General features: G+C 39.0%; 5 protein-coding genes and 1 long non-coding RNA gene across 11 annotated transcripts; 3 read left to right on the forward strand and 3 right to left on the reverse strand.

The window, feature by feature from the left end:
* The first annotated feature begins 37,079 nt into the window (after positions 1 to 37,079).
* Positions 37,080 to 43,422, forward strand: LOC107372940 (uncharacterized). Its single transcript, XM_015941135.3, has 6 exons — positions 37,080 to 38,175; positions 38,328 to 38,408; positions 38,923 to 39,228; positions 39,625 to 39,739; positions 39,825 to 39,876; positions 40,997 to 43,422. The coding sequence occupies exons 2-6, from the start codon at positions 38,333 to 38,335 to the stop codon at positions 41,072 to 41,074; spliced, it is 627 nt and encodes a 208-aa protein (XP_015796621.1). The 5' UTR covers positions 37,080 to 38,175; positions 38,328 to 38,332; the 3' UTR covers positions 41,075 to 43,422.
* A 76-nt stretch (positions 43,423 to 43,498) lies between these two features.
* On the reverse strand, positions 43,499 to 90,922 carry LOC107372939 (poliovirus receptor homolog). Of its 4 annotated transcripts, none has more exons than XM_054746852.2 (8): positions 90,785 to 90,922; positions 67,806 to 68,151; positions 67,416 to 67,718; positions 64,068 to 64,161; positions 50,110 to 50,261; positions 48,149 to 48,254; positions 47,957 to 48,060; positions 43,499 to 47,773 (listed from the first exon to the last, which is right to left on the reverse strand). In XM_054746852.2, exons 1-7 carry the CDS (start codon positions 90,791 to 90,793, stop codon positions 47,982 to 47,984), a joined length of 1,089 nt encoding a protein of 362 aa, XP_054602827.1. In that variant the 5' UTR covers positions 90,794 to 90,922; the 3' UTR covers positions 43,499 to 47,773; positions 47,957 to 47,981. The 4 variants fall into 4 exon arrangements, 3 of the variants coding, with proteins under 3 accessions (XP_054602827.1, XP_054602826.1, XP_054602824.1); XM_054746851.2 differs by having other exon boundaries at positions 48,149 to 48,248; positions 67,806 to 68,156; XM_054746849.2 differs by having other exon boundaries at positions 67,806 to 68,156.
* Positions 90,923 to 91,070: 148 nt separating this feature from the next.
* LOC129164943 (uncharacterized) lies at positions 91,071 to 94,255 on the forward strand. Its single transcript, XR_008564413.2, has 5 exons — positions 91,071 to 91,206; positions 91,390 to 91,483; positions 91,605 to 93,052; positions 93,569 to 93,716; positions 93,843 to 94,255. It is a non-coding gene; the product is annotated as an uncharacterized lncRNA (long non-coding RNA).
* Positions 94,256 to 104,783: 10,528 nt separating this feature from the next.
* Positions 104,784 to 107,174, forward strand: LOC107389434 (uncharacterized). The gene is made up of 3 exons (XM_070544355.1): positions 104,784 to 104,791; positions 105,305 to 106,434; positions 106,535 to 107,174. Exons 1-2 carry the CDS (start codon positions 104,784 to 104,786, stop codon positions 106,104 to 106,106), a joined length of 810 nt encoding a protein of 269 aa, XP_070400456.1. The 3' UTR covers positions 106,107 to 106,434; positions 106,535 to 107,174.
* A 5,568-nt stretch (positions 107,175 to 112,742) lies between these two features.
* LOC107389872 (uncharacterized) lies at positions 112,743 to 130,352 on the reverse strand. 2 transcript variants are annotated; one of them, XR_011516196.1, is made up of 5 exons: positions 129,892 to 130,352; positions 129,488 to 129,802; positions 129,293 to 129,395; positions 114,090 to 120,833; positions 112,743 to 113,970 (listed from the first exon to the last, which is right to left on the reverse strand). XR_011516196.1 is itself a non-coding variant. In XM_015966286.3 (5 exons), exons 1-5 carry the CDS (start codon positions 130,061 to 130,063, stop codon positions 113,958 to 113,960), a joined length of 690 nt encoding a protein of 229 aa, XP_015821772.1. In that variant the 5' UTR covers positions 130,064 to 130,347; the 3' UTR covers positions 112,743 to 113,957. The 2 variants fall into 2 exon arrangements, 1 of the variants encoding a protein (XP_015821772.1); XM_015966286.3 differs by having other exon boundaries at positions 114,090 to 114,176; positions 129,892 to 130,347.
* A 6,311-nt stretch (positions 130,353 to 136,663) lies between these two features.
* On the reverse strand, positions 136,664 to 140,764 carry LOC107389870 (uncharacterized). 2 transcript variants are annotated; one of them, XM_015966285.3, is made up of 5 exons: positions 139,502 to 140,764; positions 139,098 to 139,412; positions 138,903 to 139,005; positions 137,881 to 137,944; positions 136,664 to 136,954 (listed from the first exon to the last, which is right to left on the reverse strand). In XM_015966285.3, exons 1-5 carry the CDS (start codon positions 139,671 to 139,673, stop codon positions 136,823 to 136,825), a joined length of 786 nt encoding a protein of 261 aa, XP_015821771.3. In that variant the 5' UTR covers positions 139,674 to 140,764; the 3' UTR covers positions 136,664 to 136,822. The 2 variants fall into 2 exon arrangements, with proteins under 2 accessions (XP_015821771.3, XP_015821770.3); XM_015966284.3 differs by having other exon boundaries at positions 137,881 to 137,947; positions 139,502 to 140,759.
* Between the last annotated feature and the right edge of the window lie 3,415 nt (positions 140,765 to 144,179).

Consider the following 144,179-nt stretch of genomic DNA (forward strand, 5'->3'; position numbering starts at 1 on the left):
ATTTTAATGAACATTTAAACGTTTTAATGAACATTTAAACGTTTAATGAGCATTTTAACGTTTTTAAAAATGAAGATTTTAACATTTTCATAAAGTTTTTAATGTTTTAATGAACATTTTAACGTTTTAATGAAGATTTTAATGTTTTAATGATGATTTTAACGTTTTTAAAAACGAACAATTAAACATTTTAATGAAGATTTAAACGTTTTATTGATGATTTTAATGTTTTTAAAAACGAACATTTAAACATTTTAATGAAGAATTATATTCAACAAGCATATCAGACATATATATCTTGTTTCTACATGATATCAGAAGGAGACTGCTTGTTTGTTTATGATGTCAGAAAGATACTGCTTGTTTCTTTATGATGTCAGAGGCAGACTGCTTGTTTCTTTATGATGTCAGTAGGAGACTGCTTGTTTCTACATTATATCAGGATGAGACTGCTTGTTTAAAAAAATGAACCTTTTAACTTTTTAATGACCCTTTAAACGTTTTTAAAAATGAACATTTAAATGTTGTAATGAAAAATTTAACGTTTTAATGAACATTCAAGCATTTTAATGAACATTTTAACGTTATTAAACATGAACATTTAAACATTTTAATGAACATTTAAATGTTTTAACGAGCATTTTAACGTTTTAAAAAATGAAGATTTTAACATTTTAATAAAGATTTTAATGTTTTAATGAACATTTTAACGTTTTAATGAAGATTTTAACGTTTTAATGATGATTTTAACGTTTTTAAAAATGAACATTTAAACATTTTAATGAAGATTTAAACGTTTTAATGATGATTTTAATGTTTTTAAAAACGAACATTTAAACGTTTTAATGAAGATTTATATTCATCAAGCATATCAGACATATATATCTTGTTTCTACATGATATCAGAAGGAGACTGCTTATTTCTTTATGATGTCAAAAAGATACTGCTTGTTTCTTTATGATGTCAGAGGCAGACTGCTTGTTTCTTTAGGATGTCAGAGGCAGACTGCTTGTTTCTTTATGATGTCAGAAGGAGACTGCTTGTTTCTTTATGAAGTCAGAAAGATACTGCCTGTTTCTACATGATATCTGAAAAATACTGCTTGTTTCTACATGATGTCAGAAGGAGACTGCTTGTTTCTTTATGATGTCAGAAGGAGACTGCTTGTTTCTTTATGATGTAAGAAAGGAGACTGCTTGTTTCTTTATGATGTCATAAGGAGACTGCTTGTTTCTTTATGATGTCAGAAAAAGACTGCTTGTTTCTACATGATATCAGAATGAGACTGCTTGTTTCAAAAAATGAACATTTTAACTTTTTAATGACCCTTTAAACGTTTTTAAAAATGAACATTTAACGTTGTAATGAAAAATTTAACGTTTTAATGAACATTTAAGCATTTTAATGAACATTTTAACGTTTTTAAAAATGAACATTTAAACATTTTAATAAAGATTTTAACGTTTCAATGAACATTTTAACATTGTAATGAACATTTTAATGTTTTAATGAACATTTTAATGTTTAAAAAAAATAAGCATTTAACCGTTTTAATGAAGAATTTAACGTTTTAATGATCATTTAAACATTTTAATGATGATTTTAACGTTTTAATGAACATTTTAATGTTTTAATGAACATTTAAACGTTTTAATGAACATTTTAACGTTTTTAAAGATGAAGATTTTAACGTTTTTATGAAGATTTGAACGTTTTAATGAACATTTAAACATTTTAATGAACATTTAAACGTTTTAATGAAAATTTAAACGTTTAATGAGCATTTTAACGTTTTTAAAAATGAAGATTTTAACATTTTCATAAAGACTTTAATGTTTTAATGAACATTTTAACGTTTTAATGAAGATTTTAATGTTTTAATGATGATTTTAACGTTTTTAAAAACGAACAATTAAACGTTTTAATGAAGATTTAAACGTTTTATTGATGATTTTAATGTTTTTAAAAACGAACATTTAAACATTTTAATGAAGAATTATATTCAACAAGCATATCAGACATATATATCTTGTTTCTACATGATATCAGAAGGAGACTGCTTGTTTGTTTATGATGTCAGAAAGATACTGCTTGTTTCTTTATGATGTCAGAGGCAGACTGCTTGTTTCTTTATGATGTCAGAAGGAGACTGCTTGTTTCTACATGATATCAGAATGAGACTGCTTGTTTCAAAAATGAACCTTTTAACTTTTTAATGACCCTTTAAACGTTTTTAAAAATGAACATTTAAATGTTGTAATGAAAAATTTAACGTTTTAATGAACATTTAAGCATTTCAATGAACATTTTAACGTTTTTAAAAATGAACATTTAAACATTTTAATGAACATTTTAACATTTTCATGAACATTTAAATGTTTTAATGAACATTTTAACATTTTTAAAAATGAAGATTTTAACGTTTTAATGAAGATTTTAATGTTTTAATGAACATTTTAATGTTTTAATGAACATTTCAACGTTTTAATGAACATTTCAACGTTTAATGAACCTTTAAATGTTTTAATGAACATTTTAACGTTTTTAAAATGAACATTTTAATGTTTTAATGAACATTTTAACGTTTTAATGAATAATTTAATGTTTTAATGAAGATTTTAACGTTGTAATGAACATTTTAACATTTTAATGAAGATTTTAACATTTCAATGAACATTTTGATGTTTTAAAAATGTAGATTTTAACGTTTTAATGAAGAATTTAACATTTTAATGAACATTTTAACGTTTTAATGAAAATTTTAACATTTTAATGAACCTTTCAACGTTTTTAAAAATGAACATTTAAACGTTTTAATGAAGATTTTAACGCTTTAATGGACATTTAAACGTTTTCATGAACATTTTAACGTTTTAAAAAAATCAAAATTAAACGTTTTAATGAAGATTTAAACGTTTTAATGAAGATTTTAATGTTTTAATGAACATTTCAACGTTTTAATGAACATTTCAACGTTTAATGAACCTTTAAACGTTTTAATGAACATTTTAACGTTTTTAAAATGAACATTTTAATGTTTTAATGAACATTTTAACGTTTTAATGAATAATTTAACGTTTTAATGAAGATTTTAACATTGTAATGAACATTTTAACGTTTTAATGAAGATTTTAACGTTTCAATGAACATTTTGACGTTTTAAAAATGTAGATTTTAACGTTTTAATGAAGAATTTAACGTTTTAATGAACATTTTGACGTTTTAAAAATGTAGATTTTAATGTTTTAATGAAGAATTTAACGTTTTAATGAACATTTTAATGTTTTAATGAAAATTTTAACATTTTAATGAACCTTTTAACGTTTTTAAAAATGAACATTTAAACGTTTTAATGAAGAATTTAACGTTTTAATAGACATTTAAACGTTTTCATGAACATTTTAACAATTAAAAAAATGAAAATTAAACGTTTTAATGAAGATTTAAACGTTTTAATGATGATTTTAATGTTTTTAAAAATGAAAATGTAAACGTTTTAATGAAGATTTTTATTCAACAAGCATATATATATTCTGATATATATCAGACATACATATCTTGTTTCTACATGATATCAGAAGGAGACTGCTTGTTTCTTTATGATGTCAGAAGGAGACTGCTTGTTTCTTTATGATGTCAGAAGGAGACTGCTTGTTTCTACATGATATCTGAAAGATACTGCTTGTTTCTACATGATATCAGAAGGAGACTGCTTGTTTCTTTATGATGTCAGAAGGAGACTGCTTGTTTCTACGTGATATCTGAAAGATACTGCTTGTTTCTACATGATATCAGAAGGAGACTGCTTGTTTCTTTATGATGTCAGAAGGAGACTGCTTGTTTCTACATGATATCTGAAAGATACTGCTTGTTTCTACATGATATCAGAAGGAGACTGCTTGTTTCTTTATGATGTCAGAAGGAGACTGCTTGTTTCTTTATGATGTCAGAAGGAGACTGCTTGTTTCTTTATGATGTCATAAGGAGACTGCTTGTTTCTTTATGATGTCAGAAAGAGACAGCTTGTTTCTACATATCAGAATGAGACTGCTTGTTTCAAAAAATGAACATTTTAACTTTTTAATGACCCTTTAAACGTTTTTAAAAATGAACATTTAACGTTGTAATGAAAAATTTAACGTTTTAATGAACATTTAAGCATTTTAATGAACATTTTGACGTTTTTAAAAATGAACATTTAAACATTTTAATAAAGATTTTAACGTTTCAATGAACATTTTAACATTGTAATGAACATTTTAATGTTTTAATGAACATTTTAACGTTTAAAAAAATGAACATTTAACCGTTTTAATGAAGAATTTAACGTTTTAATGAACACTTAAACATTTTAATGATAATGTTAACGTTTTAATGAACATTTTAATGTTTTAATGAACATTTAAACGTTTTAATGAACATTTTAAAGTTTTTAAAAATGAAGATTTTAACGTTTTTATGAAGATTTTAACGTTTTAATGAACATTTAAACATTTTGAGCATTTTAACATTTTTAAAAATGAAGATTTTAACATTTTAATAAAGATTTTAATTTTTTAATGAACATTTTAACGTTTTAATGAAGATTTAAACGTTTTAACGATGTTTTTAATGTTTTTAAAAATGAACATTTAAACGTTTTAATGAAGATTTATATTCAACAAGCACATCAGACATATATATCTTGTTTCTACATGATATCAGAAGGAGACTGCTTGTTTCTTTATGATGTCAGAAAGATACTGCTTGTTTCTTTATTATGTCAGAGGCAGACTGCTTGTTTCTTTATGATGTCAGAAGGAGACTGCTTGTTTCTACATGATATCAGAATGACACTGCTTGTTTCAAAAAATGAACATTTTAACTTTTTGATGACCCTTTAAACGTTTTTAAAAATGAACATTTAAACGTTGTAATGAAACATTTAATGTTTTAATGAACATTTAAGCATTTTAATGAACATTTTAACGTTTTTAAAAATGAACATTTAAACATTTTAATGAACATTTTAACGTTTTCATGAACAATTAAATGTTTTAATGAACATTTAACATTTAAAAAAATGAAGATTTTAACGTTTTAATGAAGATTTTAATGTTTTAATGAACATTTTAACGTTTTTAAAAATGAACATTTTAATGTTTTAATGAACATTTTAACGTTTAAATTAATAATTTAACGTTTTAATGAAGATTTTAACGTTTTAATGAACATTTTAACGTTTTAATGAACATTTTGACGTTTTAAAAATGTAGATTTTAACGTTTTAATGAAGATTTTAACGTTTTAATGAACATTTTGACGTTTTAAAAATGTAGATTTTAACGTTTTAATGAAGAATTTAACGTTGTAATGAACATTTTAACGTTTTAATGAAAATTCTAACGTTTTAATGAAGATTTTAACATTTTAATGAACCTTTTAACATTTTTAAAAATGAACATTTAAACGTTTTAATGAAGAATTTAACGTTTTAATGGACATTTAAACGTTTTCATGAACATTTTAACGTTTTTAAAAAATGAAAATTAAACGTTTTAATGAAGATTTAAACGTTTTAATGAAGATTTTTATTCAACAAGCATATATATATATTCTGATATATATCAGACATATATATCTTGTTTCTACATGATATCAGAAGGAGACTGCTTGTTTCTTTATGATATCAGAAGGAAACTGCTTGTTTCTTTATGATGTCAGAAGGAGACTGCTTGTTTCTTTATGATGTCAGAAGGAGACTGCTTGTTTCTTTATGATGTCAGAAGGAGACTGCTTGTTTCTTTATGATATCAGAAAGAGACTGCTTGTTTCTACATGATATCAGAAGGAAACTGCTTGTTTCTACATGATGTCAGAAGGAGACTGCTTGTTTCAAAAAATGAACATTTTAATTTTTTAATGACCCTTTAAACATTTTTAAAAATGAACATTTAAACATTGTAATGAAAAATTTAACGTTTTTATGAACATTTTAACGTTTTAATGAACATTTAAACATTTTAATGAACATTTAAACGTTTTAATGAACATTTAAACGTTTTAATGAGCATTTTAACGTTTTTAAAAAACAAGATTTTAACATTTTAATAAAGATTTTAATGTTTTAAAGAACATTTTAACGTTTTAATGAAGATTTAAATGTTTTAATGATGATTTTAACGTTTTTAAAAACGAACATTCAAACGTTTTAATGAAGATTTAAACGTTTTAATGATGATTTTAATGTTTTTAAAAACGAACATTTAAAAGTTTTAATGAAGATTTATATTCAACAAGCATATCAGACATATATATCTTGTTTCTACATGATATCAGAAGGAGACTGCTTGTTTCTTTATGATGTCAGAAAGATACTGCTTGTTTCTTTATGATGTTAGAGGCAGACTGCTTGTTTCTTTATGATGTCAGTAGGAGACTGCTTGTTTCTACATTATATCAGGATGAGACTGCTTGTTTAAAAAAATGAACCTTTTAACTTTTTAATGACCCTTTAAACGTTTTTAAAAATGAACATTTAAATGTTGTAATGAAAAATTTAACGTTTTAATGAACATTTAAGCATTTTAATGAACATTTTAACGTTATTAAACATGAACATTTAAACATTTTAATGAACATTTAAATGTTTTAACGAGCATTTTAACGTTTTAAAAAATGAAGATTTTAACATTTTAATAAAGATTTTAATGTTTTAATGAACATTTTAACGTTTTAATGAAGATTTTAACGTTTTAATGATGATCTTAACGTTTTTAAAAATGAACATTTAAACATTTTAATGAAGATTTAAACGTTTTAATGATGATTTTAATGTTTTTAAAAACGAACATTTAAACGTTTTAATGAAGATTTATATTCATCAAGCATATCAGACATATATATCTTGTTTCTACATGATATCAGAAGGAGACTGCTTATTTCTTTATGATGTCAAAAAGATACTGCTTGTTTCTTTATGATGTCAGAGGCAGACTGCTTGTTTCTTTAGGATGTCAGAGGCAGACTGCTTGTTTCTTTATGAAGTCAGAAAGATACTGCCTGTTTCTACATGATATCTGAAAAATACTGCTTGTTTCTACATGATGTCAGAAGGAGACTGCTTGTTTCTTTATGATGTCAGAAGGAGACTGCTTGTTTCTTTATGATGTAAGAAAGGAGACTGCTTGTTTCTTTATGATGTCAGAAGGAGACTGCTTGTTTCTTTTTGATGCCAGAAAGAGACTGCTTGTTTCTACATGATATCAGAATGAGACTGCTTGTTTCAAAAAATGAACATTTTAACTTTTTAATGACCCTTTAAACGTTTTTAAAAATGAACATTTAACGTTGTAATGAAAAATTTAACGTTTTAATGAACATTTAATCATTTTAATGAACATTTTAACGTTTTTAAAAATGAACATTTAAACATTTTAATAAAGATTTTAACGTTTCAATGAACATTTTAACATTGTAATGAACATTTTAATGTTTTAATGAACATTTTAATGTTTAAAAAAATGAGCATTTAACCGTTTTAATGAAGAATTTAACGTTTTAATGATCATTTAAACATTTTAATGATGATTTTAACGTTTTAATGAACATTTTAATGTTTTAATGAACATTTAAACGTTTTAATGAACATTTTAACGTTTTTAAAGATGAAGATTTGAACGTTTTAATGAACATTTAAACATTTTAATGAACATTTAAACGTTTTAATGAACATTTAAACGTTTAATGAGCATTTTAACATTTTTAAAAATGAAGATTTTAACATTTTAATAAAGATTTTAATGTTTTAATGAACATTTTAACGTTTTAATGAAGATTTTAATGTTTTAATGATGATTTTAACGTTTTTAAAAACGAACAATTAAACGTTTTAATGAAGATTTAAACGTTTTATTGATGATTTTAATTTTTTTAAAAACGAACATTTAAACATTTTAATGAAGAATTATATTCAACAAGCATATCAGACATATAAATCTTGTTTCTACATGATATCAGAAGGAGACTGCTTGTTTGTTTTCTGATGTCAGAAAGATACTGCTTGTTTCTTTATGATGTCAGAGGCAGACTGCTTGTTTCTTTATGATGTCAGAAGGAGACTGCTTGTTTCTACATGATATCAGAATGAGACTGCTTGTTTCAAAAAATGAACATTTTAACTTTTTAATGACCCTTTAAACGTTTTTAAAAATGAACATTTAAATGTTGTAATGAAAAATTTAACGTTTTAATGAACATTTAAGCATTTCAATGAACATTTTAACGTTTTTAAAAATGAACATTTAAACATTTTAATGAACATTTTAACATTTTCATGAACATTTAAATGTTTTAATGAACATTTTAACATTTTTAAAAATGAAGATTTTAACGTTTTAATGAAGATTTTAATGTTTTAATGAACATTTAAACGTTTTAATGAACATTTTAATGTTTTAATGAACATTTCAACATTTTAATGAACATTTCAACGTTTAATGAACCTTTAAATGTTTTAATGAACATTTTAACGTTTTTAAAATGAACATTTTAATGTTTTAATGAACATTTTAACGTTTTAATGAATAATTTAACGTTTTAATGAAGATTTTAACGTTGTAATGAACATTTTAACGTTTTAATGAAGATTTTAACGTTTCAATGAACATTTTGACGTTTTAAAAATGTAGATTTTAACGTTTTAATGAAGAATTTAACATTTTAATGAACATTTTAACGTTTTAATGAAAATTTTAACATTTTAATGAACCTTTCAACATTTTTAAAAATGAACATTTAAACGTTTTAATGAAGATTTTAACGCTTTAATGGACATTTAAACGTTTTCATGAACATTTTAACGTTTTAAAAAAATCAAAATTAAACGTTTTAATGAAGATTTAAACGTTTTAATGAAGATTTTAATGTTTTAATGAACATTTAAACGTTTTAATGAACATTTAAACGTTTTAATGAACATTTTAATGTTTTAATGAACATTTAAACGTTTTAATGAAAATTTCAACGTTTAATGAACCTTTAAACGTTTTAATAAACATTTTAACGTTTTTAAAAACGAACATTTTAATGTTTTAATGAACATTTTAACGTTTTAATTAATAATTTAACGTTTTAATGAAGATTTTAACGTTTTAATGAACATTTTAACGTTTTAATGAAGATTTTAATGTTTTAATGAACATTTTGACGTTTTAATGAACCTTTTAACGTTTTTAAAAATGAACATTTAAACGTTTTAATGAAGAATTTAACGTTTTAATGGACATTTAAACGTTTTCATGAACATTTTAACAATTTAAAAAAATGAAAATTAAACGTTTTAATGAAGATTTAAACGTTTTAATGATGATTTTAATGTTTTTAAAAATGAAAATGTAAACGTTTTAATGAAGATTTTTATTCAACAAGCATATATATATTCTGATATATATCAGACATACATATCTTGTTTCTACATGATATCAGAAGGAGACTGCTTGTTTCTTTATGATGTCAGAAGGAGACTGCTTGTTTCTTTATGATGTCAGAAGGAGACTGCTTGTTTCTTTATGATGTCAGAAGGAGACTGCTTGTTTCTACATGATATCTGAAAGATACTGCTTGTTTCTACATGATATCAGAAGGAGACTGCTTGTTTCTTTATGATGTCAGAAGGAGACTGCTTGTTTCTACGTGATATCTGAAAGATACTGCTTGTTTCTACATGATATCAGAAGGAGACTGCTTGTTTCTTTATGATGTCAGAAGGAGACTGCTTGTTTCTACATGATATCTGAAAGATACTGCTTGTTTCTACATGATATCAGAAGGAGACTGCTTGTTTCTTTATGATGTCAGAAGGAGACTGCTTGTTTCTTTATGATGTCAGAAGGAGACTGCTTGTTTCTTTATGATGTCATAAGGAGACTGCTTGTTTTTTTATGATGTCAGAAAGAGACAGCTTGTTTCTACATATCAGAATGAGACTGCTTGTTTCAAAAAATGAACATTTTAACTTTTTAATGACCCTTTAAACGTTTTTAAAAATGAACATTTAACGTTGTAATGAAAAATTTAACGTTTTAATGAACATTTAAGCATTTTAATGAACATTTTAACGTTTTTAAAAATGAACATTTAAACATTTTAATAAAGATTTTAACGTTTCAATGAACATTTTAACATTGTAATGAACATTTTAATGTTTTAATGAACATTTTAACGTTTAAAAAAATGAACATTTAACCGTTTTAATGAAGAATTTAACGTTTTAATGAACACTTAAACATTTTAATGATAATGTTAACGTTTTAATGAACATTTTAATGTTTTAATGAACATTTAAACGTTTTAATGAACATTTTAACGTTTTTAAAGAGCAAGTCATCCCCTACGAGAAACTTACTTCACTCCCACTTCATGTTTGAAAAATGCAACAAATGCTGTTGCTTGGCAGACCGAGAGGGCGGAGCCGCTAACAAATACACACACACAGAGGCTCACAGTGGCATTATGACATCATAATATACCAGATGACATCATAGCATACCTCTTAGCCAATAGCGGTGGCAGATTTAAATTCAAATACAGTGCAGAATTTTTCCCTGACGACGGCGCAACACTGACAGTTTTAGGCAGAATATTTGAATTTTAACCAAGATGCACTGAACTGCCAAATTATTGACTACACATGTCTGCAGCATGATTAGACACTCCTTTATATAGTTTATCAGCAAAAAAAAAGTGATTTGGGGGTGACTTGCTCTTTAAAAATGAAGATTTTAACGTTTTTATGAAGATTTTAACGTTTTAATGAACATTTAAACATTTTAATGAGCATTTTAACATTTTTAAAATGAAGATTTTAACATTTTAATAAAGATTTTAATTTTCTAATGAACATTTTAACGTTTTAATGAAGATTTAAACGTTTTAACGATGTTTTTAATGTTTTTAAAAATGAACATTTAAACGTTTTAATGAAGATTTATATTCAACAAGCACATCAGACATATATATCTTGTTTCTACATGATATCAGAAGGAGACTGCTTGTTTCTTTATGATGTCAGAAAGATACTGCTTGTTTCTTTATTATGTCAGAAGGAGACTGCTTGTTTCTACATGATATCAGAATGACACTGCTTGTTTCAAAAAATGAACATTTTAACTTTTTGATGACCCTTTAAACGTTTTTAAAAATGAACATTTAAACGTTGTAATGAAACATTTAATGTTTTAATGAACATTTAAGCATTTTAATGAACATTTTAACGTTTTTAAAAATGAACATTTAAACATTTTAATGAACATTTTAACGTTTTCATGAACAATTAAATGTTTTAATGAACATTTAACATTTAAAAAAATGAAGATTTTAATGTTTTAATGAAGATTTTAATGTTTTAATGAACATTTTAACGTTTTTATAAATGAACATTTTAATGTTTAATGAACATTTTAACGTTTAAATTAATAATTTAACGTTTTAATGAAGATTTTAACGTTTTAATGAACATTTTAACGTTTTAATGAACATTTTGACGTTTTAAAAATGTAGATTTTAACGTTTTAATGAAGATTTTAACGTTTTAATGAACATTTTGACGTTTTAAAAATGTAGATTTTAACGTTTTAATGAAGAATTTAACGTTTTAATGAACATTTTAACGTTTTAATGAAAATTTTAACGTTTTAATGAAGATTTTAACATTTTAATGAACCTTTTAACGTTTTTAAAAATGAACATTTAAACGTTTTAATGAAGAATTTAACGTTTTAATGGACATTTAAACGTTTTCATGAACATTTTAACGTTTTTAAAAAATGAAAATTAAACGTTTTAATGAAGATTTAAGCGTTTTAATGAAGATTTTTATTCAACAAGCATATATATATTCTGATATATATCAGACATATATATCTTGTTTCTACATGATATCAGAAGGAGACTGCTTGTTTCTTTATGATATCAGAAGGAAACTGCTTGTTTCTTTATGATGTCAGAAGGAGACTGCTTGTTTCTTTATGATGTCAGAAGGAGACTGCTTGTTTCTTTATGATATCAGAAAGAGACTGCTTGTTTCTACATGATATCAGAAGGAAACTGCTTGTTTCTACATGATGTCAGAAGGAGACTGCTTCTTTCAAAAAATGAACATTTTTAGTTTTTTAATGACCCTTTAAACATTTTTAAAAATGAACATTTAAACGTTGTAATGAAAAATTTAACATTTTTATGAACATTTTAACGTTTTAATGAACATTTAAACGTTTTAATGAACATTTAAACGTTTTAATGAGCATTTTAACGTTTTTAAAAAACAAGATTTTAACATTTTAATAAAGATTTTAATGTTTTAATGAACATTTTAACGTTTTAATGAAGATTTAAATGTTTTAATGATGATTTTAACGTTTTTAAAAACGAACATTCAAACGTTTTAATGAAGATTTAAACGTTTTAATGATGATTTTAATGTTTTTAAAAACGAACATTTAAAAGTTTTAATGAAGATTTATATTCAACAAGCATATCAGACATATATATCTTGTTTCTACATGATATCAGAAGGAGACTGCTTGTTTCTTTATGATGTCAGAAAGATACTGCTTGTTTCTTTATGATGTTAGAGGCAGACTGCTTGTTTCTTTATGATGTCAGAGGCAGACTGCTTGTTTCTTCATGATGTCAGTATAGGAGACTGCTTGTTTCTACATTATATCAGGATGAGACTGCTTGTTTAAAAAAATGAACCTTTTAACTTTTTAATGACCCTTTAAACGTTTTTAAAAATGAACATATAAATGTTGTAATGAAAAATTTAACGTTTTAATGAACATTTAAGCATTTTAATGAACATTTTAACGTTATTAAACATGAACATTTAAACATTTTAATGAACATTTAAATGTTTTAACGAGCATTTTAACGTTTTAAAAAATGAAGATTTTAACATTTTAATAAAGATTTTAATGTTTTAATGAACATTTTAACGTTTTAATGAAGATTTTAACGTTTTAATGATGATCTTAACGTTTTTAAAAATGAACATTTAAACATTTTAATGAAGATTTAAACGTTTTAATGATGATTTTAATGTTTTTAAAAACGAACATTTAAACGTTTTAATGAAGATTTATATTCATCAAGCATATCAGACATATATATCTTGTTTCTACATGATATCAGAAGGAGACTGCTTATTTCTTTATGATGTCAAAAAGATACTGCTTGTTTCATTATGATGTCAGAGGCAGACTGCTTGTTTCTTTAGGATGTCAGAGGCAGACTGCTTGTTTCTTTATGATGTCAGAAGGAGACTGCCTTTTTCTTTATGATGTCAGAAAGATACTGCCTGTTTCTACATGATATCTGAAAAATACTGCTTGTTTCTACATGATGTCAGAAGGAGACTGCTTGTTTCTTTATGATGTCAGAAGGAGACTGCTTGTTTCTTTATGATGTAAGAAAGGAGACTGCTTGTTTCTTTATGATGTCAGAAGGAGACTGCTTGTTTCTTTATGATGTCAGAAAGAGACTGCTTGTTTCTACATGATATCAGAATGAGACTGCTTGTTTCAAAAAATGAACATTTTAACTTTTTAATGACCCTTTAAACGTTTTTAAAAATGAACATTTAACGTTGTAATGAAAAATTTAACGTTTTAATGAACATTTAAGCATTTTAATGAACATTTTAACGTTTTTAAAAATGAACATTTAAACATTTTAATAAAGATTTTAACGTTTCAATGAACATTTTAACACTGTAATGAACATTTTAATGTTTTAATGAACATTTTAATGTTTAAAAAAATAAGCATTTAACTGTTTTAATGAAGAATTTAACGTTTTAATGATCATTTAAACATTTTAATGATGATTTTAACGTTTTAATGAACATTTTAATGTTTTAATAAACATTTAAACGTTTTAATGAACATTTTAATGTTTTTAAAGATGAAGATTTTAACGTTTTTATGAAGATTTGAACGTTTTAATGAACATTTAAACATTTTAATGAACATTTAAACGTTTTAATGAACATTTAAACGTTTAATGAGCATTTTAACGTTTTTAAAAATGAAGATTTTAACATTTTAATAAAGATTTTTAATGTTTTAATGAACATTTTAACGTTTTAATGAAGATTTTAATGTTTAATGATGATTTTAACGTTTTTAAAAACGAACAATTAAACGTCTTAATGAAGATTTAAACGTTTTAATGATGATTTTAATGTTTTTAAAAACAAACATTTAAACATTTTAATGAAGAATTATATTCAACAAGCATATCAGACATATATATCTTGTTTCTACATGATATCAGAAGGAGACTGCTTGTTTGTTTATGATGTCAGAAAGATACTGCTTGTTTCTTTATGATGTCAGAGGCAGACTGCTTGTTTCTTTATGATGTCAGAAGGAGACTGCTTGTTTCTACATGATATCAGAATGAGACTGCTTGTTTCAAAAAATGAACATTTTAACTTTTAATGACCCTTTAAACGTTTTTAAAAATGAACATTTAAACGTTGTAATGAAAAATTTAACGTTTTAATGAACATTTAAGCATTTCAATGAACATTTTAACGTTTTTAAAAATGAACATTTAAACATTTTAATGAACATTTTAACATTTTCATGAACATTTAAATGTTTTAATGAACATTTTAACATTTTTAAAAATGAAGATTTTAACGTTTTAATGAAGATTTTAATGTTTTAATGAACATTTAAACGTTTTAATGAACATTTTAATGTTTTAATGAACATTTCAACGTTTTAATGAACATTTCAATGTTTAATGAACCTTTAAACGTTTTAATGAACATTTTAATGTTTTAATGAACATTTTAACGTTTTAATGAATAATTTAACGTTTTAATGAAGATTTTAACGTTGTAATGAACATTTTAACGTTTTAATGAAGATTTTAACGTTTCAATGAACATTTTGACGTTTTAAAAATGTAGATTTTAACGTTTTAATGAAGAATTTAACATTTTAATGAACATTTTAACGTTTTAATGAAAATTTTAACATTTTAATTAACCTTTCACTGTTTTTAAAAATGAACATTTAAACGTTTTAATGAAGATTTTAACGTTTTAATGGACATTTAAACGTTTTCATGAACATTTTAACGTTTTTAAAAAATCAAAATTAAACGTTTTAATGAAGATTTAAACGTTTTAATGATGATTTTAATGTTTTTAAAAATGAAAATTTAAACGTTTTAATGAAGATTTTTATTCAACAATCATATATATATTCTGATATATATCAGACATATATATCTTGTTTCTACATGATATCAGAAGGAAACTGCTTGTTTCTACATGATGTCAGAAGGAGACTGCTTGTTTCAAAAAATGAACATTTTAACTTTTTAATGACCCTTTAAACGTTTTTAAAAATGAACATTTAAAAGTTGTAATGAAAAATTTAACGTTTTATGAAGATTTTAACGTTTTAATGAACATTTAAACATTTTAATGAACATTTAAACGTTTTAATGAACATTTAAACGTTTTAATGAGCATTTTAACGTTTTAATGAAGATTTTAACATTTTAATGATGATTTTAACGTTTTTAAAAACAAACATTTAAACGTTTTAATGAAGATTTATATTCAACAAGCATATCAGACATATATATCTTGTTTCTACATGATATCAGAAGGAGACTGCTTGTTTCTTTATGATGTCAGAAAGATACTGCTTGTTTCTTTATGATGTCAGAGGCAGACTGCTTGTTTCTTTATGATGTCAGAGGCAGACTGCTTGTTTCTTTATGATGTCAGAAGGAGACTGCTTGTTTCTACATGATATCAGAATGAGACTGCTTGTTTCAAAAAATGAACATTTTAACTTTTTAATGACCCTTTAAACGTTTTTAAAAATGAACATTTAAACGTAATGAAAAATTTTACGTTTTAATGAACATTTAAGCATTTTACTGAACATTTTAACGTTTTTAAAAATGAACATTTAAACATTTTAATGAACATTTAAATGTTTTAATGAGCATTTTAAAGTTTTAAAAAATGAAGATTTTAACATTTTAATAAAGATTTTAATGTTTTATGAACATTTTTTTTTAATATTTTATTTCATTCACAATGTATAAAATAAACACAAACAAATACAACATACATTAACATATTGAAAAAAAAACATTTGAATGAAAAGGAGCAGATAGAAGAAAAAATCTTATGATTTCTGCCCCTTTTTACGAAATAAAATTATCCGCCAAACAAACACAGAGTAACCTCAGTCACTTTCTAATATTTTCACGTCTAATCTTTGACATTATAATTCTCCTTTTCATAATTACTAAATACATTAGATTTTATACATTTTTTAAATATTGCAAGTGTAGTTGATTCTTTAAATTCCTTGTTAATGGCATTCCACAATCTTACACCATTTACACAAATGTTACATTCCTTCACTTTGGTTCTGAATCTAGGTTTCTCAAAGACATCAGTTCCTTTTAACATGTACCCACTTACTCTCTTATGAAACATTTTCTGAATATTAGTTGGTAGATTACTCGTATTCGCTCTGTACATTATTTGCAATATTTTCCACTCTACCAAGTCAGGAAATTTCAGTATTTTGTATCTAATGAATAATTGATTAGTGTGAGCTCTATAGTTACTGTTATTAATGATTCTCAATGCTCTTTTTTGCAAAATGAACAATGGTTGTGTAAAAGTTTTGCAAGTGGCTCCCCAAATTTCTAAACAATAAAATAAATATGGTTCAATCAGTGAGTGATACAATGTTAACAACCCCGACAAATTTAGTAGAAACTTGACTCTTTATAATACACCCATGGCTTTGGCGATTTTCCCCTTTATATAACCTACATGTGATTTCCACGTGAGACTCTCATCGAACATGACTCCAAGAAATTTGGTTTCTTTTACCCTTTGAATTTCCATTCCATCTATCATTAAAGATACATCACAGCTTCTTTTGTTATTAAACAGTATATAGTTTGTTTTGTTCAGGTTCAGTGACAGTCTATTTATATCAAACCATTTTTTAACTTTAATCAATTCACTGTTTATCACTTGAGTTACTTCATGTATCTTTAATCCTGAATAAAACAATGTAGTATCATCCGCAAATAAAACTGTGCCAAGTAATTTCGACACATTTACCAGGTCATTAATAAACAATATGAACAGTTTAGGTCCGAGGACTGACCCTTGTGGCACACCATAATAAATATCTTTTAATTCAGATTTAGCATTATTTATTTGAACAAACTGTTTTCTATTGCGTAAATAACTATTAACCCATTGATGCGCCACCCCTCTTATTCCATAGCGTTGTAATTTAAGAAGTAACCTTGAATGATCAATGACATCAAATGCCTTTTTTAAGTCAATAAAAACACTAATGAAATGGTTTTTATTGTCAATTGCTGATGAAATTTTATCTACTAAATCCATAACTGCCATTGCTGTTGAATGTTTGGTCCTAAAGCCATACTGTTCATGATTTAAAATTGAATTTTCATCAATGAATTTGTCCAACCTTAATGCAAACACTTTTTCTAATATTTTGGAAAACTGTGGAAGCAGTGACACTGGCCTGTAATTAGTGAAACTCTGTTTATCACCACTCTTAAATAATGGAACCACCTTGGCAATTTTCATTAAATCAGGGAAGACTCCTGTAGATAGTGACAGATTACAGATGTAAGTGAATGGTTCAATAACAGATTCAATTATAGCTTTTACAGTCACCATGTCCAGATCATCACAATCAGTTGATCTTTTGCTTCCCCAGTTTTTTACAATTTTTCTTATTTCTTGTTGATCTACTTTGTCAAGGAGAATACTATTGACATTTCTAGGTATTTTAACATTTTAATGAAGATTTTAATGTTTTAATGTTGATTTTAACGTTTTTAAAAACAAGCAGTCTCCTTCTGACATCATAAAGAAAAAAGCAGTCTCCTTCTGATATCATGTAGAAACAAGCAGTCTCCTTCTGATATCATGTAGAAACAAGCAGTCTCCTTCTGACATCATAAAGAAAAAAGCAGTCTCCTTCTGACATCATGTAGAAACAAGCAGTCTCCTTCTGATATCATGTAGAAACAAGCAGTCTCCTTCTGACATCATAAAGAAACAAGCAGTCTCCTTCTGACATCATAAAGAAACAAGCAGTCTCCTTCTGATATCATGTAGAAACAAGATATATATGTCTGATATATATCAGAATATATATATGCTTCTTGAATAAAAATCTTCATTAAAACGTGTTACGACTGGTGATGGTATGGGTGAAGGACGTCGTAACATAGAAGGCGCGGGGTCAGGATTTTAAAAGCAAACCGTTTTATAACAAATAAATGACAAAACTCATGCACAGTTACTAGGCCAGTTAAATACAAGAACTAAAGGTGACCTCCTAAATAGGGAAAAACAAGGACTGGAGAGAACACGCAAGCTGGAGCTCAGCTCCACTAATATACTAAACCAATAAGTCAAAAGTAAACTCACCAATTCTGCTATTCCCCCTTTTTGGGTTAAAATAGCAAGCAAACTGATTTAGTCCAAACCAACTAAAGGCGAGCACAGGGCTGTTAAGGTAATGGAAACAAAACAGTAATAATTACTAAATCAAAGTGCTTTTGAGCCAACACACCAAAAGCAATACTTATGCTCCACTGAGCACACACAACCAACAGGTTAACTTAAACTCTACAAAGGCTCCACTGAGCAAACACAGGAAGAAGGTTCAAACTAACCTAACTAACCTATTTCCTACCTCTATTGAGCACACTCTCCAAAAGTTCCACAGAACTCAGAGTAAAACCAAACTCAATGAAATTACATAGGTTCAAACTAAGTGTGTCTAGATTTCATCCACTCTCTAGGTATTCCCCACTCTTTCTGCCCCCTGGTTCTTCTGGCCGCGCCCTTTTAAAAACTCAGAAGCTGATTAGGGATTGAGCGCAGGTGGAAGGCGGGAAGGAGGAGCAGGAGCGGAGGAGGGGCTGCCCCTCTCTGCAGGGAAGTGGAGCAGGAACAGGAGCAGGTAGAAACTGGTGATCATAACACCCCCTCCCTTAAAAGAGAAAAAAAACAACAACATTTCAAACGAAGCATTTTAGCTATTTAATTTTTTTTTTTTTCCAGCCAATTACTTTCCATGGTCTGTATGTCTTAAGTCCCATCATTGGAGGTCTATCAAAGGATCACCACGTTGTCCAGGACATTCCCGCTAACTTCCTAAGGAAATACTGGCTAACTCAACCCTAGTCTTCATGCGGGTCAAAGGTGGGCAAATTGAGCACAAAACCAGCGGGAGATGAGGTGGCCCATGTCTGAAGCCCGCCTCACAGCCTCACGGAGTACCCCCGAGATGACCCGAGGGCCAACACTAACCTCCTTCCCGCAACACTATTAAAACAATAAACGGGACACATCCTTAAGAGGATGTATCCATACGTCCTACAAGGGAATTCCATAAACATTGTACAAATGGTGATTAAAACAAGGGACATACAAACCACTGTAGGCGAATATACTTAGCATCCTCTGGATAGGCCATCAGCTACAACATTCTCAGTCCCCTTCTTATGGCGGATCTCTATCAAAAACTCCTGCAGGATCAATGCCCATCTCATAAGGCGCTGGTTATGGTTATACATCCTGCTGAGAAAAACCAAAGGATTATGATCCGTGAACACAATAGTGGGGGTGGAACTGGAACCAACATAAACGTGAAAATGCTGCAAAGCTAGCAGAAGGGCCAGAGTATCTTTTTCTATTGTGGAGTATTTTAACTGATGCTGGTTAAACTTCTTAGAGAAGTAGCACACAGGGTGGTTGACACCCTCCCCATCCTCCTGCAGTAATACTGCACCAGCACCCACTGAGCTAGCATCCACCTCAAGTTTGAACGGCTTGTTCAAATCAGGAGCCGCAAGCACTGGAGCATGACACATCAAGCATTTAGCGGCCTCACCCCCAAATTCCACTACCTCCGCTCCGCTCCGACACGGACGCCGGAGCAAAATCGGTCCCGTTCTAGTCAATCAGAGCAATTCCACTACTGCGGCCGTGCTCCGGCAGTGCGGCGCCGTGCGGCGCCCTCTGTTCCGACGTCCGGCAAAAATAGAATCGATCCTATTTTTGCCGGACGCCGGAGCACCTCCGCAGTAAATGGACAGAAATCACAACGGCCCAACAGGAAAAGGAGCAAGCACATCTTCCGTTTTTCACAATAAATCGCTAAACAAAAGGCGTTTTTTGTTTCATATGCACAGGTTTAACAACTTTTAACAACTATCAATGGCGGCTGAAGTTTAAATGCACAAAAATAAGCCATAAATACAGTAGCCACTATCAAAGTAGTCACACTTTGTTGATCCAAACACTGCTGATCTCTCAACACAATGATGGTCAGATTAAACAGCTCATTTCCGATGCTTCTCCCGCACAACGGGTGTTTGGATCTAACTTCCGCGTTTATTGCTCGGACTGTATCGCAAGATCTCGAAAATCCCGCGCATGCTTGTTTGCCCCCCTCAGGTCTCCGCACCGGAGCGGAGCCGTTGTAGAGCGGGTACAGTAAAAATTGAGTTCGGAAGCGAGCGGCTGCGGAAGGCGGGGGCGGACCGGAGCGGAGCGGAGCGGAGGTAGTGGAATTTGGGGGTCAAAGGCAGCTTGACACTCTGCAGTCCACACAAACTTCTTTTTTGGACTGATCAATTCAGTAAGAGGGTGTACGACAGTTGAAAAATTCCTGCAAAACCCACGGTAGTAACCAACCATGCCTAAAAATCTGCGAAGGTCCCTTCGAGTCTTAGGAGTGTGGAACTCTAGCATGGCCTGCACTTTGTCTTTAAGGACTCTCACCTGTCCTTGCCCAACTTCCTTTCCTAGGTAATTTACTGTAGCTTTCACAAATTCACATTTGGCTAAGTTCAGCGTCAGGTTAGCTTCGGCTAATCTGTTAAACAACAAATGCAGAGTTCTTAGATGATCTGGCCAGTTGGAAGTGTATACTATTATGTCATCTAAGTAAGCACTGCAATGCGTGAGATCAGCTACAACCTGGTTGATAAGGCGCTGGAACGTAGCAGGTGCATTTCTCATACCAAAAGGAAGGACGGTATATTGCAAAAATGCATCTGGGGTAACAAAGGCAGAAAGTTCTGAGGCATGATCTGTTAGAGGGACTTGCCAATATCCTTTTAGAAGGTCTAATCGGGTCACATATTTGGAAGATCCCACACTGTCTACACAATCATCTACCCTAGGAAGTGGGTATGAATCAGGAATGGTTACTGAGTTTAATTTACGATAATCTGTTATAAACCGAGGAGTCCCATCAGGTTTCGTTTCCACAAGACAAGGGGAGCTCCACGGACTCTTGCTGGGTTTAGCAAAGCCATGTTTGAGGAGGTAGGTTGTTTCCTCTTTCATCATCTGTCGTTTTTGTGGGCTAGTACGATAAGGGTGCTGTTTGAGGGGTTTAGCACAGGACACTTCTACTTCATGAGCAGTTAACGTAGTTTGTGTTGGTACATCAGAAAACAAACATTTGTTATCACTGATCAACTGTAGTAGATCTTCCTTCATGTCTGAAGGCAAGTGGCTTAGTTGTGTAGGCAATGCTTGAAGAGCCTCAGAATTGTTTAGCCTTGGACTGGAGTATTGTGGAAATACACCTCCCAGCTCATCCTTTTCTTCAACAGAGCCAGCGGCAGGTGTCACAACAGCTACACTTATGTCTTTCGTTGACCTTTCAGGTCTTGAATGGTACAACTTTATCATATTCACATGGCACTTACGAGTTTTTCGTCTACGAGTTGGGGTTTTTAACACATAATCAGTGTCACTCAACTTCTGGATTATTTCAAAAGGTCCCTCAAACTTGGAAGTTAAAGAGGAACCTAACAAGGGTAACAAGACTAGCACTGATACATACTTGCTGGCTATGACTCCTGCTTGGGAGGAGGAGGAGAGAAATCGCTCTTTTAAGGCCTTCAAAGGTCCTCTTGGAGTATGTCCAAACACGAGTTGAGCTGGACTAAACCCTAAAGAGTCCTGCACTGCCTCTCGGGCAGCAAAGAGAACAAATGGAAGTCCTTCTTCCCACGTTCTATCTGTGGACAAACAATACTTAGTTAGCATGGACTTTAAAGTTTGATGCCACCTCTCTAAAGCACCTTGACTTTCCGGGTGGTAGGCTGATGAGGTGACGTGCGTAATGCCTAGAGTTTTGGCCACCTGATTAAACACTCGTGACTGGAAGTTGGTCCCTTGGTCAGTTTGAAGGATACTTGGCAATCCAAAGACAGAAAAGAAAGTTGTTAGGGCTTTAATTACTGCTTTGGTTGTGATAGAAGATAATGGAACAGCCTCGGGGAACCTGGTAGCAACACACATTATGGTTTGCAAATACCGTTTTCCGGTCTTCGACGGTGGCAATGGGCCTACACAGTCAACAATCACATGATCAAAAGGTGTAATTACAACTGGCAAAGGATGTAAGGGTGCAGGGTGTATCACCTGATTTGGTTTTCCAACCATCTGACAAACATGGCACTCCTTACAAAACATAGCCACTTGTTTTTTCAACTCAGAGTAAAACCAAACTCAATGAAATTACATAGGTTCAAACTAAGTGTGTCTAGATTTCATCCACTCTCTAGGTATTCCCCACTCTTTCTGCCCCCTGGTTCTTCTGGCCGCGCCCTTTTAAAAACTCAGAAGCTGATTAGGGATTGAGCGCAGGTGGAAGGCGGGAAGGAGGAGCAGGAGCGGAGGAGGGGCTGCCCCTCTCTGCAGGGAAGTGGAGCAGGAACAGGAGCAGGTAGAAACTGGTGATCATAACAAAACGTTTAAATTTTCATTTTTAAAAACATTAAAATCATCATTAAAACGTTTAAATCTTCATTAAAACGTTTAATTTTCATTTTTTAAAAACGTTAAAATGTTCATGAAAACGTTTAAATGTCCATTAAAACGTTAAATTCTTCATTAAAACGTTTAAATGTTCATTTTTAAAAACGTTAAAAGGTTCATTAAAATGTTAAAATTTTCATTAAAACGTTAAAATAATCATTAAAATGTTAAAATCTTCATTAAAACGTTAAAATGTTCATTAAAACGTTAAATTCTTCATTAAAACGTTAAAATCTACATTTTTTAAACGTTAAAATGTTCATTAAAACGTTAAAATCTTCCTTAAAACGTTAAAATGTTTATTAAAACGTTAAAATCTTCATTAAAACGTTGAATTATTCATTAAAATGTTAAAATCTTCATTAAAACTTTAAAATTTTCATTTTTAAAAACGTTAAAATGTTAATTAAAATGTTCAAAGGTTCATTAAAACATTAAAATCTTCATTAAAACGTTAAAATCTTCATTTTTAAAAATGTTAAAATGTTCATTAAAACATTTAAATGTTCATTAAAACGTTAAAATGTTCATTAAAATGTTTAAATGTTCAGTAAAACGTTAAAATCTTCATAAAAACGTTAAAATCTTCATTTTTAAAAACGTTAAAATGTTCATTAAAACGTTTAAATGTTCATTAAAACATTAAAATGTTCATTAAAACGTTAAAATCATCATTAAAATGTTTAAATGTTCATTAAAATGTTAAATTCTTCATTAAAACGGTTAGATGTTCATTTTTTTTAAAAACGTTAAAATGTTCATTAAAACATTAAAATGTTCATTACAATGTTAAAATGTTCATTGAAACGTTAAAATCTTTATTAAAATGTTTAAATGTTCATTTTTAAAAACGTTAAAATTTTCATTAAAATGCTTAAATAATCATTAAAACATTAATTTTTTCATTACAACGTTAAATGTTCATTTTTAAAAACGTTTAAAGGGTCATTAAAAAGTTAAAATGTTCATTTTTTGAAACAAGCAGTCTCATTCTGATATCATGTAGAAACAAGCAGTCTCTTTCTGACATCACAAAGAAACAAGCAGTCTCCCTCTGACATCATAAAGAAACAAGCAGTCTCCTTCTGACATCATAAAGAAACAAGCAGTCTGCGTCTGACATCATAAAGAAACAAGCAGTCTGCCTCTGACATCATAAAGAAACAAGCAGTATCTTTCTGACATCATAAAGAAACAAGCAGTCTCCTTCTGATATCATGTAGAAACACGATATATATGTCTGATATATATATATATATATATATATATATATATATATATATATATATATATATATACATATATACATATATATATATATATATACATATATATATATATATACATATATATATATATATATATATATATATATATATATATATATATATATATATATATATATGCTTGTTGAATATAAATCTTCATTAAAACTTTTAAATGTTCATTTTTAAAAACATTAAAATCATCATTAAAACGTTTAAATGTTCGTTTTTAAAAACGTTAAAATCATCATTAAAACGTTAAAATCATCATTAAAATGTTTAAATGTTCATTAAAACGTAAAATTCTTCATTAAAATGGTTAAATGTTCATTTTTTAAAATCAGGGGCGGATTAAGGACTGAAGAACATCCGGGGCTTAACACATGCACACACACCCGCGCACACACGCACACGTGACACTCACTAGTCAACATCGTATATGTCTTGTACCACATAATTTTTAATCTGAAGCTACATATTAAGCATTTTCAGGGCAGAGTATTGTTCCTGTTAGTGTTTAGTGTGAGATGATAGTAAATATTCCCGTTTTTTCTCCAACAACTTTGCCTGATAGTAAGCTAACTTTAGGCAAACCGGCAGCACAACAAATATTTTCAAATAAGACTCACAAACCTGAGTCAGCACCAGTTTCATCAAAGCTGGGGTTCTGTCGCGGTACTTTTGGTCTAAAAAACGTCCTTATGTCCATCTTCACTCATGCGTTTCAGGCAGAGAGTGTAGAAGAAACCGGCTGCTGAGGGGCTCCTTCTTCAGTGGTGGAGGCTCAGGCAGGCTGTATACAAACTACTGCCAGCTGCTCCCTCTCTGTTGGACTTTGGTACTGCATGTTAGTCTAATGAGCTTTGAAAGAAACAGACGTACTGCATGTTACTTCCGCGATTTAGATCCGGGGCTTCCTATGAAACATCCAGGGCTTCAGCCCAAGTAGCCGGGCCTAACGCCGCCCCTGGTTAAAATCTTCATTAAAACATTGAAATGTTCATTAAAACGTTAAAATGTTCATTAAAACATTAAAATCTTCATTAAAACGTTAAAATCTTCATTTTTAAAAACGTTAAAATGTTCATTAAAACGTTTAAATGTTCATTAAAACATTAAAATGTTCATTAAAATGTTTAAATGTTCATTAAAACGTTAAAATCTTCATAAAAACATTAAAACCTTCATTTTTGAAAACGTTGAAATGTTCATTGAAACGTTAAAATGTTCATTAAAACGTTGAAATGTTCATTAAAACGTTAAATTCTTCATTGAAATGTTTAAATGTTCATTAAAACGTTAAATTCTTCATTAAAACGTTTAAATGTTCATTTTTAAAAACATTTAAAGGTTCATTAAAACGTTAAAATGTTCATTTTTTGAAACAAGCAGTCTCCTTCTGATATCATAAAGAAACAAGCAGTCTCCTTCTGATATCATAAAGAAACAAGCAGTCTCCTTCTGACATCATAAAGAAACAAGCAGTATCTTTCTGATATCATTTAGAAACAAGCAGTATCTTGCTGACATCACAAAGAAACAAGCTGTCTCTTTCTGACATCATAAAGAAACAAGCAGTCTCCTTCTGACATCATAAAGAAACAAGCAGTATCTTTCTCATATCATTTAGAAACAAGCAGTATCTTTCAGATATCATGTAGAAACAAGCAGTATCTTTCTGACATCATAAAGAAACAAGCAGTCTCCTTCTTATATCATGTAGAAACAAGCAGTCTCCTTCTGACATCATAAAGAAACAAGCAGTATCTTTTTGACATCATAAATAAACAAGCAGTCTCTTTCTGATATCATGTAGAAACAAGCAGTCTCCTTCTGATATCATGTAGAAACAAGCAGTCTCCTTCTGATATCATGTAGAAACAAGCAGTCTCCTTCTGACATCATAAACAAGCAGTCTCCTGATATCATGTAACAAGATATGTATGTCTGATATATATCAGAATATATATATGCTTGTTGAATATAAATCTTCATTAAAACGTTTAAATTTTCATTTTTAAAAACATTAAAATCATCATTAAAACGTTTAAATCTTCATTAAAACGTTTAAATTTTCATTTTTTTTAAAAAACGTTAAAATGTTCATGAAAACGTTTAAATGTCCATTAAAACGTTAAATTCTTCATTAAAACGTTTAAATGTTCATTTTTTAAAACGTTAAAATTTTCATTAAAATGTTAAAATCTTCATTAAAATGTTAAAATCTTCATTAAAACGTTAAAATGTTCATTAAATGTTAAAATGTTCATTAAAACGTTAAAATCTTCATTAAAACGTTAAATTCTTCATTAAAACGTTTAAAGGTTCATGAAAACGTTGAAATGTTCATTAAAACATTAAAATCTTTATTAAAATGTTAAAATCTTCATTTTTAAAAATGTTAAAAAGGTTCAATGAAACGTTAAAATGTTCATTAAAACGTTAAAATCATCATTAAAAAGTTTAAATGTTCATTGAAACGTTAAATTCTTCATAAAAACGTTAAAATCTTCATTAAAATGTTAAAACTTTCATTAAAACGTTAAAATGTTCATTAAAACGTTTAAATGTTCATTTTTAAAAACGTTTAAAGGTTCAATAAAACGTTTAAATCTTCATTTTTAAAAACGTTAAAATGTTCATTAAAACTTTTAAATGTTCATTAAAATGTAAAAATCTTCATTAAAACATTAAAATGTTCATTAAAATGTTAAAATGTTCATTAAAACAATAAATTCTTCATTAAAACGTTTAAATGTTCATTTATAAAAACTTTAAAATGTTCATTAAAACGTTAATATCTTCATTTTTTTAATGTTAATTTGATTAAACTGATTTTTTTTAACGTTCTTGACATTTTGCCCCACACAAAGTTAAACAAAACAATAGTGATTAAGGTGTGTGTGTCTGAGAGAGATAGAAAGGGTGAGAGGGAGAGAGATGGAGTTAAAAAATAAAAAAAACTCGACCGGAGCGGAGGTAGTGAGTTAATGCAGCACGTCAACTCTGTCTTGTCAAATGCACCGTGTAAGTTAGTTACGAAAAAAGTAACTTTAAATATCCAACTGAGAAAAAGGCGAGCTGAAGAAAACCTATAGGAAAACTGAAGAAACGTGAGCAACAGTGAAGCAAGCACAGCGAGATCCGTTACTGTGTGTGTGTGTGTGTGTGTGTGTGTGTGTGTGTGCGCGTGCGTGGATGAGACGGACGGACTGCGCTCCCGGCCGGCTAGAGAGTTTTGTGTGTAGGGAGGGGCAGGCGCTCTATGTGACTGGCCAATCACAGAGCGTGAAGACAGTCAGTTGAGGATTTTCCTTCAGCACGATTACAGATATTTCCGAGGTTTACTCGTCTCATGCTCGTATTCGTCAAAAATGCTTTATCCGTACCGGATACTCGTCTGAAATGAGTATCCGGCTCATCCCTAATAAACATATTATAAATCAGCTGCGTTCGTGATTTAAAACATGCAGGAAATGTGCTGGAAGCAGACTGCAGCTCCAGGTATGTCAGCTCAATATTTTGTTAAGTCCCAAAAGAGTGAACTGCCAGTCTGAAGTTGCAAGTAGAATATTCTGGCCATAGGGGTGCGATATGGGCTAGGTGGCTGTTCATTAACCCTCTAAAACAGGAGTATTTGATTCCGGTCCTGGAAGGCCAGTATCCAGCAAGTTTTAGTGGTTTCTCTGCTCCAATATGCTTGATTCAGTGGTTTAATCACCTGTGCAGCAGTTCAGGCTCTGCAGAAGCTTAACCCCGTAAATTTCCAGGTTTAATTAACGCAATGGGGTTTTGTCCCTCGGGCGGGACGCTGGAATGCTAAGGAGTTAGTCACCTTCTGGTTGAAATCAGGTGTGTTGAAACAGAGTTAAAACTAAAACGTGCTTGATACCGGCCCTCCAGGCTGGGAACTTAATACCACTGCTGTTAACGGCCATTTTAGCACATACTGGCTCAAGAAAATTTAAAAATATGAAAGCATTTCATATCATGGCTTTAAAATGTGTTTAGGACTCTGACATAGGGTTCAGACTTTTTGCAGCAACTGTAAACACAATTTTCTGTAATTATTGAATACAAAGTTGATTAAAATACAGCTAATCACGACGTACTAGTGGCATGAGCTGCCCTGTAAGACATCTTTTTAGTGACGTATGACAAACAGCTCTTCACTGTTTAGAGGAATTTAGATTTTTATGATGATTTATGACAAAATTCCTTAAAATGAATAACTGAACCTAGTTTATCTTTATGTAGACGGTAAAGTTTAGTGAAACAGCGGTAGTCTCAGTTGGCATAAGCAGCAGGGCCCTGCAGGGAAACGAACCCCGTCTCATTACTGAGAGTTCCGTTACCAGAGCCTTTTGCTTTGGGCGACCTGAGACGGTAAAGCAAAACCTGCATCAACACAGCATTTAATGTTGGTGCAACATAAATTCTGTCTTGATGCAGGAAAAAAGAAACGGTCAGATTAAAAAATTATTTCTAATTAAATTCATTTTAATATTTTATAAACGTTTTACAGATTTAGAGCCTCCTTTGACTTTTACGCTTTTGGTTAACTTCTCGTTCTTTTATGACGTTTATCCGTTCTTTAGTCACGGTCAAACGCATCGTAATTTTGTTCTGCGGTGAATCTTAAAGTTATGTTGAATGTAAATAATCTGAGTCTTTATTGCTTTAATTTAACAGTACAGTAACTTGTTAAAATATTCAAGTTAAGTTTAATCATTTACATGTTTAATTAGACTATGTTTTATTAGCCTTTAATATTTTAGTATTAATTGTTGTTGTTGTCTGCTGTTCAGCTGCTTCCTGGTTCCTGCAGGACCACAAAGCCCAGAGAAGCTCAGTCCAGCAGGATGTGAGGACACGAACAGACACGCAGAGCTCCTCCTAAACCTGGAATCAAACTTTCCTACAGAGGATTTAGAACAGTTTCTTGTGGCAGAACAGTTAGTGAAACAGAAAGGACATGATGAAGATGATGTTATTGTCCTTGTCTTTCATACAGATCAAAGATCACCCCAGCTTATGCTCATGTCACCAAGTAAACGTCCCATTTCTCACTAAGACCTGCTCTATCTGCTCTACCAGATTATCAGAAGCATCACTGTAGTTGTAGTTTTGCCTCCATCTTCCTGCCCTCCTTGGTCTCTTGTTTATCTTCTACCTCTCACCATCCATCTCAGGTGGGATCTTGTTTGCTCCTCTTGCCTCTTGAGTTCCAGGCTTACATCTTTTAGTGAACGTTAAAACATCATATATTAATGTGTGTGTGTGTGTGTGTGTGTGTGTGTGTGTGTGTGTGTGTGTGTGTGTGTGTGTGTGTGTGTGTGTGTGTGTGTGTGTGTGTGTTTGATGCTAAACCAGACTGCCTGCGCCATCAGATGAAAAGGAAATCCTCTCAGGACCCAAATAAAATAGAAGATTTAGCAACCAGACACAGAAGCCCAGGTGAAACTGTCCACATCAGCATCTCCAGTTCTACCAGCTCTAAAAACACACTTCTTTAATAATAAAACACTAAACTCAGCCAAAGATTTATTCTTTTACAGCTTGTAGACACAACACTGCTCAAATAAAGTTGTTTTAAAATGGGCTCTATAAAAATAAACAGAAGACTCATTAAACTGGTGAAAACTGTTTAAAAAATATTCAAACGGACAGAAATGTATTTATAAACCTGAGAACCAACTCAGAGAACACGTCAAACGTTTTACTTGGATAAAACAGATGAAGTCCTTAAAGATCAAAGGTCTCTCGTTCACTCAGATTTATGAAAACAACTCATGTTCACCGATGCTAACAAGCTGAAGCTAAAGCTAGCTGTACGTTCTAGCATGTTCTACGTCATGACGTTTCATACCTGGTTCATCCGTTTCTATGGTTACGAAAACAACGTTATTGTTTGAAGCATTCTTTTTTTAGAATCGTACATGTCATTTTATTATGCATGCATATGTTTGTTAATGTTTTTAACCAGTTATGGGAATCTGGGGTCATTTTGTAAAGCACTTTGAATAACACTTTGTTTGAAAAGCGCTTTAGAAATAAAATTTGATTGATTGATTGATTGATTAGTTTTAAACATTTCGATGTAAAATTGAACTAAATGGATTTGCTGAAACCAAATTGGTGGTTTTCTTTTAACGGTTCTCTCTAGTCTGATATAGTCATCCCACCGACCTGCTGGGACCAAGGGCGTCAGTTTGTTTTCAGAATTGCTGGGGACAATAACCATACACTTGAGTGGGGTTTAAAAATTGCTGGGGACAATAAAGTAGGCTAGCACAGGGGTCGGCAATCCGCGGCTCTTCCATCCATCTGATGCGGCTCTCTGTGCTTGTAAAATAATGAATGGATATTTAAATAAAATGCTTTATATTTTACTGCATTAATTTTACATCTATATGCCAATTCTAAATGTAAAGATTGTCTGCGTAAACCTGAACAGGTCCAACCCGGTCTTACTGTGAGACCGGGTTGACGGGTCACGCTTGTGCGTAATCATATCGGCGCTTTCTGAGCTGAAGACGACGTGAGATTCTGGGATTCTCCTCAGACGGCTCCTGGATGTGTCGCCACATTGGAGACAGGAACAAGCACTATTCAGCCAAAATTTCATAATCAGGGAACATTTTCTAAGTGACAAGTCTCTCTGAGAGACAGGGTTTGGAAAACACTCGCTTCAGTGGGAGGAACCTTCCCGCATGCGCTCTGGTTCTCTGGGTGGCTCTGGGGTTAATCAAGTTTAATTGTTTCTCTTTGCAGCAATCTTCACAGGAAGGCAAAACAGTTAAACGGCAGGTTACATATATTTCCATTTGACTGTTTATTTTGACTGCTTCACTTAAGTCACTGCTTATTAAGGTCCGTCCAAAATTACCGTGGGAAATGGGTAATAATGGCTCTTTGATGGGAATAGGTTGCCGACCCCTGGTATAAGATCTGAGCTGGTAAAACAAAAATCCTCATCAGCAGGCGTTTTTGAAAGTGGGGGGGACACAGCTGCCAATCACAAATTTTGCCGGGGACATGTCCCCGGCGTCCCCGGTTAAAATGACGCCTATGCAGATGTGTATGAGTAATGACAGGACAAGGATTAAAACAAGAATAAAAACAAATAATAAAAATAAAATAAAAACAGCATACAAATTGTACTAATAAAAGAAAATACAAGCAGACTAACAGCCACGGGTAAAGGCCAGATCAAATAAAAAAGTCTTTAGCCAGACCTTAAAAACTGTCATCGTTGGTGAAGCACGTACGTTAAAGGGTAACTCATTCCAGGGTTTCGGGCCTGCCACAGAAAAAGTCCAGTCTCCTCTTGTCTTTAAACGAGTCCTAGGAACTGTGAGTAGGAGACTATTGTCTGAGCGGAGTGCCTGTGCCGGTGTACATGGATGTATCAGTGTCTGCAAATATGCAGGAACCAGTCCATTTAAAGGTTTAAAAACCAATAAAAGGACTTTAAGACGAATCTGGAAATCCACAGGCAGCCAGTGCAAGGATTCCAAGATTAAGGAGACATGGTCACATTTCTTTTTTCCCACCGAAAAATTTACAGCCGCATTTTGCACTAGATGCAGTCTCTCCAAAGTTGCCCTGGTCACTCCAAGTAGGAGGGAATGACAGCAGTCAGTCCGTTGTACCAATACTGTTGGAGCTCTCAGCAAACCTGATAGGGGCGGAGAACTCTCGAAGGTCATAGTAAACATCTTCTGGTGAGAAACTCAAATAAGCCAGTGAGTGGTCAGGCCTATTCTATGGAATTGAGTCAGATACGGGGCAAGAGCTTCAGCTCTCTTAGCAGGTATCTCTCTTCTCCTGAGCTCAGACTTTTGTTTACATTAGTGACTTCTCTTTTTAATGAGGCAAGGCAGCTTTATTTATTGAGCACATTTCAAACACAGAGGCAATTCAGTGTGCTTTACAATTATCAGGACATGATACGAAAACAACATGAAAACACAAATTAAAATAAACATAGATAGAATTATAGTTTAGAGCTAAAGGAGAAGATTGAGTTACAGTGCAGGCTACAGTGGAGATGACGCAACATAAGAAACAATGCTTTTAAAATGATGAAGAGTACATTAGGGCTTTTAGTTTTGATTTAAACACCACTAGGGTTGGGGCACATCTGAGGTCATGAGCTTATTCCAGATGTGAGCAGCATAGTAATTAAAAGCATCTCCACTTTGTTTTGTTCTGACCCGTGGTTCTACCAGCAGATAGTTTCCAAGGGATCTCAAAGCCCTGTTGAGTGTATGTACAGGAATGAGATCGGACATGTATTTTGGTCCCATGCTATTGAGTGATTTGTAAACTAGAAGAAGCACTTTCATATCTATTCTGTAGTTTACTGGTAACCAGTGTAGAGATCTAAGACTCTTAGTTCTTGTTGAGACTCTTGATGAGCTGCACATGTTTCTAACACAGCCTTCAGTGGCATAGAGAATAAGAAGCTTTTGAATTGTAAATTATATTTGTCTCAATCTGAGTACAGATGAACAAACTGTGGGTGTGTGTATGTGTGTGTGTGTACGCACTAATTGTAGGTGTTAAAATAACCCAGTAGCCTACTGGGTGTGACCACTATTGACCTAGTGGCTGGGTTACAATTGGGTTAAATGTTTTTTAGAGTGTAGTACCAGCTTTCAGACACTGGAGGGCATTAACTCCTCATCTTCCCTTCTTATCTCAGCGTTTAGACTCCAGAGTGTTGGTCTACTTTTGCCAACAGAGGGCGCTAATTTCCTATTGTTTCAAAACAATAAAATAGCGTTTGGAAGAATAAGAAGAGTTTCTACTAAAGAACTCCTTTAATCTTTATGAATCTAGTTCCTCCTCCTCCTCCTTAATAATAATATTCCCAAGAGGGCAAAAAGAAATCGGCTAAAAATAGTCTCCACTAAAATGACTAAGAAGAGAAAAACTGTAGTATCAGCATTCAGACACTGGAGGTCAGCAACCCCCCATCTTCCCTTCTTTTCTCTGTTGGTCTCAGAGAGTTCTTCTGTTGCCAGCAGAGAGCTCCAAATCACCTTTATTTACAGACGAAACAATGTTTAGAAGAATATAGAGGAAGTGTTTTTATGAACTCTTTTAACTTTGTGAATTCAGTTCCTCCCCCTCCTTAATATTATTTTTCCCAAGAGGACAAAAAGATTCTCATTTTTTATGGCTTTGTTAACATAAGGAGGCTTAAAAAGTCTCTATTAAAATGTCTAAATGGTTTAGAGCATCTGTTTGCCTCAGAGAAATTAAATCTGTCTTACTATGACTTTATTTTTCTCCTACAGAATTTATTCTACTCATTAGTGCTCTTGCATAATCCTAATTTAACCCAAAATGAACAAACTGAGCTTTCTCTGCTAGACTAATTGTGTCATTTTGCCAAAACTAATGGTCATATGGATGGCTCAAAATGTATTGTTCTTCAACCGGAATAAAACTGAGACTATCCTGCTCTGCCAGAAATACAAACATGGATGTGCCCAAGGGATTGACTCTCCTTCATTAGCTCCTTTTGAGAAGGCTGTGGTCACCAACTTGGGGGTGAAGTTGGATGTAGAGCTCACACTGGACACCCAGGATAATGGAACAATCAGTTCCTGCTATTTCCATCTCAGGAGAATAGCTAGGATTAAGCCACTACTATCACGTAAACATCTGGAAACTGTCATCCACGCCTTCATTACCACCAGACTGGACTACTGTAACTCGCTTTATGCAAGCATCAAGCAGGCCTCCATAGCGAAACTACAGAAAGTCCAAAATGCGGCAGCCAGGTCACTGACTGGTACCAGGAGATCTGAACACATCACGCCTGTCTTGGCATCCCTACACTGGCTTCCAGTCTCTTTTAGAATTTTGTTTAAAGTTCTGGTGTTTGTTCTTAAATGTTTAAATGAGTTGGCTCCACGTTATCTGGCGGATCTGATCCATCCTTATGTTCCCGCAAGGAACCTTCGGTCAGCACAACAAGGACTGTTGGTCGTTCCTAAACACAGACTACAATCTCGAGGGGGTCGTGCTTTCTCGGTGCTGGGGCCGAGGCTCTGGAATGAGCTACCTACATGGGTTAAACAGGCCCGCCAAGTTTAAGAGCCAGCTGAAAACTCACTTTTATTCTTTAGCTTTTATTCAGGAAGAGTCCCGTTAACTGATGGCTTTGCACTTTTTGCTGCCCCACTTAGATTTTATCTGCATGTTTTTGTTGGTTTTTAAATGGTTTTATTTGTTTTTATTTTTTTAAATGTTTATTTCTGCAGTGCAGCTCTTTGGTCTTTGGGCCATGTGAAGGCGCTATATAAATAAAGTTTTAGTTAGTTAATTAGTTAGTCTTTAGAAGGCCCCCACCTCCCCAAAAATGAATGAATAACTACATAAAAAAAATCTCAATGAGGCCATTGCATAAGTAGGCAGTGCCGCTAAAGTTTTTTTAAAACACATTTTCCATGTAAAGTGAACAAACAAAACAGTAAACCATGACATGCAGAAATATTTAATGCATACTGAGTGAGTGTAATGGGTCTGAATGATTCAGTTCTGATGAATAAAAAACCCACAAATGCTACTTTTGTCCAAAAAGGTTGGTAGGAAAAAGAGAGAGAGAGCGGAAGAGTCCCAATTAAAGCAACAGCAGGAAACGGGGACTGGACTGTTTAACCCTCTCAGTCTCAAAATAAATTTTGATAAAAGGACGAACAACTAAGTCCTTCAGGGGTACTTCTGAGTTAAAAAATGCTCATGAAATACGTATGTGGAGTAACCAGGTAGGTTTTAACTGTTGAAAATCTGCAACTCCTGCCTCCATAGGGTTAAAGATAAAACATGACATCACTCCTCAAGAGACAGAATCCTCCTGTTCAGAGGAAACTATCCATATTTAGGTCACTTGCCTCCTCTCACCCACCATGACTCTAGCGGAAATTTCTATTTAAGCTCAGTGAAAAGTACCAGAGAAGCTATCCATACAGACAGCCTGATCTCTGATCTAGTGAACTGTTTTCATGTCACAAGATATAATTAAGCAAGCCCGACTCTGTCATAAGACGTAAGAGAAAAACAACTTTCCTTTGTTTCTGCGATCTGATCACTGGACAGTTTAGCAACTATTCCCTTCACAATTCAACAACTGACTGTTGACCCTCTACCCACAGAGACAAAGCTCTTTAAAAACACTGAACATAGTGCTGAAACCGCTGGGCATAAACACTTTGAACAGAATGAAACAAATGAAGGATAAATAGAGTAAACACAACACTAAAACACGAAAAGGTCAGTAAAACCAATAGAATGCAAAAAGGAAAAAAAACCTCATATTGGGTTGAAAACCAAAGTAAAAGGGAGTGTTTTGAAAACAAAGATTTAACAAGGCGGCCACTTGAAGAGTTACACAATCTGGGACCAACAATAGCAAAGATCCTGGCCCCTTCGAGCCTACGCCTAGTCCTTGGTCCATCCAGACCCAGCTGGTCAGATGACTCGAGTGAGGAATGAGGGTGGAGTGGCTCGGAGAAGAGGGACGGAGCACAACCATGTGGTGATTTAAACAAACAAAATAGGTTTGAAATAAACTCTAGAATGGCCAAGAAGCCAGTTCAGAGAGGATAAAACAGGAGGTGTGTGTGTGTGTGTGTGCCGAGTGGCAGCATTCTGCACCAGCTGAAGCAGAGACAGAGAAGATTGACTAGTGCCAAAGTATAAAGAGGTACAGCAATCGAGATGAGTTGTATTAAAAACATGGATTACTGTTTAAAAGTTTCCTGTAAAAATATGTTTTTGACTTTAGCTAGCTGTCTCAGACAAAATAAGCAGGATTTGACAACAGCTCTGACCTGACTATCCAACTTAAATTTTCTGTCCACTTTAAAACCCTAATTTGTTGCTGATGGCTTTCAGAACACTGCAAGAGTCTATAGGAGTGCCCCCCCCCCCCCCCCCCCCCCCGGAGGTACCAGTAATAAAAATAAACAACTCTTGCTTTTTTGTTTTAAAGTTTAAAAAGTTAATGCTATCCAGGATTTTATTTCATTCATCTAGATATTCTGTGTTGTACCCATTTTTCTGCTTCAGAGGCACATACTGTACGTACATCTGAGTATCGTCTGCATAGCAGTGGAAGGCTATCTTGTGCCTCCTTAAAAAGGTCCCTATAAAGGCAGCAGATTGGACCAAGTGTGTAGAGCCAGTTACTCTGCGTTATTTAGAGCTACTGTTGCCGATTACTCACATTAGGGTCAATACGGTCCAGGAAGAATAGCGCCAGTTCGGTCTCGTATGAGTGGTGTAGTGTTCACATGTAGTTCAGAAGAATTTCTCAGGAATGTGGAAATCCCCGAGCCAGTGGGCAGCATTTAAGATGAGTGGGAAAGTCTGTGGTGTTCTCCATATTCAGATAAACACAGGCGGAGGTGAGCTGTGTTGTTCTTAGAGACTCTGACACTTGCCAGTCGGAGGCAGTGGGTGTGAATTTCAGCCAGCCAGTCAGTCTGTAGTGTCACCTCGGTCCCAGTTGAACTTCTGGGGAGGAGTTCTGAAAAAAAGAGTTGCCTCAGAACCGAAAACTCATGTGTGACCCATGTGAGAAACCAAATTCTGGTCCTGTGCCAGACCGTACTGATGCTAATGTGTAAGCACCATTAGATGGAGAAACCCTGGTCCTGCTCTTCTTTATACAATGTTTAATAAACTTTGTGATTCTATCCACATAGAGACAAAGCTACTAGAATAATTGACAGAAATGCAAGTAATGGAGATCCAGGGAGAGTGAAGAACATTCAGCCATGGCATCATTATATTGTTGATCAAGGGTTTTTCCTAGATTCTCCATTTTTCTCCTACTCTCAATTGTCCCTTGGCATGAGCGAGCGTGTCCCTGTGATGGACTGGAGATCTGTCTAAGGTGTCCCGCACCTCTTTCTGGTTTAGTTGGACACCAGCTCCCCACGACCCTATTGAGGGACAAACAACGCTGACAAGGACAATGGACCAACAACACATTGAGACACAGACAGAGTTTTATACACAGGGGCAGGATGATTGGGAGATGAGCTGCAGGTGCGTGGGGAGAGAGAAACCTGGTGAAATCAATTTACTAATCAGGGAGAGGAAACTAAACTGAGGAGGGGAAATAAAACATGACCTATGAATATTAACCAAACCTAAAGACTAGAAGATCAAGACAAATAACTAGTGATCTAAGGAGGAAAGGAGAACTAATAAACCGGTGGGGAAGGACCAAGGAAGGAACATAGAAGAAAACCTGAACCTATGAAACTACAGGGAAAAAGTAGCTAGATAATTTAAATACAAAGAAAACTAAATACCGTAAGTAAACCTGGGAAACCTGGTGGGAGCTGGAGACAAGCAGGGGCACAGGAAGCTTAGGTACACATGAGGGGGATCCTAGAGGGACACCTGGAGGGGTTGGAGACCTAAAGGGGCACAGAAACCTAAGGGGAGAACATGGAGTGGGGCTGGGGAACACAAGGAGGCACATGAGGGGAACCTAGAGGGGGGCTGGAGAACACATGAGGGGGACGCAGGAAGCAGACCATGACAGGTTGATGATGTAACTTAAAAGCAAAAGGATTATGTGTGACCTTTGACCTTCAACACTCCAGAGGGTACATCACATAAGCAGAGAAAAATAATGCAAATCAATTGTTGTGAGCAAATGCCACACAGTAGTCACACTTCTCAGCCCCCCAACAAACCAACCGACCAACAAACAACAAAAAGCGCACTACTCACATGCTCTCTGCTTGCATTTCCTGTGTGAAAAGCATTTCTTCCGTGCGCGTGTGGGTTCTAACCCAATTTAGACTCAAGAGGTGGCAGGAACGTCAGTAGTTAATGGTGAAAGACAAGACCTTGTTCTTTCCTACACACATAATCGTGTTCTGTTGCCTCAGTAGCTCTAAAACTCAGCGATAACACGTAAATAGGACCAAACCGCGACACAGGTAAGGAAGTGCAGCTTTTATTCACACTGGGAGACGTCGTGGTTGTCTTTAAGGCTTGTTCAACTTCAATGATTTTAATCTGAAGATTTACATCTGGATGTCAGAACCATGATTTGATGGTTCATAGTTCTTTATTTATTACCCATTTTAAGGTGGGATGGTGAATGTTTCAAGCTATTTTGGCATCAGCTGCACCGTGACATGCTTCATGCTCTGGATTTTCTGGCCAGCAGGTAAAATTAACTTGAATAATGTTGAATGTGTATTTCTGCTTTCCTTTGCAATGCAAATAGACGTTACAGTGGTTGATTTGTTCTTTTTCTTTCCATGCTGCAAAGTTAGCCACATAACATGGTATCTGGTACAAAGTATGCATGTAAAACAGAAATAATCTCAAGTTTAGTTTATCTTTAGCTGTTGTAGTTGGGCTTTGCAGACTTTTCTCTACTTGAACTTTAGTGTTTAAATGACTTAAAGACACATTTCTGATTTTATGTGAAAAAAGAGAAAAAAATCTGTTACAAACCTACATTTGACTGTGATCAGTGTCTTTCTTAGTGATAAAATGCAACTCAGAACAAACAGAAAGTGAAATATTTTACAATTTATATAGGGTGGATGGCTTTAGTGTAGTTTATTTGCCTTCCTAAGCCCAACAAAATGGATTTGGCTCAGCCTCCTGTTTTCAACAGTTCAAAGTGTTAACATGAACCAAGAATAACAAAACGTCTCGTTTGTTTTGCACAGAAGCAACAATCCTCACCAAGGTGGGCGATGGAGTGAAACTGACCTGCAGCAACAACTCGCTCAGCGGACTGAATCAGCTGACATGGAAAATGAACAAACAAATGCTGTTCAGCTTAAAAGAAAAAGGAAATAGAATCCACAACTCTACACTAGCGGCCGATCTCGACTTAAAAGTGTTGAAATCGGAGAATGAACTGTACAGCCTCGTCATAAAGAACATCCAGACGTCCCACACAGGAAACTACACATGTGAGACGAGCACAGATTCAGGAGTCTTTGAGGAAAATTGGGAACTTGTTGTTACAGGTTTGCAAACTTCTTCTACATCCTATTATCAGAGGAAACTGAAGCCGAACCCCTCATTTCACTTTTAATTACAGATCCAGAAGACTTGCCTGGATCTACCAGCATTGTTAATGTACTCACATGTAAATAGCCTCAAATGAAGCTTTTCAGGGAAAAATCCTCCCTCCCTCAAATCCTATTTGTATATTTTTCTTAAATTTGAGACTCTTGAATCTTTTAAACCGTAACTGAGTTCGAACCATATCTATAGAAACCACAGGGTATGACAACTAACCCTGCTTCCTTTGTGAATGTAATCTCACTCTGAAAAACACCAAATAACCACAAGCAATTGTATATTTCATATTTTTAAATGAAACAGATAATCTTCTGTTCCCGTTGTTTCTTCCCTAACAGAGGAAGATAAAAGCTCCTCTACATCACTGATTGCTATTGTGGCTGCTGCTGTTTTTGTATTCGTCCTGGTAATAATTGGAATCGTTTTGATGTGTTTTGGGCAGTGGAAATGGAAGTAAGTGTCATCATCTACCATGCGTCACTGACAGCATCATTTTACAGGAACAGGAATAAAATAGATGTTTTTTTTTCCCCTACAGAAATGAAAATCCTGCAGTTTCAGTGAGGGTAAAAAGTAAAAGAATTATTAAGGTGATGCTTTAGGATTTTTTTTAAGTACAAATATATCCATAAGCTTTGAAGCTTTGCTAAATCTGAGTGGCTGTGAGTAGTTAAGTTGGAAAATTGCAAACAGCAAAAAGTAAAAAAAAACTTTCATTTATAAAGTGATATCAGTGAATGCACTAGTGCTACAGCTGTAGCCCATCTATTGTGCTTTCATGTTCTGCAGTCAGTTTATTAATATGCAAAAAATAATTGATATGCATGCTGCTTTTATTATATTTGAAAATACAAGCAGTGAGTTAAGGATAAGTGCATCAGTTTAATGACATTCATTGCATGAGAGGTTTATAAAAATAGCCTGTATTTGTAAAGCGCCTTTGTATGGTTCTACAAACCCCCAAGGTGCTTTACAGCACAATCAGTCATCCACCCATTCACACCCTGGTGATGATGAGCTACATTGTAGTCACAGCTGCCCTGGTGCGCACTGACAGAAGCGAGGCTGCCGAGCACTGGTGCCACCGGTCCCTCTGACCACCACCAGAAAGTAAAAAATACCTGTTTGGAAGATTTTTTTTATATAATTTCATTTGAATTATAATGTTTCATTAATTTCTGCATCAGAATTCAGGAAACAACATCAAGTCCTGAACTAAAACTTACAGCAAAACCTACTTTTGCAGGAGTGTGCAGATTTTTTCCTTACTGTACTCAACACTTTATCCAGCACCTTCATACAGACAAACGGTGTTTTCTCCTCTTTATGTACTCACTTTTGCAGTAAAATAACTAATGTTTTGCAAGAAAGACTAAATTGTGAAGAAATGAAGCAAAATTCACTAGGAAATTTTCACAATATAGGATTTAAATAATGTGCCAAAAACAAATGTCAATTTGCTAAGAGCTCTAGAATTAAACGGAGGAAGAAACATTTATACAAAAGTGACATTTTGAACATCTGAAAGCATCAAAACTGTCCCAAATTTTAGAAAAAAAAAGTTTTGGTTCTAGTAAAAATTAAGTTGGTTTACATTTAACGCTTTCCAGCTTAACTACACAGTTACAGATGTTAGTAGACATAATCGTTCAGATGTTTTGCAAAACTAAATACTTCTGTTGTTCTCTTATGTGTTTTTTCCTTCAACAGCAACAACCAGAAGAAATTTACGAGAACGACTTGGAGATCGAGCAGCACGCTCAGACTTCTCGTTCAGGGCGGCGTTAGGCCCGGCTACTTGGGCTCAAGCCCCGAATGTTTTATGAAAAGACTAGTGCGTGTCACGTGTGTGTGTGTGCGCGCACGCACGCGCGTGTGTGTTAAGCCCCGGATCTTCTTCAGTCCTAAATCTGCCCCTGTTCTCGTTACAAACACAATACCTAAACTGATTCTGCTTTAAGGACAAACTTTCATTCATCTGTCATGTTTAGGACTACTGAGGGAATATCTACCTGTCTGGCGGCAACTGACTGTGGCTCTTATGTCCCGTTATTATTGCTTGACCTCTCTGCAGCATTTGATGCAGTTGACCACACACATCTCTTGAACAGGCTGGAGGCGCTGATTGGAGTCACAGGGACTCCTTTAGACTGGTTCCACTCCCACTTGACAGAAAGAAGCTTTAGTGTCCATCTAGGTGACTGCTCTTCATCTTTTGTGCCACTTCCTTGATAGGGTGCCCCAGCGGTCTGTTCTGGGTCCACTCCTTTTTTCTATTTACATTCTGCCACTGGGAAACATTTTGGCAAAGCATGGCTTGCACCACCATCTTTATGCTGATGACTGTCAGATCTATCTGGCTCTAAATCAGTCAAGATCAACAAATGTGCTTCATGAGTGTCTCCTGGACATTAAGACATGGCTTGCTTCTAATTTTCTAATGTTAAATGACAATAAGACTGAGTTTGTTCTATTCAAACCTAAACACACTGTGCATACATCTGATGACTTTGATCCATCTACCCTTAACCTTAAAACCTGTGTGATTAGTCTTGGTGTTAAGGTAGATGCCCACCTGACAATGTCTGCGCATGTTATTGCTACTGTTAGATCCTGTGTTTTCCAGCTCCGTTACATAACCTGTCTAAAACCTAGACCCCTCCAGGTCATTGAGGTCTGCTGGGGTCTTGTTCTGCATTTGAGTTATTTATGGTCTTATTTTTGATCTTATAGGTTTCTCTGACTGTTAACTCATTCACTGCCATCGACGACAAAAGTCGTCATTTTAAATCCAAACTTTGAAAATTGCTGGCAGCGAAGGGCTTTACTGATCAGGAAAAGTCTGGCAGTGAATGAGTTAATAAACACGAATGTAATGAACACATGCGCCATAAACGCTGAACAAAGGCGCAATGAACATGCTTAAAAAACTATTTATTAATAAACACAAATGTAATGAACACATGCGCCATAAACACTGAACAAAGGCGCAATGAACATGCTTAAAAAAATATTTGTTGACTCATTCACTGCCATTGACGACAAAAGTCGTCATTTAAAATCCAAATTTTGAACATTGCTGGCAGCAAAGGGCTTTACTGATCAGGAACATCTGGCAGTGAATGAGTTAATAAACACTAATGTAATGAACACATGCGCCATAAACACTGAACAAAGGCGCAATGAACATGCTTAAAAAACAATTTATTAACTCATTCACTGCCATTGACGACAAAAGTCGTCATTTTAAATCCAAACTTTGAAAATTGCTGGCAGCAAAGGGCTTTACTGATCTGGAAACGTGTGGCAGTGAATGAGTTAATAAACACTAATGTAATGAACACATGCGCCATAAACACTGAACAAAGGCGCAATGAACATGCTTAAAAAACAATTTATTAACTCATTCACTGCCATTGACGACAAAAGTCGTCATTTTAAATCCAAATTTTGAACATGGCTGGCAGCAAAGGGCTTTACTGACCAGGAACGTCTAGCAGTGAATGAGTTAAACATGCACTCTCTGTATGAAGGTGAATTTTAATCCTGTGTTTTTGTGTGTGCATTTTTACCCTGCAGCCCTTTGGTCAGCTGACACGCTTTTATTAAAGGTGTTTTTGTCAATAAATATATAATATTTGTTGTTTTGCTTTAATAAACATTGAAAAAAAGAGAATGAAAATCCTTTTTAGTCTCATTGTCATCTGATCATTTTTTCACTCTTTAAAACAGGAAAGAACAAAGAAAACTGCATGATGTCATGGAGCAGTATTTAACAGGTATTTCTGATCTAAATGTGAATTTTCACTCAGGAAAAGATTAAAATATAATAACCATGACGAAACTGTGTAATCAGCTGATTGAGCGCCACTTGAGCTTGTGCTTAAAAAAAATCAAGAACAGGAAATGGTCAACTGTTTACCCAGAGACACAGTGATTGAGGTGATGTGAATAAAAACAGAGAGAATTTAGAGGGCCTTAAAAAAAATAAAACTGTCTCAATGAAATTTTCACAAACAACAAAAAGTCCCAGAACTCCATATGAACTCTGACTATTTTTATATTTAGAAAAATGTGTTTACAGCAGTCAGAATGGGCTAAGTTTTACATTCTTCACATTCCCTGGCGATTCCCTATTGTTTATACTAAGCTGCCTCTTAAAAAGGCATAAAAGGAGATGACTGGCCACTAAAAACACAGAGGCAGACGAGGGTCAGTTAGTTTCTTTTATTTTGTATAAAAAAATCCAAACAAAACAGCTAAAACAGACTAAAGCACAGACGGCATACAAAGGTTAGATATGACAATAAAGTCATGAAATAACAGTAACATTTTAACAGAATATTCAGTTCTTCATTCTAAATCTGCACTTTTCTTCTTTTTTAAGAAGTACTTTTATTCAAGCATTTCTACCCAAGCACTCTTTCGATGACCACACACTGACAAAAGTAGACCTTATTGGTCCAGGAATAGTTTAAAGATTTTGGATTGAGTTAAAAATAGAAGAAAACGGTAAGTTGCCTTTATGTGTTTGTAAACTGCCTTCTTAGGGTTCTACAACGACAACCACAGCTGTCCTGCGGCGCACTGACAAATGTGAAGCCTGACGAATACTGGCTCCACCGGTCCCCTCAACCAGTAGTATTTCTACAAAAATACTTGGAGGTCCTAAACACAGATGTAGAAAAAAACCTACTCCTTTAATTTATGGTGATACCCAAAACCTTCTATTTAAATAATGCATTTCTTATAGCTGCAATATGGAGTTTTCCCCTTTCAAGAATTATGCATGATTGAAAAAAAAATCCATACATGTGATTGTTTTATCATGTGGTATGATAAAATGTAAGCAGTACTTTTTGTTTTGGCTAATCCCGCGCCTTGTCCCATAGAACTCAATGCAATATCAACTGAACGCCGATCAGCACTAACCAATAGCTACCAATAGGCTACCGATTACGTACAGGCATTAATCACAGACCGTGCTCGAGCGTTTAGGGACGAATCTCGGCTGATGCAGAGTTGGCGACCATTCTCATGGACAAGTAAGTCTTTAAAATATAAATACATGAATACAACCCATAACACGAGCATCTCTGTTTGTCAGCTAGAGGAGCGCAATCATGAATGAGTGGCACTGCTTTCGACCATAAATACAGAAGTGAAAACCAAGGCTTGGTGCAATACATTTGTCAGCCACTAGATGGTGCCATCAGGTAAAATCTATTATCCAGAGTCTCACTTTAAAGACAACAACACTGTGACAATCATTATCAAAACCATCACAAACCTACAATATTACCATTTCTAACGTATAGTGACGTTATTGTAACAATAACTGTATTTACAATGACAGTTAATATAATAATGATGATTTTACATAAAAGTTGAGCTTCCTGGTCAGAGTTTTCAGGCAGCAGCTTTTAGCAGCAAATCCTTATTATTTTGCTTCATTTCTTTCCTTTGCTGATGATGATTGGGTCATAACATGTTGTCAGTCAGTCAGTAGCTACTCTAATAACAGGGTTGTTGCTGGTTTATGTTTTAGAATCAACTTTACATGATGAGTGGAATAATTCAAAGTAGAACCAAATATGAACACATGAATGATTCCGGCATATTTTCCTTCACACGTAACATGAGACCACACAAATGAGAATGTGAAAATGCCTTCAATTAAATAAAGCAGTAAGTGAGTAAACACAGCATGAAAAATAATTTCATGTGACAGTCAGAAAATGAATTAAACATATTAGCACTAAACAAAAAGAGGTTTAAAAATATGGGATGACAGAATAAAAAATGTAAAAAACCTTAATGAAATCCCTTTAACATCATGTTAGATTTCAGATTAATCAAAATGACCAATCGGTCCTTAAAACAAACTTCACTCGACATTTTTGATTATTTATGTGAGAAATCTTTGAACACCTTAACTGTAAAGAAAAACATGCAGCCAAAAAACATATAAATGAATGTTTGGTTTAAACATCTTTAGCAACTTTTACTTTAATTTGAAATAATCACCTGATTTTATACATTTGACAAACTAATTTAATGGTTAAAATTAGTGTAAAAATATATAGTGTTTATAAAAATATAGCTATGTATTTCTGATGTTTTTATGCAATATTAACTAGCTAATTGCTGTTTGAGAAAAATACATAACTTTCATGAAAAGTTGCAGTCATTGTGTCCTCCTATCTTCATGATGTCATCCATCATGCTTTCATCCAAATGCAGATTATTAGAGTAATTTTATTGTTTGTTGAAGAAATTGTCAGGTTTTCCTTTATGAATAAAGGCGAGCAGCCACGTGAACGTTTTAAACAATAGCTTATTTGAATTCTGTTATCTCAGTGTATTTTTTTGGGAACATTTTAGGGTTTTCACAGCAGAAATTGAACTCAGAACATGGAATAGTTAAATTTTGATGTTTCCCATCTGTAGGTTTACAGATTAGGTCTCAGTTCGAAGGGTATTTCCTGTTCCATGCAGTTTCTCAATTGGGCAGGACCTTTCCAAGAGCAGGCTTAACTAAAACTCACCCTCTCATTTCCTGGTCGAGTATTTAGGAATCCAGATCTCTGGTTCTGTTACCTGTTTGTTGCGGTAAACTAGCTCCTGAGATTTCCAGCTACATCTGTAGAAGTACTAACCATCCACTGTTTAAAACTTCTCCATCCCAGGAATATTTGCCACCCATCTTATCAGAACTGTGGACTTCCTCACTAAAGTAAGATTTGTTTTTACTCTCATTGAACCCTGCACCCACGGGCATCACGTCCCAACTTTAAAATGAGGCTAAGGTGGATGAGAAGTCAAGGGCCTGCTTCATAACCAGGTTCATGCCTCACTCAGCCTGCCATAGTTTCCTTGGAAAAACGTCACCTGCCTTGCAGAAAGAACTAGTGTGTGGCAGCCTCACATCCGTCATTCGCCCCAAGGCTGCTATGGTTATACCAGGTGTGTTTACATTATTGGAACTGCAGGGGAATTTCCTTTGAGTGGAAACTTGAGCAGGAGATAGGCGCAATCCTCTCAGCTGCTGTGTCTCCATACAAATTGTACGACTCTAGATGGCGCTGTATAAATACAGGATATTTACAGTTGTATAATGCTTCTGGATCCTGTCTAACGGGAAATTCTTGAGTCCCTATAGGTTTCCCCACCCAATGTTTTTGTCAGATGCTTTTTGTTTACAGTGGTTTAGAAGGAGGTAATAAAGGAGCACTATTGGACTTGAATCTGCACCGAAGGGCCTTGAGTGTCTGCTAGTGCTTGTTTTTGTCTTCTTAAACTTTTGCTTTGCAATATTTTCCATTGGGAAAAGAAGGAAACTCATCTGTGGGTAATCCTGTTTTCTAGTAGCTCTGGTTTGGGCCAACTGAAAACAATAAGTGCAATCAGGGGCTGTGTGTGTGTGTGTGTGAGCGGGGGGGTGGTGGGGGGGTGGGGGGGGGGGGGGTGGTGGTGGTGGTGCTTGGAGACAGTGGTGGCTGTGGTGAAACAGTGTCGTAGGGCACAGAGACAGCGGGGAAAGGGAAGTGTAGTATTGGTAGGTCGTTAAGATGGACTGTGAGTCCTGATAGCATTAGGTCGGCTTCTTCACTGGTTTGAAATCTCTTTTGAAAACCTATTTTTATGATTTGGCGTTTAACTCAGCATGAGATTCTTTTTAGTGTTAGTTCTTAAGCTTTACTTTTTATGCATTTGTATGTTGTGCATTGTTTTTAATGTTTTCATTTCTGTGAAAAAAAATTGGTCGGTTTTATACCGTTGTAAGGTGCTATACAAATAAAGCTGCCTTGCCTTTCCTAATAAAATGGGTAGGAGAAGCGTGCTACTCTGAAAAAACGCTCTGCTTATTTTGTCTTTGTTTGAACTACTGGGTCTGTGGGTGGAGGCAGGGTTAGATGAAATAACAGTTGTGTGACAATGACAGACTGCAGAAGGGGTCAGAAACTCAATGTGGGATTTAGATTAAATCTCTAGAAGAGAGTAGGAGACGCCCTGAAGAACAGATCATTCCACCATCATGGCTTGACTTGAGCGTGGTTTAGGCCCTGCTAGTCGACAATTCTTTGACTAGAGTGACCGAGTTATGATGTAAGCCTTTGCAAAAGCAACAGTTATTGGAAAATCAGTTAATGGTAAAAACAAGGGATCAAGTCAAACCAGCTACCGGGACATGCTTCACAAAATATACAAAACTGAATCTGTCCTTCAGAGATCAGCGTGATGAGCTTATTATTTGTGCTGGGGAACCAATAAATAAAAAATCTTCAGTCACCAACAGAGGTAGTCAAACAAACACAAAGCCATCTCTATTTCCTTATCAAACAGGATGTTAACTGACGCCATGTGTGCGATAAGGACAAGCAAGGTCTGCAGCTGCTTATCACACTTTCAACACACCAGAAGCTCTAAAATCAAGCACAACACCTGCTGTCGTTTCTGTTGGTTCAACAGCTGAGGATGCTGTTTCTGAAACAAACCCCAAACAGAGAAGTTTTACACATTCAGCTAAAACACATTATTAGTACATTTAAACTCATCGATGCACTACATGAAATAACAGTAGTTTCATGCAGTGTGCTACTGAATAAACCGATTAAATCAAAAAGACACACAAAGCAATTAAAGCAAACATATTTAAAATGGATTTACCATTTTAAAAGGTCCAAATATGAGGCTAGGAACTTTCTCCACTTTGTCTAATGGGCTCGTTTTGTTCTAGTGGTGTATCACGTGACGCTTCCCGTCTTCTGAAACTTTGACAAGAAAAAGGGGACAAAACATGTCAAATTAGCTGCAGAAATGTATACTGCACAAATGTCGTGTGACTTGTATATGTGTTACCTTGGACTTTTTGTATGGTTTCTGAAGAACAAAAATGCTGCAGCACTTATAGTTAAGGCCAAAAGAAGACCAAATAGGATCCAACCAGCCTGGCTGCCTCCTGATACTTAATAAACATCACAGGAAAATACATCAGATGTTTGATTAATCGATCAAATGCATGAATAAATAAATAAATAAATAAATAAATAAATAAATAAATAAAACGTTAGAATGTCCTAAATTTGTTCATTTAGCAGAATCAGGTGAGTTTGACTAAATCTACACAGATGCAGGTTCGTTTTGTGAAAACAAGATTATACGGGATGAACAGAAAAGCTGAATTCCTGACAACACCTATAGTTTCAACAAAGACTAACATTTCAGGGTGGGTTTTTGTTGAAACATTCCACCTTTTGAGCTTCCAATGAGGTGTTTAGGCTTAAATTCAATCCCTTCTTTCGAGGTTATGTCTGTGGTCCTCCAGATTACTGATGTTTAGCTTATTCTATTATTACTTGTTGCTTGCCTGCAAAGAAAAGCAACTGTGGCTTTTTGAAGCTCATCAGAACACAGATGAAACTCTACAATATTAGAAAATGGTGCAAAATTTCATTTACTTCAATGATACAACTTATTATCTGATTGGAGTGGGAGGATATCTGGTTTTCCGTAAAATTGGGATGATGGGAGAGATTGGAGGGCAACCCACATCCATGGACGGCACCGTCCGGGCGGAGACCTCACAGACTGGGACGTTACTCGAGGTGAATCGCTAGCTGGACAATGTCTTAGCTGCGTTACCGGTGTCAGTGCGCAAATTGGATGTCATCTCGGAGAGGGTAACCAGACGGTGTGGAGACGTTTAATCACCGAATTGGCTTCACTGGAGGATTTTAATGATAAATACAGACTTTAAGGCAGAGAGGAAAATTATCTCTGCCTGACCCAAACAAAGTCTTCTTATCCAATCTGATGCCATAAGCAGCCTTGGAGTTGTGTGCAAAAACTCCCACGATGGAAGGAATGCAGACAAATGCTGTGAAACCCCCCCCCCCCCCCCCCCCCCCCCCGCCTTCAGATTGTGGTCTCTGCCTAGTGAGGTCATCAAGTTGGAGACACTCACTGTGCTCTGTGCTTTCCCGTGACCTCCCTCCCACCTGTGGATACAGTTGGCCGAGCGCCACACAGGCTGCTCCCGCTGAGGAAACCAGGGTCCCAGCCCCTCCCCCCTACCTACCGGGTCTCATGTTGTGAACTGTGCCGTTCGTGCTTATATGTTGGGTGGTTTTTTTTTGCATAGTAGAGCTACACCCTGCCGGTGTAGCTCTGTTAATGCCTTTTTCTCCCTCCCCGAACTCTCCTCATGTAATCCCCTCTTCATCTACTGAAATGAGCGCCGTATGGCTGCTCTTGCGGTCTGCCTGTATCTGTCCTGTCTATATGTGTGTATGTAATCTTGGTCAGGCTGTACTGTGGAGTCAAGTTCCTATGCTCTGGATCGCTGGAGCGCTGGCAATAAAATTCTTTCTGATTCTGATTCTAAAAGGTGAAACTAATATATGAAATTGACTTGCTGCATGCAAAGCCAGAAATTTCTAGCCTTTATTTGTTATCATTTGGATTATGGCTTACAGCTTATAAAAAACCCAAATTTAAAACATGAAATCAGTAAAAGAAGGATTTTAAATAGCATTAGTACTTGGTTTTAAGACCCTTTTGCTTTTACTAGAATAAATAAACTTTTGCAAGATATTTCAATTTTCTAAGTTTCTTCAGTTAAACAAGCAAAATACTCCCTCGGGTACATTTGTTGATGCAAATCACGTCCAATTCTTTTAATTATTATTTATGCAGATCTCTTTAAAGGGAAGTTGGGGACAAAAAAAATCATTATTCAAATTTATACAATTCTAAAATCATAATCAAAACGAACATCAAAAGCACATTTTTCACAAACTCCATCAGAGCTGAATCCTCACCTGAAGACAAGTGCACGTAGAGGAACGTTTTCTGTGCTCCATAGTCGTTAGAGGCCTCACACTGATAAAGGCCATTCAGATCCGGATCCCAGCCGGTTAGCTCTAGCGTTGCATTGTGCTTGTTGACAGTTGAAGGTAAAGATGATTCATGTCTGAAATATGCAGAATAAAACAGCTGTGATAAAGAAATTTGTTTAAACTCTGCAAACTCAGAGATGTTTTATCGTTTTATTAGCTGTGAAGAGGTGCAGAAGGTGCAAACAGCAGAGTTGTTACACTCAGCATGACTCATCCTTTAACTGTAAAAACAGACTATGAGGGTAAGGTGATGGAGCCTAACGGTTTAACCCCCTCGTTCTGGAACACCTGCACGATACAAGATAACCAAACCCAGCTCATAAAGCTGGATTAGGACTCAGCTCACGGTTTGAACACAGGCCTTAAAGATAAACCTGTTTAACAAACATAAACGTGATAGACTTTTACAGCCACATCTGGCTTTTATGTTTTACTCCTAAACCTGTTGCTATATTTAAAAATAAAAATGCTGATTAAACTAATTACTCATTTCCAGTTCCTTTAATATTTGTAGCTGTATATAATAATGAATCTATACATTTTGATCCAATGTTTACAATGAAAACACCACACAAGCAGGGTGCAGGATGTGGTGAGCAGAGCACATCCTGCAGGAAATTCCTGGAATGCTAAACCTGGGACAAAACCGTGGTTTCTGTGGAATAGACCGTTTTCTTTCTTTTACAAAAAGCAGGTGCTCTGAATTTCTTTGGGCCCTTTTGAGAACTGGTAGCACAAATCCTGCTTTTACACAGAATCTGTGCAAATGAAGCATGTGGCCCATGGCTCACAGTCAAACGAGCAATCAGGATAATAGAAGATCTTTATTAAACAGGCCTTCTGCCTTATTCAAATGTTTCTGAAGAAAAAAAAAAGAATACTCAATCTTAAGAGGAGTGCAATTGTCTTTTATTCTAGTATTTTTCTTAAATTTGTGTTAGCATTAATATGTTCATATTAACCCTAAATCCTAGAACCTTTTAAATTGGTTTTATTTCATTCATACTCTTTCTCACCAGTCGTACTTCCCCACATCACTGTTCCTCCCTTTTCTGTTTCAGCTTAACAACGCAAATGACGACATTTTCAGATTGGCACTCGTATAGATCCTTTGTAGATTCAATCCATTATGAACCATTAGAAAATTGGTCACACTGGGCAGAGGAATGAGAACGCGTGGTATTTCAGAAACACCTGGGCTGTATTGATTGCAGCGTTATTAAAAAACAAAACAGTTTGACCTTTAGCTGCACCCAATGCCTGAGTGCACGTGGCGGTAGGGGCAAACTGTGCTGGTGCTTCAGTGTTTGTAACATTTAGACATCTGGTTGTCAACTGACGCTGAACTTGTTTTCTGTTATTGAGGTGTGACTGAGTCCACGCTATGTTTGTCCAAGCATGGTTTAGTGGTTGCATTAAAAAAATGCAGTTTTTGTTTAAAATTATTTTTTATTCTCTTGAGAAACAAGTAAGGACAAAACTGAGATTAACAAACAATGAAACCAAAAACGTTCTCTTTATCTCCACACATAACACAAGCCTGAAGGAGTTCTGCCATGTGACAGATGCTTGACTAATGTAGGATAAAAGCTATTTAATATTAAATATGTGAAAAAGAAACAAAGAAACTACAAACTCCATCCTTCAAGTGCACCTGCAACTAAGAGACAGAATGCAACAATTATTTTAGGTTTCTACATATGGATCTTCGTAAATGTGACTACATAAAACAACTAACTATCTTGTCAAGTGAAAATAATCTTAGTTGTTCGAAATGTTAAGCTAAGAGTTCAGGAATCTGGGCTTAAATATAATGAATCAGCTCCTCATGTATGTTTAGAGTTAAGAAACTCAATTGTACAACTTATTTTGAGGCACATTTACTCTTAAACTAAAAAACATCTTCACTAAAATGTTATTTTGTGCACAGTGCTGGTAAAATTTTAGCTGAAGGGGCCGTCTAAAGAGTGCTGCTAAAAGCATTATCTGACAGCACTTCCCAAGGGTCAACCTTCCAAGCACTGCAGTGTCTGAAACAGCAACTTTTCAAGCCAGTTCTTTCTACAGCCAGCAACCTCTCTGTTAGGTGACTCAGATGATCTTTCCTTTCAATGTTTTGTGAATGGGACACATTGAAAGTTAAGTTAAAGTCCCATTTAGTTGTCACACACTGATGAAAGTTGTTCTCCGCATTTGACCTATCCCCTTGGGGAGCGGTGAGCTGTAGACACAGCTGTACTTGGGAACTATTTGGTCAAACCCCTTAAAGCTGAGCATCAAGCAGGGAGGCATTGGGTCCCCTTTTTAACGTCTTTGGTTTGACCCAACCGTGGATTTGAACCCACAATCTCCCAGTCTCAGGTCGGACACTCAAACCACTAGGCCACTGAGCTAGTTGGCTCTTTGTGTAGTCTGCACAGCTATAATAGGCAATGTTATTGGACATGACCTGACCCAAAGGGACCATGTAGTGATGTGCGGGTTAGGGTTCTTTTCAACCCGCGGGTACCGCAGATTTGATAACGTCTGACCTGCACCAAACCGCTCCGCATCACTAGGTCTATTTTTACAACCCGCGCCGCCCCGATCCGCCTCATTAAAAACACATTATTGATTGAATGCGCTTTTATTCAGACAAAGGTGCGTTAAACAGTCCTCCAAATTGGCACTGGAAAATGGTAGTAACATTTACATTTTTAAAGGCTAAAATAAAAAAAAAAAAAAAAAATAGGCAGATAAAGAAAATTTAAAATTAAATGAAACGAGGGTTTTTGTTTGTTTGTTACCCTACTAATAGTGCAATAACCAATACAAAAACAGCACCTAGAGCCACTGCTTGGGCAAACAAAATAATAAATGTAACGTGAGGAAATATGGGTTTTCTATCACAAAGGTGGTGTTGGACTCAGCTGTGTCAAAGCTGGGTCGCTGAGAACTTTCACCCACAGATTAAGACCTGAACGCCAGCGAGTCTGGGAGGAAACCATAACATCTGCCACCTGCAGTCTACCAGAAGATGTGTTTACATGAGTTGTACCCAGACCAAGTCAAAACATAAAGTTTAAACTTCTTTTTCTTGATTTTAATGTTAAAATAACCATTATCATTTTGCTCATTATAAATGTGTTTAATCAAATGAATGGTTCTTATGCTTTGGGGTAATTATAATGGATTAATGAATCCACACTTAAGTAGATAATGTTGAATGTTTGGTACTGACCTTCACACTCAAGCACACAAACATCCACACACACCTTCCCACAGTAAAATCCAGACACATTTGATGACGCACATGTTTTTGCTTTGAGAAGAGAGGTTTTTTGGTAAGTTTTCAGTCTTATGATTCAGTTCGTGTTGGGCCACGAGAGAGAGAGGACTTGTGAACAACCGCTAACGGGGAACGGAGCCCATGGGCTCAATCCCCCCCCCTCCTCTCACGCTGTTTCTGCCACGCCAGGCAGAATAGCTGAATCGCAACTTCTAACGCAGACTCATTACCGAGTCTTTTGATTTCTGAGTGAATTAACTTAAGAAAGCGCGTCGACAAAACGCTTTACCATCAACGTGTACCGAGGGACAACTCTGGACCGGGTCGCAGTGCATCTTTGTCTTCTTTGCCAGCCAAGGTGACGTGGATGAAACATCCTAAGGTGACGTCCCGGGTCCAACAGAGGGTCCGATTTTCGGTGAGGCAAAACACGACAGATAGCGTTTTGATGCATCTTTTCCACTAAACCTAAGTTTATTCAAACCATCACTTCACTCAGACACCTGTTTCTTCCTGAAGCAAAATCAGATGCACACATGCATTCATCTCATCTCATGTTCAATTCTCACTACACTTGGCACCCACACGCATCCATAATCACATCATATCACTCTCAATCTTCATTCACCTACAGAAGGTCTATTTGAGCATTAACAGCCTATCAACTGTTAAAAAGATTGTCCCACAAAGTTATCAATGTTGATTGTATTTCCTGTTTGTCAATTTCAAAATCATTAGTTTAATTTGAAGAATTAAAACTTTTAAACGTCAAACTGGTTTCCTCATTGAACTGAAACACAGACACTCAGATATTATCGGCAGTTTATGGATGAAAACAACCTTTGAGTCTTCTGAACAATATAAAATTTGGTTATTGATTTATTAAAATTAATATTCCGAATTAATACGTAGCATGGTTCCTCTTTCATAAAAGAGCATAAATCCATAACGCTACATTTAATGGCGAGCCAGCCAGTCTTCTATATCTGCGATATGTCTGATTTCTTACATCTAAAAGCTACAAACAACGCTTTTCTCTGTGTTTCACTTTGATGTCTTATTTTGAACTTAACCGGAAATTGTTCCGCTCACTAAATTCTCCGACCTCAGAACCGAGACTAAATTCTCGGACACCTTTCGTCTCAGTGTGTTGACACTGTGGGCGAGCTATTGTGGAAAATATCTCCATTGCATGAGCGACTTATAGAAGCCGAATCTAAACGGAATGCCCGTAGGCACCTACTGTTGCTTGATTGCACGGTAAACGTCGTAAAGCGAGGCACAGCCGTTACGCGTTACTGCATTCAGATTGCGTACGTTTTTTTTAAAGTCCGTATTAAAAGTGGAGCGAGATGCCTACTTGTTAATCGGGGAAATTTCAGTCTGGCCGCTACAGACAAAGAACGCTAGGCCTGGCCGGGGAGCTAAGCTAGCGCCACAGTTAGACAAATAGGGCACGCGTCCCGTTAAATTGTCATCATTTCTGGCACAGTCAGTCTGTGTCCTCACAAAACCCGCATTGGCGGTGATTCTTGTAAATCGCTACGGTGTGTAGAATCTACATTTTGCTACGTTTGTCCGTCTGATACCAACACGGCAGCGTAGGGTTTGTTATTTTTTTTATTATTTTTATTTTGGACCGGTGAACGGGTCGGCTTTCACAGCCTCCGTTGCTCGGTTCCATGCCTTTTTCTTCCATCTTGTGAAGTAGTGTGTATTCATTTCTCTATCAACAATTCCTTGTTTTACCCTGTGTCATAAAGTTAAGTAGGCTACGGACAGTCCTTGTTGTGTGAGACATATTAAGGAATCTGCCCGGAGTTTTACGTCGGCTCAGAAGGTAGAAACGCGAGTTGCTCTGAACTTAATGGGAGATGGACGAGACACGACAAAATCTTTCTTGCACTGTTACACCTGATGTAAGGTTCTCTGACGTTCTGCTTCCAGAACATGCCAAGACGCAGGAAATTCACCGGCCGAGCATCGCTGGTCCCTCCGCCCGCCCGAACGGGCCCGTTTTAGGCGGGTGCCGCCGGTCGGGAACAGTGGGGACTAGTGGCTGCGGTTCGGTGCCAGCTGCACTGGGTCGGAGGTGGTTCTGGTCTGCACTTCATGTCGTGAATTCGAGCAGCATGCTGTTTACAGTCATAACGCTTTTTCTTTACCTTTGTTTCTTCCAGGGGGTCAAAAACCCACCATCAACATCAAGGTTTGAAATAAACAACACTTTCTCTGCTGCTTTTAAGCTGAATAAATCTCTTGAGCCTATGGTTAACCTCTCTGACAAACAGGTTGTGCTTAACCCTTTGGTTCCTAATGCTTCTCCTCTGTCATCCATGTTAAAGGCTGAACATCTCTCCAGCATGGGTGTGCAATCTTCAGGCTGTGATCCACCGCTTCAGTCAGAGGTCCGTTTTACTCGTCAGTCCGCTTCATGCACAAACCAGCTTCTTTATCGGGGCGTGATGGAAACGTCAGCCCCCGTGAAACGCTTGTGGTCTCCGGACGGAGCTACCAGGCCATTTGGGGGGTTTGTGCCCGGACATCTTGACCTTTATGTGAATGACCTTGTCACTTTTCAGTTTGTGACCTCTGCTAATACGGTGGCCAATTCTTTTCTCCTTTCACAGGGGTGTGACTTAGTCTTGGGCCTCTGTGATCTCTTTCCTGTGATTTCTCTTACAGGTGACCACGACGACGCAGAAAACCCTGCGGTTTCCAGCAGTCCTGTGGTCAGTGGCGATATTAAGGGTGGCTCGGTGGTTGCTGCGCACACCTCTCTCACGGGCTCGGGAAGGCAACCCGGCCCGGGAGGTGTAGGTGCGTGCAGTGATGCTCTGCTCGGGGCCCCTCCTGACAAAGGGGGGGTGCTGAGTGGCTCTGAGTTTTCCGTTGCGGACTTCAACCGGTTCGGGGGAACGCCTCCTCCGAGCGGGCGGGTCATTGCAGAACTCGACACTGACCTTCCACCAGTTCAGCTGACAACATTGACCTCCGACCCGGAGTTAGGTGCTGCACCTTCTACGGGGCGGAGTTCTAGTCAGTCTGTAAATACTCTGGTTAAACCGGGTTTTTCTGATTCAGTGTGGGAACCTCCATCATTCTTGGGAATAAAGTAATCTTGGCTTCAGTTTTCAGGACAGACCATGTTCCTACAGCTAGTGTCATGTCTGTATCTGATTCTAAACGTAGCTAGGTTTGCTTTGACACCCGTGACACAACCATCCTTGGATCACTCCTTTTCAGAACCTCCAAGTCCAACACCTCCGGGTCTTTGGACATCTGAACACCTACTCTTTCAGCACGATTCAGGTGACAATGTGCATCTTCTTGGTAATAGCGCTTTTAAGAGCTTAAGAACTGTTCTTTGTTATGCTTCTCCTGTCTCACAGACACGGCATACGTTTGAGAAACAAAAGGGGGGTGGGGAGCCTCCTCCCGCTTTGCGAGCATCATTTTCGCATTTCCAGTTCACTACCATTTCTGATCACAACAAAGTCGCCTCCGTTAAGCTGCAACCCAACTTTGAGCAGGTAAAATCAGGTTCTGATTTAACAGCTAAACCATCAGCTTCGCTCCAGTTCCAAACGGGACCCTCAGGTAAATTCAAACAAGTTTCCCTGTGGGTTCGTAACACAAGATACAAACAGTTTGATAACCAAATCGCTTATGAGCCTGCTCCGACAGATACGTCCAAACTCGTGTCTCTGTGGGTCCGCAATACCAGATTCAAAACTCTATTCTGACCGACTCTATTCCGACCGGATTCTTTTCCACTGACTGGTGGACCGTTACAAATTCTCTCGTTGTGGGATGAATTTTTAACAAATGTGATATCCTTTGGGTTTTTTTTTTTCAGGTTACCTGCCTCCAGCCAGGGTCCTGTTACTAACTCACATCTTTAGGGATTACTAACCTACTGATTTACATTTTTAGAACTGATTTACATCTCTATCTTTTTATTAGTGCTTTGTGTAGCATGATTATATTTGATTACAAAGTTAATTTTATTTTGTTACTATTTCCCTTAAAGGGCCACAAGCCAATTTGCCCTTCATTTTCATGATTATTTCTTTTATATATATGCCTTTAATTAATGCAGCCTGCTGAGTTTCACATATCAGTTAGGATTTACTTTCTTTTATTTGTGTTTTCCCTGCATCACGTTTTTACATGACACGTAGAACAGGGTGCAGTACATTTCTTCTTTAGATAATTCACAAAAGGCACCCACATTTTCCCAGAGGCACCCATAGATAGGTTTTGATTGATTTCTTTGTTTTGCATCAAATGCTATCTATCGTGTGGGCTGTCTCACTTTGTCTCCTTCTCCGAGCTCGTATGGACTACATTCCATCAGAGGGGTCGTCTTCACCATCCTTCAACTGGTTTCCTGTCGCATGGGGCTTCGGTCGTGGTTCGAGATGGGTCGAGGTCTGCGCCGGACTTCGCCTGGACTACGCCTGGGGAATACATCACCTGCCCAGCTCCGTGTGACACACGAGCTGCTTATCCTTTGAATACCTTTGCATTATTGCTGATGAAAATTAACTGCTATTGAAATAGCTCTGCTTTCAAGATTTCCTAAGTGGATTACTTTACAATGATTGCAATAGTTTTGGCCTTAATCATCTGATCAGGATAGACTCCCTTCTACACGAGACCTGTGGTGACGCTTCATCGTTCCTGCCTTCATCTGGGATGTCTACCTTCACGAGTACATCACGTTATTGTGTTTGTAACGGCAGGTGGCCTGTGCTTGACCACCATGTCGTCACAAAAAGGGGGGGTATGTAACGGGGGGTATGTAACGTGAGGAAATATGGGTTTTCTATCACAAAGGTGGTGTTGGACTCAGCTGTGTCAAAGCTGGGTCGCTGAGAACTTTCACCCACAGATTAAGACCTGAACGCCAGCGAGTCTGGGAGGAAACCATAACATCTGCCACCTGCAGTCTACCAGAAGATGTGTTTACATGAGTTGTACCCAGACCAAGTCAAAACATAAAGTTTAAACTTCTTTTTCTTGATTTTAATGTTAAAATAACCATTATCATTTTGCTCATTATAAATGTGTTTAATCAAATGAATGGTTCTTATGCTTTGGGGTAATTATAATGGATTAATGAATCCACACTTAAGTAGATAATGTTGAATGTTTGGTACTGACCTTCACACTCAAGCACACAAACATCCACACACACCTTCCCACAGTAAAATCCAGACACATTTGATGACGCACATGTTTTTGCTTTGAGAAGAGAGGTTTTTTGGTAAGTTTTCAGTCTTATGATTCAGTTCGTGTTGGGCCACGAGAGAGAGAGGACTTGTGAACAACCGCTAACGGGGAACGGAGCCCATGGGCTCAATCCCCCCCCCTCCTCTCACGCTGTTTCTGCCACGCCAGGCAGAATAGCTGAATCGCAACTTCTAACGCAGACTCATTACCGAGTCTTTTGATTTCTGAGTGAATTAACTTAAGAAAGCGCGTCGACAAAACGCTTTACCATCAACGTGTACCGAGGGACAACTCTGGACCGGGTCGCAGTGCATCTTTGTCTTCTTTGCCAGCCAAGGTGACGTGGATGAAACATCCTAAGGTGACGTCCCGGGTCCAACAGAGGGTCCGATTTTCGGTGAGGCAAAACACGACAGATAGCGTTTTGATGCATCTTTTCCACTAAACCTAAGTTTATTCAAACCCTCACTTCACTCAGACACCTGTTTCTTCCTGAAGCAAAATCAGATGCACACATGCATTCATCTCATCTCATGTTCAATTCTCACTACACTTGGCACCCACACGCATCCATAATCACATCATATCACTCTCAATTTTCATTCACCTACAGAAGGTCTATTTGAGCATTAACAGCCTATCAACTGTTAAAAAGATTGTCCCACAAAGTTATCAATGTTGATTGTATTTCCTGTTTGTCAATTTCAAAATCATTAGTTTAATTTGAAGAATTAAAACTTTTAAACGTCAAACTGGTTTCCTCATTGAACTGAAACACAGACACTCAGATATTATCGGCAGTTTATGGATGAAAACAACCTTTGAGTCTTCTGAACAATATAAAATTTGGTTATTGATTTATTAAAATTAATATTCCGAATTAATACGTAGCATGGTTCCTCTTTCATAAAAGAGCATAAATCCATAACGCTACATAAAACATATTACAACTTTTATCAAACATTTTGAAAGCAAACACACGCATTACCTGTCATGTCCTTGTTTTGTCCAGCCAATGCTGCTGTTGTTGTCTGCGCTGATTACCTCACTGAATCTTTCCCAAACACGCAATTTAGCAGTTTGTCCCTCCTTTCTTTTAAGAATGTAAACTCCCGAACAAATTTTATCCAAAATATCGTCCTCCATCGTTTTGTTGATGTGGCTGCCTGCCACACTTCACTGGCACTTTCTGTACGTGCCTACGTCATGGGGTCAGAGTAATGTTTAAAAACGTGACCGTGTTTAAACAACTGTCTTCAATATTGTGTTTTAGAAAATTAAGCATTGATTAATGTCTTTATCCTCAGTGTGCATAAATATATATATATATATACCCACCCCAAAACGCACCGCACTGAAGTAAAAATGTATTGACCCGACCCAACCCGTACCGCGTGTTTGAAGTCAATCTGCGCATCACTAGGACCATGCATAGATTGAAGAACAATGGTCCAAGGATCAAACCTTGGGGTACCCCATGTGTTATGGCGATCTGCTTAGATTTGTGATCACGAGAAAATGTAACACCTGCCTTCAAAATATCATCTGAACCATGCTCTGGACTGTGCCTGATCATCCAACCCAATTTATAAGCTTGTCAAGAAACATATTTTGGTCCATGGTATCAAAAAGCCCCGATCTCCTGTTTTTTTCAAGGTCTGTGATTGGCCAAAAACTGCAATGGATGCAACCCTAGTTTTACCCTAGCCGAATCATTGCTGCTTTTCACCTAAATTTCCCAAGAAATATCTATATTTCTCATGAAAACATCTAGTTTACTTAACAACAGCCAGTTTAATGATTTTGGAAAAATACCTGACAGCAACATACAGTTAACACTTTTAAACCCATGTTTCAAAGCAACAAAAACATTTTTTTTAAGTTCAATTAAACAAAAAAGTCATTTCACTGCCAAAGTCAACTCAGATCAGCTTTGTCAGTGGCATCAAATTAACTCTGACTGCAGGGTTTAGGAATTGTGAGACTATTCCCAGACTCCCCCAGACATAGATGGCTTGTTCCAAAAAATGGCCTTGGCACACATTTATAAGATGTCTACAGCTATCAAGGTCTCTTCTGAAATTCCAAACCCCACAAAACTTGGTAGAGAGTGAATGCACTCCTGAAATAGGAGCATACTGCAATCCCCTCTCTTTTGTCTATTTTTAAAGCAGTCAAAAAATCAGCTCCTTCTAAAGTTACTGCAGCACAACTGACAGGGTGTCTGAGGTTAGAATGCAAACTCAGTGAAATGCCATCCCATGGCTTGGAGCTCGCTTTCACAATGAGAGGCGAGGCTAAATTTACCCTGCACTGGTTACAGTGTAGCCACGGTTGTCCAGGGGCACGCTGACAGAACCGTACAATTGGAAACAGTTCTTTTAGCCTCCACATAAAACTTTGTTTGGGCTCACATTGGCCCAGGATCCCTGATAAATGGTAAAACGCAAACCTATAACAAAGCCCTATGGAAAGATTAGTATGTACCGCCCATCATGCCCAATAAACATATTAGCAGTAGCTTAGGCCAGTGTTAGCAGTAGCCTGGCCTACCAATCCGGTTAGCATTATCGTGACTAATATTTGTATATTGCCAGCGTTGAAGTGGGTCGGGACATGCACTGTCTTGTTTACAATGTCTGACACTATTACAACATCACTAATTCAGTTTATTAAAGTTTGGTCTGCAACATTAGACATTAGCTGTTGAGCCACGGCCAACCCATATGGGCATGTTTTTTTAATGGTATAATATGGTTATCTTTAGAATTATTCTGCTAAACAAGAGAAACCTTTTTGTTTCACTTAATTCATTAACTGCCATTGACAACCAAAGTTGTCATTTACATTTTCTTTACTGTGTGGGCGTCGGAACGACCCCTCGCACCGTAAGAACAAACATCCCAACTCTACAGCCAAACTTCATCCGCGTACATCACGCATCACGTGATCAGGAAGCAGAAAATCCATGTGTTATGAGAGCGTTTTGGGCCGCTGCTGTAAAAAAAGTGAGGTGCAAACCGGAAACGCTTCTACCGATCACAATTCGACAACGGGTTATGAAAGAACAGATAACGCTCGAAACACGCAAATTCTTCCTGATGTAAGAGGTGAGTCTACTCTTTGTTTTGGTCGTTTTGGCGCTTACGTCATCATAGAGCGCAATGTTCTGTGACTCTTAAAAAATACTGTGAAAATGCTGAAAAACGCTGGCAGTGAAGGGCTTTTCTGATCAAGAAATGGCTGGCAGTTAATGAATTAATATTCAAACAAACATGACTAACGAAAATCACATGAACAAATTTGCATGTTTTATTAGTGTAAGCTGAGAGGAACTGTGGGTAAAGTCAACTACAGTAGTTTCTGTATCAACTTTAAGGTATCTTGATGCACACAACAGAATTTTTGACCTTCCATCAAGTTTAAGGATGTGCACAATTACTAAAAAGGCTCTAAAGATAATCTTATCAGATCCTACCTTTTGTGGTGTGTTTTGAGTGCTCTTGTGCGCTCAGTAGGACACTGCGACCGCTCCGAGCATAAATTTGGATTTGGTTTAATTTTCAAGGGCAAACAAGAGCGCTATCTGTTAAATGTTAAATGATTGATGATCTAACGGCTAATCACAGTGACTAAGTGGTGCTTAGCAGCTCTAATCCCAGAAATGTCATATCAATTCATGCAAACATTATTTAATGAGCTCTTACACTATTGTAAATGTACCATTATATGGCTTTTTACATAGATTATGGTGGCTGGTGGCAGCAGGACTTAGCTGTTCATGATAATTTTTTAGAATAACCAGAAAATGGGAAGATTTTGACAATATAAATGTTATAAAACCTGAAATCCTGAGGACTGGAGTTTTGACATTTATTAAATGAGTTGCTAGAGCTTCTGTTCAGTCAGAACTATTAGTCTAATCTCCTGTTCTCTAAACTGAGACTATTTGTAGATATGACTGCAACACACTTTGGTCTTGGCTGGTTTGGACTCGCTGTTAGCACATCAGTCCTGAAAGAACCTAATTATTTCTCTGGAGAGAGGCTCTTCATGAAGCTTTTAAGTTATTTATAACTTTTGCAAATAAACTCTTGAAATGTAATGTCGAGCCAATCAGAAATCAAGATCACGGAATCATGCTGCACTCTCCTCCACTATGTTTGTTTACTCCAAAGTCACATTTGATTTTCCAAGATTTTGCCATGTAAACCGGGCTTAAAACATTTCATAAAAAATGTAGGATTTTGCCACTATGTTAATCCAACACACAGCCTAAACCTAACCTGTCAAAAACCTACCACAAGCCATGTTTTCTAAAAAAATACAGATTCATCATGTTTAATTGATGTGTTAACATGTAGGATGCTAAGGAAAATGTTTATTTATGCAACAGACACTAACCTCTGATGACAGGTTTGAGTTGTTTGTAGGATTTCACAGCAAGCTGGTTTAAGTCCTTCCACCATAAATCATGGGTTATATTGGATGTAGGAAGTTTAAACAATGAACTGCGGACACGATGAGAGCTGGTGGTGCAGAGCAGGGTGTTGGATGACGTAGCTGGAAGCAAGTGTCCAAGGTTTTTGAATGAAGGAACAAAAAAGTAATTTATCTATTGAGATATCTGTTGTATTGCAAAAAGAGACCTTAAAAATAAATGTCCTTAAATAAATGGGATACTAAACGCACTACACAATTACTTGCACGAATAAACCAAAATGTATAAAACAGGAGGCTCTTTGTCTCACAGAAGTACAACTAGACAGAAGACTCCTTATCTCTATCGCCAGAACTTCTTGTTTTGTGATGTTTCCTGTTTCCTGGAGATAACAGTGGAAATATTAGCTAGCCTCTCCATAAAAGATCAACAAAAAAGAAGATCTACTCCACTTCATACTGGGCCCAAATTTACAACCCAAACCTGAAATGTCCTGAAGGACTGGAAGCCTGAACCAGGCTTGTTCCACATCATCAAATGCAAAACTCATCCGAGCCCGAGTTCCTTTTTTAAATGAGGGGTAGAGAAGCCGACGGGGTTTGGGCTAGATCCTAGATGTGGAAACACCCACCCACTCGTTCTCTTCTCTCAACAGCTGCCTGACTCCGCCCCTGTTGTTTTCTTCTCCACCAGCTCTCGCCCACTGAAACCTCCAAAACTCCCGGTCCCACAAGATTTTTTTTAATCCAGCAGGACTCCAGTATCATTTCAGTGTGGATCCTTCAGTCAGTAAAACGTCTGACCTACATTTGAACTATAGTCTTTTATTATAGTTAATAAATTATTTATTGAACTCTCATTCAGCTTTGTTTATGAAAATGTGGCTTTAGGGTTGGATATGAAAATGATTTAATTTGAATCCAATAGGCTTACCTGCTCCAGGTGAAGGTTGGGTTTGGGTTGGCCGTAGACTCACATTCAATGACGTTTGGAAATTTTTGTGTTATCTTTACTTCTTCGGGTGCGACTGGAAACAAAGAGAGCTTTGTTACTCTTACAATCAATGAACTTCTAATGATTTGTGAAATGATGCAGGATTGCTCAGTTTGAGCACATCCCACATCCTCTGACAAGTGTGACTGCTTTGTTGCATTGGTGCCTTTTTTCAGTCTTCATGATGAAATAACACTGTTCATACCATACTATACCATACCAACTTTATTTATAAAGCACATTTAAAAATGGCGTGGCAGCCGACCAAAGTGCTGTACAGAACAAAAAGTAAAAACACAACATAAAAACAAAACACGGTCAACACTAAAATACACAACAAAGCAGATAATCACGGTCAATAAAAAGACACATAGTAAAATGATGAAAGTCAGGGATTTAAAAATGCCTGGTCGTAAAAGTGAGCCTTAAGTAGTGACTTGAAACGGAGGAGGGATGGTGCCAGCCTCACTGAAAGAGGAAGAGCATTCCAGAGTGTCGGAGCAGCATAGACAAAAGCACGCTGCCCCCGCGTTTTGTATTTCATTTTTGGAAAGCGAAGCAGCGGGCAATCCGCTGATCTCAACGCCCCGTTTGGCACATAACAAACTCAAGCAAGCTGTTAAATTGACTAAAACAAGGGGAACATGTTCTGCTTCTATTCTGAGGGGACTCCATTACACATTTTATGATTTTACAAGCACTAAGTGAACATGTACGGTGCCAGTCCAGGATGCTTAGCAACAAGTTGCCATGATACAGCTCTTATGCATCAGTGTCTCCATTGTTACGGAGACTTCTGTGCCTTGAACATCAGTCATGTGTAACTGGTTCCTCAATTAAATGCCTGTGGGCCAACTTTAGGAGTTAGGGTTAGCAGAAGAAAACTTTCCACATCTGTGGCTCAGACGTTTATTTTGATAATGCGTTAAGACTTTTTACGCAAGCCATCATATTTTACTCAACACCTCAGTTCTGAACCACTGCTCGGTCATTTATGAATTTTGTTTCTTGGGAGCTTAAGCCATTAAATGAGTCTGAAATTAAAGACTCTAAACACCCCCTTTTTCCTTTAGTCATACCTGCTACTCCCATCTAATTATCTTTTTGTTTGTGAAGATCAGAGAGAATACTGTTAATGGGTGTGTGTGTGTGTGCACCCATGTGTGTTCAGGGAGTTTTACTGTTAACAATGAAATATGATCTTTGGGTGGGATTGAGGAAATCTAACTCCCATGTAATTAGAAGCTGAACTCTAAATTAGTGGCTGTGCCAAGCCCAGACTTGATGATCACAGCATGGTCATGCTAGGGTTTCATGGACGACTGCTTAAGGTACATTAGAATTCAAATAAGGTTGTCCAGCTGAAGAATGCTTGTATAGGCCTTAAGTCCAGTAAGAAAGAAAACTCTAAATCTGAGTATGTTTTTATAGAAGCTGTTGACTATACTGACACAGTTGTTGCCACAGATACCATAGTGAGATTACAAAAAGCCCATTTAGGCTTTCTGCTGTAATCACTAAGCAGTTTTTATTTTGCTCCAAAAACACTGATGTTAATCTAGATGTCCTCGTTTTTTGTAACACATTCTTTATTGCAAGTTTGACAGCAATAGAAAATGACTTGATGAATAGACTAAGCAAGTAAGCAATTCATTAAATGGACTACATCTACATTAACACAAAATTTAGTTTTTGGAGCTTTTGACCATGTTATAAACATGAATGAGGAACGTTTGCGTCATCATGCCCTGCTCCTCCCCATCCAGGTAGTCTAGCATCTAAATCCCTCCTCCCCTGGACTGTAAACACTAACACCAAGTCCATGCAAAGTAGCAAGCGAGAAGTTTAATCTCTACAGTAGTGAAAAAGTGATTTTTTTTCTTATCTAGTCTGCACTTTAAATTCTGCCAAGAATCTAAAAATGCATTTTTGTCTGCGAGAGAACAGGATCCACTTTCAGTTATTTGATTTTCAGAAATTGTTGAATTTCATCTTCAGGAGCTCTCTAAAACTGAGCCAGAATGTGACCGTGATTCAACAGACAGCTTGTTAAATTGAGTGCGATTGAGTGCGTTTTCAGACGCGTTACTTCTTCAAACTGGCGCCATTTCAACGTTAAAACCACCCGATGGAGAGGGCAGAGTAGTGAACAACCAAAATGCTAACAGCTAGCTGAATGGGTATAAAGTTTTGTGGCAAGTGCCAGGGACGGACTGGGACAATGATACAGGCTGGGAAACTACTAACATCTCGGCGTCCCCCCCCTTCAAGTAGTGTGTGTGTGTGTGTGCAGCTCAGAAATAAGTGGGATTTGCACAGGTGGAGATGGTATTTTATCAAATCCAAGTGCTTATTTCTGAGCTGAAGGAATGGTTCACAAAATATGAAGGAGACCATTAATAGCTCCTTCAGCGACAGACTGAGACATCCAAGATACAAAACAGAACACTGCCATAGGTCATTCATCCCCTTTGAAGTGAGTGAATAACTCCTCAGTTTCACTGGTACTGGCATTATCCTGTTACACAATAACAGCAATGCAATATTCAGTATGTGTTCAATACTTGAGCAATGCTGGGTGTACATTAATATATCTGTGTCCATTATGCTGCTAAGTCATGCAAACCCAAGTTTCCTTTTTTCATTGTTTTTAGTGGTTGAAGGTTACAATAATAGCTTATTAACTTTGTGTGTTTACCTGTAATCTTGTTATTATTTTTCATCTTCCTTTTCTCTAAGTGTAAGTGCTGCTGTCGCAAGTGAATTTCCCCACTGTGGGATCATTAAAGTCTATTCTAATCAAGTTTTATGATAGTTTAACTTTGCTTCTGTGTATGTAATGTGCTATGTAAAAAATGCTGCCTTGCCTTCCTTTTTGGAATGGTGAAATAGAAAAAAGGGTGCTGAGAAAGAAAAGTAATAGAAGCTATCAACATGTGAGTTTAGAGGAAAGGGCTACAGCAATGGAAAATCAGTCCAAATGGTAAGTAATTTAACTTTTTTTCCCCTTTTTTCTTCTCTAAAGAATATAAGGAATGTCCAGCAAATCCCACAGAAGCATTCTCCAGTTTTTAACAGCATTCACATTTAAAATCTGCCTCTAACAGTGTCAGACTAACAAGGTTTTACTTAATCAAAAGTCTAAATAAGAACAAGGGTTAGGGTTCATGTTGGACATTCTTTCTCTTCACATGCGTTTCTGATGTGTTAAATACAGATGCCACTTTGGTGTTCGAGTTCCATATTCAACCTTCAAATATAGATGTCGGTAGGTATTTGCTTACTTACAGTAGACCTGAATCGTGAAGGGCAGAGTTGTGTTTTCTGTCAGTGCTTCATGGCTGACGACACAGTGGGCCAAACTGCCGTAGATGTGCTTTGTAGGTCTTCCATACAAGAAGGCCACTGTGGTGGAAGTGCCGTTGAGGTGTGAAATTAATGTGCTCTTTTGTGTCATGCTTGATTGCAGAGCTTTGCTGTCCCACCACACATTTGCTTGTGGCTTGGATCCGGCAGCCGTGCAGGTTGCAAGAAGAACATCTTGATCTCCCAGAGCAGGTCTCTCATCCATCACACTTGTGGATGGTGGTACTAGAAAAGTTAGAAATAGGTTGATATGTAAACAAGAAGGTAAAAACACTAACCTCTCCACATACATAACACTGAGTGTGACCATACCAAGCACTCTTAGAGGGATATTTGTTTGTTTATTTCCAGTAGGGAAAAAGGTGAGAATGCAGGTGTAGGTCCCTTCGTCTTTCAGGCTTACGTTATGCAGCCGGAGAGTTCCATCGTGGTCAGAAAATCTCCCAGCATACTCAAACCTTGTATCCGGTTCCAGTCCATTGATAAACCGAATGGCAGTGGCTGTGATGGTGAAGAAGTTGTCTAGCTTTGTTTTTTCCTTTGTTAGTCTCTGCCATGAAATCTGTTCAAGGGTCTCATCTTTTGCCAACGTCCCTGCTAGTTTGCAGGGTAAAGTGGCAGAAACTCCCAGCTCTACAGTCACACTTCCACCAGTCACCTGTGCTGCAAAGTAAATAAAATAGCAGGTTATATGTCTGGACAAAAAAAAAACACGAGGCCAAACGAACATTTTCAATGAAGTTTCTACAACTATTTTCACACTTGAATTGCAGTCGTGGCGATGTTGTTGACCCTGAGATGAAACGATTCATTGATAGATTTATTTAGGGAATTTCTTATTGAGTACACATTACTGTTTTAAACAGATGTAAAGTGTTTTATTGAAATAAAAAATACAAACATAAACAAACAAACATGGATTCCTGAGACACCTCACAAGTTAAAAAAAAACTGCAGAAGAATATGAAGCTCTATGAGAGAGATTATGTTTAGCTCCATGATGATGACAAAAAAGACTTTGGGAATATTTTGGTGCAGTTGAGCGTGTCTGGGAGCTCTCAGCTGCAGCTGATTTCACATCAGCCTGGCCAGGGGATAAAAGCAGCAGGAAGACACTCATTCAATGCTGGAGAAGAACCATTTGACTGGTTCCAGAGAGCGAGTGATCGCTGGAGAGTGGACATATATACAGGTCCTTCTCAAAAAATTTGCATTATGTGATAAAGTTCATTGTCTGTGTAGACAACCTGCTGTTTAGTATTTTGTTCTAATCTGCTTGCCGTACCTCCGGGTAGGTCTGTGTATGTGTTGACTGGTACAGTGGGCATTCGGTTAGTGAGTCCATGCATGTAAGCTGTCTGCTGTTCTGCTGGTTAATAAAACCACGTTAACTGAATATACCGCTTCATCATTATCATACTGGTGAACAAACAACATGGTGTCAGAAGGGATAGAACACGTACTTCGTATTTGACGGTATTTATTTTTTCGTCTCAAGATTTTTTTATTTTTTTCTCTGTGGGTGCATTTTTTGTGTCTGGACTGTAGCCGACATGGCGGAAGGATTCAGGAGGCCTGACCCGCTTGTTTTCGACGGTAATGTTGCTGAAAACTGGCGCATTTTTGAGCAGGAGTATGACATTTTTATAGCGGCGGCACACTCGGACAAGCCAGCGCGCACTCAAGCCTACATATTGCTCAACTTAGCCGGTCCCGAAGCTATAGAACGGGAGCGGTCTTTTGTTTACGCGCCAGAAGTGAGAGAGCCCGGCGATGGAGGACGAGTTCTCATTCCTGCAGAATCGAAGGAGGATCCTGAGTGCCTCAAAAGAAAATTCAGAGAAATGTGCAGTCCACAAACCAACGTCACGATGGAAAGACACAAGTTCAACACGCGGAATCAGAGGACTGGGGAGACTGTTGAGTCATATGTGAGTGATTTACGGATTAAAGCAAAAAGCTGCAGATTTGGTGATCTGAGTGATGAACTAATAAGAGACAGACTAGTTTGTGGCATCAACAATGACAATTTAAGAAAAGTGCTACTGCGTGACAGTGATTTAACACTTGCAAAAGCCATTTCAGTCTGCCAGATCCATGAAATGACTGAAGAGCATAATAAAACACTTGCTTTTCCTCAACAATCTGCAACAAATGTTGACGTGCTCCAGCCCAAATTTTCAAGACAGCACAGAGGAGATAAAATGAAAAATCAAGGAGACAGGTCTGAAACACAGCATATCACTAACTGTACTAACTGTGGGGGTGTTCATGCTGCAAAAAAGAGCAAATGTCCGGCTTTTGGGCAGCAGTGTCATGCATGCAAAAAGTGGAATCATTTTAAGAAACGGTGCAGAGCCATTCAACCTACCCAAAATATAACAGGACGCAGAAAGTCAGTCCATCATGTGGAACCCGACCAAGCTGACGACAGCGGAGATGACACATTCTACGTTGATGGAATAAACCTGCAATATGCAATCCATGCGACTGATGTGCATGTGGAACACAAAGAGGAAGTTTTCGTCACAGTGCAGATTAATGGGATTCCTGTTGAGATGAAAGTGGACACAGGTGCAAAATGTAATGTGCTTCCCATGAAAACAGTTAACATTATAAGAGCATATAAACAAATAAAAGCTCATCCCAAGTCCGTTAACCTAGTAGCATTTGGAGGCAGCAAGATTCAATCCTCAGGTGTAATTAAGCTGCAGTGTTTTTTGCATGGGCAGTCACATGTGCTATCATTCTTTGTCGTTAATGAAGATGTTCAGCCAATACTTGGACTATGTGCATGCAAAGAAATGGGACCTGTATCATTCAGCAATGACGTCCACCAATTGAGTACGTCCGCAGATGACCTGTCACAACAGCTTATCACGGAATACAGCGACTTATTTTCTGATGAGCTTGGAAGGTTGCCAGTCACCTATCGCATGACACTGAACCCAGATGTGAAACCAGCTGTTCGCCCAGCACATCGCATCCCTTTGGCCATGAAAGACAGAGTCAAGGCAGAGTTGGACAGGATGGAGAAGTTAGGCGTCATTACTCCCGTCTCAGAGCCAACAGACTGGGTGTCTTCTATGGTAGCCACCAACAAGAAAGGCAAAGATGAAATAAGGATATGCATAAATCCTCGAGACAAACACAGCACTGAAAAGACCACATCATCCAATGCGCACAGTGGAAGAAGTGGCTGCAATAATGTCAAATGCCACTGTGTTCTCTGTGTTGGATGCTAAGAACTCTTTTTGGCAGGTGTCATTGGATCAGAAATCATCCATGCTGACCACCTTCAGCACTTGTTTTGGTCGTTACAGGTTTCTCAGAATGCCTTTTGGTCTTAATGCTGCCAGTGAAGTGTTTCAGCGAGCCATGGAGCAGATATTCGCTGGGTATCCATGTGCCATCATTGTTGATGATATACTCATCGGCGGAAGAACCGTGAAAGAACATGACGAAAACCTGAGAAAAGTCCTTGATCGTGCCAGAGAAGTAAACCTGCGACTAAACCCATTAAAGTGCAAATTCCGGCTGAATCAGGTCAGTTATGTCGGACACATTTTCACAAGCGAGGGACTTAAAGCTGACCCTTCCAAAACAGCCGCAATCAAAGAAATGCCAGTTCCAACGGATGTCCAAGCCCTGCAGAGGTTCCTGGGGATGGTCAATTATCTTGGAAAGTTCATTCCAAACTTCAGCCATCTGTCAGCTCCTCTGCGACAGCTCACACACAAGGACAGTGAGTGGATGTGGGACACACAGCATCAGGCTGCATTCAACGCACTTAGAGAGCACATGTCGAGTCCACCTGTTCTGTCATATTATGATGTCAGCAAACCTGTGACACTAACATGCAATGCATCACAGTATGGTCTTGGTGCAGCTTGCTTACAGGAAGGGCAACCTGTAGCGTATGCTTCACGTACTCTGACAGACACTGAAACCAGATATGCTCAGATAGAGAAAGAGCTACTGGCTGTCGTTTTCGCATGTATGAAGTTTCATGACTACATTTATGGCAAGCCTGTAGCTGTAGAAACAGACCATCAGCCACTAGTCACCATACTAAGGAAACCTATTCATGCCGCACCAGCCAGATTGCAGAGGATGTTGTTAAGGCTCCAAAAATACAACATAACGCTCACATATAAATGTGGAAAACAAATGTATCTGGCTGATACGCTGTCTCGTGCTCCCAGCAGAACCACTTTCCAGCAGTCTGAGGAAGAGGATAACTTTGATGTCATGACGGTGAGCTGCATCTCTTCTTCACGCCTGGAGGAACTTAAAGGACACACGGCCGAGGATGAGACATTGCAAGTGCTCAGCTCGTTCATCAAACATGGTTGGCCACTACGACTCCACAACCTTCCCACGGCGGTTCATCCATATTTTCCTTTCAGGGATGAGCTGACTGTGGATGATGGCATCATTCTTAAAGGTACCAAAGCCGTGATCCCAAAATCGCTGCAAGGAGACTACATCACCATTATGCACAGAGGAAATCCTGGCGTGGAAGCTACCAAGCGGAGAGCGCGGGGGATCGTTTTCTGGCCGTTCATGTCAAGAGACATTGAACAAGCAGTTACTTCTTGCTCGGTGTGCAACAGCACTAAACCTCATCAACAAAAAGAGCCCCTTCATCTGCAGGAAGTTCCAGATCTCCCTTGGTCAACTGTAGCTACAGATATCTTTGAATGGCACTGTCAGCACTATTTAGCAGTAGTCGACTCATATTCAGGCTGGTTTGAGATTGACCTGCTAAAGGATTTGACATCAGCGACAGTCATTAAAAAACTGAAAAGACACTTCTCAGTTCATGGTGCTCCACACACTCTGATCTCAGACAATGGAAGGGAGTTTACAAGCCAGCGTTTCAAAGACTTCGCTTCACAGTGGGACTTTCGACATGTCACCAGCAGTCCAGAGTATCCTCAATCTAATGGGCTTGCTGAGAGAGCAGTGCACAGTGCTAAACAGCTGATGGAGAAATCTCACAGAGCTGGCACCGATGTATTTCTCAACCTGCTGAATCTCAGGAATGTTCCACGTGATGTGAACCTGGGTTCACCTGCAGAACGACTTCTATCCAGACAGACTCGAACTACACTCCCAATCATGACCAAACTGCTCGAACCACAACACCGTGGATCTGAGAAAGTGAAAGCCCAGCTACTCAACAAGAGACTGACTCAGAAGGTCTGTTACGACAGATCCAGCCGACCACTTCCACCTCTTGAAGAAGGACAAATTGTGGGGTTACAGACCCCACAGAGTTATGACCGCACAGGTGTGGTGAAGGAACTTTGTAAAGAACCTAGATCCTACCTGGTACAGTCAGATGGGAACATTTACAGGAGAAATCACAGACACATATTGCCTGTGTCTGAGCCTGTTACTGCTCAGAAAGGCACTGATCATCATCATGATGATGGACTGCAGGGTGGGGGTGAAAACAATGATGTAGAACCATTTAAAGACAGCACTCATGTTGAGAGCTCTTCTGATGTTTTGCATTCTCCAGGACCTTCCAGGAGTGATGGTGTTTATAGGACACGCTTTGGTCGTGTATGCAAACCAAATCCAAGATATAGGGATTAATTGAGTACTAGTTATAACACAGAACTTGTTCAGGTTTGATGGTCAATTCTACAGTAACTGATGTCCACGTTTCAAGTTAAAATTCTGGTTGAGGTAATTTTCAGTTGTAATCATTTTTAACTTTATGCAGCAAAATGATATTTTGTCGTGTTTATTTCTTCCATCTGGTTACAAATTTAAATGTTTCCAAGGATCAGTGGATGTCACCTTTTAATGCTGTGATTATTGTCATTTAGCATGCATTAAACTTTATATCCGGTTAGGGATGTACTAAAGAAGGGGGATGTAGACAACCTGCTGTTTAATATTTTGTTCTAATCTGCTTGCCGTACCTCCGGGTAGGTCTGTGTATGTGTTGACTGGTACAGTGGGCATTAGGTTAGTGAGTCCATGCATGTAAGTTGTCTGCTGTTCTGCTGGTTAATAAAACCACGTTAACTGAATATACCGCTTCATCATTATCATACTGGTGAACAAACAACAGTCTGTAATGTACTGATAAACATTAGACTTTCATATATATTAGATTCATTACACACAACTGAAGTAGTTAAAGCCATTTGTTGTTTCTAATATTGATGATTTTGGCATACAGCTCATGAAAACTCAAAATTCATATCTCAAAAAATTAGTATATCATGAAAAGGTTCAATCAATCAATCAAAGCTTTATTTATAAGGTTCTCTAAACGAGCTATTAACCTAATCATCTGAATCAACTAATTAACTCTAAACACCTGCAAAAGATTCCTGAGGCTTTTAAAAACTCCCAGCCTGATTCATTACTCAAAACTGCAATCATGGGTATGACTGCTGCACAACGAGAAGAGGTGACCGGACCCTGAGGAAGATTGTGGAGAAGGACCGATTCCAGACCTTGGGGGACCTGCGGAAGCAGTGAACTGAGTCTGGAGTAGAAACATCCAGAGCCACCGTGTACAGGCGTGTGCAGGAAATGGGCTACAGGTGCCACATTCCCCAGGTCAAGCCACTTTTGAACCAGAAACAGCGTCAGAAGCGCCTGACCTGGGCTACAGAGAAGCAGCACTGGACTGTTGCTCAGTGGTCCAAAGTACTTTTTTAGGAGGGACGCAGTAGGAAGAGCGATGATGGTGCGGCTGCGGGGGCTTACAACAAAGGAGGAGATTATAAAGATGGCCAGAGAAGAACGTGTTTTCCAACTGCGTGGTATGAAGCTGAAGATTTTTCCAGATCTGACCAGTGAAATGGCGAAAAAACGAGCTGGCTTCTGGGAAATAAGGAGTAAGCTGAAGAAGGCTCAGGTGAGACATGGCCTGATTCATCCCGCTACCCTGATTCTGACTTTTAAAGATGAGACAAAAAGGTTCAATGAACCGAGTGAGGCTGAAGCTTACTACAGGACTGTGATTGAACCAGGGAAGAAGGATGGAGAATAATATGGACCAATTAAAAACAGTTTAATGAGTGTGAAGATGGACTGTGAGATTACTGCTTAGGTTATGTGAGGATTATGTTTAATTTTTATATAAGTATTAAATAACATCGTAAGATGGAAATGATAGCCCGCATAATAAGAGTTATATAATTTGGTTATTTATGTGTCTAGAGTTGGCGTGTAAAATGTTTAATTTCATTACAGTGTTTGAGTTTGAGATGAATGACAGCATGAATGTGTTTGGTAAAATTATATAAATGTTACAGGAAGCTCAGTATGATTTTTGCAGGCAGGAATTTATTCTAGATTTTGGATGACAGATCATGTTTGGTTGCGGGAAAGGGGGTTTAAAATAGCTCATTTGAATGTGTGCAGTTTGAGAAATAAGGTGGCGGATATTCAAGAAATTTTGCAAAGTTATAATTTACATGTGTTAGCAATATCAGAAACACATTTAGATGACACAATTAATAATGAAGTAGTAGAGATTAGGGGCTATAATATTTATAGACTAGGTAGGAATTTGTATGGTGGAGGTGTGGCCTGTTATGTTCAAAATCTATGGCGTTTAAAGCGTGCCACAACCTGTGCACGCGCATTGGGTCCACAGCGCGCGTGTGAATGGGACTCGCGAGCGAAAATATACATGGCAGCGCGCGTGTGAACGGGACTCGCGAGCGGAAATATACATGGCGAGAGGTCATTTGTCCACTGAGAGGGAGCAAACTGTGTCTGTGAGCGCACAAGGATGTGCACAAGTGACAAACCTGCGTGCGCGCGTTGCCAACGAGCACACGGCAGAGGAAAACGTGCGCGCTCGGCAGCCTCTGCGCGCTCGGTTCCTAATTCCGCTCGCTCGGCTGTGAGGAGTTTTGGCACTCTGGAGGCGTGGCCTGTGGCAGATCTTCCCTATCCTCTGATTGGTTAGTTTACCCCGCACTTTACTCTCTAGCTATCTATATAAAAAAATCTGATATTCAGCAGTTGCTGGCATAGCTCAGCTGGGAGAGCGGGTGACTCTCGGCCCGGAGGATCCAGATTCGAGTCCGGGCAAGGAAAATGCAGTAGATGTCATGTTAATTTTTCTTAATTTCAGGTATTTTACAGTTGTGACCGTTCAACTGTTATTAAACGTCCGAATGTTTGCTGGGCAGTGTTTTAAAAAGTGCACATAAGCTAGATGGTTTTAACCATATAAAATTCCATTTTTGGTGATACTGGAAAAATACATACTGAAATAAAACTACTGGTTGAAAACTTTATGACTGTGGTTGTACAATATATGACTCACTAATAAAGAGAGAGAGAGAGAGAGAGAGAGAGAGAGAGAGAGAGAGAGAGAGAGAGAGAGAGAGAGAGAGAGAGAGAGAGAGAGAGAGAGAGAGAGAGAGAGAGAGAGAGAGAGAGAGAGAGAGAGAGAGAGAGAGAGAGAGAGAGAGAGAGAGAGAGAGAGAGAGAGAGAGAGAGAGAGAAGTTCTTGCCTCATTAATGTATTGTTTATTTTTTTCAGTATTTAATTGACAAATTATCCTTTCAAATAATTAATTGATGAGTTACATAATTGTCCATTTAGAATTGTTGAATGGACTGAGTAAAGTTTGGTGCACTTTATATATTTCAAAACATGTTTTTTTTTTAATGATGCATATAAATAATTTAAATGTTAATTTAATGAAATATTTCTATTTTTTCATTACCTCACCCTTGTTTTGACAAAAACGGAACCTTGCTGGATAATATCATGGAGAAACTATTTGTTCACAGTACATGGCTCAGTGAGGATCTGTGTAAAGGAGGAGATGCTCAGAAATCTGTCTGCAGATTGTTACAACCCAGACTGGAAGTGGTGGGCTGTAATAAGAAAGGAGACCAAACAGAGGAGTGGGGGTTCAACAACTGATTTATTTAACAAAAGTAAGGATTTACTAAAGCAAGTTAGTGAACAGAAAATGGCCAGTGAGGACTCTCCACCACACAGGAGAGACCCAGTGAAAGCAGAAAAACAGTAGGCTTTGTAGGCAAGGTGCCTCCAAGGCTGCTTAACGAGCTGCCTACAACAGAAGAAAAACACAATTAAACACAAATGAAAACCCAATGAGACTGTGGGGGCATCACAACACGTTCAGGACTACCCAAACACCAGTAATTCTTGACTGCACTGATCTGCTTTAGTAAATCCTTACTTTGGTTAAATAAATCAGTTGTTGAACCCCCACTCCTCTGTTTGGTCTCCTTTCTTATTACAGCCCACCAATTCCAGTCTGGGTTGTAACAATCTGCAGACAGATTTCTGAGCATCTCCTCCTTTGGTATACAGATCCTCACTGAGCCAAGTACTGTGAACAAATAGTTTCTCCGTGATATTATCCAGCAAGGTCTTGTTTTTGTCAAAACAAGGGTGAGGTAATGAAAAAATAGAAATATTTCAATAAATTAACATTAAAATTATTTATATGCATAATAAAAAAAACATGTTTTGAAATATATAAAGTGCACCAAACTTGACTCAGTCCATTCAACAATTCTAAATGGACAATTATGTAACTCATCAATTAATTATTTGAAAGGATAATTTGTCAATTAAATGCTGAAAAAAATAAACAATACATTAATGAGGCAAGAACTTTTTAAACTTGAACATACCTACACCCACAAGTCTATTTTTACCTGGTTTAAACCATCTAGCTTATGTGCACTTTTTAAAACACTGCCCAGCAAACATTCGGACATTTAATGACAGTTGAACGGTCACAACTGTAAAATAATATCACAGGAATTAGGAAAGAATAATATGACATCAACTCTATGTTAATTGGCCGGACTCGAACCTGGATCCTCCAGAGTGAGAGTCACCCGCTCTCCCAGCTGAGCTATGCCAGCAACTGCTAAATATCAGATTTTTTTATATAGATAGCTAGAGAGTAAAGTGCGGGGTAAACTAACCAATCAGAGGATAGGGAAGATCTACCACAGGCCACGCCTCCAGAGTGCCAAAACTCCTCACAGCCGAGCGAGCGGAATTAGGAACCGAGCGCGCAGAGGCTGCCGAGCGCGCAGAGAGGCTGCCGCGCGCGCACGTTTTCCTCTGCCGTGTGCTCGTTGGCAACGCGCGCACGCAGGTTTGTCACTTGTGCACATCCTTGTGCGCTCACAGACACAGTTTGCTCCCTCTCAGTGCACAAATGACCTCTCGCCATGTATATTTTCGCTCGCGAGTCCTGTTCACGCGCGCGCTGCCATGTATATTTTCGCTCGTGAGTCCCGTTCACACGCGCGCTGTGGACCCAATGCGCGTGCACGGGTTGTGACACGGGTCTGACGCGATAAAAATCACATTCCAGTTAGAGTAAGAACAGATTTCATGGTAACTGAAGTTGAGACACTATGGTTAGAATTGCAGATTCCTCATTTAAAAGCTGTCATTATTGGATGTTGTTACAGACCACCAAATGCTCCTATATACCACTTGGATCAGATAGGAGGTATGTTGGATAAGGCATGTGATCTGAGAGAAGAAATTTTTTTCCTAGGTGACTTTAATATAGACGGAAATCAGGAAATTGTCCATTGAGGAATAAATTGTTTTCATTCACCAACATTTTTAAATCTATCACAACTCGTGCAGGCTGATACTAGAATTCAGATGAAAAGTAATGGCAAATTTTCTGCAACTTTGATTGACTTAATTTTTACCAATATGGCAAATTTATGTTCTAAAGCAGTTTCGATTCCAGTGGGCTGTAGCGACCATAATTTAATTGCGGTAACAAGGAAAACAAAGATACCTAAAAAAGGCCAATTATTTGTGTGCAGACGGATGTTTAAATATTTCAATGAAGATGACTTCATAGAAGATGTGAGGAAAATAAGTTGGACACAGGTTTTAAGTGAAGATGATCCATGCCAAGCAGTAGCAGTTTTCAATGAATTGTTCACAAAGGTGTTAAACAGACATGTTCCTATAAGGAAACGTGCTATGAGAAGGGTATCTGCTCCATGGTTGGATGAAGAATTAAAAGAATATATGAGGCAGAGGGATCAACTTAAAAATGAAGCAGTAAAAACTAATAGTCCATATAAATGGAAAGAGTATCGTAGATTACGAAACTTTGTAACTAAATTAAATAATCATAAAAAACGGTTGTATTATCAAAAAAGACTAACTGATGCAAAATCAGATAGTGCAAGATTATGGGGTACATTGAATAAAATGATGGGCAGGCATAATAGGTCAGCTCCAACTGTTTTGGATGTAGGGGGAACTTATCTCACTAAACCAACAGAAATTGCTAATTATTTAAACCAGTTTTTAACTAATAAAATTAAGTTGTTGCGAGATTCTATGGAAAATAGTCAAACCAAAAATATTTCCTATCAACTAATTAAACAAAAAATAATGTTAAATAAAAACTGCCAATTTCAATTTGATAAAGTGACTGAAGACAAGGTTAAGGATGTAGCGTTATGAAAATGCTATTTTCTGCCCTTAACAGCTGCCCCTTTAACACAGAGACAGGGTGCATGAATTGCCAAGGTCGTGCACTTGTTCTAATGTTTACATTCCAGCAGAGAAGAGAGAAGAAGGACGAAGAACGCTTTTCATTAATTAATCAAAGAACTTTATTTGTAATAAAGCTAATCAAAACAAATGTTGGTCAATAATAATCAGGTGACTGATCTGTGAAATCACCTGATTATTACTGACCAACATTTGTTTTGATTAGCTTTATTACAAATAAAGTTCTTTGATTAAATAATGAAAAGCGTTCTTCGTCCTTCTTCTGTCTTCTCTGCTGGAATGTAAACATTAGAACAAGTGCACGACCTTGGCAATTCATGCACCCTGTCTCTGTGTTAAAGGGGCAGCTGTTAAGGGCAGAAAATAGCATTTTCATAACGTTACAAGGAGATAATATTAAAAAGTAAAAATAAACCATCTGGCATAGATAATACTGATATAAAATGGTTAAAGTTAGTAATAGATTTTATTTCATGTCCTATTGTTCATATAATGAATGGAAGTTTTAAACAAGGTATTTTCCCATCTCAGTGGAAAACAGCAAAAATAATACCTTTAATTAAGAACAATAGAGAACCACTGTCTGGTCAAAACAGGCAACCAATAAGTTTGCTACCAGCCTTAAGTAAAATCATGGAAAAAATTGCATATGACAAAATTCAAGATTATTTTGAGGTAAATGAATTGAACACAAAATATCAACATGCTTACAAAACAAATCACTCAACCACTACTGCACTTATTCAAATAACTGATTATTGCTTAGAGAATATTGATAATAACAAGCTAATTGGTTCTATATTTCTTGATTTAAGTGCGGCTTTTGATGTTTTAGATCATGATATTTTATTACAAAAACTTAAACACTATGGATTTCATACATCTGCTCTTAACTGGACTAAAAGTTATCTTACTGACAGAGAATATCAATTTTATTTCAATGGCAGTTTTTCTGAAAAGGGTATGATGGAATGTGGTGTTCCACAGGGTAGTTGTTTGGGACCTCTTTTGTTTTCTATTTTTTTTAAATGATTTTCCGTGGGTGCTGCAACATGCAACTACAGCAGTATATGCAGATGACATTACTGTTTTAGCTTCAGCACATACGGAGAGCACATTGAATGAAATATTAAATAGAGAGTTAAGAACAGTCGAGCAGTGGATAACTGCTAACAAATTAGTGATTAATGCAGGAAAAACTAAATGCATGGTAGTTGGCTCCAAACATACTTTACAGTCGATGCCAAAGTTACATTTAACCCTGAGTAACAACGTAATGGAACAACTAGAAGAAGTAAAATTACTGGAAGTAATAGTTGATTGTAAATTATCATGGACAAGCCAGATTATTATGTTTTACGCAAAATGGGGAGAGGTATGGGCATAATTAAATTTTGTTGCAAATTTATACCACAATATTTACTTAAATGCCTTGTTCAATCATTAGTGCTTTCTTGTGTAGATCAAGCATCCATTATTTGTTCCAGTACAAGTGAAAATAATTTGCATAAGCTACAAGTAGCACAAAATAAAGCTGCTCGTATTGTTTTAGGCTGCCCTTACAGAACAAATGTGGGAACTATGCATGAAAAACTTGCTTGGCTTGATGTGAAGAGTAGATTGAAGTATTTCTTGGTAACAACTGTGAGGAAAATAATAATTACAAAAACACCAAAAATTATACATAGCAAATTATTGTTTTTTTCAGATAATCATACTTATAATACACGACAGATAAATGAGATGAAATGTGTTTTACCACGCAGTAGAACAACTCAAATTCAACAATATTTTTACTATAAAGCTATGCTTGCATGGAATGCATTACCTAGATTTTTAATTTTTGAAAGTAATAACATTTCTTTTCAGAAGAAACAGAAAATTTTTTAGTTTACACACTTAATTGTATAGTGACTATGAACTCTGCAAGGAAGGATTGAGAATCTGGGTTTGAGGTCGAATACTGGATATCGATGAACTATGATACGAATCAATGGACATGATGTCACCATTCTGTTATATTTTATTTTCAATCTTTAATGGTGTGATTAACTCCTTTCCCGGTATTATTAGATATTATTATTATTAGTTTATATATGTAATTTTGTTCTAGATATGTGATTTCATCTTGAGCTACTGGTATTATATGAATTAGGGATGTGTGTGCGTGAATGTGTGTGTGTGTGTGTGGGTGTATAGGGTATTATCTTATGTAAACAATTGTATGAAAATGTATGAGACCCCAGGAAGACTAGCATCTGCATTTAGGCAGAAGCTAATGGGGATCTCAATAAAACGAAACGAAACAAAAAAAAAAACATGTCAGTGATGTCTGAGGGGCTTTTACAAACACTGTATAACTAATACTCCTGGACAGGGTATGAATTACACAGAGGCTTCTGGGTAGCCCAGTTGGGGGGGGGGGTCATTTTACCTTGGCCCTCAAAATGTCTTGAAACGGCCCTGGGTGTGTGACTGAGTCTTGAAAGTGATCTGAATTTGATCAGATGTATAAATATTACATGTGTATAACTTATTGCTTTATATAGGTCAAAACATGAAGTGGAGATGAATCTACCTACATTTTACTTTTCAACACTTTGTTTTGTTTTCTTGTTTTTATTTAACTATTTTCCTGTTCTGTCTGTCTCTCATCTTCCTGCATCTCCTCTAAACTCTCCAGAAAAACTGCTGCCTGGATTCTTACTTTTTCACCTCTTTCACCAGCTCCCCCATAATTCGATCCCTGCTCCTGGATGAAAAACCGGACATTTTCATCAATACAAGATATTGCCCAGTTGCCCATATGGTTAATCCGACCTTGGTGATCAGTAACCAGAAGGTCATTCGCACGTGTACACCTCATGCAGGACTGAATCCAGGGTAAAAGGTTAACTTGCTCTCACATGTCTTTGCTTCATGACAAAAGCTTTCCGATGCGGAGAGGGCGTTTTCTGAGGTTTTGTTAAAACCAAATCTCCGCAGCTCAAAGTCAGTTCTTGAACCCACCAGAGGACGAGGGACAGCCGCCCAAGCTTCTACTAAGCTGTCCTGCCATGCCGATAGAATTGCTCCGAATAAACGCACCTGTAACCAGCTGATGCAAAACTTCTTCAGAGTTAAGCCAGATGCAAGCTCAACACTGTGTACCCTGCGACAACTTTTGGACCAGAGAGACGTTTCACTCGGGTCTTCTCTACCTGACCGAGTACCCTGAGGCTGACAACATCCTCCCTCTGACCTCCGGATCCACACAGAGGGTCGTCTAAATGGGTGAGGTAGAACACAGATTGTGTCTGATGCTGTTCTCTCTAAGAAACCATAAGTTAGCTGCAACCCAACGTTTCCACCCAGAACGCGTTTCTGTCTGAAAAAAATCTTCTGAGATATCATTCACGCATCTAAGCCTCACATTTCATTTTAGCTTTTCATTCAGACACAAGTTTTAATATCAAGCTGTTACAAATAGTCATTTATAAATAGTCATTTTCAAAATTGTTAGTAATAAATTCTTAATTTTTTTAAACCTGACTCTTCTTTGAAATGAAACAGAATGGTGTACATTTGGTTATTGAATAAGCAAAGAATCCATTAAGTCTTCTGTTTATTAAATACACTTTTGCTATTAATTTAATTATCTTAAATTAAAAATTAATCTTTGGATTAAAATATAGACCAAGCCCGTTGGCGTATGAACTTCTATCGATATATTAATATCCTAGATATGTATATATGATAGAAGCTTCATTTGCTAACTTGTTTGATCTTCTTCAGAATCTAACAAAGCTGATAGCAACCAGAGTTAATTCTAGTATGTAGTTTAACCATGCTACAGAATTTTGAGTTTTCATGAGCTGTATGCCAAAATCATCAATATTAGAAACAATAAAAGGCTTGAACTACTTCAGTTGTGTGTAATGAATCTAATATATATGAAAGTCTAATGTTTATCAGTACATTACAGACAATAATGAACTTTATCACAAAAAGCAATTTTTTTTAGAAGGACCTGTACTTTGACGTGACAAGCTTGAGCAGGGAAGTTTGGGAGATTGTTTTGACCGCAGACGGACTGGTTGGCAGGAGGGTGGCGATGGCGTCTGCTGGCAAAAGGGGTCGGAAAAATGTGGGTTTGATCATGGGTGGCAATACTCCAGTAGTGGCGGTTGAGCACGACTGTTCCGTGAGTGGGTCAGCTTTGGGTGAGTGGGGAGACCCCAACGATTCAGGAGAGGAATATATGGTTCTGGAGTTAAAGGAGAAAAGGAGAGATAAGCGCAAAAGGGGTAGTAGTAGTAGTAGTAGTAGTAGTGGCGATGGATCTGTTGTAGAAGAAAAAAACAAGAATTATATTGATGTTTAGTTCCCTTTTTCCCGAGAGTTTTAGCCGTGTTTTTTGATATAGAAAAGGCATATGATATGTTGTGGAGGGATGGGCTTTTTATTAAGTTGCACAGATTGGGTATTGGTGGAGGGATGTTCAACTGGATTCGAGATTTTCTATCTGATAGAAAGATACAGGTGCAAATTGGGACTGCGACTTCTAGTCAGTATGTGGTTGAAAATGGTACACCTCAGGGAACTGTGGTTAGCCCTCAACAATTTGTCATTATGATTAATGATGTTTTTTCTGCCGTTCCTGAGGGTATTGGAAGGTCTTTGTTCTCAGATGATGGTGCTTTATGGAAAAATGGAAGGAATATTGGGCATTTAGTGCATAAGGTTCAAGATGATATTGACCCTTTGCACTGACGTCACCTAATCACTTGGGTCCACCATGGTGGACGGCAAAAGCATGTAAACAGTGAGCGACACGATTACTAAACAATGGGAAAAGTAGAGCCTGAAATTGTTTTTGCGATCAAAACAAAAACAAAACTCCTCCAGTTTTCCTTCAACTAGTTCATGCCCAGTTCAGTTATCAGAAGAAGTAGCGCATCTAGCGGGGGCTCATAGAGAGCGGTATGTTAACTAGCTTACCAACGTTAGCTTACGTTCTCTCTGCAGCTGTTCACCGATGTAAACATGTTGCTGACTTTGCCTAAATTCACCCCTCTGGATTTATAACATTATGTTGTAAACAGTGTTTCACTTCACACAAAAGCTGATTTTTAAAAAGTCCGGATCCCTACCAGCTTCTGTTGCTGGTGGTGTTACCGGGTTCAGCTGCTGCTCTCACACCGGAATGAGAAGATTTCTGAACGCCGACGCTCATTTAAATAAATAAAAAACGTAATTTTAACACACGTAATCATATATCGGAGCTTTAATATTGTTAATGATTGTCTCGCTTTACACTACAGTGGACGGAGCGCAGCCTCCGTGGTGAAATACCCATCCATCAGGATTATAAATAACTTGTATAAACACATCACATTTATCTCTGTCCCTGTCTTCCTCGTGAAATTAATCAACGTTAATCTTACCCGGTATAAACATGTTCGCTGCAAATCTGAGGCCTGCTAGTCCGCTTGATTGATTGATTGCTGCAGTTCATCTCCGTCCTCAGTCTCCATCAGTTATTAAAAAGAAAAAACGAGTTGAGTTTATGTCCTCGTCTCTTAGTGCAGCCAATCATGCAGCAAGCTAAAACCATTTTACTGGACGGTTTTGTTACTTTTTGCAAGTTTAGAAAAGAAGCAGATGAGACAGCATGTCTGATAAGTTAGTTTTTCATCTGATAATATTAGAACATGTCAGTAATGTCTGAGGGGCTTTTATAAACACTGTATAACTAATACTCCTGGAGAGGGTATGAATTACACATTTTGCCTTGGCCCTCAAAATGTCTTGGAACGGCCCTGGGTGTGTGACTTAGTTTTGAAAGTGATCTGAATTGTATCAGATGTATAAATATTACATGTGTATAACTTATTGCTTTATACAGGTCAAAACATGAAGTGGAGATAAATCTACCTACATTTTACTTTTCAACACTTTGTTTTGTTTTCTTGTTTTTATTTAACTATTTTCCTGTCCTGTCTGTCTTTCATCTTCCTGCATCTCCTCTAAAATCTCCAGAAAAACTGCTGCCTGGATTCTTACTTTTTCACCTCTTTCACCAGCTCCCCCATAATTCGATCCCTGCTCCTGGATGAAAAACCGGACATTTTCATCAATACAAGACCCCCCCCCCCCCCCCCCCCCCCCCCCCCCCCCCCGACGCCCGGACAGACAGTGAAAAGCGGACATGTCCGGGGAAAAGAGGACGTACGGTCACCCTAGTTTAATATAAAGTGGGAGATTACAGATACAGTATTTTGCTTGTGCCCTTGCTGCCCTGGGCAATTGCCCAGTTGCCCATATGGTTAATCCGACCTTGGTGATCAGTAACCAGAAGGTCATTCGCACGTGTACACCTCATGCAGGACTGAATCCAGGGTAAAAGGTTAACTTGCTCTCACATGTCTTTGCTTCATGACAAAAGCTTTCCGATGCGGAGAGGGCGTTTTCTGAGGTTTTGTTAAAACCAAATCTCCGCAACTCAAAGTCAGTTCTTGAACCCACCAGAGGACGAGGGACAGCCGCCCAAGCTTCTACTAAGCTGTTCTTCCATGCCGATAGAATTGCTCCGAATAAACGCACCTGTAACCAGCTGATGCAAAACTTCTTCAGAGTTAAGCCAGATGCAAGCTCAACACTGTGTACCCTGCGACAACTTTTGGACCAGAGAGACGGTTTCACTCGGGTCTTCTCTACCTGACCGAGTACCCTGAGGCTGACAACATCCTCCCTCTGACCTCCGGATCCACACAGAGGGTCGTCTAAATGGGTGAGGTAGAACACAGACTGTGTCTGATGCTGTTCTCTCTAAGAAACCATAAGTTAGCTGCAACCCAACGTTTCCACCCAGAACACGTTTCTGTCTGAAAAAAATCTTCTGAGATATCATTCACGCATCTAAGCCTCACATTTCATTTTAGCTTTTCATTCAGACACAAGTTTTAATATCAAGCTGTTACACATAGTCATTTATAAATAGTAATTTTCAAAATTGTTAGTAATAAATTCTTATTTATTTTAAACCTGACTCTTCTTTGAAATGAAACACAGAATGGTGTACATTTGGTTATTGAATAAGCAAAGAATCCATTAAGTCTTCTGTTTAATAAATACACTTTTGCTATTAATTTAATTATCTTAAATTAAAAATTAATCTTTGGATTAAAATATAGACCAAGCCCGTTGGCGTATGAACTTCTATCGATATATTAATATCCTAGATATGTATATATGATAGAAGCTTCATTTGCTAACTTGTTTGATCTTCTTCAGAATCTAACAAAGCTGATAGCAACCAGAGTTAATTCTAGTATGTAGTTTAACCATGCTACAGAATTTTGAGTTTTCATGAGCTGTATGCCAAAATCATCAATAATAGAAACAATAAAAGGCTTGAACTACTTCAGTTGTGTGTAATGAATCTAATATATATGAAAGTCTAATGTTTATCAGTACATTACAGACAATAATGAACTTTATCACAAAAAGCAATTTTTTTAGAAGGACCTGTACTTTGACGTGACAAGCTTGAGCAGGGAAGTTTGGGAGATTGTTTTGACCGCAGACGGACTGGTTGGCAGGAGGGTGGCGATGGCGTCTGCTGGCAAAAGGGGTCGGAAAAATGTGGGTTTGATCATGGGTGGCAATACTCCAGTAGTGGCGGTTGAGCACGACTGTTCCGTGAGTGGGTCAGCTTTGGGTGAGTGGGGAGACCCCAACGATTCAGGAGAGGAATATATGGTTCTGGAGTTAAAGGAGAAAAGGAGAGATAAGCGCAAAAGGGGTAGTAGTAGTAGTAGTAGTAGTGGCGATGGATCTGTTGTAGAAGAAAAAAACAAGAATTATATTGATGTTTAGTTCCCTTTTTCCCGAGAGTTTTAGCCGTGTTTTTTGATATAGAAAAGGCATATGATATGTTGTGGAGGGATGGGCTTTTTATTAAGTTGCACAGATTGGGTATTGGTGGAGGGATGTTCAACTGGATTCGAGATTTTCTATCTGATAGAACAGGGATTCCCAAAGTGTGGTGCGTGCACCCCCAGGGGTGCGCGAGCTGCCGCTAGGGGGTGCGCGAGGTGAAAAGTGTAATGGCTGCGGAGCCCAGAGAAGTCTGTCATATGTCACCATTAGCTTAGAAACTCATTTGTGGGTGGGCCAAAGAAAAAGTTAGTGGGCACAATAAATGTAATTGAAAACAAGTATATTTTTGCACGTGTCCTCCACATGTGCCCTAGCTTCATAATAACAATGCGCCGAGCTTCAGCACTCTGGCCTGCGCACGCCGATATGTTCCGTATTTGATCATTTTTAACGGTGTTGGAGAAATTTGAAGGTGGTGAGTCATTCTGGCAGATTGTAATTAACACCCTGTCTCATGCAGGTGTTCTGACATTGTAAACCTCACACACAGAACATTGTGGATGTAACAAAATAACAAGAAATGCTTCCCATTCAGGCTATTAACAACGCGCTGAAGATCTGAAGTTCAGAGTGCGTCTGTCAGAGGTCAGACGTGTTCCAGCGGAACCACGGCTCACGGGTGCACAAGTGAGCACATCTGGGCTGGGCAGAAGTCATTTTACAACATTGGTTTAAATAGCGCCAATAACGAGACGCGGTGACTTGAGCGGCTGTGCCGCGCGCATGCACACACACACACACACACACACACACACAGAGATTCAATAAGCGTGCACGCTGCTTTAACTCCGGCGCGCCGTCAGACTGAAGGCAGAAATGAACGCTCCCTCCACCGTGATAAAAACTTTTAAGAGGTTTTATAACAATATTTTTCATTCAAGGTCAAATTAAGGTATTAATTTCTATTTTGGGATGAGTTGGGTCCGCTCCAGCCAGTGACTCCTCATGAACCTGACCACAAGTCCTGTTACTGCAGCATTTGTTATTCCAGTCCGCGTGGCAGCGGATCGCAGATTCAGCCTCACCGTAAAACAGCAATAAGTCAGTCTGAGGTAAAAGTGAACATCATGGCGATATCTTTTCCCCTATTGACATTTGATTAGGCACAAGTAGGTGATCAGCTCAGATTTATGCAGAGCAGAAGGAAGGAGAGCGCTCTGGCCGCACAGGTTAAACGTTCCTACTTTAAGAAAACCGTTAAATTGCATTGTTTATGTGCTACCTGGGCACTCTAAATATTTATTTAAAATGAAATCAAAGGAAATTGTAATGGTATTGAATGTTTATTAATTACCATTTAAAAAATGAAAGTGATGGGGAATTTGTTTAACCCTGTCTGTTTAGCTTGACATCTGATATATATATATATATATATATATATATATATATATATTTATATTTATATATATATAGCCATGCCCTGATGTGGGGGCGGCGGGGGGGGGGGCGACATGGTCGTGACATAGAAGGGGGTGCGCGGCCAAATAAGTTTGGGAACCACTGTGATAGAAAGATACAGGTGCAAATTGGGACTGCGACTTCTAGTCAGTATGTGCTTGAAAATGGTACACCTCAGGGAACTGTGGTTAGCCCTCAACTATTTGTCATTATGATTAATGATGTTTTTTCTGCAGTTCCTGAGGGTATTGGAAGGTCTTTGTGCTCAGATGATGGCGCTTTATGGAAAAACGGAAGGAATATTGGGCATTTAGTGCATAAGGTTCAAGATTATATTGACCCTTTGCACTGACATCACCTAATCACTTGGGTCCACCATGGTGGACAGCAAAAGCATGTAAACAGTGAGCGACACGATTACTAAACAATGGGAAAAGTAGAGCCTGAAATTGTTTTTGCAATCAAAACAAAAACAAAACTCCTCCAGTTTTCCTTCAACTAGTTCATGCCCAGTTCAGTTATCAGAAGAAGTAGCGCATCTAGCGGGGGCTCATAGAGAGCGGTATGTTAACTAGCTTACCAACGTTAGTTTACGTTCTCTCTGCAGCTGTTCACCGATGTAAACATGTTGCTGACTTTGCCTAAATTCACCCCTCTGGATTTATAACATTTTGTTGTAAACAGTGTTTCACTTTACACAAAAGCTGATTTTTAAAAAGTCCTGATCCCTACCAGCTTCTGTTGCTGGTGGTGTTACCGGGTTCAGCTGCTGCTCTCACACCGGAATGAGAAGATTTCTGAACGCCGACGCTCATATAAATAAATAAAAAACGTAATTTTAACACATGTAATCATACATCGGAGCTTTAATATTGTTAATGATTGTCTCGCTTTACACTACAGTGGACGGAGCGCAGCCACCATGGTGAATCACCCATCCATCAGGATTATCAATAACTTGTATAAACACATCACATTTATCCCTGTCCCTGTCTTCCTTGTGAAATAAATTAACGTTACTCTTACCCGGTAAAAACATGTTCGCCACAAATCTGAGGCCTGCTAGTCCGCTTGATTGATTGATCGCTGCAGTTCATCTCCGTCCTCAGTCTCCATCAAAGTTATTAAAAAGAAAAAAACGAGTTGAGTTTACTCCTTTTCTCTTAGTGCAGCCAACCACGCAGCAAGCTAAAACCATTTTACTGTCAAATCAACTAAATAAAAGCGATAAAAGGCTACAATCTGGCTTGTTTTGACTACCTTCACTGGAGTTTCTATGGGTGTAAATGGTCTTTTTGACGTCCATCATGGTGAAGGGGGCGGTCACATGAGTGGTGTGACGTCACGTGCCACGAGACGTGTCACGTCACGTCACGTCAAGGGTCAATAAACGTTGTGGTTGAGTGGGGGTTTGAATGGGGATTCTGGTTTTCAGTGGAAAAAACAAAAATTATGTTTTTCACAAATAGGGTAGTAAGTGACACTTTGAAATTGCATAAGTATGATAAGGATATTGAAAAAGAGAGTTATTTTAAGTATTTAGGTGTTATATTTGATGAACGCCTGACATGGAAGGGGCATATTGAAAGGATAGAAACAAAATGCAAGAAAGTCATCAACGTTATGAGGTGTGTAGCTGGGAGGGAATGGGGTGCGAGCTGTTCCGCTCTGAAGAGACTTTACCAGGCATTAATTAGATCTCTCTTTGATTATGGATGTGTAGCGTATGGGTCAGCAGCTGCTTCTTTGTTGAGGCGTCCGGATGATCTGCAGTGACAGACTCTAGTGTGCTGGAGCATTTAAGACCTCCCCGGTCAATACACTACAGGTGGACATGGGGGAATTGAATCTGGATCGCAGAAGGAAACATTTATCATTGAATTGCTGGGTGCATCTTATAGTCACAATGACACATGCAATGTGACTAACAATTTCATTTAACTTGTGATTGTTTTAACTATGTGAAGCACATTGGGCTACCGTTTTGTGTATGAAATGGGGCTATATAATAAACTTGACTATATAGTGGCCACTCTGTGCCCCTGGTGCTGTTAGTGATAAAACGGAATCGGCGGTTAATTATTATTTTTATTATTATTTCATTTATTTATTCACTTCAGACCATTCAAACAAATTGAAATCAAATACAAAATACAAATTTATTATTTAGAAGGTTTAGAGATTCCTCTTTGGTCCTTAAAGGGGAACAGGGAGAAGCTCAAGGCTTTTCATTGCCCCATCCCTCAACATCTTTCCATTTCCAAAATCCAAATAAACATCTCTACAGATACATCATAAAAAAATCAATAGGCAAAACTTAAAATTTCACATTAGCAAGAAATCATATAAACACTTATACTTTTACGTCTTTAAAAAAATCCAAAATCAAAATTAGATATTTTTGACTTTGCAAACAAACCAGGCTTACCGAGGACATTTCTGCTCGACGCCATCAAGAGCACGAGCAGATTCAGCACGCGCAACATCTGGAAAACGTGTCCGAATCCGAGAAGGGTCTGGCTACACTAGACGGGTTGGGAAAGTGGCGTATTGTGGCGGTTTTGGCTTGACATGCTGGCTGTGTCTCAATTCAGGGTCTGCATCCTACCTCAGCCGGATTCTTCGGCCGGTTACGTCACAGCGCCGCGACTCGGCCTGTCCCAATTCGAAGACTCCTTCAAATGCGGTCGACGAATGCGGCCTTCTTTTCGCCTGAATGAAGGATGGGTCGGGTGTATCCTTCAATAGGTAGCATTTCCCAAGATGCCTTGCGGGCCGGCCGGCAGAAAAACTTAAAAACAATGGCGGACAGTGAAGCGGGAGCTGTCGGAGAGGATTGCGCTTATAAATGTAAGTATAAACTTGAAAACTGTCAGTTTAAGGACTTTTTGTGATACATGAACGTTATTTTAGTTAGAAATGTTACAGTAAAAGTGCTTGTATTGCGGTCTCGGCTCGTATGTTCGGCCGCGCTCGGTGTCGTACTTCTCCCACTACGTTTCCCCCTGATTTTAATAGAAGTTTGTATTTTAGGACCAAAAGAGAAAACCAGGGAATTTATTAAGCTTAGGGCGGAGATGGACCACATGATCACCGGAGCAAAGTATTCGGCGGCTGTGGCATGGAGGTACAATAACATCTCATATTTTAAAAACTCGTTTGAGTATATTTTTTTCTGCGAAAACATGAAAGGAATAACCCGTTGTCCTCTTTTCTCTTCCTGTTTCTTTTCTTACATGTTTGTTAAGACTATTCTGGAGAAAATGGGCATCCAGGGGAAGGTGCCAGCGATGAGCTTCTGGAGCTGATCTGGGAGGACATGAGGCTGCAGAGCAGCAGAGAGCACAGGAGAGAAGGAAGAACTTTGACAGCTTTTTACTTTGCTAGAAAAAAATGGTTAATGAAGATTAAACATGTACATGTAAAAGAAATATCTAAATAAAATCAGTTCTGCATTAAACTCTTGAATTTTATTTTTGTTTACAAATGAGAATTGTTTAGGGTATCCGCTGGGTCTTGAAAAGTCTTAAAAGGTGATAAATCGGTTTTGGTCAAAGTAAGACCCTTAGAAAGTATTAAAAACTATTATCACATCTTTGCTCAGGCTCAGCTAGTCTAAAGTATTTTCTCTGAATTAGCTCTCCAACAGTCAAGGAAATGATTAACCCCCAGAGACCCACGGTTGTAGTATTACAACATCAGATTTAAGTCTACAAAAATAAACCTTCCCCATTTTTTTTCTTTTTAAAACCACATTTACATTGCTAATAGGTCCTATTGTTCAGTTCTGCAACACTATTGGCTGTTAAAATGTGTAAATAGGCCCGTTTATCTGGCCTCCTAGAACAACATGTGAAAGGTTAAAAAATATTTTGCAGTTGTTTTCTAAATTTGGGTTTCTGGGGGTTAAAAAGCTAAATAAAACGTCGAGCTCCATCGTTTAAGGTTCCTTCTGCCTTCTGCCCATCGGTTCCACGGTTGCTAGGCGACGGAACGTTCGCCGAGGGAGTTCATGAAGGCTAGGCCTGTCCAAATTCACAGCCGTTAACATCCGGTCTACCCGGCCGACGGAGGACGCAGCCCACGTCGGCCGGGTGGGCTGGGTCCTTCGAAGGATGCAGACCCTGAATTGAGACACAGCCACTGTGAAGCTCCACAGTAACCGAAAACACGTCACCCCCACAGTAGCCGGAAGCACGTGACTAGGGTGTGTACGAATCCCCGAGCAGGATGCTTATGAGTACGGGTCCTCGTCGGTCTAGCAAGGCCGGGTCCTTGCTAGACCGGAACCCAGCGGCTCTGAATTCGGACAGTCTAGCCTTCACCTCTACGGTGGCCCGTAGGTCCCGTCACAGCCGTGGCGGCAGCTACACGCAAAGGAAAAATGCTAAAGCTAGCGAAAATCGAGCAGGAATATTGGGTGTGTCCGAATCCACAGGCAGGATGCTTATGAATACGGGTCCTCGCCGGTCTAGCAAGGCCGGGTCCTTGCTAGACCGCTAAGACCGGAACCCAGCGGCTCTGAATTCGGACAGTCTAGCCTTCACCTGTACGGTGGCCCGTAGGTCCCGTCACAGCCGTGGCGGAAGCTACACGCAAAGGAAAAATGCTAAAGCTAGCGAAAATGGAGCAGGAATATTAAGGAGCTACAGCAGCTTCACGTCCATCAGCAGCGTTTGTTCACAACCGTTTTCAGGTACAGTAATTTTGTTTATTCTAGAAGCTTTCAGGACTTACATGTTAACTTTAGATGGTTTCATGTATGTTTTAAGCTACAGAATGAACGTGTTAAACGTTTGACTGCTGCCTCTACTTCAAAAATCTCAATCTCTGCTTGAACTTGTTAAACGTACACAACACATTACTACAGAGTATTATCATGTAGGTAATTAATATAAACCAAATGCATTATAAATGTTGAATGCAGCAGGATGTTTTCTAATTTTATTTGGACCGTAGAATTTCTTATTTTGCACCAAATGAGGATAAAACGTTTTTAAAAAACAGGCTTTTTAATAAAATAGCATTGAAGTGTTTTCAATGTGCTTTTGTTTATTCAACTTAAGCCTAATAATGATTAGATCTGTCTTAAAAATGTAAATTCTCTGTAGTTTTCCCTGTTGCTTTTCTTTAAACTGAACAGAACCAGTGTACTGCAGGTTGTTTTGTTTTACATTTTTCAATAAAAAAAACTTTTTTTAATCTATTACAGGTCAGCATGCACTGTGCTGCACATCTGCCTCTGTGCTGGTGAAGTTGAGGGTCTGGAGGATGAGCCTGAGGAAGATGTGTGTGGAGGAGGTCAGTGGTGCTCTGTCCTGGAGGAGGTACCAGAAAACCACCACTACTACTGTTAACAGGCAAGTCATTTATGTAGGAACCTCTATTAAAACAATACTGTGGTTTTATTTGCTGAAGAGTCACAATTGTTATACCAGTGGATCCATAAACCATCTACTCATTTCATATTTCTGAATACATCTTAGAGATGTAACAGCCATCGTCTGAGCCAGCCCAGCAGGCCCTGTAGATGGACGATGGAGTGGACAGTGAGAGGAAGCGTCCCAAAGCTCTCTCTGCAGACCGTCCTGTATGATGTTCCTCTGGCCAGAAACGTCCAGCCACGGGTCTGCTCCAGCCCTCCATCCACGTCTGGATCCTCCTGCAGCAGATCCAGCACTGTTAAAGACTTCCTGCTCACTCAGTTTAAATAAATGATCCAGGAAGAGTCACTCAGGTTAATCCTGCTTTAACCGTACATAACTGGTCCATACTGGTTTTGATCTGTAAATAAGTTTAACCTATTATAATTAATCTTGTCTCCTTACCATCTTTTCATTTTCTGTTCATGTAACATGTTCAAAAACATCTGTAATAATAAAACTGGTGATAAAATCAATGACCAGAAAGAGTTATCAGTTAGTATTTGTTTTAATAAATGTGTTGTTCAAATATCAAACAGCTAAATAACATTAACATGATGACGTAGAAGGCTTTTCTCCCAGGAGGACCAGCCAGTAAAGCCTCTCCTGACCCTGGACACCTGCAGTCCTAAACAGAGAAAATCAGAGCACAGGTGACAAAAAGACAACACATTTTTACATTTATCCACATGAGAAGATAAAAATTATATTCTTCACACAAACTATTTTTACTTCATTAAAACGTGTCAGCTGTGTAAATCCCTGAATGTAAAACTACTTTTCACAGCAGAACTACTGTGGTTGTGTGTGTGTAAACAGCTTCACTCTTCACCTCTAAGCTTAATAAAAACGCTTCTTTGCTCCGTCGTCCTTAAAACAAATGACAAGTTTAATTCGACACACACACACACACACACCCACCAAAGGGAATAACCAGGCACGTGCAGAGGGGGGTGCGGAGGGTGCTTGAGACCCTGCCCCTTTTGTCCGAAGTGCCCTTTTCCCGGTCGTTCGTCAGATTTTACCGTACAAAACTGTTATACTATGATACAAATCGGGCACTAGGACTATGCGGAGGCAGCCGCCTCAAGCTGAAGGCTATTTTCCCTTAGACCCACCTACAAGCTCACTGATTGGCTCTGCCGCATCATACTAACGTGTGATTGGTTGTCCTTGCTGTCGCTCTACCTTGTAGCCATGGAGACGACAGACCGGTGTTTTCCCTGCGGACAGGAGTCTGCGTTCATCTACCTGTAAGTTTTTTTCTGCCTGCTTCACGTCAGCTGGATAGATTTTAATACCAGAACTTTTGTTTACATGCGTTTGAGTCCGTGGCTAGTGTGTGTGGAGCAGAGTCACGCCGGGGACACACTGGCTGCGGAAGCGCCGCGAAAATGGGACCGCCTTCATTCGGCGCCCTTGTTAAGCTATTCTATAGACCACATGGGCCGCCGAAGCGCCGCGAATCGCCTCGCGCCGGCGCTCCAGCCCGCACCGTGCAGCGATCATTTTGGTGTTGGCTCTATTTTTTTCGCGTGCCGCGGGTGAATCGCGTCAATTCTGGCAGGAAGTCAAACGTAGACATAAGAGGCAGGCCGGTAAAGTTAACAAAATAAAGCATTTCAAAATAAAATTCCGCAATAGTCAAATGTGTTCGTAAACAGACACTGCAGAAAAACCACACGAACACGCACACACATACACACACATCGAACTTGTGTGTGTGTGTGACCGCGTGAAGGGTGTGTGGTTTTGGGTGTCTTTTCACTGGAGCAAACAGGACAAAGAGGCAGAAAGTCTGAGGCAAGCAGTTAGGATGGATGACTTTAAATTAATTATGGAAGTTGAGAAACACAAGGAGCTGTACGACCCCCGAAAAACATGGTTATTTACGTACCCATTTCGGAAGAAACTGCTCGGATACAGCTGCAGAATTGGAGCGGGTTCCAAGAGATTCAACTGGCAGAAACAACTCATACCATAGGTTCACACAGACACACACACACACGCACACACACACACAAGCGCGCGCGTACAAACACTCAAACGTAGAGGAAAAGAGCTGAGAAAAGACAGAGAGGAAATGGAGGACACCAAGTGTTTAAAAGAAAAACTACAGCTGAGCCGAGGCGCGTCTGATCTGAACTGAGGAGCGGCGAGCAGCGGCCGAATTTCGTGAGCGATTCGCTTCTCGGCGCTTCGCGGCGCTTCCGCGGCCGGTGTGTCCCCAGCGTCAGGTAGCTGCATGTCTGGGACAGAAAATGAGACATGAGAGAGACTTCTCCTGAAGAGTTGCAGAAACTCAAAGAATCACGGATGTGTCTCACTCTAGATTCTCCGGGTCATAACTTCTGAATTACTAATCGAATAAAAATACTTCAAACGAGTTCTAAAAGTACATAAAACGAGCTTTCGAACGAGGTATTACATGATGTAATTCATGTTACTCCAAAAATCGCTAGAAGGAAACCAGCTTTGCAGCGTCACTGAAAGAAACAGTGCGGACTGTGACGGGAGAGCGAGAACCGAAAGGAGGAGATGGTCTGATCCTCTTCATCAGCAGCTTTTATAAAGTTATGGAAACAAACGTCACAAACAAAATCCAGAAGGCTGTTTCTGTAGATGGTGACATGAGGAGGGACAGATTAAAGTCACACTGGTTTTTATTTGAACACTCAACTGTTTACTAAATGATTCAGCTTCATTATATATATATATATATATATATATATATATATATATATATATATATATATATAGTAAATCCTCTAATACAGGCCGGTATTCAATTAAAGGCCGGGTCGGTGTCGGAGTCAGCGGAGGGTTATAATGGCCGGTCTCTTATTGTGGCCGGGTGGAATGTAGTAACAAGCAAATATGAGCGTCTCAGCGGCAGGGTTATAGTCCCCAAATCAACCAGCAGGAGGCAGTAGAGGTTCACGCAGACCTTTGTTAGGCGCTTTCCTCAACGCTTTGTAACGCTACAGACATGATCCTCTATCATGCTCCTACCACACAGAGTCACGGTGTCAGTTAACCATGCTAATTCAACCCGCTCCACAGAACACACATCACCTTCCCTGTGGCTTACATAACACTCACACAACACGCAAATCAGCACATAGGAACTAGCAGAATGATAGGAAACACATATAACACAATACCCAGAATGCACCTGGCTTACAACCCCAGCCAGGTCATTACACTATCAAGTTCAAAGAGAACGTGCTGATTATGCTGCAGAACACTCTGGAGAGCAGCAGTAGGGGGTGTATGAACTAGTCGACTTCACTATAGTGACTTTTTATGCCTGTCGTCGACTAGTCGCTGTCACGTGATAATGACCGGCAAGATGCAGCCCTCGGAAAAGACAGCAGCCTGCTGTCAGCAGGTGACAAGCTCCTGCGCTCAGGGGGGCAACGCGCTGTGTCAGAGCATAGGTACTGACACGCGATCGTTCATGTCGGTTCATTTCCTTTAATGTTTTCTGTCTTTTATTTGCGCCTGATAAGTTTCGCTGCTGTGGAGCGGGGCACATCACCTTGTCCTCCGACTCACAGATCACTGATGCGGCCGCCAAGCAGGGAGAGCTCCGCTGTTTTCGCGGTCGGTAGATCTGCCTCCTGAGCACGGCCACAATCAGGTGTCGCCACCTCAAAAACTAATTTAACACACGATCGTTCATGTCAGTTCATTTCCTTTAATGTTTTCTGTCTTTTATTTGCGCCTGATGCGTTTTGCTGCAAGCTGTGGAGCGGGGCGCTGCGCGCATCACCTTGTCCTCCAACGCAAATTCCACTAACTCCGCTCCGCTCCGCTCCGACACAAACGCCGGAGCAAAATCGGTCCCGTTGTAGTCAATCAGAGCAATTTTACTACTGCGGCCGTGCTCCGGCAGTGCGGCGCCGTGCGCCGCCCTCTGTTCCGGCGTCCGGCAAAAATAGAATCGATCCTATTTTCACCGGAGCACCTCCGCAGTCAATGGACAGAAATCACAACCGCCCAACAGGAAAAGGAGCAAGCACAACTTCCTTTTTTCACAATAAATCGATAAACAAAAGGCGTTTTTTGTTTCATATGCACAGGTTTACCAACTTTTAACAACTATCAATGGCGGCTGAACTTTAAATGCACAAAAATAAGCCATAAATACAGTTTCTACTGTCAAAGTAGTCACCCTTTGTTGATCCAAACACTGCTGATCTCTCAACACAAATGATGGGCAGATTAAACAGTTCGTTTCGATGCTTCTCCCACACAACGGGTGTTTGGATCTAACTTCCGCGTTTATTGCTCGGACTGTATGATACGCCCGCCAAGCAGGGAGCGCTCCACTGTTTTAGCGGTCGGTAGATCTTTTAGAACTGCAGTTCAAAGGTAACTCATAAGGTGAATATAAATGAACCCAGGTAGCAGTTTTTCTTTAGGATTGAGAGGAGATGCAGGAAGATAATAAACAGGCAGGACAGAAAAATAGTCAAATAAAAACAAGTTAGTTTTTGTACCTGCTGGTTGCAACAAACAGACACCATTGAAGGTAATCAGAAGTGAGGAACAGAAAATGAAATAATTATTTTAATGTTTAGAGCAGCAGGAACTCCGAGAGGCTGCAGGCGCATCAGTGAGTTTGCGGCCGCTGCGCAGGGGGAGGGGGGAGAGGGCTGAAGCAGAAACTACCGTTGTTAGAAGAAATGTGTTTAACTTTGAAAATGTGGGCGCAATTTTAATTGTCAAAAACTCCAGTGAACCATTAGTTCGTTTTGCTCAAATAGAAATAGAGGCCTGCCTCTAATACTGGCCCTCCTTCCAATAAAGGCCTGGAGCTTGATGAGCTTGAGTCAAATACAGGCCCGGGCCTGTATTAGAGGATTTACGGTATATATATATACTTACAATAAATATTTATTTAGCTGAAAATATAATTTTATCAGTGCAGAATTTTATTAGTTTACTTTTTGTAATGAAATGTTTAGATTTAACCTTTTATCTGCTTATTGATCTTCATAATGCTGGTAGAAATGTAGCTACAGCTGTGAAGTAGCCCATGAGTGTTATTTTATGATACCTAGTATTTATTTTACTGTATCCCGTTCTCTGGACCAGAGCGTAGACCTGTGGTCACAGACAGGCTGCAGTCATTAAACTGGTAATCATGAGGTCAGGGGTCACACTGTTTTCTGAGTGTTTGCAACACAGTTCTGAGTTTAAATACCGGTAGTTCTTTTGACATAGTTTGCTCAAGTCATTTTGAAGTTCCTGTTTAGTAATAAATGTAAAGAAAATTCAAATGTTTTTTTTCATTTAAGCTGCAGTTTTACAGACTTTAATAAACATAAACACAAATACAAACCAGACACTGAAAGCTGAGGTTGTTCTGAAAAAAGGAGCAGAGTTACAAACATTTTACACTTTTATTACAATTTTAAAGCCATAAAACAAAACAAAAATACTTGTTTTATTTATGGTCTTAAGAGGGTTAAACGTGATCAATTTTCCGCCTCCCACAAAGAGATGGTAAAAGTGAATGTGAGCATAATTATATACGTTTTATTACTTTATTATGTATTTTTTATTATTGACTATTACTCCAAAGAGTTCAGATGAAGGCAACTGGACTTCTTTGGTTTATTTAAAACATTTCACTTCTCCTCTGAGGAGCTTTGTCGGTTCTAACTGGAATATGGGAGAGCCAAGCTTATAAGCTGTAGCTGTCTGTTGTTATTTAAAGAGCGGAAACTACTCTGAGTACCCCGCCTCTCCATCTCCTGATGAGTCATTAGCCTCTATTGATGGTGAGTCATTGTGTTGATTAGATTCAAGTTCAATTCAAGTTTATTTATACAGCGCCAAATCACGACAAGAGTCGTCTCAAGGCACTTCACATAATAAACATTCCAATTCACAGTTCATTAAGCCAATCAGAAATAATGTTTCCTATATAAGGAACCCAGCAAATTGCATCAAGTCACTGACTAGTGTCAGTGACTATACAGCAATCCTCATACTAAGCAAGCATGCAGCGACAGTGGAGAGGAAAACTCCCTTTTAACAGGAAGAAACCTCCAGAGAATCCTGGCTCAGTATAAGCAGCCATCCTCCACGACTCACTGGGGATCGAGAAGACAGAGCAGGCACACACACACACACACACACACACACACACACACACACACACACACACACACACACACACACACACACACACACACACACACACACACACACACACACACACACACACACACACACACACACACACACACACACACACACACACACACACACACAAGTAATGTGTCTATAGTTATATTGTGATGCAGGAAGGTGTGACCTAGACTGAAACTGAATGAGATTCAAAAAAAGTTCTAATCTTTTAAACAACGCTGTTGGTCCTCTTGGTCCTTGTTCAGGTTTTCTAAAACACTGTGTTAAAAACATTGGTGTGTTTTTAGACGGTTCTTGTAATCTTTACAGACAGGTGAGTGCAGTGGTCCAATCAGGTTTTTATCATTTAAGGCAGATAGCAAAGGTGAAGCCATACCTTCCTGCTAATGTCCTCGAACATGTCATCCACCTGTTCGTGTCTTGCCGATTGGACTACTGCAACTCCCTGTATTCTGGCCTGGACCAGTCCTCCCCACACCGACTTCAGCTGGTCCAAAAGGCAGCAGCTCGCTTGCTGACTGGAACCAGCAAGTGGGATCACATAACCCCAGTTCTGGCCTCTCTCCATTGGCTTCCTGTCTCTTACAGGATCCGTTTCAAAATTTTACTTTTTGTTTTTAAATCCCTTCATGGCCTGGCCCCAGTTTACATCTCTGAGCTGCTGTCCGCTTACGTCCCTGCCAGAACCATGAGGTCCAGCTCTCAAGCTCTTTTAACAGTTCCAAAAACCCGCCACAAGACTAGTGGCGACAGAGCGTTCTCTGTGGTTGGGCCCAAACTGTGGAACAAGCTACCTCTCCACATCAGGACCACACAGAATCTAGAGCATTTTAAATCCCTTCTTAAGACGCAATTTTTTGATTTGGCTTTTAATGCAGGTTGACTTGAGCATCTTAATAGTTTTTAATAGTTTTTATCATAGATTGTGACTGTTGTGTGCTCATCTTATTTTAGGTTTTTATTGTTGATTTGTTGCATCTTGATTTGTTTTACCTTGTACAGCGCTTTGGTGTAGCTTTGCTGCTGTAAATGTGCTCTGTAAATAAAATTGACCTTGACCTTGACCAAAGCTGCATTATTGGTTCTAGAAAGGTGAAATCTAAGCCCCGCCCCTATTTAAAGTGGGGTTTTCACTTTTTGACATAGATAGATGATTTGAGAGAGTAAAATCATCTATTTTCTCTGTCCAGAATGTGGACTTTGTCATCTTCAAAGGTGTATCCCTTGTCCTTCAGGTGAAGGTAGACTGCAGAGTTTTGACCTGAAGAGGTGGCTCTCCTGTGTTGTGTTATGTTCTTGTGTAATTGTTGTTTAGTTTCTCTAATGTAAACATCTGGACAGTCCTCACTACACTGGACTGCATAAACGACCCCACTGAGCTTCTGTTTGGGTGTTTTGTCTTCTGGATGGACCAGGTTCTGTCTGAGGGTGTTGTTGGGTTAAAGTTTACTGGGATGTTGTGTTTGGAGAAGATTCTTCTAAGTTTCTCTGAGACTCCTGCCATGTGATCATGTCATCATGTGATGATGGTGCCTTTGTGTAAAGGATGTTGTTGGGTTGGTAGCAGAGCTCTCATGTTTAGTGTTAAGTTCAGTGAGAACATGGAATGGGATCAAGATTTTTCTACTGACAGGAAAAAGATCTCAGCTAACATAGCTGTAGATCACAACGGATAACTCTCTGTGGTGCATTTATTTTATATTTTACATTTATTTTACTACCTCTTACTAGAGCTGCCTTTAGTAAGCACAAAATATCTTTGGTTGTACACCTGTGCAATAGCAATAAAGTATCTTGATTTCTGTTAAATGTACTTCCTGAATGAGTGACCTTTTCAGGCTAAAATAACAAAATGACAAATACAGACAGAAGGACGACTTATTTCTTCTTTTATAATGTGTTGCATCACCACCTGGTATCAGAACAGGACTCAGTATTGGAAGATAATCAAAAATCAAACAACTTGGACTCAGATCAGGGGCAGAAATGTGGTTGTAACATCTCTAGATATAAGTCAGCTTTAAAAACTAAAACTATTATTTATGAACTAACATTAACACTAATGACACTAATTTATATATTTTTATTATGTTGTTTGAACCCAAGGGTCTCATTATCTGAATTTTCTAACTTATTGGATTGCTCTATAAGTGCCCCTTTTTTTTACTTTGAGCACCCGCCCCGTCAAAGGTCTCTGCAAGGCCCTGTTTTGGAGAAGGCAAGAGTTAAATTTCCAATATTTGTTTATTCTATAAGTGTTGTTTTTCGGTTTTATTTTAAGCGATATAAGGTAATGGTCCATTAGTGGGGCAGCAGATATATCTGAGATGAAGTCATATAATAAAAGTAAGTCATTAGTAATAAGCCAATGGTCGATCCTTGATTTATTAGTTGAATTAAACCATGAGAATTTCTGAGTGACTGGGTTAAGGTGTCTCCATATATCCATAAAATTATGTTCAAAACAGAAGTTGGTAAATAATGGATTTGGGTAGCTTATCTCATATTTGGATGGCCATCTATCCAGAAATTCATCCTGAACAAGGTTGAAATCTCCTCCAATAAGGACATTACTGGTGGAATGTTTGGCTTTTAGATGGTCTAACCGTAAACCTATTTCTTCCAGCAATATTTTATTTTGAGTTAAGGAATTATATCCATATATATTTACTAGAATAAAAATTGAATTTTCTATGTTTGTGGTAAGAACTAACCAATGGCCAACAATATCATTCTCAATAGAAGTAATTTTACCTCTAAAGTTTTTCAACAAGATGGCAACCCCGGCTGACCTTGAAGAGCCATGAGAAAAAAAGGCTTCATCTCCCCATTGCTTAGTCCAAAAGTTGCTGTCTTCATGTGTAGAATGAGTTTCTTGTAAAAAGGTAAACGTGGCATTTTTCCCTTTGCAGAATGAGAAAAGGCTTTTCCTTTTAGTGATATCTCTCAACCCTCTAGCATTGATAGAGATTAACGAAAGTTTGCTGTTTATAATAACCATATAATGAACAAAAAAGAACAATATAGGATGAGCTAACCTAAAGCAATAAGAGAACCTAGGTAGCAATCCCCAAAAATGGTAATCTGAGTGTACCACATTTATAACATTTGCGGATCTGTATCCTCATATAACTACATAGACGTATATGTAAATAATCATAAGTGGTCTCATTTTCACTTACACATGTTTATGTTAAACTGGCTAGGGTGTAACCCGCTGTCCATTGATGAAGGCATATGGACCTTTAAAGGTGGTTTTCAGCCCTGCTTTTCTCGCTTGTTCCACCCTAGGCCATACCGCAAGACGTGCTTCACGGTCCTCCTTGGTGAGGTCCTCGGCGAATCGGATGTTGAGCTCTCTGCAGGTGGGATATTGTTTAGTGGATCTCCAAAGTTCATCTCTGTAGAAACGGCTGGTGAATTGTATGATGACTTGTCTTGGGTGATCAGGGTTTTGGGGGCCGATACGGTGAACAGAATCCAAAATGAAGTCAACCTTCTCCTTCCAGCTGGGTTGGATCTTTTTAATGATGTCCGATACACTTTGTCTTGTGTCCTCCTCTTTGTCCTCTTTTAACCCTTTGAGCCGTAGGTTCCATTTTCTTTGGTATCGGTCAAGGTTTGAAGCTTTGTTTTCCAAGTTGTCAACTTTTTTGGTTAACACTTCATTTGTGGTTTTCAGCTGGGTTATTTGTTTTTCCATCTGCTTATTTTTCTCTTTACAGTCTTGAATTTCAGCGCTGTTAAATTCAACCGCTTTGGCAATGTTAGAGATGGAGAGTGTATTTTGTTTGAGGTCAGCGCCAAAGCTTTCCATCATTTTTTGTAGACCTTCAATGGCGGCTAGTAGAGCACTGTTGGATACATTTGAGTCGGTTTCTTCTTCTCCTTTTTGTTTTTTGTGTGATGTTGTGGCTTTGCAGGGTGATGAAAGTGGGTTTTTATTACCTCTTGAGTTGGTGTCCATATTCTCCGAACCAAGGTAGTCGCGAGTTAGCAGGGCTTTGTGAGCTTTGCTGTTAGCTTTAGCCATTTCTTCGTGTTTCATGTATGGCCTCATCCACTCTTGTTTAGCTAATACTAGTACTAGTTGTAGAGGGTAGTTTTATATTTCCGGTGAGATTTATCATTAATCATTAAGTAATAATAGTTCTTAAATTAGACCATTCTTTGAGGTTGCTACCGGATCTCCTTACAGAATGTCTGCTCCTTCCGCCATCTTGCCTCCGGCCTACCCCGAGCCGATCTTGCACCCGAGCAGATCTTGTACCGACACCGCAATTGTTGTGAGTGTCGAGTCCAGCAACCGGTGCGCAAAGCATGCTGGGATACCCTTGCTCCTCTGAGGATCCATCAGACCCATCCTCGAAATGTGGGTGGAGCGAGGACGCATTTGAGGACGCGAGAATGAGTATTCTTGGAATTCGGACAGTACTCGTCGCTGCGTTGTGACGTCATGGACCTCAAAATGCGCTCTTACAAGCATCCTTCCTCTGGATTCGGACACACCCTCAGGGTCTGCATCCTTCGAAGGACCCAGCCTACTCGCCCGACGTGGGCTGGGTCCTCCTGACATGGGCTGGGTCCTCTGTCGGCCGAGTAGACCGGATGTTAACGGCTGTGAATTTGGACAGGCCCAGCCTTCATGAATTCCCGCCTCCCTCGGCGAACATTCCATCTCCTAGCAACCGTGGAACCTGAGCAGAAGGGAAAAGGAACTTCAAATGATGGAGCTGGAAGTTTTGTTGAGCTTTTTAATAATTTCCTTGGTTATGGAGGAGTTAGAAGACATGTATCGCCGACGAAGGCATTTTCTATTGCTCAGGCTGAGACGCAACAATGAACAGGTAAAGTAATTTCTATTAAGTAGACTTTACCTATCGGCTATAGTTAGTTTAATGAATAGCTTTAGCAACTTTTTACAGGTTGTAAACAGACTCTGTATTAAATTCAAAACCTATACACAAATATAAACTACAACTTCAAATCTTTTATACTTACTCAACTAAAAAAAACTCCCCACCAAGTAAAAAGAAAAAAATGTGAAAATGGCTTAAATTAAAAAATAATAATTAAAAAATATGGAAATCATTAAATAACAAATAACTGTTAGCAGAAAGAGCACATTACATGGAACCATCAATTACCTGTAGAGGGACATCTAGTGGACAAAAATAAGATCTTGACTTGTTATATGACTTAAAAAACTTAATTAGAGAAAATTGATGTTTTGGTCTTCATTGCATACATTCTTCAAAAGTTACGTTTTTAGAAATTTGAAAGAATAGCATAAAAATGCACAATATTATCACATTTACATTGAGAATAATGTTATGTTTTATAAAAACTTGAAATTACAGCTTTGAAATAAATCTTTATTTTTCTGTATTTCTCTTTAACCAGACTAGACCCAGATACTGCAGGATTCACCTGAGTGTCCCAGTCCTGGACCGTTTCTTCAACCAGCAAAATCCGATACCAGACTTTCGTTTGAGCAGGGAGTCCCTTTCAGTGCTGCTGAACCACGATCGGTGTCATGGTTGGGGTGCCACAATTGAGACCCTGGTGTTTCTTTTCTGGTTGGCAAGCGGAGCATCTTACAGGGTGGTCTCCAGAGCGTTCGGGATACCTCGTTCGACTGTCCACCACATCATCCACAGAGTCACGGAGGAGGTTGTGGCCATTCGCCACCAGGTCATCCACCTTCCAAAAACCCCTGAAGACCTGGAGGTGGTGTCCCAGGGGTTTGCAGGGCTGGCACGGCATAGAGCTTTTTTTAAAGCTGCAGGTGCCATCGACGGTTGCCACATCAGGATCAAGCCTCTAAGCGGCCCTGATGGTCACTGCTACAGGAACAGGAAACTGTTCCCCTCTATCATCCTGCAGGCTGTGTGTGACCATCAGGGTTGCTTCATTGACATGTACATGGGCTGGCCGGGGTTGGTGCACGACTCCAGGGTGCTCCGCCACAGCCCGCTGTACAGGCAGTCAGTCTACCCTCCTCCAGGGCACTTCATCCTCGCAGATGGTAGGTACCCATGCATGCAAAGCCCACTCCCACTCATCACTCCCTACAAACGTGGGAATCAAGGTGTGGCTGCCCAGCGCTTTAACAGCCATCATTCCAAGGCACGCTCTGTGATACAGTGTGCCTTGGAATGATGAAAACCAGGTTCAGAGCCATCTTCCTGCAAGTGCTGGAGGTCCACCCCACCTTTGTGCCTCAAGTAAGTGTACGAAATGTGGCTTTTCTCATTTCTTTGAAATATATTTCAATTAATTAATTGTTACCGCTTGTGCCGTCCTCCACAACATCTGCCTCAGTGCTGGAGACTTTGTGGTGGCAGAGGATGAGCCTGAGGAGGATGGTGGAGGTGATGAGGGGGAGGCTGGTTTGGAGGATGTCAGTGGTGCACGCTGGCGGGACCAGCTGTGCTGTGAGGTGTCTGCCCTGGAGGAGGTTCCACTGGATCATGACTACTGGTAACAGGTAACAAATGAATGAATTTAGTTTTTTTTAAATAGTCTAACATTTCACCAATAGTATGTAGATTTTGTATTTATCTCCTATTTGTCTATTTATGTTTCAGTCTTGGTCATGTAGCAGCCGTCGACAGCCAGCCCTGCAAACCGATGGACGATGCAGTTGACAGTCAAGACGCATCTTGGACTCAGTGGTCTCCTTCAAAAAGCAGCTGAAGACTCACTTGTTCAAGCTGGCTTTTGTATGACCTTCTTCACCACTCTCTCTTTATTCTAATCTCCCCATCTATTCCACCTTCCTCAGGATCCACTGATTTCCTTGTTTCCTATTCACAATCTCTCTTTCTTAACATTTTTTCTTTTAAATCGCAATAGCTTATTCTAGCTAATTTTAAATATATTTTTAAACATTTTCGAAATGCTTTTTTATATTTTTACAATTTTTATACTTTTTGTTTTTGTGAAGCGCCTCGTGATTTTCATCTTGAGAGGCGCTATAGAAATGATATTTTCTTCTTCTTCTTCATCTTGAAGCTCTTTCTGCAGACCACCCAGTAGGATGCTTCACTTGTCAACCAGAAAAGAGCAGTCACGGGTCTCAGCTCCAGCACTCCATCCATGACATTCATCTGTTCAGCAGATCCAGCAGCCCTGTTAGGGACTTCCTGCTTCAAAGTTGTTGAAATGGTCTTGGAACAGGACACTCAGGTTAATCCTGCACTAAATATGCATTTTTGTTATTTTTCTTTGTCAGATATTTCTCTTATTTTGTATGTTTCCCATCATGATTTTGTGTATATATGTTCAACCATGTTCAAACTCAATTGTTGTAAATAAAAGTATTAAGTTTGATCCATTTCTCCATTATTTTCTCAATTATATTTTTTGTTTAATACTTTAAAACATTACAGGTTACAGAAAAGAATCTTGAAGTTCATTTTAATACTGTTTCAAGACATTCTCAATATTTTTAATATGTCACTGAAGCTTCCTGTTGTCAACATTTACATGAGTGATATTGGTACTTTTAACTTATAGTTGACCACCAGTCCACTGTGGTGCTTTTAGAGGCAATTCAAATGCACCCACAATAGGCTAAATTTTATGTTTGTTTTTTTAATTAAAATGATCAAAATCACACACTTAAATAATGTTTTTGGGACTGTTGGAGAGCTAATTCAGAGAAAATAGTTTGCAAAGCTGAGCCTGAGCAAAGATGTGATAATAGTTTTTAATACTTTCTAAAGGTCTTAATTTGACCAAAACTGATTTATTACCTTTTAAGACTTTTCAAGACCCAGCAAATACCCTGTAATATTAAACACTTCACATTTGTAAACAAAAATAAAATTCAACAGTTTAATACAGAACTGATTTTATATAGATATTTTTATTATATATACATGTTTAATCTTTATTAATCATTTTTTCGAGCAGACTAAAAAGCCTGCCAAAATTCTCCTTTCTCTCCTGTGCCCTCTGCTGCTCTGCCTCCCTCTGCAGTCTCATGTCCTCCATGATCAGCTCCAGAAGCTGGTCATCGCTGTCCCTTCTCCTTTTTCTTCCACCTGGCTGACTTCCTCCTGGCTGAGCATCTTCATCCTCACTCTCCTCCCTTTCCTCCACTGCTGTACTTGGCCCTGGAGTGTCCTCACGGATAGAGGCAATTAGGACAGGCGGACTGGTTGAGGGTCTCTGTCCTAATACCTCATCCATGAGGTCAAACCAGGGCCAAGTAGCAGCAGTGGGCTTCCCACTAACCCCCTCTCCTGACCCTGGATACTTGCATACCTAGATTAAAAAAAAGTCAGTTTACACAAATAACTACAAACCTGTTTAACCTTTTTAGATTTAGCATGTATACATGTTATATTTTCCCACACACATCTACATACTACATTGTTTTTGATCATGGCGGACGTAGCAGGCAGCGTGGCATCAGCTCCTGGTCCAGTTCCTAAACTATCTCGACTAAAACCAGAGGTGTACAGGACGACAGATGGCAAGGTGATTGTGGAGGATGAACTTCTTAATTTCCTTGCTGTTAAAATTAAAACCTTGAGCCAGGATGAAATTGTGTTGTTGGCCACGAACACATTTGAATCTGAGGGGATTGAAGCATCAAAAAAAGTTTTGTTTGAGCTCTGCCCAAGTACTTCACAGCGGTGCATCAGCTATAAAGGGCAGCACAAAGACGCCAATAATATTAAGCTCTGCCTTAAAGTGCTGAATGAGTGTGGGGAAAATAACCCTAGATTTGTATCCCATCACTTGGAGGATTGTGGTCCATTTTGGAGCAGTTTGGAGTAGTCCGGGGGGACTGTGACCTCTGAATGACCTATTAAATCAAGTTTAATATCTCAAAAACCATAGCAGCACAAACGTCAATTTTACCTGCACAAATCAGCACAAACAAAGCACTAACCGAGCAGCCTATTTGCCTCCACTTTTGAAGCTGACGGGGGGTCAGCTTCACAGAGCTGCAAAAGCACCCACATTTTCTTCATGGCCGAGCGAGCGGTGCAGAGCTTTTAGGACATACATATTGATTGGGAGAAACGGACTAACACCGGTAAGTAGGATTCACACTACTATACACAGTTATTAGATTATTTTGTACATTATTAAATTGTTTTGTGGCACTAGGTGTGTGTGTGATATATTACTAGCTGGGTGTGTGTCTGTGGCTGGGTACTGACTCTGAACCTCAGTAGCTTTAGGATTAACCAAAAACATTCTGTACATAAGTACTTGTACGAAAATATTTTTTCAGTCTTAAATATTGGGAATTTGCCAATAAAATGTCGTTGTTGTTAACTAGGTGTGACTCTGTCTCTGGCCTCTGTGCTCTCTTTCCTGTGATTTCTCTTTCAGGTGACCACGACGGCGCAGGAAAGCCTGCGGTTTCCAGTAGCCCTGTGGTCAGTGGCGATATTGAGGGAGCCTCGGTGGTTGCTGCGGGCATCTCTCTCACGGGCTCGGGGTCGCCACCCGGCCCGGGAGCAATAGGTGCGTGCAGCGATGCTCAGCTCAGGGCCCCGCCTGACGAAGGGGGGGGGGGTGTGTGTGCTGAGTGGCACTGAGTTTTCCATTGCGGACTTCGACCTGTTCGGGGGAACCCCTCCTCCGAGCGGGCGGGTCATTGCAGAAATTGACACTGACCTTCCACCACTTCAGCTGACGACGTTGACCTCCGACCCGGAGTTAGGTGGTACACCTTCTAAGGGGTGGAGCTCTAGTCAGTCTGTAACTACTCTGGTTAAACCGGGTTTTTCTGTTCCTGTGTGGGATCCTCCATCATTCTTCAGACGAAAGTATTCTTGGCTTCAGTTTTCAGGACAGAACATGTTCCTAAAGCTAGCAACATGTCTGTGTCTGATTCTACACATGGCTGGGTTTGCTTTGACACCCGTGACGCAACCATTCTTGCCTAACTCCTTTTCAGAACCTCCTCGTCCAACACCTCTAGGTCTTTGGACATCTGAACACCTGCTCTTTCAGCACGATCCAGGTGACAATGTGCATCTTCTTGGTGAACGGGCTCTTAAGAGCCTAAGAACTGTTGTTTTTTCTGATTTACCTGTCTCACACACACGGCATAAGTTTGAGAAACAAAAGGGGGGTGGGGAGCCTCCTCCTGGTCTGCGAGCATCGTCTCTGCATCTCCAGTTCAATCCTATTTCTGATCACAACAACGTCGCCTCCGATAAGCTGCTAAACAACTTTGAACAGGTAAAATCAGGTTCTGATCTAACAACTAAACCATCCGCTTCGCTCCAGTTCCAATCGGGACCCACAGGTAAATTCAAACAAGTTTCTCTGTGGGTTCGTAACACCAGATACAAACCGCTTGACGACCAAATCGATTATGACACTGCTCCCACAGATAAGTTCAAACTCGTTTCTCTGTGGGTTCGCAACACCAGATTCAAACCGCTTAATGAATAAATCGATTCTGACCGGATTCTTTTCCACTACCTGGTGTAATGTGACAAATTCACTCGATTCTTTGTTGGATGAATTTTTAACAAATGTGATATCCTTTGAGTTTTTTTTCAGGTTACCCGTCTTCAGCCAGGGCCCTGTACTAACTCACATTTTTAGGGACAACTAACCTACTGATTTACATTTTTAGAATTGATTTACATCTCTGTCTTTTAGTAGTGCTTTGTGTAGAGTGATTATATTTGATTACAGATTTTAATTTGTTAAAAATTTCCCTTAAAGCCAATTTGCCCTTCATTTTCATGATTTGTTTTTGTTTGTGTATGCCTTTAATCAGTGCAGCCTGCTGATTTTCACATATCAGTTAGGATTTAATTTATTTTATTTGTGTTTTCTCTGCATCACCTTTTCACATGACATGTAGAACAGGGTGCAGAACATTTCTTCTTTAGATAATTCACAAAATGCCTTCACATTTTCCCAGAGGTACCCAAAGATAGGTTTTGATTAATTTCTTTGATTTGCATCAAACACAATCTATCGTATGGGCTGTCTCACTTTGTCTCCTTCTCCGAGCTCGTCTGGACTCCATTCCATCAGAGGGGTCGTCTTCACCTTACTCCACTTGGTTTCCTGTCGCATGGGGCTTCGGTTGTGGTTCGAGAGGTATCGAGGTCTGCGCTGGACTTCGCCTGGACTACGTCCGAGGATTACATCACCTGCCCAGCTTCGCGTGGATACACGAGCTACCTTATCCTTTTGAAAATACCTTTACATTATTGCAACTGACATAGCTTTGCTTTCAAGATTTCCTAAGTGGATTACTTTACAATGAATTGCAACAGTTTTGGCCTTAATCATCTGATCAGGATATACTCCTTTCTACACGAGACCTGTGGAGACGCTTCATCGCTCCTGCCTTCATCTGGAACATTGCATGTCTTCCTTCATGAGTACATCACGTTAATGAGGTCACGACGTCAGGTGGTTTTTGCTTGACCACCATGTCGTCGCAAAAGGGGGTTTGTAGCGTGAGGAAGTATGGTTTTTTTCTGTGCCAAGGGTTGCGTTTGCCCAGCTGGGTCAGAGCTGGGTCGCACAGAACTTTCACCCACAGATTGAGACCTTTGCCGACATGAAGTCTGCAAGATTCAACAGAAACCACAACATCCAACACCTGCAGCTTCCAGCAGAAGGAGTTCTCATGAAATCTAGTCATAACAAAACAAAGTCTTAAACTTCCTTTTCTTTATATTAAATGTTGAATAATCATTATTATCATTTTGCTCATTATAAATGTGTTTTAATCAAATGAATGATTATTATGCTTTGGGTAATCGTAATAACTATAATGAATCAATACTTAATTAAATAATGTTTGAAGATGTTTGATAACGACCTTCACACACACACACACACTCTCACAGTAAACTCAAAACACATTTGCTGGCGCACACGTTTGCTTTGGGAAGAGAAGGGGTTTTGGTAAGTTTCAGTTCATGTTATGCAGTTCGAGTTTGACAACGAGAGAGAGCGGACGTGCTGAACACACACCACGGGGAAGGGAGCCTTCTGTTCCCCCCCACGCTATTCCTGTCAAGCCAGACAGGATAGCCGAATTGCAACCAGCTAACGCAGACTCGTCCAGAGTCTTTGATTTCTGAGTAATTTAAACTTAAGAAAGCGCATCTGCTAAACACTTCATCAACGTGTACCGAGGTCAACTCTGGACCGGAGCGTCACACACCTTCGTCTCCTCTGCCAGCCAAGGTGTGACCTGGATGAACATCCTCCGAGTTCCGAGTCCGAAAGAGGGTCCTAAAGTTGGTGAGGCAGCACACGATCAGATAGCGTTCTGATGCATTTTTCTAATAAGAACTAAGTTTAATGCAAACCATCATTTTTCACTCAGACACCTTTTTCTTCCTGAAGCAACATCAGACGCACACACGCATTCATATCACATCATTCTCCATCTTCACACATTCAACACAAGGTCTATTTGAGCAAGCTTAAAATATCAACTGTTAAAGATTGTCCAACAAGGTTGTCAATGTTGATTATTTTTCCTATGATTGTCATTTCAAATCATTAGTTTAAATCTCTGAATTAAAACTTTTAACTTTCAAACTTGTCTTTTCATTGAACTGAAACACAGACAAATGGATATGATCGTCAGTTTATCGATGAAAACAACCTTTGAGTCTTCTTAACCCTATAAAATCTGGTTATTAATTCATTAAAAATTAATATCACAAATTAAAATGTAGGAGGGTTCCTCTTTAATAAAAGAGCCATAAACCATTACACTACATAATTGGCGAGCCAGCCAGGACTACAGTGGTAAGGGTGCATATAATGATTCGCTTCCATTTTGAATTTCTAATAAATATGATTTGTTATTCAGCCGGGTATACTGTGGTTTTGTCATGGTATTTGAAAATATTATTCTGTGTGCCCCTTTTTAAATTTGAGCACCCGCCCCTTCAAAGGTCTCTGCACAGCCCTGCTGTTGCGAACTGAACGCGGTTTAACATAAAAGCCTCTAGCGCCCTCTCTAGGAGATGAACACCTTTAGAATCAGAGCTGGTGTCACTCAGAGAAAAGCCAATCAGCGACCTCCTCATTGAAGTTTCTGAAAATACCCTCTATGTGATTGAGTCAACAAAACACCCACAAAAATATTTAGAAGCATAATTATTTCCATTTATTACATTTTTATCGATTACATGTGATATTGGAGCCTGGAATACTTGAATGTATTTCAAAGAAAACAATGACACTTTTTAGGTATGAGAAAAACAGATGTTTCCATAAACAAATAAATAAATGAAACAACTTCAATAAAGCAACTCAAATCAGTGTTTGGGGCAGCATTAGTTCTGCCCATTCAACTGCACCTTCATGTAGAAATTAAACTAAAACACCATCTAAACCTAATTATGTAAATCCAGCACAACAGTTCAGCAGGTTCACTGTATTTTTAGGCTTTGACATCATTTATAAACTTCTAAAGAAAATCACGTTTTTGGTGCACGGGGATCTGATTCTGAAATTTTACCTTTAGGGAATTTAGATGTAATAGAGAGATGACATCGAAAAACTCAGAGGACGTTTTGTAACTACAGACAGAACAATGTTTTCTAAGAAGACAACATTAACATAATTTAAAAAGATAACTCAGCCACTCAAAGAAAATACAAAGACCCATTCAGTACAACACCTAGACCTGACATGAGTATGATTGTTATTTGGCATTAGCTCACTGTGCCCTGCTAAATTACATGTTTGCATTCCACTCTTTGCAGGATGTATTTTATAATAAACAGCTGGTTTATATTCTGGCTTTAGTAAATGCCTTCATACAGAATTCATTCAATTCAGATTTGAGATTTAGAGTAATTAAAAACAATCTAAAAGTTTGTATTCTACAGCTGTGGAGGTGGAGCCTTGCATCAAAGTTTCTCAGTTCTTGAACAGTGGGTCATTGTTCTCAATGACAGGTATTTATTCTTCCACAAGGCAGCTTTGTTTTGGGAGCTGTCAGTGTTAGTGTGCAGCTTAGTAGGGCACTTGATTTGCAGATTAAAAAATAGTCCTGAATTAGGAAGAAAATGTTGAAAAGTTGAAAAATAAATATAAAAATACAAATAAAGCAATAAAATAGTTGTGGAGGTAAATTGTATCACAGGAAGTCAGCGACACAGCTGCACTAACCTTTCCTTCTGAACAGGACGATACTGGACACGACTGAAGACTTTGTGTTTATTTAGATCCTGGTTTTGGTTTCTGGTCCAGTTTTTCCTGTAAAAAATTAAGATTTAAACAGTTAAATTTCATCACATAACTACTGCTTTTAAAGCTATTTGGTTACAGTTTTATGACTGTTTGCCCAGAACTCAGATCGCACCAGACCGCTCAGCGATCCCCTCCTGAAAGCCCCGCCTCCGAGGAGCCCATGCAGATGGGGAGTAAATGAGTATTTTATTCATAGTGGCTACAGTTATGAACAACTACATAAATATTGGTAACACTTTCCAATTAGGATACCTTTATTAATGTTAGTGAATCAATAAACTATTAAATAATAACTGCTTAATATGTTAATAAGTAATTGATCACTAAGCAGACACCTCCCCTGACCTTTTGTCCAAATCTATAAGGACACTTAATAGTAACAATATCAAGAAGGGATCCTTTGTTTGTTAATGCTAAATAATGTTAATAAAGGGACTCTTATTGTTAAGTCTTCCCTAAATATAAAATGTAGGGAAATTTACCCGAAGCAATTGTTCAACTTTGGTCTAAAATGTCAAGTTTCATAAACAAATCTAGTTTTAGATGCCAAATCAACTGCAGTTTGTAGAGAAAAGCAATCTGCACTAAACTATCTGTCATTGGCTGGGGTGAGTACTCCTCATTCACCTTAACATCTTTGAGTCTCTTGCCAGGAGAGGGAGTGCCCAGCTGTTCCTGATCAGCAATCAGCGGGGTGTTTCCTACTTAAGGTGGATGGAGGACACAATTCAACGCCGGAAGATTGCCTCTGCTTGGTAGTGCCCAGCCACTCGAGTTTTTCTCTTGGATCTCTAGGATTAATGTTGCTAGTAGTGTTTTTGCTCTAGGATTCCTGTGTTCTCTGGTCACACGGCTTTTTGGATACTTACCTCAGGACTCCAGGATTTTGGATACTCAGAACACTGGACCCACTCACCGTTCTCCATAACTCTCCTCTGACATCACTACCCATTGCCCCCATCCACCAGGACGCCCCACTTATCTCCTCCTGTGCTCACTCTCCTGCGCTCCCCCTGGCTTTCAACCTGCTCCCTCCTCCAGCCAGCAACTCACGTCCTACTGTAAGTTCCGATGAACTAATTCTGACTAGAAATGGACTTCAGGAACTAAACTTTACTCACCAGTGTTCTCCCTCCTCCAGACACAGAGCTCCCGTAGCAGTACCAGCCACAGACAATTCTGTGCATCCTCAGTTTCCTTCTCTGTTAATAAAATTATTTTTATTTTTTACCCCGTTCTTGGTCTGTGTTGTGTTCTGCATATCTTGGGATAGGCGCCTTCCCCAATCATGGCAGAATCTTCCGGCCAAAACACTAACCCCGCAGACGCAGCACTGACCAATTTCTCTCACAGACTTTTACAGCAGGAACAGGCGATACCGCAACTAATGGAACAACTCACCACTGCCAACGCCTGTTATCAGCATCTGGAAAGTTTGGTTCAACAGATCCATGATCGGCTTTCCCAACAGCCGACCCAGTCCACTCCAACAGAACCCCGACCTTCCGTTCCGTTTGCTCCCGCTGCACCTGGAGCCGTGAACACGGAGATGAATCACTTCCGCCTGGCTTCCTCTCCACCTGCTGTCACATACAGTGGTGAGTTTGAGGACTGTCAGAGTTTTTTGTTACAATGCCGTTTGGCTTTTGAGCGCTCTCCAGGAGCTTTTTCGTTGGACTCAATTAAAATCTCTTATGTTATCGGGTTACTTAGAGGCAGAGCTTTAAGATGGGCCGAGGCCAAGAGCCACAGTGGCTCTTTCCTTACCGGCTCATATGCTGATTTTTTTATTATCTGAGCTTACTCTGACTTTTGGTGTTACGGAGTCCTTAGCGGACATCAGGAAGCAGCTCTGGACTTTAACTCAAGGGCGCAGACCAGTAGCAGAGATGTCTGTAGAATTCCGAACTCTCGCAGCCAGAACTCCCTGGAATGAGGAAGCTTTAATAGCAGCTTTTACAGAGGCCTTGAACGATCGTATCCACGATCAACTCGCTTTGTGCCCCGAGCCTCGCTCCGTGGAGGAGCTGATACGTCTGGTCATTTCTATTGACCGCCGCCACCAGGAATTAAGGCGACCCAGCGCCCGTTCCAGCGAGGCCCAGAACTCAGATCGCACCAGACAGACCGCTCAGCGATCCCCTCCTGAAAGCCCCGCCTCCGAGGAGCCCAGGCAGATGGGGAGGAATTGATTGACGCAGGAGGTTCGGCAACACCGGTTAAGGTCAGGTCTCTGCATGTACTGTGGTGAGCCAGGTCACTATGCTAGAAGCTGTCTGTTGTTAAAAGAAACAGTCCCCCCTTAAATAGGGGACTACTGGTGGGCAGCCATTCTAATTCTGCAGTTCCCCGTTTTTCCCTCCCATGTACAGTTGTGGTTAATTCAAAACAGATCCAGCTGGAGACTCTTGTGGATTCTGGGTGTGAGCGCTCCCTGCTAGATTCTGGCCTGGTGACTAAATGGAACATACCCACCATCCGGTTGACCACTCCACTCTCAGTCACAGCCCTTGATGAACGCTCCCTCACCACCATCACCCACAAGATGCTTCCTCTTCACCTCCAGGTATCGGGAAATCATTCTGAGCAACTTGAGTTTTTTGTGTTTCCTTCTCCCCAGTCCCTTTTGGTTCTTGGTCACTCCTGGTTAAAACTTCACAATCCCCAATTGGACTGGAGTAGAAATCAGATCACCGGCTGGAGTCCCACCCGCTCACAGAACTGTCTACGCTCTGTTTCTCCCGCTCCTCGCTGCCTCCCAACGCCCTTGGAGGAGGAGATTGACCTGTCTACTGTCCCCCCAGTGTATCATGATCTCAGGCATTGACATTTTGCCCGGAGCACCCTTACCATCTAGCCAGCTTTACCATCTTTCGAAGCCTGAGAGGGAGAGTATGGAGCCCTATATACAGGATGCCTTATCAGCCGGCACAATCCGTCCTTCGACGTCATCCCCGGGAGCGGGGTTTTTCTTTGTGCCCAAGAAGGGTGGAACATTAAGGCCCTGCATCGATTACAGAGGACTGAATCAGATTTCAGTAAAGAACAAATATCTTCTGCTCCTGCTGTCATCTACCTTCGAGCCCATTCAGGACTTGGTGATATTTACCAGGTTAGACCTCAGGAATGCATACCATTTGGCACGTATACGTCAGGGTGGCGAGTGGAAAACAGCTTTTAAGACACCCTTGGGATATTTCGAGTATTTAGTCATGCCGTTTGGACTAACAAATGCACCCGCTGTTTTCCAGACTCTTGTTAATTCTGTTTTGGGTGATTATTTAAATAAGTTTGTCACTGTCTATCTAGACGACATCCTAATTTTTTCCAGGACCGAGGCAGAGCATGTTCAGCACGTGAGAGCAGTTCTACAACGACTGCTGGAGAACTGACTGTACGTGAAGGCGGAAAAATGTGAATTCCATGTCCCAACGGTGAGGTTCCTGGGATTTGTTATAGAATGTGGAAAACTGAAAGCAGATCCAGAGAAGGTGCGTGCAGTACTGGAGTGGCCCACTCACACGTCCAGAAAACAGTTACAGAGGTTCTTAGGCTTTGCCAACTTCTACAGAAGGTTCATTAGGAACTATAGCCAGACTGCTGCCCCTCTCACCACACTCACCTCTGTCAAACATTTTTTTGGTCCCCAGAAGCTGAAGCTGCCTTCCAGGCTTTGAAGAGACTCTTTACAGAAGCCCCTGTGCTCTACTGGCCTGACACCCAACAACAATTCACCCTTGAGGTGGATGCCTCTGACACCGGGGTGGGTGCTGTCCTGTCTCAAGTCTCACCATCAGACCACCGCTTGCATCCCTGCACATTCTTCTCATGCCTGCAGAGAGCAGGTACGATGTTGGAGATCGGGAGTTACTAGCGCTCAAGCTGGCAATTGAGGAGTGGAGACACTGGCTGGAGGGAGCAGAAAAGCCATTTGGATGGACCACAAGAACCTTGTGTACCTGCGGGAGGCAAAAAGACTCAATCCCAGGCAGTACTGGTGGTCCCTTTTCTTTTCTCATTTTAACTTTGTGATTTCTTACCGACCTGGGTACAAGAACTCAAAGCCGGATGTCCTTTCCCGGCAATTTCCCGGCAATTCGCCCCCAATCAGGAAGCGGAACCCACCACCATCCTTTCTCCGTAGTGCGTCGTTGGAGGAGTGACTTGGGAGATCAGGGACCAGGTGCTTCAAGCCCAACAGAACGACCCTGACCTGGGAAATGGACCCCCGAATAGACTGTTTGTGCCGTAGGTCATGCGCGGCAAGGTCATCCATTGGGGTCATACGGGAAGGTTTGCTATCCATCCTGGAGTAGGATGCACAGTGGCGCTCCTTCGGAGAACTTTTTGGTGGCCTTCCTTGTATCAGGACGTTAAGAGTTATGTGTCAGGTTGTCACACATGCGCCCAGCAGAAGGGGGATAACAGAACGCCTGCAGGTCTTTTAAACCCCCTATCCACGCCCTCACGGCCGTGGTCTCATATTGCACTGGACTTTGTTTGTGGTTTGCCTGTCTCTCACGGTTTTAACACTGTTCTCACTATTGACAGATTTTCTAAAGCATGTCATCTTGTCCCTTTAAAATATCTCCCCTCTGCCGCCATTACAGCTCAGCTGGTCATAAAACATGTGTTTAGTCTCCACAGCATTCCTGAGGAGATTTTGTCAGACCGTCGTCCCCAATTTGTGGCACGGGTCTGGAAGGACTTCGCTGAAACCCTGGGGGCTCGTGTCGCGCTCACATCTGGCCACCATCCTCAGACTAACGGCCAGTGTGAGCGCATGAATCAAGAACTGGGGGCGATGCTTCGCTGTGTGTGCTCCACCCATCCTACAACATGGAGCTCTCATCTCACTGTCATGAGCCGGGGTGAGTACTCCTCATTCACCTTAACATCTTTGAGTCTCTTGCCAGGAGAGGGAGTGCCCAGCTGTTCCTGATCAGCAATCAGCGGGGTGCTTCCGACTTAAGGTGGATGGAGGACACAATTCAACGCCGGAAGATTGCCTCTGCTTGGTAGTACCCAGCCACTCAAGTTTTTCTCTTGGATCTCCAGGATTAATGTTGCTAGTAGTGTTTTTGCTCTAGGATTCCTGTGTTCTCTGGTCACACGGCTTTTTGGATACGTACCTCAGGACTCCAGGATTTTGGATACTCAGAAAACTGGACCCACTCACCGTTCTCCATAACTCTCCTCTGACATCACTACCCAGTGCCCCCATCCACCAGGACGCCCCACTTATCTCCTCCTGTGCTCCCTCTCCTGCGCTCCCCCCGGCTTTCAACCTGCTCCCTCCTCCAGCCAGCAACTCACGTCCTACTGTAAGTTCCGATGAACTAATTCTGACTAGAAATGGACTTCAGGAACTAAACTTTGCTCACCAGTGTTCTCCCTCCTCCAGACGCAGAGCTCCCGTAGCAGTACCAGCCACAGACAATTCTGTGCATCCTCAGGTTCCTTCTCTGCTAATAAAATTATTTTTCTTTTTACCCCGTTCTTGGTCTGTGTTGTGTTCTGCATGTCTTGGGTTAGGCGCCTTCCCCCAATCATGACACTATCCATTCATCCATTGTCTATAACCGTGTATCCACGCAGGATCATGGGGTGCTGGTGCGTATCTTCAGCAGTTTCCGGGCAAAGAGGTAGGGTACACCCTGGACAGGTTGCCAGTCCATCGCAGAGCAACACAGAGACACACAGGACAAATAACCACGCACGCGCACACACACACGCACACACGTGTGTGTGTGTGTGTGTGTGTGCACACCTTACACTAAAGTTATGATTTGATTTCCATTTGTTACTTTATCCTGTTTGCATATGTAATGAAGCACATGTCCAAGCAGACCATTTCTGGGACTTTTTTCCAGCCTGTGTGTCCATTCTGTTGCAGCAAGATGTTTAGGAGGATTTCTGGTCAGTGGTGGGAGAGGAGTGCCGGACAACACTCCAGATCAGTAGGTGGCGGTGGCACACCTCCTGTTGTTTGCAGATGGCCATTAAACCCCTAATAGAAGAAGGATAACTTGAATAGGTAAGTTTTTTACTCATTTTAAAACATTGATGAAATATATGAATATTTAATAAGATACAAATGTGATGGCTAAAAATGTTCATTCTGAGCTACAAGTTTATTTATTTTGTTTGGTCAAATACTGTATGCATTACATGCTTGAGCATTACTCTTTACATTTACAACGTGTTGGTTTGTAGTTTGGGTTCAATAGATGGTTTCAGTAGACATAGGCGTCATTTTAACCGGGGACACCGGGGACATGTCCCCGGCAAAATTTGTGATATGCAGCTGTGTCCCCCCCACTTTCAAAAAAGCCTGCTGATGAGGATTTTTGTTTTACCAGCTCAGATCTTATACCAGGGGTCGGCAACCTGTTCCCATCAAAGAGCCATTATTACCCGTTTCCCACAGTAAAGAAAACACCGCAGTAGCCGCAGCGTTGTGGGCGGGGCCTACCCTCAGACAGCAGAGAGCTGCTCACAACCAGGTGACAGCAGCAGGTACCGGTCGCTCGCATGGACATCGCACCCGTGGGGGATTCAACACCCACACTTTTCCAGCTGTTTTGCTCACCTCCACACCAGTCTGGATACTTTATGTCGCACTCACTCTGTTTGCCTCATCTCCTTCTTCACCTCCCGCTTCTGACAGCCAATGTCGGGTTTGCAGGAGAGCAGGAGAGGGAGGGACAGAAGAACGAAATGATTACTTCTGCCAACAGTTATGATAACAGCTTTTATGTGTCATCATCAAGCAAAGTAGGAGACACCCAGTACGTCAAACCCGAAAGCGTTTGGTCTGTGGACGACAGTAAGCCAGTTGAACAAGCGACGTTAAAGTTAGAGAAAGGTCTGGTTATTAGAAATGGATCGAGTGCTTACACGGTGGAGAAAGTGCTCGGATCTGGCTCGTTTGGAGAGGTGGCCAAATGCACAAAAGTGGGAACCAATGAGATAGTTGCAGTAAAAGTCATGCCAAAACACCAGCGGGCAGCAGCCGAAGACGAGGAAAAGGCGTTAAAACATCTTTGTACGCTTGACCCCGACAAAAACAATTTGATCAAGTTTTATGAGAGTTTTACGTTCAAAGGTAACTTTTTCTTCGTGTTTGAAATCTTAGATATGAGTTTGTTTGATCTGCTTGACAAACTAGATTGGTGCCCTCCCAGTGTGGCTGAGATTCGAGCTATTGCACAGCAGATGCTTGTAGCTCTCAGCGCACTGAAAAGCATTGGCGTCTCCCACACGGACATCAAATCTGACAACATTATGCTCGTCGATCATAGTTCACAACCCTTCAAGGCAAAGTTGATCGACTTTGGACTGGCCTGTAAAACAGAGGAGTTATCTCAGTATAAAACGTTTCAGCCTGTTGGCTACAGGGCACCAGAGGTTCACTTTGGCGTTCAGAAGTACGAAGGTGTGGACATGTTTGGTCTTGGTTGCACACTGGCGCATTTGTTTTTAGGGGGACATCTATTTCCCATTTATAGTGATTATGAGAACGTCAGAGTCATGGTGCACCTCCTGGGCCAGCCCAACAAAAGTCTATTAGATGCGGGGAAGGAAACTGAACGCTTTTTCACACTCCAGCACAGTGGGTCTGCTCCGTTCTGGACTTTGAAATCACCAGAGGAGTTTGAACGGACGACAGGCGAGACAGTTAAAAAAAGCAGTTCAGTTTTCGACATCCTCACATCTCTGGATGACTTATTGTACACGTCAGCAGAAATGAAGGACCCCAATCAAGTTGAGGACACAAAAGCGTTCATAGACCTTCTAAAGAGGATGCTTAGTTGGGACCCGGCAGATAGGATCCAGCCAGCTGATGCTTTAAAACACACTTTTATTAACATGAAGCATCTTCCTAAAGACGGTACCAGCTCTTATGTGACTGCAGCGCATAAGATAATGGCAGGATACCAGAACCAAGACAGTCTGACTGCTGAGAACGCCGATGACTCTGTCTCTCTCATCGAAACAGCAAGTTCAGAAAAAGTCAAAGGTGTTGTCACTAATCAGTCAGGCTTTCACACGGGAAAAGGACTTGGTTACTGGGACTTGTATGTAAAGAGAAGAAGAAAATTAATAAGAAGGAGGAAATGATTGTTACATGGCGCCTCAACATAAGAATCACGAGGCGCAGTAACAGCCCTTGTTGGAGCGACTGTAAGTAAGAGAAAAAATGGGGCATGGTGGTGGCACAGTGGGTAGCACTGCTTCCTAGCAGGAAGGTTGCTGGTTTAATTCTCATCAACGTTCTTTCTGCGTGAGGGAGCGTGTTCTCCCCATGTATGCGTGGGTTTACTCCCGTTGCCCGGGTTCCCCCCGCAGGCCAAAAACACACGTTTAAGTCAACTGGTGACTAAACTGGCCCTAGATGTTAGTGAGTGTGTAAATGGTGGTGTGTCTCTGTCCCTGTGATGGACAGGACATGCCCAGCGTGTCCCCTGCCTCTCCACCAGTAGTTGCTAGAAATAGCCACCAACTCCCCACAACTTTTGTTAAGAAAATGATTAAATGAGTAACAAATCTGAAAAGTTAACACCCCCCCCCCCCCTCCAGAGAACTAAACAAATTTAAAAAAAGTTTAAACCTGTCAGTCGTGGCAGACGGCTGCTCATTCTGTTGAAGGTTTCTTCCTGTTAAAAGGGAGTTTTCCTCTCCATTAATGCTACATGCTTGCTTAGTATGAGGATCGCAGTGAAGTCCATGACTCACCAAGTGTTGGCGCTTACACGTTAGCTTCGGCCCATCCCCAAAAGGTACCGAACGGCACCGGAATTAGGTTCCACACACAGGACAGATTTGTGTTTTCGGTGCCGAGGCAACTCTTTTTCTCAGACCTTCTCCCCAGCGGTCAGACTGGGACCGAGGCGACACTACGAACTGATTGGCCAGCTGAAATTATGCCTACCGCGTCCGATCTGCGAGAAGAATGAGCCAGCGGAGGGGTTCCCGCATGTGCGATTCATTTTCATGCATGGCACGCATATCATTCTGGGATGTTGGAAGCTTGTCGAGTGTAAACAAACCATGAAACAAATGGTAATGTCTCAGAGAAGAAGCAGATTTGGGTGAAAGAAAGTGTTAAATAACATTATAAAATCCCCCAAAAGATGCGGAATATACAGGGATACGTTATATAAAGACGTCGGGGACCGGTATGTGGACAAAATCAGCATTATAACTGGTTTTGATCCATATGAAAAACCCAAGACCTGATGACATACTGTTGCCGCTGCAGATCTGCATAACGGACATTTTCGGCTTTCTTTTTTGTGGTGTGAGCGGAAGTAAACGTCCGGATGAGAGGTAAACATTGTATTTGTTGGTTTTTCCAGTAAAACAATCCCATTTGTCACCCCACAGAAGAAGTGTAGCAAGAGAAGTTGTGTTGTGTGTCAGTGCACCCACATTAGCTTACCGGTGTATGTGCCTGTAGCCTCTGTGTGTGTGTGTGTGTTTCGTGTGCATGTCGCGGTTGAAGGAAAGAAACGATGTATAAGAAACGTACACCATCTGTAACTTACCAGAATGAAAATACTCCAGAAGGGGATGTTTGGTCGCCTTACAGCAGCGGTCCAAGCGAGCCGACGAGACTTTGTTAAACTAGATACTTGGTCTCAGTGGTTTAGCCTCCAAGCAGGAAAACGGTGAAAAGTTAGCTTGTTTTCCACCTTTATTCCCCTGGCGAACGCGTGGTTCACCCCACAACACAGCAATGATTTACTAGAGTTGTGTAATATAACCGATCAAATGAATAATAGATGAATTTAAGCTGCAAGAACGACCCTGAGCACGCTGTTAACAGTAGTAACAAGCAACAAGTAAGGACTCGCACGCCTCCAACGGGGCGGCCGTGTCGCTGATGACATCATGATCACAAGCCCTATTAAACGCCGCCAACAGGCTCGGGGATTTCCATATTCCCGAGAAGTCCCTCGAATTTACATGTGAACACTACACCGCCCGTTCAAGACCGAACTCACGCCATCCAGCCCGACCTAACCCCGACCGTGCCGACACTAATGTGTAAGCGCCATAAGATAAGATAACCTTTATTAGTCCCACAAGTGGGAAATTTGTTTCGTTTACAGCCAAGTAAAAGTAAGGTAAAAGTTATGCAGCAGAGGGAGAAAACACTGAAATACAATAAGTTCAATCTTAATGAGATAAAATAAACTCAATACAATAGACAATTTATACCTTAGGAATAGGTTAAAAAAAAAGAAAAAAAAAAGCCATTAGTGACTCCATGCAATCTGCTGGATTCGTTAGTCAGGAACCTTTTAACTAACTAGTATAATGAACTGAACTTAAAGCACTGTTTCATAAGTAGGCCCAACTGGGATGTCTGCTTAGTAAAGTGCTTTAAGATGATTTGTGTTGTTAATTAGCAGAAAAAAATACTAAATAGAATTCAAGTGAAATCATCAAAATGTTTTAAAAATAAACAATTGAACTAATCACAAAAGTAACTCATCTTGAATCAGGCCTGAAATGATTAGTAAAGGTTTGTTTTCCTGCATCTTGAGGTCATTTCTTGATGCAGGTTTTGCTTTTCCTCGTCAAAACAAAAAGTAAAAGGCACCGGTAACGGTACTCTCAATGAGACGGGGTTCGATTCCCTGTGGTGCCCTGCTGAATGTTCTGACATAAACAAAAGCATCTAATTTAAAAGCCTAAATATTGACATGTTAAAGCACAAATCATTCTTCCATTATTAATGAGTGAGACATATTTTGTTAATAGTTTTATTAAGATAAATTAACCCTTTCAGGCTCAAAATAAGTTTTGATAAAAGGACGAACAATTAAGTCCTTCAGGAGTACTTCTGAGTTAAAAATGCTCATGATTACGTACGTGGAGTAACCAGGTAGGTAGGTTTTAACTGTTGCAAATCTGCTACGCCTGCCTCCAGAGGGTTAATTATCTTTAATGAAATAATTCTCATATTTAACCTAAGTTGGGTTCAATCATAAAAACAAGATAAGATTGATGATGTCATAATTCTGATGTTATTGCAAAAGTAATGGCACTATGGTGATGCTGATGAAGATGATGATGATGGTTATCAATCTGAGGCTGATGAAGATGATGATGTACTGCTGAAGTGCAAGAAGAAGAAACAAGAAGGTTTGTAATAAAATAACTTTACAGTACTTAATTTACAGTGTAGCGTACCAAAAGGGTCAATTTTCACCTACATGTCGACCAACACGATAACCTTTCATGGCAACACCATCTGGACTCACTAAACAACCCTTTGCTCACTTATTGTTCCTCAACTCAATCATAAACATTTTCCCTCAAGGTACCTGCACTCCCTGTGTGAAAGCCAGACGTCAACATTCTTCACTCTGAATAAGTGAAGACGCCATAATTTTACACTTATAAGTTACAATAATCATATGTGATGAATGAACAAGATGTTTAAATGAAATGTTTGAATAATCTGTGCTTAAATCCATGAATTTGAAATGAATATTGCTCTTACAATGATCCATTTATATCACAATCAGTATGTGTTGATTTAAAAAGTTAATCATTGTTTACACTCATACACACTAATAAGATACTCATTAAGGTTAATATTCACCTTACATAAGAGTTTTAAAGATTCTTATTCACAGTGTTAAAAACCTTTTGTATTGAAGGAAGGCGTGGCTTTCGGTAAAAACTCAGAAACGTGTCAAATTCTGATTGGCCACACTTGGACAGAAATCATAACAAAGTAGTTTAATAAAACAAGAATAACTTCCCGAGCAATTCAGTTTCCAGCTAACTCCCGATTCGGCCAAATCGGGAAAGAAGCCTCTTTTGAAACAATCTCCTTTGACCTCCTGTCAAAGCCTCTGCAGCGCTGCGGCTGATACCAGACAACCAGCTCTTCTAAGAGCCAAGCAAACATCAACCTTAGACGCAAACAAGCATTCCAGCTCCTGTTGTGACTCAGAGACATCTCAAGACTGGACGGGTCGTATTGGAGTTAATCTACGGCTTCGGATATCTTGAGGTTGCCCGACTTCTGACAGTCTTGGATCTGCACTGAGGGTCTCCACACGGGTAGTAGACACAACAGATTGTGTCTGATGAGGTTTTTTATCAATAACTAACTCTCTAGTTTATAACAAACAACAAATTCTTTATAGCACCATGCACTGGACCTTGTTCTGGCTTTCTGAAACCTTGTCAGGATGCAGCTAAATGCTGGATGATCATTCATGCACGATACTGATGATGTGATGGAGTTGAAGCTTTATCATGGATACAGTATGGTTAGCATGTTGGACCCCTTGTACATCGTCGCAGATAAACAAGGCTGAAATTAGTTTTTTCTACAGGGCTGGGCTTTGTTTTGGAGATAAGGTTAGAAGCTTGCTCATCCTGGAGACGCTCACAGTAGATCTGCTGCTCCTCCACATCAAGAGGAGCCACTTCAGGTGGCTTGAGCATCAGAACCAGCGTTCATAAACGTTGTTGTTTCACACATTTACCTCTTCACTCATTGTTTGTGATGAAAGGGACTCCGGTGTGCTTTTCGTTTTGCTGGTAGGCGAACGCAGAGCTGCCAACTTTTGAACATTCCAGCGCGTGAGAGCGGAGGGTTGGGGTGGGCATGGACCGTCTGCCCACCGACGGAGCGGAGGGGAGGGGTATTGATTGCTCAAAGTGAGATATTGGAGGTGTGGCATGTGCAGAGGGTCAAACGTGTGTCTCACGCTCAATGCGTGAGAGTTTGCAGCCCTATGAACAATCTGACAAAGTACTGATTCAAAAATTGTGCTTTTCTCCCAGGGATTTTTGACCCTAATGGCCATCCGTTGTTAACACTCCCAGAGAGCAGTCATTTGGCGGTACCCCCTATGTCTACAGAGGGCAGCCACTTGACTATGTTGTTTTTATTTAGTATCCTTAAACACTTGTGGTCTTTGTTTAGTAAATGTGGCCATTACAGGTTTTCTGAATTGCTGAAACACTAAACCTGATTCTCAAAACTGACTGAGTTATTATTTTAAAACCAAGCAGTTAACTGACAAGTCAAGTCAAGTGTGGCAGCTGGGAAACATTCAAATCTCCTAAAAGCAAAGGAAACAAATACAAATGAGCTGACCTACTGCTTATCACAACAACTAAGCAAACTTTAGGATGAAAATGATAACAGTAATGTTTTGATTTCTCCATTAAAACACAAGGACGAAGATGTGGAGCAGAACATCGATCATTCGGTTAGTTCAGTTTATTTACAAAGTGCTGATTTACCACAGAGGTCATCTGAGGACGACACACAGAAAAATGACATGCAGTCTATTTCTGTCCAACCCACTTGTTAGAGGATTCCAGACTTGTTCTATTCATTCAACTATCATAGATTCTACTATGGTTTTCTGTTCTAAGCACAAAGGTGCAGATTATACAGTGCAGATCATGTTTAAAGTGACGTTGTGTATTTTCCCTGACAATAGGGGGCAGTACATACCTAATTCATTGCAAGCAAGGGATAATTTTGTTAAGACCTTACCAACGGATGGCCAATAGGGTCAAAATTGTCCAGCAGCGCAACCTCCAGCAAAATGACAAGCACATCATCACTGGCAACCAGTGAAGAGACAAATGTGTAAAACAACAACGTTGATAAACGTTTAGTAACTTGTTGCAAATCAGTAAATGTGTTTTGTCCTCACAGGCTCCTGTAGAATGAAACATGTCTAATGTGGCATCGCTCAGAGCCGTAGAACTTCTCAATCCGTGTATCATTCAATCTTTCTATTTTTGATTGAAAACAAAAAAGTCAACACAGGAAAAATGGATTTGTTTTTTGTTTTTTTTTTGTTTTATGAACCAAAAAATTGTGTTTTTCGTATTTAGTTTTCTTGTTTCGAATCAAGAAATGGAAAAATGGCCTCTTGACCGAATTTGATTTTAATATTTCATTTCTCAGGTTCATGAGGACAGGTGTTGTAGCGATGTAGGTTAAAGCTTACGGAGTTCACACAGACGTCAGGATACCTTGTTAGGAAAACAGTCCCTCGGGTCAGGTGGGGATTTTTTTATGTAGTAAGAATTAGTTTATGACTGCAAGGGTACGGATTCATAATCTGTTGCTGTGGCAACGGACTGACACAAGCTTCCTCTGCATTGGGATGCTGTAGTTCTCCGGATTGTTTTCTTGCTACATTTTCTAAAATGTACTCTTTTCTGCACGGAGCTTCACCAACAGCGTGGGACTATATTACTGTAGGAACACAATCCAGAATGGGGTTTTAGAGCCACGTTTTAAAGGAATCAGTGACTTTAAACATCAGGAAGTGGAGTATGCTGTGACATTTTTAGTTTAGGCTCTGATTTACAGATTAAAAAACACATAATAATGCTCTGTACCAGGTGGATGGATGGATGGGCAGGTGGGTGCAGTGTGTGTTCTCACCCTGCACTTTTTGCAAGTGAGGTCACCAACAAAGACTGAGTGGAATGTCAAATTAGCTTCCATGTCGGTTTCCCTCTGTTCCTGTGTATTCACACACACACACACACACACACACACACACACACACACACACACACACACACACATACACACACACACACACACACACACACACACACACACACACACACACACACACACACACACACACACACACACACACACACACACACACACACACACACACACACACACACACAAGAGACCAATCAACCCGTCAGTCATGGTTTTGGACTGTGGGAGGAAGGCGGAGTACCCGATGAGAACTCATGCATGCACAGGGAGAACATGCAAACTCTTTGCAGAATGACCCCAGGCCGGTTTTTAAACCTTGCTGCAAGGCAATAGTGCTAACTACTGTGCCACCGTGTAGCCCCTGCATGAAACTAGATCACAAAAATCTGTCCTATTTAAAGTCCTTTGTGTCCCACTGAACCACTCACACCTATAACATGACACTAGCATGCATACTGCGAGGTAGCTCATCAGAAACTATCGATTCTGACTGAGTTTAAAATCCAGCACGTCAGTATTAACAGCAGATTCTGCACCAACAAAGAAAAAAGTAAAATTCAAGTTCTTGAATATCCAAAGGTGAAAGGTTGGGACTCACCTGCAGAGGCAGACAGCTGCAGAGACGAAACACAACAGGAATCCAAGAGCAGCTAGAACGTATAATTTATAATCTAGGACTGGAAATGTTGGCAAACTGGATTCTGAAAGTAAAACAGTGATAATTAACATCGTGCTGCTCAGTTTGAACAACCCTGTTGTAGAAGAGATCATTCAGGCTTTTAGCTCTAGGTACCTGTTTGGGTCCTGGTTATTGTTAAGTTCCATGTCATGCTGTTTAGGCTGTTACTAGTTATAGTACACCTATAAACCCCTGCATCATCATGCTGAATGTTACTGATATTTAGACTAGTAGGTATGTTAGTGTCTATCGTCACTCTGCTGGAGGAGAAATTTGAAAAGGTGCGATTAGAAGAGACTGAATAAACAAATGTAGATCTGACATTGGTCCAGTGGATCAGTGTTGAATTTATTGTAGAAACGTTGCAAGTAAACATGATGGTCTCTCCTCTGGACACCTGCACATCTCTGTGCTCAGTTTTCATATCAGCTGAAATTTAAGGAAATAATTCATTATTAAATGTAATCTCAGTTTAAATCTGGACAGAAGCACACGTCAAACACAAATCTGCTCTTTACCTGCAAAGACACTCCACATGTTTACCAGCTGGATGAAAATCAACACCTGTTGCTTTTGGCTGAACATGGTGACCATCAAACACAGAGAGACTGACTGGAGCGTCTGAAGGCTTCTGCAGAGAACTTGCTGTGAACAGGAAGTGGTTAGTTGCTGTTTGAGTGTTTGACTCATGTTGTGTGAACTTTGTTTGATGAAGCACTCTCCACACCACTGAGACTGCTCTTATTAATGTTTTTAACGATATGTTGCTTGCCTCTGATTCTGGTTCTCATGTGTTGTTGGTGCTTTTAGACTTATCTGCCGCCTTTGACACTGTCGACCACGCAATCCTATTACAGCGACTGGAGCAGTTAATTGGCATTTGTGGAACAGTTTTAGAGTGGTTCCGCTCCTATTTCAATGGCAGTTGTTTTAATGTTGCCCTGGGGAATTGCGCCTCTAGAGTGGAACCTCTTTTTTGTGGGGTTCCCCAGGGGTCCATTTTAGATCCACTTCTTTTTAAATCTATATATTTTACCTTTGGCAGCCATTTTTAGAAAATTCCTGGTAAATTTTCATCTGTACGCTGACGATTGTCAGCTTTATCTGGCCCTAAAATCTGCTGACCCTGTGCAACCACTGACTGACTGCCTGAGTGAAGTCAGGTCCTGGCTCTCGGCTAATTTTCTCTATCTTAACCGCTCCAAACTGGAGGCTATTCTCTTTGCCCCCTTCTCCCCCTCTGTTGTGGTGCCATCTCTGCCCCTGTCATTGTCAGTTTTGGTGAAGCCAACAATTACAAATTTGGGGGTCACTCTGGACGCTTTTTTTTTTTAAATGGATGCACAGATAAATCAGGTAGTCAAGTCGTGTTTCTTTCATCTTCGCCGGCTGGCCAAACTAAAATCTTTCCTGAACAAAACAGATCTTCAGTCAGTTGTTCGTGCTTTTGTAACGTCATGTCTGGACTATGCCAACTCTCTCTTCTATGGTATTCCCTCCTCTTCAGTGGTATGCCTCCAATTGGTTCAAAATACCGCCGCAAGATTTCTTACGGGCATAGACCGATGGCAGCATATCACCCCTATTTTGGCAAATTTACACTGGCTTCCAGTTTGGTTTCGTATTAAGTTCAAATTTCTTCTGTTAGTTTACAAATCGATTCATGAAATGGCCCCCTGCTTATTTGGCACATCTTTTGAGTCCCTATGTTCCGGCGCGAACCCTGAGGTCCTCTGACCAGCACCTTCTGCTTGTCCCTCCTGCCCGCTATATGACCCGTGGCGAACGGGCTTTTTCAGTTTGTGCGCCTAAACTTTGGCCGTTACCAGTTATAGTACACGTATAAACCCCTGCATCATCATGCTGAATGTTACTGATACTTATACTAGTAGGTATGTTAGTGTCTATTGTCACTCTGGTGGAGGATAAATTTGAAACGGTGCGATTAGTTGAGACTGAATAAATAAATGTAGATCTGACATTGGTCCAGTGGATCATTGTTGAATTTACTGTAGAAATGTTGCAAGTAAACATGATGGTCTGTCCTCTGGACACCGGCACATTTCTGTGCTCAGTTTTCAGATAAGCTGAAAATTAAGAACATAAATCCTAATTAAATATAATCTCCATTTAAATCTGGATGTAAGTGCTCATCACAAACACAAATCTGCTCTTTAGCTGCAAATATGCTCCATATTTTCACCAGAAAATTGCAGATTTAAGATAAGCAGGTCTCTCTTTGGGCTGAACATGGTGACCATCCGACAATGAGAGACTGGCTAAAGCATTACTACCAGCTCTGAAAGCTTCTGCAGAGGAGTTGCTGACAACAGGAAGTGGTAAGAAGATGTTTTCAACCATTATGGTTCGCGTCAGACGGCTAACGGAATCTGAATAAAGGCATAGGACTAAAACCACCTTCCTGATCAGTTTGTGCCATTTAAACCTTTAAAACTGTCAGATGATTTGAACCAACATTTGCTTTGTCTGTACCACTGCATTTCTCTTTTCACTAATCTTGTTTTGGTAATCTGAGGCTCTTTGGCTGAAAAATGCTTCAGGAATTTAGCTGGAAATTTAAATTACTTTCACTCATTTTAATTTGCTGGTCTGTGCAAAATAAAATAAAAAAGTCATGTTTTGAGATCCTGAATGCATCACACATGCACAGTCCCAACACACATTTCAGAGGCAAGAAAGTAGAGAGACAAGGAAGCTGAAACAAGCCAAGGGACAGAGGTCCTGTTCTGATGACTAAGGAAGTTGATCATGGAGACAGAAGTGTGTTTTTGGTGGTTTTTTTAAAAGCAGCTTGTTTTAACAAGTGGTAGCAGGCGAGGAGGCTGAATCCACAACACCACGTAACTGTCACGGTCAGACCTGGTGACGATTAGCCAGATCCAAACAGCCACACACAGATAAAGTTTAAGAGTTTATTAAAGGATTTGTTAAAGACACAAAGATACTACAGAAAAAGGAAGAAGACATGCTGAGAATAATAGTTACGTAGAGCTTTGTAGAAAAGGCTCACGTGAGAATATTGGAAACAATTGGATTTAGATACCAGCTATGGATGGGATCCTTGCTTTCTACTTTCATAATTTGCAGAAAAGAGTTGCAGCAAGCTGTGAGACTTTCACATCACCTGCTTTGATTGGTAAAAGGTCCAGAAATAAACAACACAAAATCACATATAAATAACATTACTTGTGGTGTACAACAAGGGTCAGTATTGGGTCCAAAATTATTTATTATTTATATAAATTATATTGTTGAGGTATCCAATATATTAAAATGCACCTTATTTGCAGGTGATACAACTTTTTACTATTCAGGAGATAATGTTGAGCAGATGATAGAAGTGATACAAACAGAGATGAAAAAACTTAAACTATGGTTTGATGGGAACAAACTATCATTAAACAGTGATAAATCATGTTTTATGATATTTAGTAATACATATTCAAAGGATGAAATTTTATTAAATATAGATGAGATTAATATTAAAAGAGTTAAAGAAGTCAAGTATCTGGGAGTCATCATTGATGAAAAAATGTCTTGGAAACCGCATATAAACAGTGTCAGAACTAAAATATCTGAAACTATTGCACTGTTACATAGAGCAAAATGGTTACTTTATAATAATTCACTATATTTGTTATAAAACTCACTGATCATACCGTACCTGAACTGCTGCATTGAAATCTGAGGAACAACATATAAAACTTACACAAATTCCATTTACATCTTACAGGAAAAAGCAATAAGAATAATCACAAGGAGCAACTACAGAGATCCATCCAACCCATTATTTATACAATTAAAAACACTAAAATTCTATGATCTCGTGGACTACAATATTTCAAAATTTATGTAAATTGCAAACAAAGGGAACGCACCTGCAGGTTTAATCAAAAGATTTACAAAAAGACATAGTAAATATGATTTAAAACGATATGAATTATTTCATATACCTAGACATAGGATACTCATAAAGGAACGTTGTGTGTCCATATATGGAGTTAAATTGTGGAATAAATTGAGTACTGAACTCAAGAATGCAAAAACAATATTTACTTTAAAAAAAGAGATAAAAAAAGAAATGATTAACTTATGTAGATCTGTTACATAAATGTGTGAGGGGAGGGGGTTGGGGGGATGAACAAAAGAAAAAAATGAATAAGGGAAAAGGAAACAAGTCTATGTATGCATATGTGTATATAGGTATGTATATAGGTCTATAACGTTATGCTTCTTACTGTGTATTAATGTTATTTTAGTTAAAAGGGGCAGATAACATAAGTTTTTCTTTTTTCTGTCCCCTTTTTCATTTTGGCTTGTAGCAATTTAGTTCTGTATTATTATTTTAATGTCAATAAATGAAAATAAAACATGAAAATAAATAAATAAATAAAAGAAATCCACAGGCAGCCAGTGCGAGGATTCCTAGACGGGGGAGACATGCTCAAATTTTTTTTTCCCCACCAAAAGATTTGCAGCTGCATCTTGCACTAGTTGCAGCCTTGCCAAAGTTGCCCTGGTCACTCCAAATAGGAGGGAATTACAGCAGTCAGTCTTGTAATAATAGCATGGGCTTCTATTTTCAGTTGTTGTCTTGTCAGGAATGGTTTTACACACACACACACACACACACACACACACGCACACACACACACACACACACACACACACACACACACACACACACACACACACTTCCTGTGGGGGACTGTAGGTGTTAAATATGCTACATTTCGGCGAAGTCAAGCCTGGTCTTGTTTCTGCAGAATCTGTCTCACACATATATTTATAAACATGTCCACAAAAACACACACCTTTACTTCTGTGTTGGCTCAAACTCACTTTACAAAACGAAAGACCAAAAGTGACAGATCATTTGCTGCTGTGGCCCCCAGACTCAAATGCTCTTCCCCTGAGATCAGTGGACTCAGTGGTCTCCTTTAAAATAAAATTCTTCTTCACTTTATGATAGAGGAGCAAATACAAAATATTTATTACAGTTTTTCTCAATTGTTTACACACATTTTCTGAGAGCATGCCTCATGTTCTCAGAACTCTACCCATAAATCCAAAAACACACACACAATGGGCAAAACCCCTCAATTAACCTGCAAAATGAAGCTTCACATTCAAAACAATGTTGTTTCTCCTCACAGTGTGATTATGTTGTCAAATGACACACACAGACCATCATATGAATAGACATTTATCAGAACCAGCCGAACACTCATGTGCTCAATGTAAAACACTATGATGAATGGAAAACACTTCTTCTCCATTCATCATATATTAATGACTTGAGTCTTTTTGGTTCAGTGTTACACTTACTACAGACAGTATGTACATGTTTATGTTTAAGTATATGTTTATGTTTATGTATTTAGCAGACACTTTTGTCCAAAGCGACTTACAAGTGATAATCGGCATATTGCCCTTGAGGCTAACATCAACAATAACAACAACAACTTGACATCAATCATGGAGAGGAGGGAACAAGGAGTGGACAGTAGAGAGGGGGGACGGGTGCAGGGAGGGTGCTAGTTAAGAAGATGCTCTCTGAAGAGCAGGGTCTTCAGGAGTTTCTTGAAGATTGAAAAGGAAGCCCCTGTTCTGGTAGTGCTTGGAAGGTCATTCCACATTTGTGGAACGATGCATGAGATGAGTCTGGATTGTCCTGAGCGTGGTGTAGGCACTGCTAGCCGACGATCCTGTGATGACCGGAGCGGCCGGGCCGAGACGTAAGCCTTTGCAAGAGGATTCAGGTAGATGGGAGCCGCACCATCATGTACATACATGTGTCGTAAAATATTTCAGAATATTGTTTTTACACTCTGAACACACAAATACATGGAGTGGTCACTATTGTGAAGCACAATCATTATGACTGCAATATTGAAATATGTATAATTTACTGTACACAGTGTTGAGTGTATGCATCAGTTGTGGGACTCACACATAGACCAGCTTCATCCTGAGATGATATCTGCGCAAGACGCGGTCCAGTGTTGACAAGCTGACTCTATCAATATTTTGAAACATGTCATTGTTTTCTATTATTTTTCTTTATGTTTGCCGTAATAATATGACTTTTTTTTTAGAACCATGTTCATGATTTTAGTTTCCTGCTCAGGAGACAGAAGACGTTTCCGACCTCCTCGTGTTGGTAATCTTTCAGTTCTGCCAAACAAATAGTAAAATAATGTGAACACAAAGTAGGCATTTCCGAAATACTGGAAACATACTTTACATTATTTTTACTGTCCAACAAAACAGTTCACAGGCAATACTGCTACTATACTCATTGAATACTGATTGTATTGATATGCAGTACTGCCATTTTCCAGTGAGAGAAGATTATTTACCTATTCTCATTTCGGAAGGTCCGGATGATGGATGCTACAGTGTACCAGCTCAAATTTGGCTGTACTCTTTGCCCAGCCTCCCTCATTGTTGACCACATGAGCAACCAAAGTGGCTTGGATCTCATCAGAGATTACGGTCCTTGGTCTTCCTCGTCCTCGTCCTCCCCGTCCTCCCTGTCGTCATCCTCTTACTCTCACTCCTCTGGCTCTGCCTCTGTTTCCAATGTTGGCATCCATTGCTCCAAAACAGAAGAGCTCACCTGTTGCCCGTTTATGCCAAAGCTCTGATTGCTGATTGTAAAACTCTGTGACGGGTGTTTGCCCTTGTGATGAGTCAGTGTGCATATTTGAATAGCGGTGTGTTCCTTGTGAAAACAAGATATTTTCTGCATGAAAATTGTGCCAACAGCAGAGAATTGTGAGTAGTGTTTTGAAAAAAAAATGTGTTTTAGATTTGCAATTTGAGTGCAGGTCATTGTGTCTCAAGTACCAGAAAATGTATGTAAACTATTGAGAAAAACTGTAATTATTATTATTGTTGATTGCATTTCAGGAATGAACAAAAATATATTGTTTTTCGTCTTTGAGATAAATGAAATCACTAAGTCTGACTCTGCCTGTCTATTCTGGGGTCCTGTGGTCTTTAAACTATCCTCCCCTTACCGCTGTCTGATGCAAGACTCTAGAAACTTCACTAACCCTTTAGCTCCCATTGACCCCAGTTGCAAAACTCCTGATGAAGAAAAAAAAAAACCTGAATTCAAACATTAGCCAAACGCGCCCTCTACTGGAATCATTCAGGGAAAAGAGTTTGATCTGCATGTAAAACCTGCTGAATCAGTTGTCATAAAATGGTCAAAGATGATCTGAGTAAAACAGACAGAACATCAAGATTAAAAACACTTGAGTAATTAAACATATTTTTATTTTTACCATGAAAACATTAATGCCATTTTGGTGTGTCTTTTAAAGTCTTCTACTTTCTCGTTCAGCGTTTCCCTTCAGGGGCCGCCACAGCAAATCACCCGTCTCCATTTAATCCAAAAGTCTCTCCAGTCCTCTCAGGTCAGATGTGACCATAAAGTGAATTAAGTCTCTCCATGTGCTCTCTCCTCTCCTTCTTGTTCCTCCCTTCATCCACGCTGCCTCGTGGCTCCGTGGGGGCATTCGTCATAATAAAGATGTTTTGTGGACCCAACTGCAGTGACAGAGAGCAGGGAACTAGTTATCAGTTTGTTTATTTCATCGGCAAACAAGTGAATTTAACCACAGATGGGGATGCAAAGAAGAGTACAAGCAGATAAAGATGCAGAAGTGGAGAGATACGTGGTTACTTGTTTTTTTTAACTGAGTGGCAGCATTTGAAGAAGGTCTGACTCCACAACGTAATTCTTACATTGATGGTCTAGAGCTGGGGTGTCCACATTTTTCAAGGTGTGGTCCAAAATCGTCATGTTAGTAGTTCTGGTGAGCTGCCAAATTTAGTTAATCGTTTTACTTTATGGTGATTTAATGTATTTGTTCTTCTCAAAATGGATCAGAAATAGAAATATTAGTGAAAATTGGAATATAAAATGTTAAAAAGTGTCAGTCTACAGCAAAAGCCTGTTGGGCAGACAAATTTCATCATAGAAAGTAAATTTTATGCTTCACATAGATCAAAACAAAACAAAACAAATCATAAAGTCATAAAATCATAATGATTTTAAAACACAACAAAATTAAAATCAGAAAAATTAAGTCATAAAATTATAAAATAACATAAAACAAACGAAAGATGATTACAAATCTGAGTTAAAAATAAGAAAATAAAAGAAGAAAAGTGCTGCACAAAATCACTCCTATGGGCACACTTTGGACATGCCTCGTCTTTTCCCATCTTTATGATATTTTAAAATCTTTTTTATTTTTAATTCTTGTTGTTGTGAAGAGCCTTGTGATTTTTTTCTTGAGAGGTGCCATATAAAAGATTGTTTCTTCTGTATCTAAAGAGCCAAATGTTCAGAAACAAAGAGAAAGAGCTGCAGAAAGATGAAGATGACTGCAGATCTTTAAAAACAAGGTTAAATGTGACCAGAAGTAAGCCAGACAAGAAAAAAGATGATAACAATAAAATCATCTGACCTCTCCTTCAGACTGGGATGGATCCTGAACTGGATAATTATTTGATGCTCTGGTCCTGCATTTCCTGCTAAAATGAAACAATGATTAATTTTACTTTTGGGTTTAATAAAACTAAATAAACTTATGTGATGTTTAACGGTTTTAACATTGAAGAAACTCAAAAAATTTGAACGTTTTGCAGCAGAAAACCCAGAGACTCTCTCACTCCATTGCATAACTTCGGCCGTCTTTTTGCTGCAAGACAACTATGTTACTAACTGCACCAACATGCAGCTCTGAATCCAGACACTTTTACAGCTCATAACATCATTATTTTTAATTCAGCTGACATTACATAGTGTCACCCTATACACGTTTCTGCTAATTTGTGTTAGAGAGCTACAAATATCCCCTTGTTTGCCCCAAAACCTAGAAAAGCCCCCCAAAAAGGGAGTGATCATTGTCATGAATGAGGTAAATGTCTCAGCCACTTGCATTATATGTTCCTTGAAATTTAGTTTATTAAAAATCACACAAAAAGAAAGAAGAAACCATGAAAACTGTTTAATTTGTTAAAATTTGCTCATAGTTTTTTTCATTATTTCTGTCGAAAGAAATCAGTGAAATATTAGCTGAATCTGTCTTTTTGTGTTGGAATTCACATGAAAATCTGCTTTTGTTTGTACAAATGTATGCTTCTGTGTCACACACTACGGCTCTGTTACCCTGGCTTGATTTCATGTAAGTAACTTCATACAAGTAACGTCAACATGATGTTTGAAAGTTTTAACTGTTGTTGTTAGTCAAGTAAAAACAAAAAAAAAGCACCTAAATATTATGAATCATTCTGAACAAACCACTAGTTAAACTTATATCAAGCATATCAAGAGGATTAAAAAGGTCAGTTAAAATATTTGGCTGTAAAGTGACTGAACCTTATTGTATTACCAACAGTCTCAATGCTAACAGCAGCTCTGCACTAATACAGAAAAACTTCAAATGTTTAGTCTAAAAAGATCCAAAGGTGAAAGGTTGGGACTCACCTGCAGAGGCAGACAGCTGCAGAGATGAAACACAACAGGAATCCAAGAGCAGCTAGAACATGTAATTTATAATCTAGGACTGAATATGTTGACAAACTGGATTCTGAAAGTAAAACAGTGATAATTAACATCGTGCTGCTCAGTTTGAACAACCCTGTTGTAGGAGAGATCATTCAAGCTTTTAGCTCTACGTACCTGTTTGGGTCCTGGTTATTGTTAAGTTCCATGTCATGCTGTTTAGGCCGTTACTAGTTATAGTACACCTATAAACCCCTGCATCATCATGCTGAATGTTACTGATATTTAGACTAGTAGGTATGTTAGTGTCTATCGTCACTCTGCTGGAGGAGAAATTTGAAAAGGTGCGATTAGATGAGACTGAATAAGTAAATGTAGATCTGACATTGGTCCAGCGGATCAGTGTTAAATTTATTGTAGAAACGTTGCAAGTAAACATGATGGTCTCTCCTCTGGACACCTGCACATCTCTGTGCTCAGTTTTCATATCAGCTGAAATTTAAGGAAATAATTCATTATTAAATATAATCTCAGTTTAAATCTGGACAGAAGCACACGTCAAACACAAATCTGCTCTTTACCTGCAAAGACACTCCACATGTTTACCAGCTGGATGAAAATCAACACCTGTTGCTTTTGGCTGAACATGGTGACCATCAAACACAGAGAGACTGACTGGAGCGTCTGAAGGCTTCTGCAGAGAACTTGCTGTGAACAGGAAGTGGTTAGTTGCTGTTTGAGTGTTTGACTCATGTTGTGTGAACTTTGTTTGATGAAGCCCTCTCCACAGCACTGAGACTGCTCTTATTAATGTTTTTAACGATATGTTGCTTGCCTCTGATTCTGGTTCTCATGTGTTGTTGGTGCTTTTAGACTTATCTGCCGCCTTTGACATTGTCGACCACGCAATCCTATTACAGCGACTGGAGCAGTTAATTGGCATTCGTGGAACAGCTTTAGAGTGGTTCCGCTCCTATTTCAATGGCAGATGTTTTAATGTTGCCCTGGGGAATTGCACCTCTAGAGTGGCACCTCTTTTTTGTGGGGTTCCCCAGGGGTCCGTTTTAGGTCCACTTCTTTTTAATCTATATATTGTACCTTTGGCAGCCATTTTTAGAAAATTTCCGTGAAATTTTCATCTGTACGCTGACGATTGTCAGTTTTATCTGGCCCTAAAATCTGCTGACCCTGTGCAACCACTGACTGCCTGAGTGAAGTCAGGTCCTGGCTCTCGGCTAATTTTTTCTATCTTATCAGCTCCAAACTGGAGGCTACGGTATTCTCTTTGCCCCCTGCTCCCCCTCTGCTTTGGTGCCATCTCTGCCCCCATCATTGTCAGTTTTGGTGAAGCCAACAATTACAAATTTGGGGGTCACTCTGGACGCTTTTTTTAAAATGGATGCACAGATAAATCAGGTAGTCAAGTCGTGTTTCTTTCATCTTCGCCGGCTGGCCAAACTAAAATCTTTCCTGAACAAAACAGATCTTCAGTCAGCTGTTCATGCTTTTGTAACGTCATGTCTGGACTATGCCAACTCTCTCTTCTATGGTATTCCCTCCTCTTCAGTGGTACGCCTCCAATTGGTTCAGAATGCTGCCGCAAGGTTTCTTACGGGCATAGACCGACGGCAGCATATCACCCCTGTTTTGGCAAATTTACACTGGCTTCCAGTTCGGTTTCGTATTAAGTTCAAATTTCTTCTGTTGGTTTACAAATCTATTCATGAAATGGCCCCCTCTTATTTGGCACATCTTTTGAGTCCCTATGTTCTGGCGTGAACCCTGAGGTCCTCTGACCAGCCCCTTCTGCTTGTCCCTCCTGCCCGCTATATGGCCCGTGGCGAACAGGCTTTTTCAGTTTGTGCGCCTAAACTTTGGAACCAACTCCCCCTGACGGTCCGACTTGCCCCCTCCCTTCCCACTTTTAAAGTACGTTTGAAGACTTATTTTTAGTCCCTGGCCTTCCCGGCTGAGACTGTTTAACCCGGGTGCTTTCCTGTGTTTTTGTTATTATAGTTTTTATTTGTTTTATCTATTTTATGTTGCTGTATCTAGTTTGGTGACATATTGTCGTGTACAGCACTTTGGTTGGTGTTGTCACCGTTTAAAATGTTCTTTGTAAATAAAGCTTGATGATGATGATGATGATGATGAAGCTGTTATGTGCTGGTTAGGGGCAAAATGTCATTGTTGAAATATGCATTTAGCAAAAATAACTAAGCAATAAACCTCCTGCACTTATAATCCTTACTGAAAAATTGTGCGTAAAATAAACAACAATAATAATAATGGCACCAATAATTAACCAATTGGTTAAGAACTTCTCCTTATTGTTGAGTTTGACTCCCTGACGAAGGCTACATTCACCAAAACGCGTAGCAGTTTTTAAAAGGCCATATGTGACCTAGCCATTACAAGAAGCGTATTCTCAGCGCTCTGCTCATAAAACAGAAGACATGCAGGCCTCTGTGAGTTAATCCTGATACTGTTCAGGTGTAAACATTGTGCTCCATCCCTGTGTTTGAACTCAGAAGATGCATATTGATGCCACAGATATGTGATGATTTAGCTTGTTTCTTTATTTTACTCCAGAATAAGAGATTAAATTATTACTAAAGCAGTTCAGTGTAGTTCAATTAGTCATTCAAATGATTCTAACATGCTGCAGTGTGTGTGTGTGTGTGTGTGTGTGTGTGTGTGTGTGTGTGTGTGTGTGTAGGACTGCATAAGACAGCATGGCTTCATCAAATCCATGCATCCAATATCTTGGCTGAAGTAATGGCTCAGGAAAATAACTTGTATTTAATAAACAATGATGTCTCTGCAGTGTTTATGATAATGTTTTATCTTATATTGGACCTATTTTTGGTCTGGGAGGTGTAACATATCATGATACAAGCCTTTTAAAACATGTTAAAGTGTTACAAGAGGAGATAAATGCATGAATTTGAAGTTCATGTTTGGAGACCAACCTTCACAGTTTGGAGGCTCACGCTGGTGAGGAGACACCATTAGTTCTAGTAACACCTGGGCTCCCACGGTCTGTTCTGACAGGATGGACGTTACGGGACCCTTAAGGATTCCAGTTGGATGATTGGAGGATTATTTAGGAGGACTGGAATGAACAAACTGATTTCAGTGGTGAAGGGTTAAAGGTATTGGCTCGGCATTAAAATTGTTGTCGTCATCTCGTCGTCGTCGTCGTCGTCTTCCTCCGCTTATCCGGGTCTGGGTCGCGGGGGCAGCATCCCAACTAGGGAGCTCCAGGCCGTCCTCTCCCCGGCCTTGTCCACCAGCTCCTCCGGCAGGACCCCAAGGCGTTCCCGGACCAGATTGGAGATGTAACCTCTCCAACGTGTCCTGGGTCGACCCGGGGGCCTTCTGCCGGCAGGACATGCCCGAAACACCTCCCCGGGGAGGCGTCCAGGAGGCATCCTGACCAGATGCCCAAACCACCTCAACTGGCTCCTTTCGATCCGGAGGAGCAGCGGTTCTACTCCGAGTCCCTCCCGAAGGTCCGAGCTCCTCACCCTATCTCTAAGGCTGAGCCCGGCCACCCTACGGAGGAAACTCATTTCGGCCGCTTGTATCCGCGATCTCGTTCTTTCGGTCATTACCCAAAGCTCATGACCATAGGTGAGGATTGGGACGTAGATCGACCGGTAAATCGAGAGCCTGGCTTTCTGGCTCAGCTCCCTCTTCCCCACGACAGATCGGCTCAGCGTCCGCAACACTGCAGACGCCGAACCAATCCGCCTGTCGATCTCCCGATCCCTCCTACCCTCACTCGTGAACAAGACCCCGAGATACTTAAACTCCTCCACTTGAGGTAGGACCTCTCCCCCGACCCGGAGGTGGCAAGCCACCCTTTTCCGGTCGAGAACCATGGTCTCAGATTTGGAGGTGCTGATCCTCATCCCAGCCGCTTCACATTCGGCCGCGAACCTACCCAGCAAGAGCTGAAGGTCAGAGCTGGATGAAGCTAGGAGGACCACATCATCCGCAAAAAGCAGAGACGAGATTCTAATGCCACCAAACTCGACACACTCCACACCACGGCTGCGTCTAGAAATTCTGTCCATAAAAGTGATGAACAGAACCGGTGACAAAGGGCAGCCCTGGCGGAGTCCAACCCTCACTGGGAACAGGTCCGACTTACTACCGGCTATGCGGACCAAACTCACGCTCCTCTGGTAAAGGGACTGAATGGCCCTTAACAGAAAGCCACCCACCCCATACTCCTGGAGCGTCCCCCACAGGGTGCCCCTGGGGACACGGTCATAAGCCTTCTCCAAATCCACAAAGCACATGTGGATTGGTTGGGCAAACTCCCATGCCCCCTCCATCACCCTTGCAAGGGTATAGAGCTGGTCCACAGTTCCACGGCCAGGACGAAAACCACATTGCTCCTCCTCTATCTGAGATTCAACTATCGATCGGACCCTCCTCTCCAGTACCTTGGAGTAGACCTTTCCAGGGAGGCTGAGGAGTGTGATCCCCCTATAGTTGGAACACACCCTCAGGTCACCCTTCTTAAAGATGGGGACCACCACCCCGGTCTGCCACTCCCTAGGAACTGCCCCCGATGACCACGCAATGTTGTAGAGACGTGTCAACCATGACAGCCCTACAACATCCATAGCCTTAAGATACCCAGGACGAACCTCATCCGCCCCCGGGGCTCCGCCGCTGTGTAGTTGTTTGACTACCTCAGCAACTTCTGCCCCCGAGATCGGACAGTCCATCCCCAGGCCTCCCTTAAAATTGTAGAAATGCAAAATAACTACACTTTATTATCTATATAAACATGTACTGGGTCCAGTTTTTTATTTTATTAAGGACTTTTGTCATAAATGATTACAGAAAATCCAAATCCTCTCCTCCAGACAGTGAAGAACTATGTTTCGCATACGTCACTCCAGCACAAAAAACAAGCTAGCTGCTGATGCTAATATTGTGAATCACTGTTATTTGTTTACTTTCATGCTCCTAATTATTATGTAAAATTGCGTTTACAGCTGCAGCAAAAGGTCTGAGCCATGTGCCTGTGTCCTACACGCATTTTTAAATAACAGGTCTGATCTAAAATAATAACCTACATCTATAAATCCATCTAGAACCGCACCACTACTTCTGGACTCCAGACGAGTCCCGTTAGCATGACTGCAGCAAAACTAACCATGTTCGCTCCGGTAAGGAAAGAACAAGTCCTTTGGGAAAGCTACGACACACACACACACACACACACGCACGCACGCA

The sequence above is a fragment of the Nothobranchius furzeri genome, chromosome 14, assembly GCF_043380555.1.
Source record: "Nothobranchius furzeri strain GRZ-AD chromosome 14, NfurGRZ-RIMD1, whole genome shotgun sequence".
NCBI lineage: Eukaryota > Metazoa > Chordata > Actinopteri > Cyprinodontiformes > Nothobranchiidae > Nothobranchius > Nothobranchius furzeri.

Bases quoted from the DNA above. Each gene is read 5' to 3' on its own strand.
- LOC107372940 (XM_015941135.3), top strand. From the start codon at position 38,333: ATGGTGAATGTTTCAAGCTATTTTGGCATCAGCTGCACCGTGACATGC. The intron at 38,409-38,922 runs GTAAAATTAACT...TGTTTTGCACAG, and splicing joins CTGGATTTTCTGGCCAGCAG to AAGCAACAATCCTCACCAAG. The intron at 39,229-39,624 runs GTTTGCAAACTT...CTTCCCTAACAG, and splicing joins TTGGGAACTTGTTGTTACAG to AGGAAGATAAAAGCTCCTCT.
- LOC107372939 (XM_054746849.2), bottom strand. From the start codon at position 90,842: ATGTTGCGCGTGCTGAATCTGCTCGTGCTCTTGATGGCGTCGAGCAGA. The intron at 64,162-67,415 runs GTAAGTAAGCAA...CTTTGTTTCCAG, and splicing joins CTTCACGATTCAGGTCTACT to TCGCACCCGAAGAAGTAAAG. The intron at 48,061-48,148 runs GTAACACATATA...TTCTTGTCAAAG, and splicing joins AACCATACAAAAAGTCCAAG to TTTCAGAAGACGGGAAGCGT.
- LOC107389872 (XM_015966286.3), bottom strand. From the start codon at position 130,063: ATGAGTCAAACACTCAAACAGCAACTAACCACTTCCTGTTCACAGCAA. The intron at 129,803-129,891 runs GTAAAGAGCAGA...CTTAAATTTCAG, and splicing joins CATGTGGAGTGTCTTTGCAG to CTGATATGAAAACTGAGCAC. The intron at 114,177-129,292 runs GTGAGTCCCAAC...AATTTTTTACAG, and splicing joins GCAGCTGTCTGCCTCTGCAG to GAAAAACTGGACCAGAAACC.
- LOC107389870 (XM_015966284.3), bottom strand. From the start codon at position 139,673: ATGAGTCAAACACTCAAACAGCAACTAACCACTTCCTGTTCACAGCAA. The intron at 137,948-138,902 runs GTGAGTCCCAAC...GTTTCATTTTAG, and splicing joins GCAGCTGTCTGCCTCTGCAG to CAGGAAATGCAGGACCAGAG. The intron at 136,955-137,880 runs GTCAGATGATTT...CTGTCACTGCAG, and splicing joins CATCCCAGTCTGAAGGAGAG to TTGGGTCCACAAAACATCTT.